At 37.2% G+C, this 144,179-nt stretch overlaps 1 protein-coding gene across 1 annotated transcript; it reads left to right on the top strand.

The window, feature by feature from the left end:
- The first annotated feature begins 41,477 nt into the window (after nucleotides 1-41,477).
- Nucleotides 41,478-110,705, top strand: LOC131034120 (uncharacterized). Its single transcript, XM_057965510.1, has 6 exons — nucleotides 41,478-41,628; nucleotides 41,706-41,792; nucleotides 51,814-51,876; nucleotides 51,996-52,097; nucleotides 109,882-110,149; nucleotides 110,251-110,705. The coding sequence occupies exons 1-6, from the start codon at nucleotides 41,551-41,553 to the stop codon at nucleotides 110,358-110,360; spliced, it is 708 nt and encodes a 235-aa protein (XP_057821493.1). The 5' UTR covers nucleotides 41,478-41,550; the 3' UTR covers nucleotides 110,361-110,705.
- Nucleotides 110,706-144,179: the final 33,474 nt, after the last annotated feature.

Genomic DNA, 144,179 nt, shown 5'->3' with positions numbered 1-144,179 from the left:
CACACACGCAATCTGCCTCCAATCGGTTATTTGTCCACCTCAAGAAATGCCTCAATGTTTGCAAATGACTCTTCCACCAACTGATCCATAACCATCTCTGATACCAATTGATGCATCCATAACGGGTAAGAACCCTGAAAAGAGTCAACCCGCTTATGCAGCAAGAGAGACACAGTGAAATCAGTAAGAAAACATAACAAATTCATATAAACAGATCATATTCAAGCCATGGAACTTCCAACAATCATTCACTAATCATCAGATTATCATCAAAGAACATCCGGTAATTAACAGGTTACATGCAGACTTCAAGCCAGAAACAACCCCAACTGAGACTCTAAAGATCAACCAAATCACAACATGCGAATCTCAATCCTTATTCTAAGTTCTAATTCCTCTGCCCTTACAAATGATTACATAACATCATATTTATACCCACCGGAATATATCTGGGTCGGCCTCAAAAGATTACATTCACCAATGCAGGAAAATGAAACGTGTAATTAGGTCATCCCTAAGATTTAAGAATTTTTTCTGGAAAATAACAACCATGTGATGTGATTCATAAGGAAGGTCGGCTACACACCAAAGAACATTGAACAAGACCCAAGCTGGATCCATGCACTCGCATCGGTAATGAAGGAAAACCAATTGGTAAGCACAAGAATTGTCCCGAGAACCCAGAAACAACCAACCGAAAGCAATAACTAACTGGAGAAGAACCCAAATTAACTAGAAATCTAGAATCAACCACATGAAACTACCAAGAAACTACAAACAAGATCTGCCATGAAGAACAAGCAACTATAGGTACATACTGGTAAGAATACTGAAACTGCACAAAGAACTAAACAAGAAAGGAAATGTTTTTGGTTGATGCAAGATTGCTCATCAATCAGGGATGCTCCTGTATCACATATTTATTTGTCTAATGCATTTGTTTTATAGGTCTTCAGCTTGGGGGTATGCTTCTTTGGCTCAAATATTTGTCTTCTTCCTCTATAGTATCCTTTTGGCATGATGGTGTTATTTTATGTTCGGTAGATTTCCTTTAGGGTGCATATTCATGTTGCTTCATAAGCCCACTAAAGTGGGGGGAAAATATGAGTAGAAAATTGCATATCCCTTTGAATTTCCACCTACACTTTTGTAGCCACTTTAGTGTCCATTCCCCTAGCATTTGAGTAGGCTCATTTTAGCCCTTGCATCAACCTTTTCCCTCTTAGGATGCTCAAGATACCCTTTCTGATAGTCATCCTTCATTTTTTGTTTTGCATTAGTTGTATGTTTCACTTGCCACCTATTGCTTTTGAGTGTGATTCATCTAGACACTAGCATGCCGCATGGACGTTCACACGTCATGCATTTTCCCTATGAGATATTAATGTTTAAATGTTGGTTTTGCACGTTTCAATACTTGTCACCCATCTTGGTCGATGGAAATGGCTTGAAATATTCTAAACGGCTCGCTAGCCTCTTCTTTCCCTCATTTTCTCTCATTTAAACCTATCTTTTCTCTCCATTCAAGCTCACTAGCTCTATAGATTCTACACCCAATTTCTCTTGGTTCTTCACACAATCTCTCTTACTCTCTTGGCTATCACAACTTTCTTTTTCTCTCTCTCTCGATTGCTACAACACTCTCAAGCGTTCATGATAATCTTTTGCAACTCTATTGGCTTTCTCAAGCCTATCTAGTAATATCTATTAAGCTATACTATCTTTTAACATCTTGGGATTTATCACATCCCTTATCTTTTTATTCATTCTATTTTCTATTTACATATTTATCTATCTATCTATCTAGCTCCCGTGGAGGTAGAAACACCAAAATAGGGACTTGATTGAGGCAAGTCTCCAAAGAGTCCCAAACATTTTTTCTCTTCTATATGTGTGAAGGTTCTTGATCCAGGAAAGAAACTCATTTAGCAAGAGGCTTCAATCATAGACCAGTTGTTTTTGGTCTAGGAAAGAAACTCATTTAGTGGGAGGCTTCAATCATGGATCATTTGTAAGTGTCCTTCACCTTGTCTCATCTTATTTTAGCTTTTCGCATTCTGTATCATTTATTTTATTTATTACATTATTATTTGTTTAGTCATACGATCACATTTGTATGTTTTGTACAAATTTTATACTCTATTTGTACAGGAAAGTAGTGTGTCATGCAGGTGTCCTAGTTCCACACGCTCGTCTTGAAGACAAAAGCTTAACAGAGTCATCTAAAAGTCTTGTCTATAGCTTATTTATTTAATTTTGTATTTTGCATCCTTTGGCTCGCCTTTAGTGCCAATTTAAGTGAGGTAGAGCGAAGGTCGATTTGTTCCTTGGATTTCATCTCTTCGATGGTAGTAGATCTTGTTCTCTACAATTTCATTCATATGCAAGTAATCATTTCCCATTCTTGTTGATTCAAATAGGATCTGTGCATGAGGATCATTAGACTTTATTACAGTAAATTTAGTTTTCCTTTTACGAAGAAGTTTATGCATTACACCCTTCACTAAAATTTAGGCCTCTGACATATCCATATTGAGTTCATCACCCACATCTTTGAAAAATTTACATCCTAATAACATTCCATAGGACCTAGGAACATCTGCCACTAAGACTGTCATCTTGATCATTTTATCAGGAAAAGATGCAAAGTTAAATTATGCATCTTTAATCTGCCCTATTAAAGGCACTTGTTTGTTCTTCATGGAATAGCAGTGACCAAAAGTTTTGGTTAATGTCAAACCCAATGCATTAGCCACCTTAGATGACATTACGTTGTTAGAGGCACCGAAATCAATGACACAATTGTTGAGTTTAAAATCATCAATCAATAGGGAAATATAAAAAGGGATCCATTTTTCTAGGGATAGTTGAAGGAATGGTAACAAGATTATTTGGTAAATCTTTGGGTTCGGGAACAACATGTGGATTTTGAGAAAAACTTTGAATAGGACAAGTATCTTTGTCCTTAACATACTTAGCTAACCTATTGAACTAATCAAGATTATCTTGTAAGTACTCAACTTTAGACATCTAAATCTTGGTCTTCCTAGCATGGTCAATAATATCAAAGGCTTGGTAAGAACTTGATAAGGAAGATGGGGAATTCTCAATCTATAGTTTTGGATTTGGTACACTTGTTCTAGGAGCATTAGAATAAACAAAAGGATGGTCATATGCACTTACTTGTTTGTCTCTCTTCAAATCTTTTGGTAATACAGGCAAAGGAGTTCCCCTCTTTGCAATAGTTAATGGGAGTTGAGGAGCATCCTTTGTCTTTACTCCATCATCTTTCTACTGATTGAGCTGACTTTGTGAATGGATGAAAACCGCATAATCTTGAACATCAACTTCCTCTTCATCTCTTGTAGACTCTTCATAATGCATATACCCAATAGTAGAGTCTCGATTGCATCTTCTCCTTGGTCTTGAAATAGAGTTGCAACATCTTCTTTTGAAGATAGAACATCACCTTGTTCTGCTTTGAATATCCAATTATTGCATTCGAAGGTGCAGCTTCAAGAGCATGCCTATCTAGTGGAGGCAAAAGCTTATTCTTATTTATGGCTACATAGTTGCATGCATTATTAGGATAAGTTCTCCTTGGAACATCCTTGTATGGAGTGGAGAACGAACTTTGAGAAATCTTCTTTTTAAGAGCGAGAATCTCATTTGCCAGCTTTTGTACCATAGGAATCTAAGTTTGCTTAATTAGTTTGAGGATGGCTCCGACAACGAGGTAGAACTCTTGGACTTATTTGGATCTTTTATGATTTTTTCAACAAGAATAAGATCATCCTCAACTTCAACTGCTAGAGTTTGTGCATGTGCCAAATATGGTACAAGTTCCCTTCTTAATAAGAAACTTACCTCCGATAATTGAGAGTTGACAAAGAAGCACATGAGATATTCCAGAGTTGGTTGAGCAGCGATTGAAATCCAATTCTTTAATTTATTAAACTTAGCAATAAAATCCCACATAGGCTTGTATGGATCCTTTCTCATTTGAGTTGAGCCAAACTAGCATGCATATATTCTGCTAGCTTGAACCTTGCTTCAAACTTGATCTTGGTTGTATCCCAACTGGTAATAGTTTGAGGTGCCAAGTGGTAGAACTAATCTACAACAATACCTTGTAACGTTTCAACAAAGAGAATTATTGGAACATTTTAATGCTCCACTCTAGGAATACTACATGCAATGTAGAAAGCAACAATATGTTTATCAAAGTGCTACTTTCTGTCTTTATAGAATTTGGGGATATTCTTTCATGAATCTTATGTGAGAAAATGAAGAGGTGGAGTTAAATTGAAAGGACCAAAATTCTACCCCCAAGGACCTTGAGCAGTCATTATCATTGGTCGAAATGGCAGGATCGCAAACCTTTGCTTTTGTGGTAAAACCAAAGGTTTGATAGCACTAGAGGCTTCACTTGGCTTAGGAGACCTCAAATTAGTAGGTGAAAAACTTCTTATATGCTAGAGAGGAGATCATTCTCCAAGAAGAAAATTAAAGTTGTGTTTTTGTAACAACTCAAATGTAGGATCAATAATACTTTGATTTCCTTCCACGTGTGTAGTGTATTTCTACCAGAGTAACATCTCCATAAAGTGTAAATAAAAAATAAAGAAAAACAAATGGTAAGGAACATCAACTAAAGTGTCACATACTTGGTTACGTGTTCGTATCCCCAATAGAGTCACCAAAAACTATTAGGTGAAAATTTTGTAAACTGGAAAGGTTTACAAAATCTTAGTTTCAATCATAGTGTGTGAGATTAAATCTCTCCTCATAGAGGGGAGGTTGCCTTATTTTTGCTTGTTACCAATTAACTCTTGACTAGGAACTAAAATTAAACTAATCACTTAGATGTTACCTTCACCAATTCCTCTTGTTTCGGGATTGATGTTCCTCTTACTCTCTTGTTTTAGAATTAGTTCTTTCCTCAAGACTTACAAATAAGAACGGTAATAAATAATAATAATCGTTACCACGAGATTAAACGAAAGAACCACAAGTGCACTAGTGCAATATATGATTTCAAGAGCTAACACAAGCTTAGATACTTCTGCAACCCTTTTGACAAATTAAATAACAAAGATGCAATATATAGCAACACAAATATTTTCAAGTATATTATAGCTCCAACCTTATAAAGGAAAGAAAATTTGTAGCTCAAAGACTTCAAAACTTCTCTAATTAAGATATTGATTACTATCTCTAAATCTAGTATTACAACTTAAAGGCTATAAAATAATATTTAAAACCACTTTAAACTTTATAGCCACAACACAATACCTCAAGAATTTTCTAAGGTTACTAATCGCAATGACATAAGAACACTGTAATCTCATAAGAAAATGCTCCAGAAGATTGAATGCATAATTGCTCCTTTATATTCACTTGAAATTGATTTGCAAAATAAAATCAAAGTCTTAAACTATCACACAAACTGGCATAGTTTTGTTTCTATGCACAAAGATGATCATTTGTAAATGAGAACCCTCTCATATATAGGGGAGGGGCTATGATAAAAATTAGGAAATGTACAACTAAGTATAACTTATTCAATAATACAGTCCTACTTGACTTTGACTTGTGCTATGGATACATGTTTTCAAATGACATGTAGGATGTCAAAACAAAAATGCAAATGCATATACTAGGAAGAAAAATAATCTAACTCTCATGGGGAGGTTCTTCATCTTCTCCATTATTGGCCATGAATTCTTCAAACTTGTGTAGTCCATCTTGAATCACTACATCATCGGTTCTGGATGCGTGTTATGTAATTGCCCTGACTCATGTGATGGTATCCGCCAAATTGATGAAAGATTTCTTATAGCGACCCAAAATGCACTTCAAGTTATCTAGAGCCACTTAAAGGTCTACAAACTTGTCAATAGAGGCTATTGAGAAAACATCTAAATCAATCTCCTTTTGAATGAGAGATGCAATTTCTTGTAGCAATGTATCCTCAGGAAGAAGTTTTTGACTCTCATCAAGGATCTTGCAAGGGATCTGTTCAATTTTGGCAACAATGTCTTTCCCTTTATCTTCACTTGCCTCTAGAGCCAAATACAAACCTTTTGTTAGTTTCCCAATAACTTCTTTCCTATTTCTCATAAGTTCTTTGAACTCAATATATTTTTCCTTGGATTGGATAACACCATTGTCGATCAAAGTCTCCAAATTCATATCTTCAAGAATTCGGTCCAAGTTGTTAAATATAAGATTCGTGACTCTCAATCCTATGATATAATTTCCAACATCTTCTCCAATTGTGATTCAAAATCTTTCCAATTTTCCATCATCCTAAAAGCAATGTTTCAAGAGATGAGTGCCTTGTTCCATCATTCCCTCTGACCATACATCAACTATTCCTACATTGTTTCCATCCCTTTAAGCCTCCTTGATTGACTCCTTGACAATGGAGGCATTCATAGGTTCGATCTCTTCAAAAGATAGTGATTTTAAGAAGAACCGAAGTGAACTCTTCATTCCTAAGTTTCAATTTTCTTTAATGATATTATCTTGATTATACCTCTGAATCAATGCATCTATTGTAGCATGGGAATCCTACTTGGTTCTATCATGTGTTTGTTTGTCGAGCTCAACTCTTCTTATCACGTAATTTGAAAGTTGTACTTCTTCAATAGTCTTGTTAGGAGGAGTTATAAACATCTTTGCATATCTTGTCCTATCTTCATTTATTTTAATCCTCGAGATAGTCTTAGCCCTCTCATTAACTTTAGACTTAGCACAAGTCAATTGACTGAAATCAAAATCATCTAGAGGGATGACTTTTTTCTTCCTTTTAGGTGCAATGGTCCCCAAACATGGAGGAAGATCTGATGTATCTTTCTTTGTACTTGCAACTAAAGTTTGAACATTAATTGCTTCATTTTTTACCTTAATGAATACAATAGAGGGTTTCTCAGTTTGGATTGCAACAGTAGTCTCAACATTGATACTTGGGGCATGGAAAAAGACATTAGCTTATCAAAATCTAGAACATTACTATCAAGCATAGAACTAGAAAACATCTAGAAAATCTTGGGAAGGAAGTATCAAAAACATTCTCAAGATTGTCATGGGGAGTGTCTAGGATAGACTTAGTGGCAAATGAGGAAGGAATTGACTGAATAGAAATAGGAGTAACAAGATCTATAGTAATAGTAGAAAAGGCATCGACATTGGTATCAAGAGAAACATCTGGAATGACAATAGGAGGTGGTACTGTTATAACAATAAGAGAAGATACTTGCAGTGTTGCTTCGAGGGTAGGTCTAATGTCTGCAATAGATTAGAATTCTTCCAAATCTTCTTCCTATACATCTAGACTTGTTTTACTTTATCAGAAGTTTCTCCTTAATCATTGTTCTTATCCTTCCTTACCGTGAACTTGAATTTGGTCGCCTTCTTGGAAGGAGAAGGATCCTCTTTGTTCCTTGTTTAGAGTTTAGATCGTTTTCCTATAGGCTCCATAGTGTCATCCATAGATCCAACTTGAAAATCCTTCAACCTTATTCCTTTGATTTGCAGCCAAGTGTTGGTAATAGCAATAATTGGTTGAAATATTTACCTAATTGAAATGCACTCCTTTTGTGACCACTGAATGGGAGAAAGAGGCATATATATACAATATTTTGACTTGTATATATGGGATCAAGAACATCCTCATCATCGTCCATATCATCAGGAATATCTGCTAGATCAATATCTATGATTTGTTGAAGAGTAAGATGACTATAATCTAGTCTCCAGATGTTCTCATTGGTACATAGATCAATCCAAATATCTTCCACCTAATGCACATGAGTATAGGATTTCTTGAATCTATCGATCATTACCCTATAATCAAAGTCTTTTCTCCCTTTGAACCTTTTGACACTAATTTCTTGCATCTTTGTTTCCATTGTCTTGGCTTTGATGGATGTTGACACTGAATACCTCCCAATAACAAGTGGAAAATTGAAGACAACCTTATGAGCTTTTGATTATTTTTTATGCACTTCTATGACATGTCTTCCAAGTTCCATTAGAATTATTTTGTTAGTGGGATACCTTGGGAGCATATATAGGACTCCTCCATAACATCCTACCTGAAGATAGGTGAAATTTGGGAAATATAAAAAGAAACAACCATACTCATTAACTTTCTTCCAAGATTCTTTTGATACCCTTGCCTCTTGAAGCTTCTTATCAAACTGACACATAAAAGAGCCAAATAAAGCATCTTGGACTCTCCTATAGTGGCTTTGACTAGGCATCAAAGTCAACTGTTTATAGAAATTTCATACTGGTACATTTCTCATGTCACCTTCTGAAGACAACCATGGAATTAATCTCATTAAGACAATTGCATATAATAAATATGAATTCATATAAAAATTGAGGGTTATGTTTACCTCAGGAAGTTGTTCACAAATGGGCTCACTAATTTGTTCACCCTAGAAGATTTGTTGTTTTTCTTTCCTCATGATTAGAATGTACTTGTAGATCCATTCCCCAAAGACATTTGAGGTCTTTAGTCCTCTTATCCTACTAAGAAAAGTGATCATGTCATTAATTTGTTCTTTGAAATCACAACAAAATAATTTAGGCCACCTAGTGGTTGTGGCTCTTGGCTTTATAAGCCAATTAGCGTTGATATTCTTCTTCATTGTTCCTCATTTTTGTTGTAATATTCCAGAGCAGATTTTATGGAAATTTCAACATACTCCTCTGTAGTAGGACATTTGAAGATTTTATGAAAAAACTCTTCATCCAATTTGATTACAACTTTACCATCAACATATTTTACTGACTTAGTCTCCTTGTCAAAGCAGCTAGCGCAAGCTAAGACAAATTTAGGTTCCAAAGTTGCTACTAGGAAAGCGAAAAAAGGTGAATGTTGTTGTTTAGGAGCAATTGCATACCAACAATAGTTGGTTGCCTCTCAGTTCTCTGAATAAATTCTGACATTACCACATGACCTATCTCAGTATCCTTAATTTCACTAATGTTTGTAGCCATTGAAGAAGGAGAGATGGTATTTTGATATTTCTGATATTTGTACTTCATCTTCTTCTCTGATGTAGAAGCTGGATTTTCAAACATCTAAATACCTTGTGATGATCAAGAATGCTATCTGGATCAATTGGGCATAATTCAGTATTACAAAATTGAATGTGTGTGCAAAAGATGAGAATGAAATGACTAGCTTGGTAAAAAACAATGCACTTGCAATTTGGGTTTGAAACCTCGAATTGCAAGTGGAAGGATAAAAAAATATGAAGTTAGGTTTTAAAAACCTGATTATGTGCAATATGCAACTTATAAAATGTATTGTGGGTTTGAAACCATGATTTCATGTGTGAAAAACATGTCTTGCAATTGGAATCTAAAACCCGATTGCAAATGGATCAAGAATGCCTTGTAATCAGGTTTTAAAATCCCGATTGCAAGAAAATCATTTGATGTTTTATTGATCGAGGTTTAAACCATGATCAACAAATATTATACCTTGTTGATTGGGCAGTAAGCCCTTATTAATAAGAAGTGACTTGTTGATTGGTTTGGGACAAATGACTTGTTGATCGAAATTTACATCTTGATCAAGAATTTCCTCATTGTTTGGGATGTTAACCTCAATCAACAAGTACGAAAAAACAATTGAGGTTAAAGAAAACCCATTGCTTGGGGTTTGCAAACTCGAGCAACAAATTTTCAAGATTGAATTGTGAGGAAACAAAAGTTAATTTTTGACCTTGATGGTTGGAGCCATGACCAACAAGGTTCACCCTGCTAGTCAAAGCTACGACTCTAGCCAACAAGGCTCTTGCAATGGAAATACAAAAATAGAGGAGTCGAGGTTTAAAACCTCGACTACTTCTTATTGGAAACAAAACCAAGATACCAACATACCTGGCTTGATTGTGGGTTCGCTGGGGAAACATGACTATGTGACCACAATGAAGAGATAATAAAAGCCCAAAACAATAAGAAAATGAATCGACAAAACAACTTATTGACCTTAAAATAAGGTGCATTAAATTCACAAAGTAACCTATTTAGGACTCTAATTTCATTTCCGGCCTGAAATTCAATTTGGCACATTACCTTATGTAAAGTTGGGTTTAAAACTTGACAAGGGAAGCAAAAAGTTGTAAAATTGGGTTATAAACCCGACTTTATGAGAATACTTAAAATTTCACAAGACACTTAAAACATAAAAATATGAGGAAAAGATGCAAAGACATCAAAAGACCAAGATCTATACTACCTCAAAATTCATGCTCAAGACCTTCTTGGCATGTAGAAAGAAAAAATTGAGGGGGATTACCTTAGTTTTGTCTGATTGATAAAATCGAGGATAACACTAAGGATACATGAACATTATTTTACAAAATCATTAAAATAATGATTCCAAAGGAAATACAAACATTGTTTTGGAGCATAGTTAAAATAATACTTCTAGAGGAACCATGAACATTCTTCTAAAGCATTGATGAAATAATTATTTTAAAATAAATATGAGTATTCTTATAGAGCATCATTGAAAGGATGCTTCTAAATGAAACATAAGCATTCTTCTAGATCATTTTTTAAAGGATTTTTTTGAATGAAACATTAATATTTTCTAAAGAATTGTTGAAAGGATGCTTCATAAAGAAAACATTTTTTTGGCACATCATTGAAAGGATGATTCTGAAAGAAACATGAATGTCCTTTTGGATCATATTTGAAAAGAGTTTTCTAGGGGAAACATGAATGTCCTTATGAAGTATTGTTAAAAGGATTCTTATGGAGGATTTACACAAATGCCCATTAAGAGTATCATTAGAAGGATGTTTCTAAAGGAAGCATGAACATCCTTTTAACATACTATTGAAAGGATGATTTTGGAGAAAATATGGACATCTTTTTACCATTATTTTGGAGAATCATTGAAAGGATGCTTCTAAAAGAAACATGAAATCACAAAAGGAAACATGATCTTTATAATTATTATTTGAAATTAACACAAGATACTTACCTCAATCTTGTTGGTGAAGGGGATATTCTCTTCATATAATGAATGTTGACCTATTCTTTTGTCCTTTAGATTAATTCCTCATCATTTGCTAGTTTTTAGGACAAAAATAATGTGTAATTGTTTGCTAGAAGTGTTCTTTTACCACCATCAATTGGATTTAGACATATGACTCCATTATTAAATATTTATTCCACTTCATAAGGTCCTAGCCAACATGTTAAGTTTATTTCTTTAAGATACATATATTTGGAATCAAATAATAATATCTAATCTCCTTTATGAAACTTATTTTATTTGATATGATGATTATGCCATGTCTTTCTTTGTTGCTACATTATTTTGATATGTTGTATAGCTTCTAATCAAATTTCATCAAAATAAATTCAATTTTAGTACTAATTATACCTAAGCTCTAACTAGATCTAAACCCAAATCCATTGTTGTCCCCAATGTTTGGAGTTTTAACTCAATATGTAGGATGAGTTTATTTCAAAAAAAATGGTTCATATAGGGTCAAATGGCTCCCCATTCAAACCTTGTAAGTTGGGTGCCCAAATTTTTTTATCTTTGGGTACAACAAATGCTCTTACATCTCTAACAATTACAATAGAATAAATCATAACTGACTAACAGAAGCATATCCTATTACAACCTGCCATTTCCCAACTTGGGTGCCCACCTTCTCTATGCAAAGATGTCTCCTAATACTTTTCCATTCTATCATAAAATCTATCATAAACAAGCATAGGTTGGTGTGTCATAGAAGCTATCATAAGTTGTCATGGGTAGGTGTGTTATAATTTGTCATTACATGACACTTGTCACCTACCTCCACAAAATTCCAAGCTCCTCTAAGTGGGATTCCTAACTCAATGCGATGAAAAAATAATCCATGTCACCTTCCTAGTAGGATGACAAGCCAATAGGCCAACCCACAAGCTGATGAAATAAGATGTGCAAACAAAATTGTCAAGTTGGTTGATAAAATTCAACCAAATATTAAATAAATAAATCAAAATCCCAATGTTAGGATTTGCAAAGGTTGAGGGCACCCAACTTAAGAGGTTTGAATGGGGATATATTTGGTGATGTACATGTGTCATTTGCATTCTTACATGTTGCAGAAAAAGTGCCAAATATTTTGCACGACCCCCTCTTTTGTCTTCATCTAGAAGCTTCCTTCTTTCGTTGTATTTATCTATATAAGGTGGCCTTGGAGAGAATTATGTATGTTATGTTTTGTCGGTGAAGTGTTATGCTACCATAATTAATCTAGATTATGGGTTGCAAGTTGTAGACTCCTATTGAAGAAGTAGTGTATTGTTGTTGTATTGTAAGTGTTGTTTCAGTAATACAAAGTACTGTGCTTTTGGAGTGTAGGTTTTTTCTCCTAGAAGGTTTTTCCCCGTGTATATCTTATGTTTATTACATTTATATGTATGCATGTTTATTATCTCCTTCTAAATGTTCTTCTATTTTGTAATAGTTAAAGATTGTGAAGAAAATTTGCACTATCTCCTTGACTAGATTAGTCCTAGGAAGCATTGTTCACATCCTAGCTTCCTTTTAGAATCTTGAAATAAATCTTAAAATTTACATAATCCAAATTCTTCTCAATTATATCAAGCACCACTTGCTACAAAGCTACTAGAGAATCTTGAAAAGTAAAAGGGATGCCCAAAAATCTAAAAAAAGTCACCATGCTCAATTTACTTCCATCCACAAGAATTGAGCCAAAGAGGCTTGGGTAAGAAGGATTGTTTGTAACATTGAGTTTGTTTACATTGAATAATTGAATACCCAAGGGTTTAATACAAATATTCAATCATTAGAGAGCATGTAAATAATGTTGATTTATTCTTCCAAAAGAGTGAGAATAGAATCATCAATACAATGACCATCAACAAGTTTAGCTAAGGAATTTGGTAAATAAATATCTTTAACCATCCCTGGAGAAATTGAATGAGCTAAGAGGATGTTGAAGCTAAAGGGTGTTCTTGGGGGATAGAATTGAAGAGAACAAGATTCCTAGAGTGATGGCCATTAATAGTGGGACAAGTTGAAGCATATGCAAATAACATGTAAACTAATTGAATAAACTAAGGACCAAATACTAATTATTTAAGAATTTTAAGGATAAAAAGAAAATCAATTCAATCAAAATCTTTATAAAAATCAATTTTGATGAAAATTGCATGTTTATGAGACCATTGGGCTCCTTCTTTACCTTCCCAAACCATAATGATATTATCCATTTATAAAATATGGACTTAATAAAATTAATTTTCCCAAGTTGCACAATATGAGGAAGTAGATGACATAATTGTAGCACAAGGGCTTTGATAATGATTTTATAAGATATGTTGAGTAAGGTGATTAGCCTCTAATTATAGATATCCTCTATATCACTAGACTTAAGCATGGAGTTTATATTTTCTTTATTAATAAGATTTTCAAAGAAATTAAAATGAAAGGCTTCAAGATAGACTTTATGAAATTCTTCCTCAACACAATAAGGTCTTATAGAATTCACAAGAAAAATCACTGGGGGGATTTATAATTAGCCATGATAAATACCACTACACAAAGATTAGCAATGGAGAGAAATTGATCACAATTTTTTTGTTGAGAAGAAAATTAATAAGGAACAACCTCAAGGCACTCTTGCAAAGCATGATCATGTTGAAGAGAATGTTCTTAAGCCTTTAAAAATTTAATCTTAGTGCTTCAAAAAATCTTAAAGGATATTTGGAAGTTCCTTAAGCAAATTATAGCCATATTTAATCTATTTGATGCATTTAGTAGTATGAAAAGATTGCAAAGCTTAAAAAACTCCTTGGAAGATCGAGTTCCCACTTTCAAATGTAACCTAGCTTTGATATAGTGCCTCTAATAAAGTGAATATTAGTAATTTGCTTTTGATTGTGGAGATTAACCACACATAAATTTAAATAAAGAGAAAAGGGGTCTACTTCAAGCATAGAAGTGTCATGGAGGAGATACAAGGTGGTAGCCTCACATGCATTGTGACAAAATTTAGCTAACTGGTGACCATATACATGAAGAAATTGAAAAGTACGCTCAATGGACCTATTCCACCAATCAATCCACCTAGTTATTTTAGAAGGCCTAGCCTCCAAACTCCATACCTAATGAATGCAAACCAATGTGGGTTGATGAGTTAACAAAAAAGTTTTAAAATAAAATTATAAATCAGTAGCCTTAGGAATAATAAATTTTCACTCAATATTGAGCCTAATGGGATAATGGTTGGAAAGAGTAGAATTTGGAAATAGCTCAACTAAAAGAGGAAAAAAATGAAAAAATAAAAATAGGGCTAAGAAAAAAACATATTGTGATCAAGGCATTAAAGCACATTGAGAAAACTAGCCTAAAAAATATCCATGTAAACCAATGTATATGATTATGTTGGTGTCCCATATTGGGATGAAAATGACCAATTTATTGCCATGTAATGCCACACATCCCTTTCATCAATCATCCAACACAAAGGAAAAGTCCCATCTTTATCATACACCATCTCAACCATAGTCAAGTACCCACACATTACTTGAGTTGTAACATGCATTAAATTAGTGATCCATAGCCATAAAAGAGATATCTCAACATCATTGGGAGTATAAACATTGATAAAGCCAAAGGAATGATTTACAATATTTAAGACAATCTAAATCACTTGATTGATGGGGTCACAAACTTGAGCAACCACATTTTTGAGCCACTTGGGAGAAAGAAAGGTGATGACCCCTCCATGACTCATGCCATGATTACTACAAAAAAAATGAACTAGTTGGTCAAATAACATGGCAAGTCATATAAAACAAGAACCATTATTTTTAATCTCCTGTAAGCAACGTACATCCAGAACTAAACATTTCTAAATGAGCATCCCTTATTGTATACTTCCTGTAGAGGTCAAAAATACCTTTAACATTCCAAGAGACAAAATTCATTAATGAGAGTTAGGAGGCAATTCATCACTATCCAAATGATTGAAAAATAATAGCAATTCTACAAAAACTCATGTAAGAAAAACTACCCAATTGACTGTTGGAAATTGTCATCATCCCCTTTTCTACAAGAAAATATCCTTTCTCTAGACACCCTAGTGAATTGTGATAATGTTGTATGAACATTAAAGGATAATGAATATTACTCTCTAACTATGAAAATACATTAGTGTATGCCTTGAAGTGTGGAATCCTGTGAATGAGAAACAATTCAAGCACACCAATGAAACATTATGTTAGAGGTAAGCAATCATAAAAAGTAAATGAAAACAAACTCTAAGCGCGTTCCATTGTCCTCTATCTCCAAGGATCCCTTATATTCAAGGTGGCTCTCAACTTGGAAGAGCACTTGATCTTTGGATGACTACTCAAAGAATGAGAGATAGTATATGATCTAAGATCTGAATGAATGCAACTAAGATCTTAGTGATGAGCTAATGATATGCAACACTAGATATATTACCAAAATGAGAGATTTAGTGTGAGATTAAGCTAGCATGAGATTAATATGAAGATGATATGGAACTAGCATGATATACTAAGACATGATTGCAAAAAAACATGATATGAAATCTATGCTATGATGCTTACTACAATGATCTCAAAGAGAGGCTAAAATGCTAAATGCTATGTGAATATAGTGTAGATGCATAAGAACTTGGATCCTTAAAATGGAGGAAATGGGCTCTATTTATAGAAGAAATGATAAAATGGATGGTCAAGATTGAGTAATCTTAACAAGGGTTGGGATTGAAAGTTATTAAATCCTTGTGAGGTTTTCATTCCAATCCTAGGTTGACAAATGTCACCCTAAGGAGGCTTGAGAGGAGATGTAAGAGGCATTGATTGTCTAAGGAGACATAATGGTTACCTTAGGAGGTAAGGCTATGGTTGAGTTAGTGGATAACCAGTGGATAAAGCTTTTACCCAAAGGGTAAACTCTTGTGCAAGGGTTAATAGGATAACTAGGGTCAAGGCAATGAGTGCTTGATGAGACCCTTGGGTAGATGAGGGTTGAGCTAGAGATAAAGACTCTAATCATGTAGTTGGGTTGAGTTAACCATTAATGGTTTGGGAGACTTTGGAGACAAATTTGTAATAGCCTTACAAATTTGGGGAACTCAACAAGTTAACTTGTTGAAGAGATAAAGTCTTTAATGCATTTATAAGACTTTCTTCTAAATTTGGAGAAGTGACTTCCCCAAATTTAGGGATGTGACATGATAGAAGGATTAAGGCTAGTTAAGTGGGATTAGAGGGGTTCTAGAAGAATGCTTAGGATGCAAGTGAATTTTGTAGGAGGATGCAAGCGGGAGATATTAGGATTTTAATTAAAATAAAATATTTTATTTCAACTAAAAATGTATGCAACTTGCATTTGTAGGAAAGTGAAAGTGGGGGGGGTGGGGGTTATAAATAAATTTGATCTATTTATATACAAGGATGATTTTAATTAAATGTAAATTTAATTAAAATGGTGAAAAGGGAATTTAATCAAATAAATAGAATTTATTTAATTAATGGATAGAAAGGGGAATTAATCAAATATTTGAATTTGATTAATGGTTGGTCTAGAAGAAAGGGATATATTAAATAAACCTTAGTTTAATTAATGGATGGATAAATGATAATTAAATAAATTAAATTTATTTAATTAAGTGTGCAAGTTTTAGGCATATACAATTCGATGTCAATTATGGCATAAAAAAAAGGGTCAATATGAAGAAGTTATTCTTAAGTTGATTGAATTTCTTCAATGGTGTATCTAAAGCATATGTGGGATAGTAATGGTATAAGGGTTATAAAAAAAAATGCATGAGATGTAGGGTGGATGATAAGAGGAAAACACATAGTGGTAGAAGGAGAAGGTAGATTGTATGGTAAAATGGTCATTGGATGATGAGGCATGATAAATATAGGTGTAGGGAGCAATACTAATAGGAAAGACAATATGAGTAGTAGAAGTAATGAAAATGGTAATCATAGGACAAGAGGAAGAAGGATCAAAATGGTGGACGAGTGGATGAAATGGTAAACAATTGGAGAAGCAATAAGAGTGCTAATACAATGAAGAATATCCACGTCATAATGAGTGACCACTAATAACCTATGCAAAATAGTATCTAATTATTAAGATTTAGCATGAGCAAGTACATCAAGTAGTAATTTCCCTATAAGAGATATATCTTGGTTAGCAACATATGTATAATGATCATTTTAATATTCTCTGTGTTCCTTAATAATATGGGTAGCAATAATAGTGTGTAGGAACATCATTAGAGATACCATTCTCAATGGATTCTCATTTGAGGATTCAAATGATGACTTCTCAAAAGAATGGACGGATGTGGATGAGACATTGAAATGCAAAGAAACTCACAAAATACATACAAAAAAATGATACAAAAACATGCAAGATGCACTGATATAAAACATTAAAAAATTAGCAAGCAATCACATCTTGAAAAATAAACCAAGACATAGCACTCCAAAAGTGAAATGAGGGTGGGTGGGGTAAATGAAAATAAGGAAAAAACAATACAACACAAAACCCTAAAGGAAGATATATCCCAAAACACAAGCAAGAAGGGAATATAAACCTTAATGATATCAAAAACTAAAATATGCAATAAAAATAAAAAATCCTTAACAAAAGAAGGTTAATCCCTAAGACTAGAATCCAAGGTCATGTAAGAAAGTTGGGTTCACTAATAAATTAATGAAAATAAATGATTTTAATAATCTTTTATCTAGGACAAATAATTACACGATAATAAAAGCCTAGGGAGTATAGTTGTGCTTAAAAACTATATATATATATATATATATATGTATATGTATATATACATATATATATATATATATGTATATATATATATGTATATATACATATATATATATACATATATATATATGTATATATATATATGTATATATACATATATATATATATATATGTATATATACATATACATATATATATATACATATATACATATATATACATATACATATATGTATATGTATATATGTATATGTATATATATATGTATATATGTATATATGTATATGTATATATACATATATATATACATATATATATATATGTATATATACATATACATATATACATATATACATATATATATATACATATACATATATACATATATATATATACATATACATATATACATATACATATATGTATATGTATATATATGTATATATGTATATATATATATGTATATGTATATATACATATATATACATATATATATATACATATACATATATATATATATATATATATATATGTATATATATACTAAAATTAAATAAATTAATTTGTAATACTTAGTTGGATTTTAGAAGTGAAAAGGTGATGTTGAAGATGTTAGGAGTCGATTAACCACAACTCTACATTTTAGGGCTCACTTAGATAACTTTATCATGATCCACAAATTGCCTAAGTATTAATTTAGTTCAAATTTGTACTTATGAACCCAATCTTTGCACTTGTGGAATTGAATTGATGGATCTAAACTTGTACCTTCAAAACTAATCCACTAAAATTTGAATAATTAGAATTCAGTCACCTTGATTTGTTGATATCTAAACTTGTGTAAGGATCGATAATATTTAGGAACCCATTCAAAATGGGGATTGCTAGATTCACATTCTCCTCAATTATACCCCTATTTAAAACAATGCTTGAAATCCAAGTGAAAGATTAAAAAACAACTATGTGTGCAATCGATCTAGGATGATGCATGTTTATGTATTTCTTTGATAAATGCTCTTTGATATCCTTCTTTTGCCCATTTATAATAACGCCTAGATTATCACTTAATGATAAAAGCTTGAATGAATGCAACCACTAAGCACCCAAATCAACAATAACATGTGCTAGATTGACTGACAATGATTAGTTTGAGGGAATCAATCGAGATTTATTTATATAGGGAATCTATGGATCTAGATCAATCTTCAGGGATAGGTGACAATGGGAGGATAATATGGTGATGTTATGAGTTTAATTTATGTAAGAATATGTCATTTTAAAACTTATTATTGAATTTGAAATACTCTAATCAACGTGGGTCCAAATAACAAGGGGAAGGGTATGTATATGCTAATTTCACCAACACACTCTTAAACTCTATGTATCACATAAGCTCAAAATCTTTAATTCTCACATTCTTGAAAAAAAAAAAAAGGAAATTACTATTCTCCATATTATCTTGACATTTTAATTATTTTTTTAGCCATTTTTCTAAGCATCAAGAAATATATAGTTTTTATCTATGAAAACAATAAAATACATTGAAAGAAAAATATTTAAGACCATTTACTAAATTGTTGGAAGTCCCTCATGTGCTAGTTTGTCTAGCGAAAAAGTTACTTAGCTCACAAAAGTTTAGACATATATATATTTTTAACTACAAAGGTCCAACATAAGGGATGCAGGCTCATTTACAAAAATAGATACCACCAAGTCCTTACCCAAAGAAGACCCCCTTAGTTGTTACCTATAAGTCAAAAAAGGTCAATAAAAGCTCGATGTGGACCTTTAGTCCTTAACTTTAAGCTAAAGCATATTGATAAAATATGATGAAGACCCCTTACTCCTTAGCTCCAAATCGAAGAAGATACCAAATGCCGGATTATGAGGTGTAACACCATTCTGTGTGATCTCCCAAATCTCCTTACCAAGATATCTCAGATGAGTCTCCATCTGAATCTTCCATACTGTATAATTTGTTCCATCAAGCCTAGGAATATCTCTCCGGAAGATAGCTCCAGATGAACTAGATGAACTTGAACTATTAGTCGCCATAGGATCTTCCTCAAGCGGTTAAGCTTTCTGCAGAGAGGACCAGAGCTCTAATACTAATTGTTAGACATTTCAAATAATCGGAAGACAACTGAGAGGGGGGGTGAATCAGTTGTCACAGATTACCAAAACATTTAGCAATTAAAACTTTAATACCGGAATGCTTAAACCAAATATCAGAATAGCAGTTAAACCAATTAAGCATAAACAATAATCAAAGAATAAATACCATCCACATGACACCAAGATTTATACGTGAAAAACCTGATAAAGGGAAAAACCACAGTGGGAAGCCTACCCATAGCCAAATAATACTTCTGTAGTAAGTATGTGAATTACAATTGAGGGGCCTACACTTGCAGGAAGGCCAACAACCTAGAGTGCACTGCTCATCACAAAAGGAGTCTCACTGACTACATATAAATCTAGACTACAATCCGGAAGAATGAATGAACTGCAAAGATAGAATCTCCTATGCCTGAGTACAGTTCCAGTTAAGCTCAATACCAGAGGACTAAATCCTCTTACATAAACCCAACTCGATCTCCAATGATCAACCAAATCCTCTACCTGAATGATATAAAATTATTCACACATTACATATCCATATATTTTTCCTATTACCATGATCTGCAATGAGATCTTACATCATATATATACAAACCCTCGACCATAAACAATCAGGTCAGCCACCAGACAATAAACCAATTACATAATTACAAAATGTGTCAACCTTAGACCAAACAAATAATATCCAACCCATAAGACATCCCAAAAACACATCGAGAGGTCCAATCCACATGTTACATCAAGTTGATCCATAACCTAGGTCAACCGAGACCCAATATAGGTCCACACGCTAAAACAATGATCCCAATCCGCCAAATCTCGAACATGATCACCATCAGCATCCTGAATCCATACCAAAAGGTGCACCAACACCACTTATGTATATCATCAAAGATCTTCATCAAAGCTCTACCGGTGAAACCCTCGCCGGAACCACAAACCAAGCTTCCAAGCAAACAAGATAGCATCTGATCACCAGACCAAAACCAACTGACTGAATATGAACATGAGTAAGCTAGTTCCATAACCAAATCATAATGGAGCATACCGGATCCAATCCAACTAGAAACTACACAACCTATTGGGACCAAAAGTGTGTTGGTAAAGCATCCAAAACAGCTAGTGTTGACATCAATGACAAAACATCAATGCAACACATAATCAATTCCTCCAAATGGCCAACAATCTCCCCCTTTGGCATTGATGACAACACTAGATGTGAAAAACATCTAAGTACCAAGAAATGCCAAATAAGTCTCCCCCAATGGAAGACAACCAGCAATCTCCCACATAGAGATATAGCAATGAAGTTATGAAATAAAGACAAAACTCCCCCTAATGTATACAACTCCCTTTTTTCTTTTTTCACATCAATATCTCTCCCCCTTTGACATCAATGCTAGAAATATGAAAAAATATCAAAGCAAAAACAAAAACCACTGAATCACAAAGCTAACTACTCCCTCTGAGCAGTAGCATCCCCACATCAGTGCCAGAATGAATAATATCTCTAATAGTACATACCAGATTGATTCCAAAAAATCAATCAGTTCTTTGTCAGAGGAGCAAAAACACTTAACCTGTCTCTCAGGTACTCAAATGATTCTTTACGCAAAGGTTTAGTGGAAATATCTGCAATCTTCTCTTTAGTGTTCACATAAACCAATCTAACTTCATTTTCTTCCACCTTCTCCTTCAAAAAGTTATACTTGATAGATACGTGCTTTGTCTTAGAGTGAAATACTGAACTCTTTGATATGTCTATTGGGACTCATTAAATTTGAGTCAAGTTTAGAGGCCCATTTCAAAATTTTGCTCTGCATTTCCAAATGAGTCAGTTTGAATGGCCTAGTTAGAGAGAGGGTAAAATGGAGCCAGTTGATTTTCAAAGGGTAAGGCTTGGGAATTGTGTCCTACACCTTTCATTTGGCCTATGCAGTGATGTGCAACTTTCAAAATTTAGTTTGGATTAGTTTATCAAGTACCCATTTCAAGGGGTGAGCTGAAAGTGCATTTTAGGCACATATGCAAATTTTACCAAGTAGCCTACTTTGAGTGTTTTATATCTTTTGCCCTGCTCATCGTCATGGTAAAATTCAAAATGGATTCAATTCTATGCATAAATGTGAGTCAACATGAAAATTTTCAAGTCTTTATGAATCCATTTTCTCAGCTTTCAAAGCTCAATCCGTTTGCAGTTTGTATGGTTTGACAAGTCTTTGTTTCAGCTGCTAGTCAGAGCCCTGTTTTGCATAAGTGTAAAAGTTGCCTCAGTGAGTGTCATGTCAGAATGTTTATTCCAGGCTATTTTTGGTATAAATGAAAAGCTATGTTTCCAGTTTCAAGCTCCTGCCAATTCGTTTGATCGATTTTCAAAAGGGTTTCTTGAGCCATCTGTTTCAGTGATCCGTACTTTCATTGCTACATCAGTTAAAGTAGCCATTTTCATGAGCGCACCATTTGCACCCAATCAGCCTTTTGGTCGAACTGAGCATTCTAAGATTTGATATGTACTTCAAGGTACCCATGCGTCAGATTCGAGGGTCTACAGAGATCGTTTGATATTTTTAAGAAAGGTATCATGGGTTGCCTGCGCATTGACTTCATTAGGTCCTCAGTGCCGACAAAGCCAGTTGGTCATCTTTAACCATTAATATCTCTTCACTCAAAATTCTTCTTGAAAAACCGTTTGGTAGAGTTTGTGCTTATATATCAGAGTACATGCCTGTCATATGGCGAGGTCCAAAAAGGTGTTTTGACCAGTTTGAAAATTACGTCTCCACGATTAAATGCGAAAATATGGCGCAGGCACCTGAAAGTTGCAAAACTTGGTTTGATGATCCGAAAATGATGTCGGTTGATTCCAGAGGTATGTTTAAGGTTCCTGAGGCATTTTAAAGGTCAGTTGAATGAAAATGAAAAAAAATTTAGTCGGACCCACTTTGGGGCCCAACCTAGCTCATGCCCATGCATTAAATTTATGGCAACATAGTCTGAAAGAAAAGCATGCATCTTCCGGAACCAAGTTGGGTATAGAGGCAGTGAATCTTTGTCGCTTCTATTTTGAGAAAATGTGACAGGTTTTATCATATCAATGCAACAAATCTCATACTTTATGCAATCTGCAGTAGCACTGGCAAATGTGAGTATAAAGTGCAGAAGTGTAAAACCCCCTCATTCAACGTGGATGAGAAAAACATAAGTGAAAAATCATTGTAAATGATAGAATGAGGTAAAGAAGAGTTTTCATTATTTTGACAAAAGCACACAAAGATAGTCCATCATGACAACTTCTGTCATGAAGCATTATGCAAGATCAAATGACCAAAATAATGAGCAATCAAGATTTAAAGAGTATTCATCAAGAACGCGGGGGTAAAAGTGTTAATGCTTCAAGAGCAGCCAAGAGAGGGGAAACATCTTTGGCATCCAAACATGTCCTTGATGGACAGAGTTGCATAATTACTGAACAAAATGGTTCAGGAGAGACTCTAGCATATCTTGCACCACTGGTGCAGCGTCTAAAAGAGGCAATGAACTCCCAGCGAATGTGCATTGGCAGGCATAAAGCTCTGCGTGGTGGGTGAGCTTAAGTGTAGTGTGGAGCTCCATTGCCAAGCATACCCCTCTCTCCATGTGGAAAACAATGGTAAATGCCTCCTTAAACTCCTCCTGCGTGACATCTGAAGTGGCAGAGCCTTTAAACCAAATGCAATTGGCAGGTCACGTGGGCCATGAAACTCCCATGCATGTTTTAAAATTGGCAGTCGGCAATTTCAAAACCAGACTTGTTCCTCCATTGCCAGCATCCTCCCTTCACATGGGGTGGAGGAGACATTGCAAAATTACTCTCAACCATGGTGAATTTCTCCTCCTACGTGGTATGGTGGTAAGAGTAGCATGCAGAAAATCCCAAGTTAATGCAATTAATAGATGTTTCCCCTCCTTCATCGTGGTAGCTCCAAGCAATTACTCTTTGTCGTGGTTGGTGAAAAGTCTGTAGGAGCTCTCAAGCAAGTGCGATTGGTGCAGAACGTTAAGCCTCCTCCTGCATGGTTTATGAGAACCATTGAAGCTTAAGCAAATGCAATTGATAGGTGTATTTCCCAATGTCCACAGCCCTTGTTAGCATCCTCCTTTGCCAGAAAATAGAGTAGGCTCATCGATATAAATGGAGATAAGGGTTATAAAGTATTGGTTCTTAATGAGGTTGACAAGCTTTCTAAAGAAGCTCAACACTCTCTTCGACGAACAATGGAGCTGTATAGTGGAGTCTATCGTGTTGTAATAACGCGTCAAAAGCTTTTGAAGCGGTTAGGTTTCGTTGTTTAAATGTTCACATCAATGCACCAGCAAGAGGTAGCAGATAATTTCGTTAGAATGTTTGACTTGGCACATAGCTGGTAAAAGAGGGGTTAAAAATAAGTTTCAAGAAAACGCCATTAAAACTCTCGGAAATTCTCAGAAATTGCAGTTCTAGGCTAAAAGCCATTATCCCACATTCGCTAGGCAAAGGGATATTTTAGTGTTTAAAAGTAGAACTCCACTCATTCATAGTGTGAAAGCCTCAAAGGCTTTTGACGGATGGTGTTGGTTGGGCCAAGGCGGACCCCACGCGAATGGGCGTGCTTCCCAAGGTGACTAAGGAGGCTGAGTGGCGACCAGGTGAACCTCACGCAGGAACGGATCCTGAGGCAGGCGAGTTTTGCAAAGAAAGGACTACTTAACCAGCGAGCAAATTCAAGGAGATCTACGGTGTGCGTTGATTCACAAAGGGAAGATGCTCGAAGAATACCCTTCGTGAAATGGCAAAAATCTCAGGTGAAATAATAGTGTTAAAGACCCTGCAGGTTCAAGAAGATCCGACGACTCGCATGATTTCAGAACCTGAAGATGCACATTGGTTAAACCCTGCGAAATGGCTAAAAGATCAGGCGGAAAATCAAAGGTTAAAGATCGAGCATGTTTAGTGAGATTGACGGTGCACGTGGATTCGTGAAGGAAACATGCACGCACATTACCCATTGTGAAGCAGCAAAAGATGACATGGCGCACAGGTGGCAGGTCCAGGTGGAGGTCCAGCTCGCGTGTCCCGTCCAGTGGTGCTGAGGTGGCGATGAGCAAGCAGTCCAGTGGTAGTGACGAGGTGGACACGTGGCAGATTGATGAGGTGTCATCTGAGGTGGTGCCCTATGGAGCTTAATAGCAAATCAGAGGCTGCCACGTGGCAAGACGTCAGGGCAAAATCAGGGTGAAAAATCAAAGTTAAATGCATAGTTGAAACTATAGGTAAAAATTTTAAAAAATTAAATGATGGAGGCATATTGAGATTTAATTCGCTCAGTGGCTCATTTTTGTCCGAAATAGCAAGTATCATATATCACCGAAAAGATCTCGGAATGAGGAATGCAGTTATGGAGTTAGTTTCAACAAATGTGGGATATTTTGAGAGAATTTCCATGGGAAAGAGGAAGAAAATGAATTTCAGTTAGAAGAAAAGACATTTGGCAAATTCTGATGAATTCTGATATTTTTCCCTCCTCTTCTTATTCCCATTTTCTTCTCATTGTAATGGTTCCAGAATTTTGGAGGAAGTGCTCTAGATTTCATGGCTTCCAATTCCGAGTTCTCTTCAAGATTGTACAAGGTAGTGCTTTTCTTTCAGTAATAGAGTATCTTCTTGCTGTAAATGTTTTCTGTTGCAGGTCATGTATATGTAAGGCATATATATAGCTAATTGGATTGTCTCTAAGCATTCTCTATTTTCAATAAATCCAGTCTTCAAGGGAGTTTGGGTTTGTCCTCTCAAAGTGGGAGTGTAAGGGTTGTTTTCAGGTACTCTTCAAAGAAGAGTTTAAATTCTATAAGAAATCATTTTGGATTCAGGATAATGTTTGGCTATGTATAATCCTCTGTCTGGGTTTAGAATGTATTAATGTCAGACATTAATACAGGGATATCTTTCTTAATCAATTGGATTTGCAATAGAGGTTTTCATTTTTAGTTTGATGTATGACTCTGTTGCCCTTGGATAAGGCATTGATCTTGCAGATTTTGGGGTTTTCTCATAAATTAAAAATTAAAATCAGAATATCTACCTTTATTTTATGTTCTGTGGGAATGTTTCATCCATCTCATGCTTCAACTTAGTTGAGATGTCAATGTGGATCTAGCCCATCTACAGTAACCTCCTAGTTGTTAAGCCTTGTGAGATCTATCTGTTTCTGTTGATGCTGTCATAGGTGTGTAATAGGTTTAATTTTAAGCATCAAAAGTATACCTACCTAGGTTTTGCAGAGCCTGAAGAGTAGAAGGATTCATATCCTTGTCATGTTGTCCAAGCCCTGAGGTTCTTCATAGATTGAATTGGCTACTTCATAGATCAATTGCAGGTGTACTTGGGTTAATCATTTTTTATGAACAACAAAAGTGGCAACTCCGTTGGGGAACAAATGGATTTGAATGTATGATTGATAAGGTTAGAAGTTGAATGTATTCCTCATCCTGTCAATTTCATATCCAGCCAGTCTGTCCATTGTATATGTATAGAGTTGAAAGTGATTTTATGGTGAAGAGAATGTTCTTTATTCTGGATCTATAGAGGGATATGTTATTTCATGTCATATTTTATGAAGGGGTAATAATGAATTTATGCTACTGAGTTGTGAGCAAGTCCTTGCAACTATATGCAATTTTTTTCCCAATTCCTTATTTGGGTGGCGACTCTTTGGTTCATACCAGTGCTGAATGTCTATGCAATTAGTATTGCATAAGGTTTTGTGATTTATATATAGTGCAGAGATACGAGTTATCACTGCTAATGCAGATTTATACAAATTCTTCATCATAGAAGTTTGATATAAAGTGCAGTAGAAAGATACACATAGATTTGGTGTTAATTTCCCAAATTCATATGTGTTAAATAGCCCGGAAGAGTGTTTGTTGCAGCGAGATTGAAGGAGACAATAAAGAATTTAAATATGTGTTGAATGGCATTTTGTTGTTCAAAATGTCCTCTATGCAAGAGGTGGTGACTCTGAGGTAAAAGATTGTGCTGAAAGTGGAAGTTAATCTTCAGATCTACAAGTCCTACAGCTGCAAACACCCAGGTATTTTCAGAAGTTTCAATGCAAGTCATCTCTTCCGAAAATTTGAAAGAGAAAAATAGTTTCCCTATCTAGTGTTTTGCACTTTGTTGAAAGGGAAGAAGATCAAAAATATTTGCATATTCAAAGTGTTGTTAAGTTTCAAGATCTTATATGTTTTCCTATGATATGCAAGTATCCATGAGTTTTATGTCAAAAAGTGAAGAAGATAAATCTGTAGCTTGACATATTTAGAAGATGTTGAATTTTTAGTGGGGTTGTGTATGAAGTTTGAGAAGTCATAATGTGCAGTCAATTAGCTCAGCCCCAATCTTATTCACATATGACCATGTCCAGTAAACTAGAACAACCATGTAATAGGAAAAGTTTCAGTATGAGGTACTATGTTGCTCTAAATTTCAAAGATATTCCGGGTTACCCAAATCCCATACCCACAGAAATTAGAAAGTATTTGCCCATATTCAGTGGGAAGAAATCAGAATCAACATGTTAACATGTTAAAAGATTTTTCAGATTTGATGGGAGAGTTTGAAATTTGTCAAGAAGATGTGTGCATGAAGTTATTTGTCCAGTCATTGAAAGAGGATGCAAGGGATTGGTTCTCTTTTTTGCCGGCAGATTGTATTTCCTCATGGAAAGAATTAATTTCAGTTTTCATAGACCAATTTGCTAAAAAGGTGAGTGATTATGATTTGCTGAAAGAATTCACGTATATATAAATCAGGGAAGATGAATTGGTATCGACATTTAATATCAGGTTTTCACAAACATTGTCTAAAATTTTTAGAAAGTATAAGTTTGATGATAAAGTATGTCTAGATATTTATATGAGTTCTTTTGACAAGAAGATAGGTTTCTTATTGAGAAACAAAGAACCCAAAACCTTGTATGAAGCTTTTAACATAGCTAGGGACATTGAAAATAATTTGAATTTGGGATATCTAAGAGATTTGTGTCTGTTGTTGTTTCTTGCCAAAATACCTTCAATGGTGAAATACCATGTGAAGCTAAACAAATCATTCTTTGTCTAGGTGCATCAAGCTCTGCTTATCCTAGTAGTTTTGTTGATATATGTGATTCAAATTTAAATGAGAGTCAAGAATCTCTGCTGTTAATGTCGGTTGTCTCTCACAGTAATGATGGAATGATCAATGGGAAATGTTGTGATAATGTTGATACAGAGGTAGATTTGTATAGAGGATATGTACCATTTGGTTTGTATGCCGGTTATGCTGATTATGTGACTGCAAATTATCAAGTAAATCATGCATCTCTCAAGGTTAATAATAATGAAATTAATGAGGACGATGACCATCGATCTTTACATGTTGTTGATGTATTTGATGTTCAAATACTAAATACTGAGGGATCACCAAGTGTTGTTGATTATGCAAGTGAAAATGTGCAATATGATATAAATCAGATTTTGATTAAGTCTGTTAAAGCTGAAAATGAAATTGCGGATGATGTTGATAGTGTTTTCAATGCAAGTATACCCAGTGATGAATGTGTTTCAGAATGGAGTGGTAATGTTGATTATAAGGATACTGAGTTTGATTTTCAGCACCTTGAAGGTATACAAATGAACAATGAAGATCATTTTCAGGATGATAGTGATCTTGGCATGAGTTATTCACTTTCTTATGATCAGCAAATGAATGTCAGTCATGCAGCTGATGATGGTTATGAGAATTCTTATTATTCATCTTGTGAAGATGATATAAGAGGAGACCAAGTTATATACTTCAGTCATGAATCTGAAAATGAAAGTATTTTTAAAGATAAAAATATATGTGACAATACGGATAATGTTTTATTTTCAGATTTAAATGAACCCATATTTGAATGCTTTCAGAATTTGAAGTACCATGAAGAGAATGTGAATGTTGATAGTATGCTTGAACCGGATATGGAGTTCTTTGCCTTTGATGTTAATGTTCATGGTGTTGATTTCATTATAGAAAATGTTGAAGTTTCCCCTTTGTGTTGAACAAGTTTGTAATGTTGATGTGGTTCCGAACAGCAGTAGCATGGGTTGTAAAATTTTACTTCATGATGAAGATAAGAGGCATGGGTTGTGTGATGATTATTTCAGACCATCGATGAAAGTTTTTCAGATGGATGTAACTTTGAATGAGAAAGACTTAGCTGAGGATTTGCTTCAGCCTGAGGTATGCATTCTTTTCCATGATTGGGATATTAGGAATGCAGATGTATTGAGTTTGATAAACGAGGATAATGTAGAATGTGATCAGCATAGTGAAGTATCACATCTGGATCGTGATATTTATGTTCCTTGTTTGTATCATTCAGATAGTAATGCCCCTTGCAAAGGATAGAATTGATTGGGATAGTGAAGTGTATTGCAGCTTGTGGGAAGGCCTCTATAGTGAGTTGTCTCATGGTTTTACTTTTGTTGGAGTAGTGTGTGATTACAAATTTCAAAATCAGGCCAAAGGTATGCACACCAGCTGTTATGTTAATGAGATGAAAGAGATTGATTATAAGGATTATGCTCAGTTGTTATTGGAAGGTGCCTTTGTTTGGATCATAACATCAGGTGATGAGAATCAAAATTTTGATAGAGGTAAATGCTAAGATTGTTTGGAGCAGTTTATAATCAAGTTATAAGTATGTTTATATATTTTGTATAGTTTCATTGCTTCAGTTGTGTGGTTTTCAATAAAGTGCCCTATTGTTTGGGTAGAATAAGGAGCCCTTTGCTTTCGAGAAGAGAGTGAACCATTTTTGGGTGGTCTGCTTAACCATTAATTCTAGATTCTTGTGTTGATCTTGCAATCAACCATACCCAGTCAGAGCCATTGTTGAGACTCATTAAATTTGAGTCAAGTTTAAAGGCCCATTTCAAAATTTTGCTCTGCATTTCCAAATGAGTCAGTTTGAATGGCCTAGTTAAAGAGAGGGAAAAATGGAGCCGGTTGATTTTAAAAGGGTAGGGCTTGGAAATTGTGTCCTACACCTTTTATTTGGCGTATGTAGTGATGTGCAACTTTCAAAATTCAGTTTGGATCAGTTTATCAGGTACCCATTTCAAGGGGTGAGCTGAAAGTGCATTTTAGGAACATATGCAGATTTTACCAAGTAGCCTACTTTGAGTGTTTATATCTTTTTCCTTGTTGATCGTCATGGTAAAATTAAAAATGTATTAAATTCTATGCATAAATGTGAGTCAAAATGCAAATTTTCAAGTCTTTATGAATCCATTTACTCAGTTTTTAAAGCTCAATCCGTTTGCAGTTTGTATGGTTTGACAAGTCTCTGTTTCAGCTACTAGTTGGAGCCCTGTTTTGCATAAGTGTAAAAGTTACCTCAGTGAGTGTCATGTCAAAATGTTTATTCCGGGCTATTTTTGGTATAAATGACAAGCTATGTTTCCAGTTTCAAGCTCCTGCCAATCCGTTTGATCGATTTTCAAAAGGGTTTCTTGAGCCATCTATTTCAGTGATCCGTACTTTCATTACTACATTAGTTAAAGTAGCCATTTTCATGAGTGCACCATTTGCACCCAGTCAACCTTTTGGTCGAACCAAGCATTCTAAGATTTGATATGTACTTTAAGGTACCCATGTCTTAGATTTGAGGGTCTACGGAGATCGTTTGATATTTTTAAGAAAGGTATCATGGGTTGCCTGCGCATTGACTTCATTAGGTCCTCAGTGCCGACAAAGCCAGTTGGTCATCTTTGACCATTAATATCTCTTCACTCGGGATTTGTCTTGAAAAATTGTTTGGTAGAGTTCATTCTTGTATATCAAAGTACACGCCTGTCAGATGGCGAGGTCCAGAAAGGAGTTTTGACTGGTTTGAAAATTACGTCTTCGCGATTAAATGCGAAAATGTGGCACAGGCACCTGAAAGTTGCAAAACTTAGTTTGATGATCCGAAAATGATGTCAATCGATTCCAAAGGTATGTTTAAGGTTCCTGAGGCATTTTAAAGGTCAGTTGAATGAAAATAAAATTTTTTTTAGTCGGACCCACTTTGGGGCCCGACCTAGCTCATGCCCATGCATTAAATTTATGGTGACATGGTCTGAAAGAAAAGCATGTATCTTCCGGAACCAAGTTGGGTATGGAGATAGTGCATCTTTGTCTCTTCTATTTTGAGAAAATGTGATAGGTTTTATCATATCAATGCAACAAATCTCATACTTTATGCAATCTGCAGTAGCATTGGCAAATGTGAGTATAAAGTGCAGAAATGTAAAACTCCCTCCTTCAGCGTGGATGAGAAAAACATAAGGGAAAACATCATTGTAAATTATAGAATGAAGTAAAGAAGAGTTTTCGTTATTTTGAAAAAAGCACACAAAGATAGTCCATCATGACAACTTCTATCATCAAGCATTGTGCAAGATCAAATAATCAAAATAATGAGCAATCAAGATTTAAAGAGTATTCATCAAGAACGCGGGGTTAAAAGTGTCAATACTTCAAGAGCAGCCAAGAGAGGGGCAACATCTTTGGCATCCAAACATGTTCTTGATGGACAGAGTTGCATAATTGCTGAACAAAATGGTTTAGGAGAGACTCTAGCATATCTTGCACCACTGGTGCATCGTCTAAAAGAGGCAATGAACTCCCAGCGAATGTGCATTGGCAGGCATAAAGCTCTGCGTGGTGGGTGAGCTGAAGTGTAGTGTGGAGCTCCATTGCCAAGCATACCCCTCTCTCCACATGGAAAACAATGGTAAATGCCTCCCTAAACTCCTCCTATGTGACATCTGAAGTGGCAGGGCCTTTAAACCAAATGCAATTGGCAGGTCACGTGGACCATGAAACTCCCACGCATGTTTTAAAATTGGTAGTCGGCAGTTTCAAAACCAGACTTGTTCCTCCATTGCTAGCATCCTCCCTTCACGTGGGGTGGAGGAGACATTGCAAAATTACTCTTAGCCATGGTGAATTTCTCCTCCTGCATGGCATGGTCGTAAGAGCAACATGCAAAAAATCCCAAGTTAATGCAATTAATAGATGTTTCCCCTCCTTCACTATGGTAACTCCAAGCAATTACTCTCTGTCGTGGCTGGTGAAAAGTCTGCAAGAGCTCTCAAGCAAGTGTGATTGGTGTAGAACGTTAAGCCTCCTCCTGCGTGGTTTATGAGAACCATTGAAGCTTAAGCAAATGCATTTGATAGGTGTATTTCCCAATGTCCACAGCCCTTGTTAGCATCCTCCTTTGCCAGAAAATAGAGTAGGCCCATCGATATAAATGGAGATAAGGGTTATAAAGTATTGGTTCTCAATGAGGTCAACAAGCTTTCTAAAGAAGCTCAACACTCTCTTCGACGAACAATGGAGTTGTATAGTGGAGTCTATCGTGTTGTAATAATGCGTCAAAAGCTTTTGAAGCAGTTAGGTTTCGTTGTTTAAATGTTCACATCAATGCACCAACAAGAGGCAGCAGATAATTTCGTTAGAATGTTTGACCTGGCACATAGCTGGTAAAAGAGGAGTTAAAAATAAGTTTCAAGCAAACGCCATTAAAACTCTTAGAAATTCTCAGAAATTGGAGTTCTAGGCTAAAAGCCATTATCCCACATTCGCTCGGCGAAGGGATATTTTAGTGTTTAAAAGTAAAATTCCACTCATTCATAGTGTGAAAGCCTCAAAGGCTTTTGACGGATGGTGCTGGTTGGGCCAAGGCGGACCCCACACGTGCGGGCACACTTCTAGAGGTGACCAAGAAGGCTGAGTGGTGACCAAATGGACCCCACGCATGCATGGATCCTGAGGCAGGCGAGTTTTGTAGAGAAAGGGCTACTTAACCAGCGAGCAAGTTGCAGGAGATCTACGGTGTGCGTTGATTCACGAAGGGAAGATGCTCGAAGAATACCCTTCACGAAATGGTGAAAAAGCTCAGGCAAAAAAACAGTGTTAAAGACTCTGCAGGTTCAAGATCCGATGGCCCGCGTGATTTCGGAACCTGAAGATGCACGTTGGTTAAACCCTGCGAAATGGCAAAAATATCAGGTGGAAAATCAAAGGTTAAAGATCGAGCATGTTTAGCGAGATCGACGGTGTGCATGGATTCGCGAATGAAACATGCACGCACATTACCCATTGCGAGGCAGCAAAAGATGACATGGCACACAGGTGGCAAGTCCAGGTGGATGTCCAGCTCGCGGGTCTCGTCCAGTGGCGCTGAGATGGTGATGACGTGGCGAGGAGCAAGCAGTCCAGTGGTAGTGACAAGGAAAACACGTGGCGGATTGATGAGGTGTCATCCGAGGTGGCGCCCAATGGATGAGGCAAAATCAGGGTGAAAAATCAAAGTTAAATGCATAGTTGAAACTATAGGTAAAAATTAAAAAAATTTAAATGATGGAGGCATATTGAGATTTAATTCGCTCAGAGGCTCATTTTTGTCCGAAATAGCAAGTATCATATATCACCGGAAAGCTCTCGGAATGAGGAATGCAGTTATGAAGTTAGTTTCAACAAATGTGGGATATTTCGAGAGCATTTTCCATGAGAAAGAGGAAGAAAATGAATTTCAGTTAGAAAAAAAGACACTTGGCAAATTTTGATGAATTCTGATATTTTCCCCTCCTCTTCTTATTCCCATTTTTTTCTCATTGTAATGGTTCCAGAATTTTGGAGGAAGTGCTCTAGATTTCATGGCTTCCAATTCTAAGTTCTCTTCAAGATTGTACAGGGCAGTGCTTTTCTTTTAGTAATAGAGTATCTTCTTGTTGTAAATGTTTTCTGTTGCAGGTCATGTATATGTAAGGCATATATATAGCTAATTGGATTGTCTCTAAGCATTCTCTATTTTTAATAAATCCAGTCTTTGAGGGAGTTTGGGTTTGTCCTCTCAAAGTGGGAGTGTAAGGGTTGTTTTCAGGTACTCTTCAAGGAAGGGTTTAAATTCTATGAGCAATCATTTTGGATTTAGGATAATGTCTGGATATGTATAATCCTCTGTCTGAGTTTAGAATGTATCAATGTCAGGCATTAATACAGGGACATCTTTCTTAATCAATTGGATTTGCAATAGAGGTTTTCATTTTCAGTTTGATGTATGACTCTGTTGCCCTCGGATAAGGCACTAATCTTGCAGATTTTGGGGTTTTCTCATAAATTAAAAATCAAAATCAGAATATCTACCTTTATTTTATGTTTTGTGGGAATGTTTCATCCATCTCATGCTTCAACTTAGTTGAGATGTCAATGTGGATCTATCCCATCTACAATAACCTCCTAGTTGTTAAGCCTTGTGAGATCTATCTGTTTCTGTTGATGCTGTCATAGGTGTGTAATAGGTTTAATTTTAAGCATCAAAGGTATACCCGCCTAGGTTTTGCAGAGCCTGAAGAGTAGAAGGATTCATATCCTTGTCATGTTGTCCAAGCCCTAAGGTTCTTCATAGATTGAATTGGCTACTTCATAGATCAATTGCAAGTGTACTTGGGTTAATCATTTTTTATGAACAACAATGTCAATAGCAGGAGAGTTATCACAGTGAATAACTACCGGTTCAATGCAATGCACTTTGATATCCATCAACATTTGCTTCATCCATAGAACCTGTGTACAATTAGTAGCAGCAACAACATACTCAACTTCAACAATAGATAAAGAAGTACATGATTGTTTCTTGTTGATCCATGAAACCAACTTCTTTCCAAGAAAGAAAGCTCCACCGGAAGTACTTTTCTGATCATCAACATCACCAGTCCAATCAACATTTGTATATGCACATAAGGTAAAGTCATCATCCTTAGGGTACCACAAACCATATTAAGATGTACCTTGCAAGTATCTAAAAATTCTTTTCACCACACTCTAATGATTTTCTCTAGGATCACTTTGAAATCTAGATGCGATACAAAGAGCATTCATTGTGTTAGGCCTAGTCTGAGTCAAATAAAGCAGACATCCAATTATAGATTTGTATCTTGTAGGGTTTACCGGTGCAGAAACATCTTTCCTTGTCAATTTCTCACTTGTAACCATAGGAGTACTTACCGGTTTAGAATCTCCCATACCAAATTTCTTCAACAATTCCCTAACATACTTAGTTTGACATATGAAAATACCTTTATCAGTCTGAGTAATCTGCAAACATAAGAAAAAATTCATTTCCCAATCATAGACATTTCAAATTCCTTCTCCACATTCTTAGAAAATTCCATGCATAACTTATCTTCACCTCCAAAACTGATGTCATAACAAAAACTTCAATAATCAGTATATCATCATTAGTGATCTTATAATATAAATTAGTGTCAACATTACCCTTAGTAAAACCAAGCTTCAAAAGATATTTATCCAATCTTGTATACCAAGCTCTAGGTGCCTATTTCAATCCATACAAAGCTTTCCTTAACCTGCAAACCATGTTTTTATCATCTGATAGTGAAAAACCATCAGGTTTCTCAATATAAACTTCCTCATCAAGATCCCCATTCAAAAATGCACACTTAACATCCATTTGATAAACCTTGTAGTTTTTATGGGTAACATAGGCAAGAAATAATCTTACAGCTTCAATCCTAGCTACAGGTGCAAAAGTCTCTCCATAATCAATTCCTTCCTTCTGAGAATATCCTTTACAAACCAATCTAGCCTTATTCCTTTCAACTTGACCATCCTCATTCAATTTATTCCTAAAAACCCATTTAGTTCCAATAACATTATTATTTTTAGGTCGGGGAACTAAAGTCCATGTGTTATTTTTCTCAATTTGATCTAATTCTTCTTCTATAGCTTTCAACCAATATTTTATCTTTACATGCTTCAATTAATGCTACCGGTTCAACTTGAGAAATTAAACATACCTCATTAGTCGCCAGTCTTCTTCTTGTCATCACCCCATTGTTCTTATCCCCAATGATCTGATCTTCTGAATGATTCAATCTTACATACCTAAGAGTCTTTTAATTCTCTGTTCCTCTTCACGGTTCTTCAATTACTGTTGAATTTTTTGATACTTCCAGAGTAACTGGTTCAACACTTTGTTCTAGTAAAGGTGCTACCGGTTCATATATAATCATTTCCACCCCCAATTCTTGCTCATAAACTCTTATTTGACTTCTATTAAGCTCATCCACCTTGACATTAGCACTCTCCACAATTCTCTACAATCTCTTGTTATAACATCTATATGCCTTGCTTTCATTAGAATAACCAAGAAATATGCCTTCATCACATCTAGAATCAAATTTTCCAATGATACCATCTCTCTTGATATAACATTTACTACCAAAGATTTTGAAATACTTAACTATAGGTGTATTGCCAAACCATAATTCATAAGGTGTCTTACCAGTTTCTCCTTTGATATGTACTTTGTTGAATGTATAAACCGATGTGCTCACTGCTTCTCTCTAGTACATATGAGGTAGACTAGCTTCCATCATCATTGTTCTAGCAACATCCAAGATAGTTTTGTTCTTCCTTTCCACAACTCCATTTTGCTGAGGTGTTTGGGGAGCAGAAAATTGTCTCCTTATAACTTGCTTCTCACAAAAGTTATTAAACTCACCGGATGTAAATTCTCCACCATGATCTGACCTCAAACATTTAATCTTCAATCTTGTCCCAGTTTCCACTTTAGCCTTGAAGATTTCAAACTTTTCAAAAGCCTCAAATAGAAAAGTAACCCACATCATTCTAGAATAATCAACAAAGATTAGCATGAAATATCTATCACCTTGAAAACTTAGCAGGGCCACACAAATAAGTATGAATAAGATCAAGAACATCATTAGATTTATCTTGTATACTCCTAAAAGAGGTTCTGACCTATTTTCCCATTTGACATTCTTTACATACCGAATTATAGGGCTTCACAATTTTAGGTATATCTCTAACTGCCTTAGTTGAACTGATATTCACAATGCAATCAAAATTCACATGAGATAGCCTCTTATGCCATAGCTCTTATCAATTTGTGCAATCAAACATGTCTTCTCACCAGAATTCAAATGAAATATATTACCTTTTACCTGTGTACCGGTTGCAATCTCCAAACCAGATCTGTTAATGATTTTGCATTTTCCATCCTTGAACTGTAATTGAAATCCCTTATCCAACAATTGTCCTACACTCAAAAGATTATGCTTCAAACCTTCAACAAAATAAACATTATCAGTATTGTGCTTACCATCCAATGATATAGTTCCTTTTCCTTTGATCATACATGCTTTATCATCTCCAAATCTAACTAGACTGCCATCAAATTTTTGCAAAGATAGAAACTTCCTTTTATCTCCAGTCATATGATGTGAACATCCACTATCAATTACCCATTCATCCTTGTCTTCAATTTTAGTAGCAAGTGCCTTCTCTTCAGGTACATTCTCTTCCAGTGTCGTAACATCTTCCTTGATAGCCAAGAACACCCATTCCTTTCCATTGTCAGAACCACTAGCAGAGTCTTTTGTCGGTTCATCATCAGAGTTAGTCACACCTTCCTCATCCGCTATGAAGCATGATTTGTCTCTGTTTTTCTTGTACTTATACTTGTTCTGATATCTAGGGTTAGGCTTAAATGATGTTCTAACTCTCTCTTCAAATCTTGAATTCCTTTCAGAACATCTAGATGCAAAATGACCAATCTTATTACATGCAAAACATTTAAAAGATGCTTTTCCTTCATACTTACTTCCTACCGGTCCTTTAGGTACTCTTCTAGCAAATAGTGCTTCAAGTTTCTCAAACTCATCATCTTATCTTTTCATATCATCCAATTCCTTTGCATATAAAGCTTTCCAATCTTGCTTACAATAATTTCCCAACCAAGGTATCTCTATTGACAAAAGTATTAGCCATTATTCTCAATTCATTAATATCAGTAGCCTTCATCTTGTAAGCCGATGGTAGGGCTCTCAGAACTTTAAAAATAATTTCATCTTCACTTAGAGTTCCACCACAACATTGAATTCCCATAACAATCTCATTTACCCTTTCCATGAATGCAGTAATCCTTTCATCTTCTTCCATCTTCAGGTTTTCATATCTCACCCGGTAACCATCAAGTTTAGCAATCTTTACAATAGGGTCACCTTCATTAAGAGTCTCCAACTTATCCCATATAGCCTTTCCAGATGATTTGTCGGTTAATCCCATTATTTGCTAATCAGAAAGTGCACACAAGAGGGCTTCTCTTGCTCTACAATCACTCTCGAGCTCCTTATCCAAGTTTGCCAGAGGAGGATTATCAGATGCCGGATTATGAGGTGTAACACCATTCTGTGTGATCTCCCAAATCTCCTTACCAAGATATCTTAGATGAGTCTCCATCTGAATCTTCCATATTGTGTAATTTATTCCATCAAGCCTAGGAATATCTCTCCGGAAGATAGCTCCAGATGAACTAGATGAACTTGAACTATTAGTCACCATAGGATCTTCCTCAAGCGGTTAAGCTTTTTGCAGAGAGGACCAGAGCTCTGATACCAATTGTTAGACAGTTCAAATAACCAGAAGACAGCTGAGAGAGGGAGGTGAATCAGTTGTCACAGATTACCAAAACATTTAGCAATTAAAACTTTAATATTGGAACCCAAAACATTAATACCGAAATGCTTAAACCAAATACCAGAATAACAATTAAACCAATTAAGCATAAACAATAATCGAAGAATAAATACCATCCACATGACACCAAAATTTATACGTGGAAAACCCAGTAAAGGGAAAAACCACGATGGGAAGCCTACCCACAGTCAAATAATACTTCTGCAGTAAGTATGTGAATTACAATTGAGGGGCTTTCACTTGTAGGAAGAGCAACAGCCTAGAGTGCATTGCTCATCACAAAAGGAGTCTCACTGACTTCATATAAATCTAGACTACAATCCGAAAGAATGAATGAGCTGCAAAGATAACATCTCCTATGCCTGAGTATAGTTCCGGTTAAGCTCAATATTGGAGGACTAAATCTTCTTACATAAACCCAACTCGATCTCCAATGATCGACCAAATCCTCTGCCTGAATGATATAACATTATTCACACATTACATATCCATATCCCTTTCTTATTACCATGATCTGCAATGAGATCTTACATCATATATATACAAACCCTCGACCATAAACAATCAAGTCGGCCACCAGAAAATAAACCAATTACATAATTACAAAACATGTCGGCCTTAGAACAAACAAATAATATCCAACCCATAAGACATCCCATAAACACATCGAGAGGTCCAATCCACACGTTACATTAAGCCGGTCCATAACCTAGATCAACCGAGACCCAATATAGGTCCACATGTTAAAGCAATGATCCCAATCCACCAAGTCTCAAACATGATCACCATTAGCATCCTGAATCCATACCAGAAGCTGTACCAACACCACTTATGCATATCATCAAAGATCTTCATCAAAGCTCTGTTGGTGAAACCCTCGCCGGAACCACAAATCAAGCTTCCAAGCAAACATGATAGCATCCGATCACCAGACCAAAACCAACTGACTGAATATGAACATGAGTAAGCCAGTTCCATAACCAAATCATAACGAAGCATACCAGATCATGCCGGATCCAATCCAACCAGAAACCACATAACCTACCGGGACCAGAAGGGTGCCAGTAAAGCATCCAAAATATCTAGTGTTGACATCAATGCCAAAATATCAATGCAACACATAATCAATTCCTCCAAATGGCCAACATTTTTTAGCTCTAAGTTGAAGTAGACTAATACAATCTGGAGAAGTGTTAGGACTAGAGGAGAAGATGTTGTTGTACACCTTGCAAAGTCTTTGGTCTTGAATCAATTATTTAATATTTATAATATTAAATAATGTGTTTACATAAAAAATAATGTCCACTTAGATAGAATCTTGAGATTTTATTGTTGGCACTCTTCACACGTGTAACTAGTCTTACAATAATTTTAATGGGATTATCAGGTGGTGTATGATTGAAACCTTTTCTCATATAAATATAATTGTGTACAAGAGAGATGCATGTGTAATTATTGCCATTTGTTGGAGTACTTGGGAGTTACACTTAGACCCCTTGGTCATAGGGGTCAAACCGCTCAACTTAGGACTTACTTTCTATGTTGGGAGGAATTACACTTGGAGAGGGGTGTACAAGTTGAACGTGGACTACCTTAAACATGGTTATGGATCATGATTTTAAGCCCATATTTTTGGAAAATTATGCTTAGTTCCCAAGGTCTCTTTGGCCTATATATCGAGGACTCCAAATGGAGATTGTATGCTTAGTTTTATGTATTGTTATACTATTGAAATTCTTGTAGGTTCAAAATGTAGATCTCATTAAAACATAAAAAGTTTTGTATTGAATTATAACACATTTTTGTTAATTAATATACTGGATGCGTGCTTTGGAAGCTAGATTTTTCCATCACAAATGTTTTGAAGGGTGTATTTGGTGTTTGTCTTCAATTCTTCTTCTCTTCTATTCTTGTTCTTCTTTTCTAAATGGCATTGCTATACTAAAATTCAACTAAAATTTACCTAGATTGGATTTAGCTTGTAATAATTTTCTCATTGGAATTTAGTAAGATTGAATTCATATATCCTTTCAAGAACATCCATCAATTCTTAGCCATACATTGAAGGAGATCAACCAAAGATGTGAGAGGCACCTCAAGCTTTAACTTTATAACAAAGAAGATTAATAAAATTTGGAGAAAATCCCTCTTTCCATAGCTCTAAATTAAAAGAGATTGATAAAAGCTACAAGGGATCCCCAAGTTCTTACTCTAAATTAAAGCCAGAGAGGACCCCTAAATCCTTAACCCTAAATTAGTAGAATTCATCTCATTCCTTGTTCTAAGTGAAAGGGGATCTATAATTTATGTATCCTAGTGAAATTAACAACATGATATTATCACATAATAGAGTTTTTAATTTTTTATTTGTATTGTAGAAGATTTAAATTTAGCACCATTTAAATGAAAAAAAATAGTAGTAGACCCCTCATTCCTTGTTCTAAGTGAAAGGGGATCTATAATTTATGTATCCTAGTGAAATTAACAACATGATATTATCACATAATAGAGTTTTTTAATTTTTTATTTGTAGTGTAGAAGATTTAAATTTAGCACCATTTAGGTGAAAAAAAATAGTAGAAGACCCCTCATTCCTTGTTCTAAGTGAAAGGGGATCTATAATTTATTTATCTTAGTGAAATTAACAACACGATATTATCACATAGTAGAATTTTTTTAATTTTTTTAAATTTTTTACATTATAAAAGATTTAAATTTACCATCATTTAGATGCTTCCAACATGAACTTTACCATTAAATCTAATATAAAATTTGATAGACAACCATATTACAAAATCTACATCAACATTTTAAATCAAATTCCATAATCTAGAAGGAAAACAAAATCCTTTAATTATACACATTTAACACTTAGCTAATTAATGTTCTGGAAACCATACCTATTAAATGGTTTCCAGGTAAAGAACATAGAGACATTTAACAGCATTAACAACTTTTGAAACGTTGCACATCTGCTCATAAGATGAGCGGGGGTGGAGCCCCTGATTTTTTCTACAGAGAGGCCCACCGACTTGGCTATGTGGCTCGCTCTGCATTCAAGGTATCCTCCTGCATTCTCTCATATTGCTTTTTTCAACCAAATTTCAAAATTGTCTGATTCTCTACATAATTATGCAGCTGATGGAGATACAGAAACAGTATAAAGTTATAAAACCTGGTGCATCGGTCTTGGACTTAGGATGTGCTCCCGGTGCTTGGCTACAGGTACATCAGAATGGTTTTTTGAAAAGAACAAAAGGGAAAAAAACTTTGAAGTTTTAAAATCTATCTTTCTGATCACAGCACCTATTTAATCGTTAGCGGTGGATGATTCATATGGATTAGAGCTCCTTTATACAGATAAATCTAGTACAATTTTCAAAAATCTCATCTTATGGACTGGGGGATATTAAAAAGTCTATTAACCAATCAACTAGTGGCTCACGTCTCATCGTCTGTCTAGATGGATTCATTGAGGGAGGGTGAGTGCAGGGCTTGCTTTGGGACTGAAACATGGAAAGGTCCTTTTAAGGTTCACGATAGTTTGTTATCCTGTGTATTTGACTGTGTTTACACTATAGCCTATGAAATCTCCCTGCTCCCCTCATCAAATATTCAAACCCTCCCCTACTTAAACAAACTATCTTGATCGTGTCGACATAGCTTGAAAATTCTCACTAGCCTGTTAAAACCAACTACCCTCGACCCCTGATACTGATATTTGGAATTTTATATTTAATCCTTTTGCTATTCTTTCATTTGGATTCAAGCTAGACTTTTAATTTCTCATTTTACTTCATTCACTGAAGGTCTTGTTTATGACATATTGTTATATATTTTACCCAGTTGGTTCTAAATTTAGGGCCACTATCTTGGGAGAAAACAAACTTTATACTAGAACCAATTTCTAAGCATACATTGAGGTTGGCAATAACATCTTTAAGAGTGGGCTTGGTAGGTCACCATTCACACTTGACACGTGAGTAAAACAGCCTGTACAACCTGCCAGGCAGAAGCAGGCAACCCAACCAGGTTTGATCCTTGATCAGGTCATAGTATTAGTAACTACTGCAGACTTACCGCTCCATCTAGCCCGAGTGTATATACGCACGTAATTTAAGTTAACTTGGTACTTAATTATTTTTGCACTCCCATAGCATTCTTTTTCAGTTATCTGTATAATGATTAAGACAAATAGCCGAGTGTATATACGCACATAATTTAAGTTAACTTGGTACGTAATTATTTTTGTACTCCCATAGCATTCTTTTTCAGTTATCTGTATAATGATAAAGCCAAATAAAGGTAAAGATAGTTTTTTTCTGTCAATGAGACACTGATTTAGATCCCCTTCTGAAATTCCACAAAGGGATTGTTTTCCAGCTACCTTATATGTTGTTCAACATGGCATACAAACCCTACCTCCCTCTGGATTCATAGTTGAACACTCCTCTGAGGCGTGCTGATGCCTTTGCCATTAGGTCCATTCAGGTTGTACAAAATTAATAACTTAAAAAATGGTTCATCAGCTCCTCTTTGGTTGTACAAAATTTGTAACTTGAGAAATAATAATAAGCTCTTTATCTGAAGATTTGTTCTTTTAAAATATAACATTTTTATTGCAGAACTGTTCAAAATTAGATACGTAACAGCATTAATAAAACAAGATTTTAGAAGATCTCATTTGAGCATCTCCATTTCCATTTACGTAGAACTTACACCTAGCTTCTTTTTAAGTCTTTTGCATTACTGCATTCACATCAACACATGAAGAGGCTTGAACCCCATACATATTCATGGTGATTGATCCCTCTGCTGTGCAATTCCCTATGGGATTTTAAAGCACATGTTAATCCACTTGAAGATTGTTCATTTGTCTTTATTTCAAAACATTATGCAAAGTTCTTAACTTTATTTGAACTTACCAGACACTGCAAAAACAGCCTTTAGATTGGACATGGTTTATGGACATTTTGATGTCAAGGGTTCTATTGTCTTGGTACATACTCTAGTATAACTCAAAATAAAGGTAAAGATAGTGTTTTAGGTCACTGCTAAGTGAGATACTGATTTATTATATTATATCTTTTTGTGGAATCACATAAGATAATCGTTTGCCATTCACCTTATGTGTTTTTGATTTGTAAACAAGGACTAATACTCCACTCCGCTTTCATCAATAACAGATTTAATTTAATCAATGTGTGTTCCAACCTCTTCGGCCGATTAAACAACACACATACGCACTATACAACTGTAATATCCCCAAATAGGGATGATAGAAAAATAACAATATTTTCAAAACTAAGGCATGGAAAAATCCTAAATTTTATTTGCATATAAGAAATTTTGCAACAAACTCAAATTTATAATCAGATTAGTGATCTGATTTTTCTGCTATTAGAAATAAATTTCCATTACTGAACTTAGAAAAAGTACAGAAAATCCCTTTAATTCTGCCAAGAATTTTTTCAGAAATTGATTACATTTATTCTCTTATTTTTCTGAGATAAGGATGATTAAAACATGCAGATTTAGATACAAATACTTTAGAATTTATCTTCAAACTCTAGCTGTCCTAAAAAAGACCTCAAACCCTAGCTGACCTTGATAAACTCCCCATAAACTAGCGCTAAGTCTGATAAAATTGTCCTTTCTTTTGCTGTCAATGATGCTTGGAAGTATGAAGATACCTTGCTGTAGTTAGTCCAAATCTGAACCTGTAACTCTGAATTTGGCCTCTAAATGGCCTCCAAACCAATATTTAATTGACCCAGCACTAAACTTTTTTTATTTTTTTTCTTAAATTTAATGCCTGTTAAACTTTTTACTGTGTCCGGCGACGCTGGCATGACACACCCTCTGGCTCCACATGAAACGCTTTTGACCCGGAGCTATGAACCGGTGAGGCCACAAAGGGGGGACCTCATCCCTACACTTCATTTGTTCAAACCCGCAAGCACAACGGCCCAGCGAAGACACAAGGCCTATGAGCACAATGACCCAGCAGGGGTTTGAACCTTGGTGGCCGCTTAACCAACGAGGTGTTTTAACCACGACACTACATGTTCGAAGACAACCCAGCACTAAACTTTATTCTTCAGCAATAATATAATTAATTTTCAAATCAAAATAAGTTTATTCTGAAAATTGCAGAAGTTCCTTTATTTCTGAATCAAACCCTTAACACCTGCAAATTTGTCTCCAATGGAGACTTCACAAATTTGGCCCAATTGTGAACTCCGTCGCAAATCCACCCACCTTTAGAAAGAGTCAGGTTTTCGTCTAACCCTTGTTGATCTATTGAAGATTTCCATCCTCATCTTCTCATAAAGTATCATACAAATTTATCACATCAAATCCATAAAACATGCTTACTACAGCCCAGCAGGCCTCCTTATAAAGAACTCCAACCTCTATTTAGAAGTTTAGGTCACATTTAATTTTTGCAAGGCCTCATTAAATATTGTCACAATTGGAGAACTTTATTTAATAAAGTGACTATTTTATTATTGTCACTTTATTTTTTAATCAAATCAATCAATTAAATTCATCCCTTTTGAAATAATATTAATTTTTGGACAACTTAATCAACTAATTTAATTAAGTCACTTTATAAAAATTTGGGGACATTACAACAACCCTCCACATGAACAACATGTGCTACATCCATTGCATCTACTGCGTACCTTGCTTATTGCAAATCATTTAAATGTCTCTCTCCTACTTGTATTGTTGTAGTAAATTTCTTAATTAACTTGCATGAATTAAAAGAGAAAGTGAAGAACGTTCACACACAATCACGATTTATAGATAATACCATGTTTGGCTTGGACAAAAACAAATAGGGAGAAAAATCTTGCAAAAATCCACAATTACTATGCAATTTTTTAAGCTAACAAAGAAAAATAGGTCCTTTGGGATGTCAAACACAAATAACAGCAACCACATACTTACAAATGGACCTCAGCAACAAAGTGGAGAAGTGTCAATCTTAACAGTACAACACCAACTAGTTCTATGCACACCCAACCAGCTGGTACAATCTTAAAGAAATGCTCATTTTGAGTCCATAACTCTGAAAATATGGTTAATGAAGGCTCAAGACATCTCCTAATCTCCTCTACTACTCAATGAGAAGAAACATGAATACTTAAACATGTTTTGGGCTTGAATTGGAAGCCCAAACAACAAGAATATGAATCCAAAATGCTTCCTTGTTGCATATTCAAGAGAGGAAACTGCTTGTTTTTATTAGCACAAGGTTGGGTAACTGCCACTAACAGAAACAAAACCACACATGAGGAAATAAAACTTGCACTGCCACAAACAAAACCATCAATTTAGTGCTCAATTCAACCTCCATCTTTTGGAAGCCATAGCTTTTGTATAGGTACTCAAAACGAGGTACTGCTTCTATGAAAGTGAATCATTATTCTAAAGGAATCTGAATATGTAATAATATTCAGGTTTTGATGCCATAAAGGTTGTATTTTAGCCTCTGCAACACCACTGAATTTATGAGATCAATTATGGTCAAAACTAATCATTGAATTATATTTTTCTTTCCTGAAACCTGTTCGGAGATGTTCCATTCCATTCTAAACCCTATCCATCATCGAAATCCTTGATTTTTTATCTGGCGAACTTTTTTTTTGTATCACACCACCTTAATATAGAGGCATTTGGTCCCCAAAGCTTAGTAGCCCAGAAGTGGAAAATGATTACCAAATACTGCCTTTCATGGTTCTTAATAAATTGCACCACATGGGTCTCACAAACATTTTTCTTCACGAGACTTGCCTACATGGGACTCACAAACATTGTGCTCTCAACAAGGAATTTTACAAACATTGCATCACAACACATGCAACAACATATTGCCCTTCATGGGACTTACAATCATGGCCCTCCTATGGGACTTTTACAAACATTGTCTTTTCAATGTGGGATCTTACAAACATTGCATTATGACATATGCAAATACATACTACTCTCAGATGGCTGCATCATCTTGGATCTTACAACAAAATTTCAAACACAATGAAAAAGAGGTTTGCAACAATACAAGTGCTTAAACCAACAGCATCCTTGTGGAGTTTCGCTCACCACAATGTCGCATCACCTATGCAAATTGTTCTATCACCATGGAAGAACCTTTGGTACCGTGAAAAAACTAGCCTTGGAAAACTTGTTGCAACTTCCGTTATTCAAAAGCTATTGGTTGAAAATTTTGTACACCTGGGGGATGTGCAAAATTGTGGTTTCAGCCACAGTGTGTGAGTATGATACTCTCCTAATTTAGGGAAGGCTTTCCCTATCTACAAACTAAACTAATTTAATATGGGTGAGACAACAATATTTCTTCTTCTTCAAAAAAAACTTCACTCTCTTCTCTTCACAGAAAAGTAATAGCAATTCGAAATAAGTAACAACAAATACAAAAATGAGACTTTTTTGTAGGATTTTTGGAACATAAAGGGAAGCAAAGTTTCCATGAAAGCACAAAGACCTCCGTCACTTTCCCGGGACGGGAAAACAGAAATGAAAGCACAAAGTCTTCAACACTGCTACTATCCTATCAACCTTCTCAAAATGATAACAATGTACGACACACAACAGCTCAAAGTCTGTCTATATGATGCACTTTACCTTACATGCACAAGTCTTAAAAATAAAAGCAACACAAAGTCTACAAGTTATCTCCTTACTTGAGCTTTCTACACTATTTTCAAACGTGACAAGCAACTCAAAGTCTGCAGTGTCAAATCCGAAAACCAATCTAAAACTCCAAATGCAATAAGCAGCTCAAAGTCTGCAAGATTGAGGTTGAATCCCTCTTGAACAATAGAACAAAAATCACATTCAACTCTAGAAAATGTCGTCACATAACAACTTGAATTGGCACAAAGTCTCAACACAACTTGCCTCTTTTATTGAAAGCAATCTGATTTACATCTAAGCTCAAAGTCTTAGAGTGCACATACAAATTGGCAGAATTTTGTTGCATTGCCAAAAGAAGATATCTATTACAATAGACCCCCTCAAGTATTTATAGGAGAGGAGCCTTGAGAAAAAGGTGGAAGGATCCTAACTAACTTGAGAAATTCTCTCAACCACCATGACTTTTTCCAACTACTAACTAAGACTTATTCAAAAATTACAAGTCCTATTCTAAATTGACTTGTAATCAGCTTACTTTGTAATTACAAAAGTGCAAGTGATAAACTTGTAATTACAAAACTGTTTTTAACAAGTAAACTTGTGAAAACAAAATTACAGATACACAATTGAAACTATTTTATGTGTCCGAAGACATGACTCTAACTACGTCATTCTTTGTCTGTGATGAACTTCATGCTGTTTCAGGATACTAGAACTTGAAGTATTCAGGATTGGTGAAGACATCTCTAACCGGAATGGGAACTTGCATCTTTAATGATCTTTGTGTCCTTGGCCAATGAACTTCAATCTTATCTTCTTGCTTGGGGTAGTACATGCTTTTCAGGAGAGAAGTTCTTTGCAAGGCTGAACTAAGAAGCCGATCTCTGTCTTGAAAGCATTCATATCACTTATCCATTTCCTTGTGTGGCTCCGTCATGTTGTTGTTCTTTCTCCAATCTTGGAATCTACTTGCAAAATAAGGTCCATGCCTAAATTTATTGATTTGGTAGGTCGTGTGTGCAAACATGACTGACATAGGTAGGGATAAATTGATTAAAAAATGGGCTCACAAGTGAATTTCGGGTTTTGGAAACTGCATTACACGTGTGGAAAAAACAAGAGCATTAACTTGCAATTGTGGAGAACAAACATGCAACTTCATATGTGTAATGGGTAACTACAAGTTTGCACTTGTAATTGGATCTTTAAGACTCATTTTCAAGTGTTTTTGAGTGCATTTTGGACCAATTTCGAGTTTTGGAAGGCTGACTGCAAGTGAAGACACAATTGCAATCGGGTTTCAAAATTCCGACCGCAAGTAGACTTGAAATGGGAAAAATGAATGATGAGAAAAGGATTTTGACATGAAGGAGAAGATGGAAGGAATGACCATGTACATGTATGGGAAGCAATATTTTCAGCTTAACAACTTGGAAAAAGGGAAAAGTTTCAACTTGTAATCAGATTTGTAAAACCCGAAATCAAATGAATGAGTCTCATGACATTCTTCAACATTTGTAAATTTTGTGAAAAGAAGATTAACTCTTTTTACCAAAGGGGGAAGGTCAACATTACCACAGTTACTTGTAATCAGGTTTTGAAAAATGCACATTTACAACTTGCATTCAATGAACCTTGCTTGAAGAATGCCCTAGACCCAAACAAATGAGCTTGGGAAGAACCGACATGCTCTATAAATAGATGAAGAAGCCACCATGTTGTGATTGCAATCAGCAAACAAATCAGTTTTGCCTTTAAACCTCTCCACACAAAACGACTTGGAAAGAGATGTATTTTTGACTTCAAACACTCATCAATGGAGAAAAAATGCAAGACGTGTTTGCAATGTGGCAACAAGGGCGAACTTCATGCTCCAAAACGTGGCAAGACCCAGCAAAAAAAATGGAGCCAAAAACGTCTTCTACAACGCCTTCAAAAATGCAAAACGTGTTTGCCAAAACTGTTGAATCTCAAAAACGTGGCACCAACCATCGATCTCCAGCAGCATAGCAAGAATGTGGGATGAATTCAAGGGAATAATGCCACAAAAATCAGATTTGTGTGAGCAAGAATGCAGATTGGGTTCTTCCTCTCCAACTTCAAGCAAAACATGCCCTCCAAAGATGCAATCGGGTTTCTAAAACCCCTTTGCAAGTTTTAAATTGCATCACTTTTTCCTTTACTTGAGCAAATTCGGGTTTCTAGGGAACAAAAGCACAAAAATAAAGAGCAAAACGACTTGTAATGGGGAAATAAAACCCCCATTACAATGAAAAAGAATAAAAACATAGAAACTTGTAATAGGGAAATAAAATTCCTATTACAACTAAAAACATAAAAGACTTAAAAACTTAAAAAGACTTGTAATAGGGAAATAAAATCCCTATTAAAACTAAAAGCACAAAGTAGGAACTTTTATGAGAACTTACAAGTTCTCATTAAACTTGTAATTTTAAATTCACTTTCAATTTGTCTAAAAAGTTCCTACAAACAAGTTAAAAGACAAAAAGGATAAAGGAAAAATAAAAAGCAAGTTACAAGTTACAAGTTTAAATAAAGTGCACTTGTAATTGCTAGAAAAAACCCCTACAACACTAAAACAAAAGAAAACTCCAAACTTTCAAAGGAAAGAAAATTTTCTACTTGTAGTCCAAAGAATAAAACCCGATTTTGAAGGAAAAACATAGCAAATGAACTCGAAATGCGGATCGAGGACAAACCAAAAACCAGTCTAGTTCAAGAAGAAGCAATTTTTTTGCCTCGGGAAGTGTGCCTTAGAGTAAAATCTCCAACCTGCAGTGACTGCTATGAAACCCGAAATTGCACAGAAAGCTAGGAAAATGAAGGCCAAAACTCACCAAAAATTGGACAAATATGGCAAAGACAACCCCTGATGATTTGACACTAACAAATGTGAGTTTTGCACCTCGTAAAATGTGCCTTAGAGACAAAAATGACGCATTTAAACCAAAATTTGTAGGGGTTGTCACATTTTGGAAAATTCAAAAATGAGGACAACAAAAGCTAGCCTTGGAAAACCTGTTGCAACTTCCTCTTTAGTTATACAACGGCCAAAACATGTATGGCACAACTTGCTACAGCTGTCATAACTGGTTATGTGCATGCCAAACAATTCTCAGGCACTAATTTCTGAAATAATGCAATTAACTCCATGCTACAATATCTTTAAGCATGCTCTATCAACAAACATGCTACTATTGGTGTATTTTGTAATGAAAAATAGCATGGAAATGTGAACCAGTTTGTTATCAGCTCTTTGATTTGGTGGGTGCTCATATCTTGGCTCCACAATCAGCCTTTTGTATCCTCCATACTCACCCTTAATAAGTGAAAATGCTCCATACCTTCTTATACACATGGGTTTTTTTCCCTTTACAATCAACTAGTGGAACACAAACAACAACTTTAAGGAGTCTGCAATTGCATGCTAACTTTGCAAACTATGTCCAATAGGAGCGTTCAAAAATGGTTAAGTAGAGAAGTGTCAATGTCAACACTACAACAACAACTAGCTCTGTTTGCACCCAATCAGGGGATCCAATCTTTAAAAAAATTTGCTCATTTCCAGCCCATAACTCTTAAAAAATGGTTAATGACTATTTTTAGCTGATCAAATATGCTCTTCGTAGTCCACTATGTAACTCCTGTCTTCAATGTTCTCTTACTACCATCATATTACAATTGCCAAATGGCATAGTGTTTTAACCAGGAAGTCTTGAGATTCATCCCAAGGGTGGTGACCCATTCCACAAGGGCCCAAAATTTAAAGTCAATCCATTACAATTATTAAGTAATTGCATTGTTCCTAGGATTCGCAAGGAGTAAAATACCCAGGTTTAATAGGGAAACTTTTTTCTGGATCAATTGTTCAACATGGCATGCATACCCTATTCCCTCCGGGTTCATATTTGTTCACTCTTTGGAATGGTCATGCCTTTGCCATTTGGTCCACTCAGGTTTAGAAAATTCATAATTGAACAAATGATACATTAGGCCCACTTTGGTCGTACAAAATTCATAACTTAACAAATAATAACTAGATCTGTATCTGAAGATTTATTCTTGCATTTCATTAATACACCAAAATAGTATATCAGAACTATTATAAACTATATGCTTAACATTATTAGCAAAACGATATTTTGGAAGATCTCTTTATGAGTATTGCCATTAACATTTACCTAATACTTGCATATATCCTGATTCAAAGTTGTCCACATTACTGCATTCACATCTATACAAGGAGAGGCTTGAACCCAATATATCATCAGGGTGATTGATCTCCTGGCTGTGCGATTCTTCTTGAGATATTTAAGTAAATATAATTCCATTGGAAGAATTTTCATTTGCCTTTACTTCACAGGAGTATGCAAAGTCATAATGCTTAAGTTTATATTAACTTACCAGCTACTGCAAAGCAGACAGGTTGGACCTGGTTTATGGATGTTTTGCTGTTATAAACTTATAAATGACTCAATGATTTTGGTATGTCCTGGAGTAGGGATGCGTATGACAAGATGCCTTCAATGTGATAGATATCTCCTGTGTGTGCTCATTGCAGGTTGCTTGCCAGAACTTGGGCCCCTTGACCAAGGGTGGGGCAATCATTGGGGTTGATGTAAAGGTATGTCTTGTTTATTCTTCATATTCTTGGCCACAGTCTATAATTTTTTGTAAGTTATAACTATTGCAAAATTTATGAGGATAACTGATGACACTGCAATATATATATTTTCAGAACAGAAGGTGAAGGTGCCTACAGCTCACTGTGATGGCCGTGTACAAACATTTTGCGGGGATGTGATGAAACCTGTATCTGAACAGTTAAGAGGACTTTTACCACAGGTAACAGCATAATATGCTTCTATTGGATGAGGTACACTTTAAATTGAATGCTGTAGAATCCAATTGCCCCTGTTTACACCTTTATACCAACTTTTTCTAGCTGTATACAAGATAATCTAAAGTGGATCTGTAAGTGTAGTTGATGTGGATCTGTAAGTGTTTTTGATGGTATCATTCTATCTAACTTGGATGTTACTGTGTTGGTAATATTTGAGGATCTAGAATTATTTCAGCTTGGCAATTAGGTTGTTTGTGAGATCTTATTGCAATCAAGCTGGTTAGTACAAGGTCAAAATATAAAACAGATACTAACATAAAGTACAGTCCTAGTATTAAAATTTAAAGTTTCTTCAATGCTGAAATAAATAATAAAAATTAAAAGAGAATGGAAACTCAGAGGAAGTCCTGGGCTGAAAAGTTAAATATTTATTTAGTTCTTTTCTACTTCTGTGAATTTGTATTCAAAGAGAATTATGCTTTATTTGTACCGTCAGAAGGGAGAGGAAAATGGAAATTATTGCTTTGCCAAGGGAAAGTTTTTAAGCATCTGAACTATTTTTGTAGCCTATTTATCCTCTATTAAACCGTGGTAAGTGAATTGATAACTAATCAAAATTTATAACTTCATTAAGTAATCTGTAGTCTTCCAAATTGCATATGTTACTGAATTGGCCTGAAACCCTGATGATTCCAGGTACAGAATGTTTGAGGATTGGAATCGGAACTGATTTATCTGTTGATTTGGGCAGGGCAAGAAGTTTTTAAGTTGGAATCATCTGGAATTGTTTCTGGAAGCGCCCAGATGATTCCAAAATGATTTCAGAGTGTTCTCAGGTGATGGACATTGTTTTCAATGTGTTTAGACTGATTTTCCACTGAAATTACTCCATATCTAGCAGAAATTTTGCAGAATTAGTGGCCAGAGTGGAATCCCTTCATTCAAGTTTGCCCCTGCCTCTGCTGTGAATCACAAAGCTGCTGTCTGTCATGATCCTTCAATTGTCTCCCAGTGCTAACTTTAGTTGTGGTTTTAGGAAAAATGCCAGAAAATTCAACAGAAAATGGATCTGTGTCCATTGAGCAAACAAATTGAGGAAGAAAATCAAAATGAAGAGGAAGCAGCAGGCCATAGTCTACTCATTTGACATTTGCATTTTGTAGACTTATTCCACTTCTGCTTATCTGATATGTGTCAATTGACAGAAAATATATATATACACAAATTCTATGAGCTCCTTTTTCTCGGCTGAGCCTTAAAAATATAATGGAATGGAATATGTCTGCATTTTGTCTTTGTACATACCACGAAATGAAAGAAATGTAATATGAAGAAAAGCAAAGTTGGCGAGTTTGGCAGAATACCTGCCAGGATTCCAACTGGTTTGAGAGATTGAACAGATGGGAGGAGGACAAGGGTTTGACTCTCTTTGGGATTGTCATTGCACGATGCACTAAAATGTCAAAGCCCATGTACATATGGTTTGGCAGTTAGCAAATTCAAGGCTGGAAGTGACGTACAAATTTGGTTTTGTTTTTAAGTTAGAGATGAAGACAAGGACGTGCTTTTATGCAAAAAACAAAATTGAGTTTGACTAATTGATATCGAGTTAGTATACTGTTTTTGTAATATTTATGTTAGTGTTGTTTAATCACTTTAACATATGCATGAAATGTGGTATTCTAAACTTAGTTCCTGTATTTATGTTCCGAGTATGTATATATTTGTGTTTTTTTTGTGCACATACCTAGAATGTACCCAGACCAATTTTCTTTGCCATACTGGCATATTATACCCACATACCTGTTTTTTGTGTCCAATTTTGTTTCGACAATTTAGGCACACTATAACTTTGTTAAGTATGTTGGTGTGAATGGGTCTATTCCCTAGCTGGTTTACCTTTCAGTTCTTTTCACACCTAGTTAGATACATTTACTTAGGACGTTTACTTTTTGTCTCAAGTCATGTGTTCATGACACTAGTCATAATCGAATGTCTTATGTCTCACCCTTCCTATATATACAAGGGTGGTCTATGTACATTTGAATCCATTCCATTGTATACTATTGTACTGATATTGGGATTGTAGCATTTTGATTGCCTCTCTCTGGTCTTCAACATAATATTAGAGCTTTAGATCTGCTAGTCCCTTTCTTTTTGGGGAGACTTTCACCAAACTTTTCACCTAGTGGATCCTAGCACAAGGTTGACCTCATGGTTGGGTTTAAAAGGCCTAAATCTATATTGTTTGACAGTAAAACAATTTTGGAGAAGTAACAGATCCAATTTATTTGGAGGGCTTCACCATTTTTTGTTGTAAGGAATCCACATATTTCAGGTGCAAGCACTTTATCGATTATATAGTTGCCAATTTATTTTGCTCTAGAGCTATGTTAGCTTGTGTAATCAACGTATGGAACTACTAAGATTTTTTAATGGTTTTGTGCACTATGATTGGCTGTATGGTACACTTGCCTCTGTCAACTTCATACAATTTTTGCAATATGCCATGTGTTCTACCAAGTGAGGGTCCTATGATTTCATCAACAATGTGTTAGGTGATTTATTCTGCGAAGCTTTTAGTCATAATGGTGTTGGAAATATTGTCATTGATGTCAAAGGGGCATGGCAAGTTTATCATTGATGTCGAGAATAATTAGTTGTCCAAGATTGTTGTCATTAATATTGAAGGAAATTGTCAATGAAGGACAAAGGCCAAAGGCCAAAGGTCACTAATCGATATATATATATATTCTTTTTTAGATTGGCCAAGAATAACATGAGTGAAAGATTAAAAATGAGTTGATGATTAATGGTGAGTGAATGATATTAATATTCATGTGAGCAGTGATTATATTGTGATTATATAGCGCAGTGATAAATGAGTATAAAGGCAGTGTTTATTATTTAAGAAGAGCAGCAATGATCACCTTTGTTAATGAGATTAATATATGCAGCAATCATTATTATTTTAGGACATGTTGGCTGACTCATTTGAAGTTGAAATACTTATTACTTGGCCGACCACACACATGGAATATGAACTTAATTATATATGGCTGACCCCTTGCAAGGGTATTTTAAATTAAATAAATATCTTTCCTTGCTGACTTGGCTGACACCTTTTGGAGGGGTACACCATTTGGTGAAGGGGTACATTGCAATTTATAAAGAGAAGATGCTAAGAGGGTTTTAAAACAAGCAATTAATTGAATATTGTTTTGAATAAGAGCAGATCTAGAGAAGTCCTAGAGCAGATAAATATAAAGAGTATTTCAGATTTGTTTTGAAGCATAATGGAGCAAATTTATGAGACATACTTGAGCAGATTATGAGCAGATTCATGGAGGATTTGTGAGCAGATTGATGAAGAAGTTATGAGCAGATTCTCAAAGAAGTTATGAGCAGATTGTGAGCAGATTTATAAGAATATAAAAGGCAGATTTATGACATATCTGTAAAGAGGAGTTTATGCAGATTTCAAAGAGGAATATATAGCAGATTTATAAAGAAAAGAATATAAAGAAGAGATCTATGAGAGATTTGTAAAAACGAGTATATGCAAAATTTAAAAGAGGAGTCTATGGCAGAAATTTATGTGAAAACATTGCACTCAGATATGTGGAGGAATGTATTGCCTCATCATCATCAAGTAGATTTGTGAGAAAGAGCATTTGTATGATAACCGCTGGATCATCTTCAAGTAGATTTCTTAAGGAAAGTATATCTACTTTCAGATTTTGTGAAGATAGTATCATGCATTGAAGAATTCAGAAGTCGGTGCTTCCTAAAGGAGGGATTGGTATCTCTTGCTAAGTTGGTGCTTAGCTGTGGGGGTTGGTGCCTCTAGTAGGGTAATGCCTACGAATTGAGGGGATTGGTGTCTCCTATAGGTCGGTGCCTACGAAATTTGTAAGACAAAGTTATATAAGCAAATATTTTGCTATGGTTTTCTCCTGTAAGGGTTTCCACATAAATCTTGTGTTCTTCTTATGTTGCATAATTGTTGCATCTTATATGAATGATATTGTGCAATTGATATGCTTATGGTATTAAGTTTGAAAAAGTAAAAGATTGTTGTTATATCGATTCATTTCCCCCCTCCCTCAATATAATTGAATGCTCATCAAAGGGCATTTGGTTCTGCTTAACCCACAAGGGCTTAACTCTCCACAATGGCCACTACGTTAGTAGCTATTTGCCCATGAACCACCACCTCTCTACTTGCTTGTGGCTTCATCGCTCTCTACCTCCCTCTATCTATTGCATTGCTTGTTTTCACCACTGTTGCTTAGCCCAATGGGTGGCACCATCAAAAGAGTAGCCATTGTTCTTTTTTAGCTCTTAGTGGGTTTTTTTTTGGAGCCATAACTTTGCTCATGCTATCAATGTTTTAACTTCGTATAGGTGTTGGAAAGTTCTTTCTGAGCACTTTGCAATGATCCAAGTATTTTGTTAGATTGTGCTTTAAGTTTTAGAAATTTTTATTGAAGCCATTTATTTCACTTTTTTAATGACATGCATAATTTTTGTTTATAGAGTTGAATTTTGGCCTCTTTTTAAAAAAATTATCAAAAAATCACAAGGAATTTGTTTATAACCTCAAAATTTTTATTTGGCAAGCATTTTTTTTTAGATTGTAACTTGTAAGTCACCACGCATTATAAATTGTTGATTGAGGCTTGTCCATTTTAAAAATTGCACTTAAGTGCTCATTATTTTTTGCTGTGAGGTTGTGTTGACGTGTATTTTGTACACAATCACACATAGAATAAAATACCTAAAGGTACCTTATCCTCTCTTGAGTAAAGCCTCTGATTGCTGAAGATATCGCGGAAAAGGATCAATCAGGATGACTTCAAGGTTCTTGTATGTAGGGTCTCTACGTGTGGATAAGCTCTTTGTGGTATGATGTGATTTGCTGGAATCACAAGGGGACTTACATTTGATGCCTGAACTTCCGATTTGCTTTGAATATTGCTGGAACACAGGCTCTTACTAACTTAGATTTGAAAAAAAGGAAAAAAGATGAGGGCGAGGAAAGGATCTAATCCTAACACTAAGAATGTAAGAGCAATGAATGATCTTTGATGAAATTCTAACTAAGTCTTGTTTTGACATCATAGGAACATCTCCACAAGGTTAGTGCGATCTTCGAAGGAAAGCTTTATGATGTTCAAATCATCACTGCAGGCATAGACACCATCAGGTTGATGCATATCGATGAAGAAGCGACAATTGAAGTTAAGCTTAAGCTGAATGATTCCAGTTGACTACGCAAGGCAAGTCTGCAATCAACAAACTGCTAGTAGTATGGATATACGAATTTCACCATCAATCAAGCACATTTCTTCCACTCATCTAATCATAAAATCAAACATGAGAAGTATAAAGACCATGCAAATTGTCGAATCGACCCATAAATTTCACCATTTCTTCAATGAAGTTACAAGTCTTTTACAACAACATCTTGGCAACAATCTTTGCCTTCTCTCTCTACTCTACTCTAATTGCTATTCTATCAACTATATTCTAACTCTTCCAACTATTCTATTCTCTCTAATTCCTAATGCCTTTACAAAATGAAATGCCAGGGCTTATATAGTGCCCTCAATACAATTCGATGGCTTAGATCCATTCGAGATCAATGGCCAAGATTTTACAATGAAAACCCTAATTAGGGTTTGTTACAACCATTACATAACATTTAATGCTCGACCAATGAAATAATTGTATTGCTTGGACACATGTCCTCTCTGGAAAAATCGACCAATGGATAGCCGGGGTAGGTACATCGGAGTCTGTGCCACCTTCCATGAGTTAGGTACATTGAATCTGGACATGCTGAGGTGGACCACACTGACTGGAGAAGTGATGACTAGGATGCCACCTCGTCTGACACTTGTAACTTGGTAGATATTCAACTTGATGTTGTTGAGAAGCTAGCTTTAATTAATTCATCTGGAACTATCTGCTTCTTCAACGAACCCTTGTTCTAACTTCTTGTGTCCTTGATGTGCAGGATGACTGATGTACCTCGCCTTGGAATACTGAATTGGAGAAGTCGCCCTTGATGACGTTAGTCCAAAGAAGGCCGTCCTTGTCGATGCTAGGCTGGAGGAGGTCGCCCTTGTCAATGCTAGGCTGGATTTTCCTTGATGAGAGCCTTCCGACTTGTAGATCCTTCGAGTTTGGGAGTCGCCATCTTGATACCTACACAACATTTCAAAATTAGTAATATATCTTGAAATCTAAAAATTAAACTTTAAAAGGAAGATTCAAGATTTTAATTAGGAAATTTCATGATAAATCTTGAGTTATCATTTCCTAATTTAGGATTTTCAAAGCAAAATTTAAATCTTCAAAAAATGGTGCCAAGGTGATTACGCCATACCTTCACTTGGGAATTAATTCTAAAAAAAGATGCCAAAAATAGGAGAATTCGCTAGGCAAAATGTAGATCAAGACTCCCTTTAGCAAAATGCGCCCCCTTTAGCTTGGAAAAGAACTCCATCTTCCACTAGCCTTTAACTGGCACTCCTTCCTGGATGAGATTTCGCACTTCCATTGCTCCTTCAAAATTGCACTTGGACAAATGATTGAATGATGGATTAACATGCTCAACACACCCCTCCTATATAGGCGCTCATCTTGATAATTGCCCCTAGGCCGACTTGGAAAATAGGCCCAAAAAACAAATAAAATTTAATAAAAGAGGGGGCCGACCTTGCAAAATAATACCCCAAGCGCTCCCTTTTTTTAAAATTTAATTTAATAATAATTAATTAAATGCCTTTATAATTAAAAACTTCGATTTTTTAAAGGCTTTAAATTAATTATTGAAAGTCCACGCGCTATTTTTTAAATACCAATTTAATTAAATCTTTCACATTTTTATCGAATTTGGCATTTTAATGTAATTCAAAAATATTGGCGCCTAAGCATGGGAGGAATAAGGGACACTAACCACATCGCTCTGGTCCCTGGGAGAGGGACAGGAGCGCTCCTTCATTTTGGCCTTGTTTTTCTTGTTTTTCACGTTCAGAGTCTTGTCTTAGACGTCCAAAATAGCATTTTAATTGGGAATCTTGAGCTTAACTCGTCCCTTTTGTGGAAGGAGTGTGCTTTAAAGTACTTTCGCCCTGGTCCCTTGGTGAGGGACAGGAGCGAACTTGCCTTTTTCCTTGGGTCTTTGTCTCTTTAATCACCAATTTATATCGCAAGGCAAGTAACAATGTTATCCATTTATTCCATGCATACTTTACTCGTCCTTTACAATGCAAATTTGATATTTGAGTGAATATCGCCCTGGTCCCTTGGTGAGGGACAGGAGTGAACCTTTGTTCCTTGTGCTCATCCTTGTTTATATCAACTTGCAACTGTCTTCACGGTGTAAAATGATGTTCCCTACTCCCTTTTGAACACTTGAAATGTGAGTGGCAACTTAAACTTGGACACACTTGAACATTTCGCTCTGGTCCCTTGGTGAGGGACAGGAGCGAATTTGGGCATTTCCATCACCTTTGCGGTCTTTGACACTTTACTTTCTCTCCGAGGCGTTCCAAACATCATTGCCCCTTTGTGTCTTAGCTTGGAGTGATTTAAGCTTGGAGGGAATATTAAATAACCTTGAGTTCGCCCTGGTCCCTGGCTGGGGGACAGGAGCGAACTTTCACTTGTAGGCTCAATCATGCTTTGCTAACTTTTAAAACCATCTTCAATGGATCCGCTATGCTCCCCTTCACTCATCCTTGACATGTAATTTGCTTCATCTTGGCGAGAGATTTGTCTAAGGAAGAAATCGCTCTGGTCCCTGGGAGAGGGACAGGAGCACCTAGGACAATATGGGCTTCACTTGGCGTTTTTACAATCTTCAAATTATCTTCAACGGACTCGTTATGCCTCCTTTGCTTGCCTCAAACTTAACACTTACTTGATTTTCGCCCAAAACCTGTCTTATAAGGAAAATCGCTCTGGTCCCTAAGAGAGGGACGGGAGCTATCACTTAAATTCGCCCTGGTCCCTGGCAGAGGGACAAGAGCGATTTTGCTTCTAGGGTCAATTTTCCTCATGATTGCGCTTTCAAGTTATATTCAACTGATAAAATGTATCTCCTTTGATCTTCTCAATTCGCGAAATCGTTCAAATCTTTCAAGGACAAGGCAATTTTGGATTTCAAGCTCCGGTCCTTCAGTGAGGGACAGGAGCGATTTTTGTCCTCCAGGCCCAAATGCTTCACTTTTCACCATGAAATGTCTTTGCTAGGGAAGATATCATCCCGCTTCATGCTATGAATAAAAGTTAATGTCCAAAAAAAGGTCTAAAATTGTGCGTATAAAGAAAATCGCTCTGGTCCTTCAGTGAGGGACAGGAGCGAATTTGACCTTCTAGGCAAAAAACTTCATCATTTCATTGCTTTTGATCAAGTCTGGATGCTCTATCATGCTCATTTTACCCTTCACCATGCCTTTGATGTCTCAATTCGTCCAAACAAGGTCAGGAATGGCTCAAATAAGTATTATCGCCCTGGTCCCTTGGTGAGGGACAGGAGCGAAATTCGCTCTGGATCCTCAGTGAAGGACAGGAGCGAAATTTGACTTTTCGAACTCTCTATCAGGACAATTTTAATGGAATATAACATTAAGGTATAAGTGACATTTCCTTCTATCTTTCTTCTTTCTTATACTTTAAGTTATATTCCATATATACTTTCAGGATGTTTGAGAGTGGTTTCAGACCTCCAGGAGTTATATTCCAAAATCTAGCTTTTTGAGGTTTTTCAGTTTCCAGACTTAGTCAAATTTCAGGATCAGGACATTCCAGACTTAGCCACATTTCAGGATCAGGACTTTCAGACTTAGCCAAATTTCAGGATATTCCAGACTTAGCCACATTTCAGGATCAAGACATCACTCAAGCCGGACTTGCTATCCATGTGATCCCCTTGGCGACACTCAAAATGCAAAGGCTAACCGACAAAACCCTAAAAACCTAAAAAGACAAACCCTAAAAAGCAAAAAAAAGCAAGGGTCCCCATTTGCAATGGGGCGATGTGTGAAAACGTCACAACAGGTTGCAAATACAACTTTAATACATTTTGGCAGGTGGGTTGTGAGGCATGTTTTTTGTAATGTTTCCTTCTTAGGCATAACCAGTTGAGAACAATTATCTATGTTTGGAGTTTTCTTGTAGGCTAAGTAGTGCGCAAGGGAGAAATTCAACTTTCTTGTTCATGGCAGTGAGTTCAGGTGATCTTGGCGAGTCTCATGATGCTTTCAAAATGTAATTTTGTCCTTTTGGGAGCTCTCCAAGCTTCTTGGAGAAGCATACTATTTTTAGATATTTGCCAAGTTGCTCAAAATCATTGTCCTAAGTCCTTAGTTGTAACAAGCAAAAATTTAAATGAAACATTTATTCAAAAATGAAACTTAAACGAATATAGCCGTTAATATAATCATTGCAACTTAACATAAAAAGGAAGAGATTTTTTTTTTTTTTTTTTAAGATAACAATAACTAGAAGCAATTACATTGATCTAAATCAAACATAAATGTAAAATAAGGAAATAAATAACATTGCATTAATTGGAAGAGAGAGGGTTTAGAAGGTACATTTCATCTATTGCTAACATTTTGAACTTCATAACTTTATCAAGTTACCAGTGAGGAGGGAAAGTATCATTAGGGCGCTTTTCCGCCCAACTACAGACTATCTAGTTCCTCGTGCCATATCCAACTGGATTGGCCCGACCCTTCGCAGGGAGGTAACGAGAAGTGGAACTCAATGCCATCCGAGACTTGGTGTTAGGACCTACACGCATTAGTCAGTCATACACTAAGGGTGACTCCCGACTAGTATGACGCTCCTGACTAGAGGTGTATCTGGTACTAATGATCAGACTGATGCATGCATTACGCAACACCACCTTGGCCAAGATTTAACATTGCAAGCACGAATTAACACGCTGTCAATGATCACACCCTTCTCGGCATGGATTTAAGGTCAAATGAGTTCGACTGAACTCATATAGGAACTATGACCATATGTACGTTTAAATTCTCATTTGTCATCAGCTCTAGTACTCTTTAAGTTACTGTTTATTTCTTCTCATTAATGATTGCAATGATATGTGATGGTTCAACTAAATCCCTAGCATGGGAAAATAGGGGGCATAAGAGCCACCAGTTGTACATCCAACTCGTAAGTATGGAATATAAACTTTGCCTGACATGACTCTGCTGTCCTAGGCATCTTGAGAGTAATCTCTCAATGGTGATGCTATCTGCATCGAAGTACAGCAGTGCCCTTCTACCCATTACCCTCCTAGGCTAGCGTATTAGTTTGTTTCAAAGTCTAGAGATGATAATCTCATTTAGATATGATGTTTGATTCTGCTGTTATGATTTCCAGACTTAAGCAATTTCTGGAAAAGCTTAATTAAGAGGTCGGAAGTCTTTTTAACACAAGACTAGATTAGGCATCCGCTCTAATTCTGAGGAATACTGTTTGCATATCTTTTTCCAGCTTATTAAGCTGATTATGGGTTAAATAATCCATATATCTACTCATACAGGTATAAGTATTTACATACATGCTCACATACATACTCACACACGCACACACACACACACATATGTAGATGTATGTATGTCTGTACATGTATATGTATGTATTTTTAAATTTTATCTACCCATATTCATTAGGGTTCTTTTACATGTTTAAGCTAACAGCCATCTATTTATTATAACCAATTAGGATGTACTGCTCCTTCTAAGAGAGTAGATTTTATTTTATTGTTTTGCTTAAAACAACATCAAAATGACTGCTGTATAGAGATTAAACTGGTGAGAAGGGTCTATAACAGCCATTTACCCAAACAGTGAGTTTGCTTCTTTTCAACTTACAGAGTCCCCCAACCCTACTAGTTATCTAAGAGAAGCCGCAATATTCTGCAACTGTCTGGTATGTCTTTAAAAAAAAAAAGAAATGCAATTAAATACATACAACCTTTCACCCAAATATCCTACCATTATACTTACACATACACATACATATATATCTTTGTAGGTACATTAATATACATGTATGTATATATATAAATCTGTATAAATATAAGATATGCCTGAATGCAGAAAAATATAAATTGGTTCAGACTTTCAATATTCTTCCCTAACTAGTAATGCAGAAGTTTCAGAAATTTTCTCTTCCTTTTCATGATACAAGAAGCAGAGATTAAACACATTTTCCTCTCTTTTTCTAAATAAGAATCAATATACCCAAAGCACTACGTAATGCTCAGACTTAAACATTTCTCTAATTTCTAAATGCTGAAAGAAATGGATCATTTGCACTTAAGGCGTCAGGGGTTTAAGCAGTGTTCCACGGGGACGCGTCCCCCCCCTTTTTGGGCGCGTCCCCCCGTCAGAAATGTCTCGGGGACGGGGGGACGAGGACGCGACGTCCCCCGCCGCGGAGACGTCCCCGCGTCCCCGCGTCTCCCAAGGAGACGTGGAGACGTGGAGACGTCTCCTTGGGAGACATCTGGGCGTCTCCCAGAGAGACATGGAGACGCCTCCACGTCTCCTTGGGAGACGTTTGGGCGTCTCCCCGTCCTTCAAGAGACGTGCAGACGTCTCTCCAAAGACGGGGAGATGCCCAAACGTCTCCTGTCGCCCCCACTTATATGCAATGTTTAAAATTAAAATTTAAAAAAAAAGTGAGTTTTTAAGTTTTTTGAGGGTTAAGGGGTAACTCTAATTGGACATGGGCCAATAGAAAAATAACACCCGACGCCTTTAGAAAATAATAAAAGTATTTTTGGCCTCGTAGGGCGCTGCCCCTCGACCCCGCCCTGTATCGCGACAGGGAACGCGCAAGGGGCGCTGCCCCTTGACCCCACAAGGGGCGATGCCCCTTGACTCTAACTTGGGGGCGCTGCCCCCAAACCCCCGTTGAAAAATATAGGGAGAAACTGTGCCGATAGAAGTAGGAAAAATCTAACCTCCGAGTTTGATTAGGCTCCATATAACAACACAACTTAGAAATCTTGGTATTTAGATTTAGTATTTCAAATTTCCTATAGTCTCATTTGAAATGTAATTCTTACACTGTAATACTATCATACATCTTTTCAAAACTAGTTTTTCAAGTACTATATGTATATGTATAAGTATATGAGCACCACCACCCTGCCACCCCCCCGCCGCCGTCCCCAAATTTAGGCCCTTGGTCCCCCCGTCCCAGAAACGCGTCCCCCCCATCCCCAACGCCCGTGGAACACTGGGTTTAAGCTTAACATGACCCGTGAAATGAAATATCACGTCAGAAAATGTATTCCAACGCCCTCCCTTTTAGCAGAACCCTCTAAACTTCGAAATAACAAAGCTTAAATGACTAAAAATGCAGAGCAAACCCTTGTTTCCTGCCATTTTCAAAAGCTAGAAGTGCTCCCTTCTATTTCCATATTCCCTTATGTATTCACCAAACACGTTTTTCCTCCTTGATACGCCTTAATACCAGGCGGAATTCCAAATCCACCCAAGGAGTCACGGGAAAAAACATTGCATTCTCCTCACGCGTTTAGCATTTTGGCTTCCTGAAGAAGCCTCTCGGCTCACAACAAAAATGCCCGAGATAATATCTTTTCCTCCATATCGATATTGTATGAAGTATTGATAATATATTAAGTCCTTATTTCTTTCAAATGCTCGATAAATAACTATATATATTCTTTTCAAAATGCACGATAAACATTGTATAACAAAGTTATGCAATAATATTGTTTTATATGCCTATCGTTTTCTTAAGGCAAACCTCCTTTATTGCCCGATAAATATCATCACCAAATAATAATAAGGTTATAATGTATTGCGTTTTAAAAAGGTTTCAAAATTCTTTTAAAATATTCCAAGCCAACTCACTTAGTGGCTTAGGGATGATTAAATAACATGTTTCCCCCTTTTAACCCAATTATAATATCACCAAAATAAGAGTTGGCCTAAGTTTTTTTTTTTATTTTAAAAAAAAAATGAACTTACCTTAGCTTAAAATTGTGTAAATATATTCATATATTTATCTATATGAATATATACGCCTTAAGCCCGCATGCCTATGGGGGCACGTATATTGTCGGTATATGTACTCTCATATTCATGCTATGCCTAAGATGTATACACTGATATATATACATACATAAATATATTTACCTGATGAAACATGAGCCTCTACGAGATTTAATTGATAATTAATTAAAAATTCCTTAAAATAATAATAATGAGTTACCTCGATACACAACCAAAACTTAGGGTTATGAACCTTAAAACCTCTGCACGGACCATCTAGGGTTACCTGATGTGACAACCAACAAAGTTTGACAAGGTCACTCAAGAGTCTACTTGACTTAGGTTAGGGTTCCAGACAACATAGAGTTCTTTCTTTCCTTTACCTCCCGACTTGATGATACTTTCTCTCCCTTCGCGGAGGACGACGATCTCCTGCACACACTTGGCCAATGAAACCAGTTAGATCCAAAATCTTCGTCTTGCACTGACATTTCATAATCCATTGACATAGGTAAAACATCATGTCGCAATATTAACTATCAAATTCATCTATTTACCAATTAAAATCCATCTAATCATCTTTACAAGCATAGTGGATATCATTCAAATATGCATGAACATCTGAACATATACATTCAATTAAAGCATGAAAAACTAGGGCACAATCATTCCATTTAAACATGAAATCTAGGGCACATTAGTTCAAATTAAACATGAAAACTAGGGCACGTTAAACATCTTGCAAGTATAGCATAAATGCACTAGGGCAAACATGTACTAGGGCGTAAATACTGCATATTAACAACTAGGGCACAAGTGGGATGTAACATTAGTGATATTATGGTATGGTCAAAAGTTCACATTTATTTCATTTTTGCTGCTTTCCACAGCTTTGGAGATTTATTAAATTATTAACTAATTATTACTTAAGTTTTCCTTAGGAAAAAATATTAAGAAGGCAACCAAGTATGATTATAAATTAAAAATGTGTTTTAAGTTGTGCTTCCAAGGGGATGCTTAGGCCCAAGGGGGTATTTTTGCATATAATGAATTGTTATTCAATTTGAAAAAAAAATTTGTGGAGGAAAAAGGGAATTTGTTTTTACCTCCAAAATGTTATAAAAGGAGGTTGAGAGCTCATTTGGAGGGCTAGCCATGTTATGATATTGTTTCTACTTTAGAGAGAACTTGTGGTCTTCTCCAATTTTCTTGAGGATGAAATCATCAAGGATGAAAATTCCTTAGATGGCTTGGGTGGCTTCATTCAGAGGTCATAGTTGTGCTTGCAAGTGCAGTTTCAGTTGCTTGCTTCGAAGGTGGAGGCATTTGATGTGTTTTGATGAGTTGTTTTTGGTTTTGTTAATGCTGTTTGATGTGTTTTTGAAGGAGTATGGTGGGGAGGCTGTATCACCATATCAAACTTTTTTCTTGCTTTTGGTTTCTCATGTTATCATTCTAATTTGATAGTTTACACTTGGAGGCATAGAGAGGATTTTTGATACTTGTTTTGTATGTAGATGACTTGATTCTCATAGGTGTTCTGCTCCACAATTCAAGGTGTTTAGATAGCATTAATGGAGAAGTTTGATATGATTGCTTTTGATCTTTTGCATTTCTTTTGTAGTCTTGAAGTTTTTCAATCTTTCAAGAGGATTTCTATTTTCAGCAAAAGTATGCTCTTGATTTGCTTTTAAAGATTTGGGATGGCTTATTGCAAGTCTATCCCTTATTAGGTGTCACATTGTCTACCAATTGCACAACACCAAGAGTTGATACTACATTGTATTGCGAGTTGGGTGGCAATTTTTTCTGCTTCATACAGTTGTTCTAATATTCCCTTTGTGGTTAATCTTGTGTCTTGTTTCTATCAAGTTCCTCATGAGTCATTAGAAATTAGCCAAGTGTATTTTGAGGTATATGCAAGGCCCTTCACATTTTGACATTCACTACACATCAAGAGCTTCTTGAATTGTGAGCTTTGTCGACTCAAATTGGGTTATTGATGATGATCAAAAGTCTATTTTTGGTTTTGTCTATTGTCTTGGTTTTGGTCCAATTGCGTAGTCTTGCAAGAAGCAGATAACTATTGCCTTAATCTACAAGGATGATAACTAAGGTTTAGTTTTTGCTATCCAAGAGGTTCATTGACTTTGCCAATTGTTGTTTGAGTTTAGCTTTCCTCTTGATCACATCACTACTCTTTAGTGTGATAATTAGAGTGCCATAACATTTGACACTACCCTAATGAAGCAACAATGGACTAAGCATATCGAGATCCATATGCATTTCATTTAGGTGTTGGTGTGAACGGTTCTATTCCTAATTAGTTTGTCTTTTGGGTCCTTTTGATTGTTAGGACCCGAAGGCAACTGAGAGGGGGGGGGGGGTGAATTAGTTGTCTATTAATTTCAACCCAAATATAACTTAACCAAACTTAATGCATAATACCGGTAAACCAAACTTAATGCCGGTTGACAGTTTAACAATTAATAACAATACCGGTAAAGTTTAATGCATGAAACAGAAAGACAAATAACATCCACAACACATAACATAGATATTTGTACATGGAAACCCTGTAAGGGGAAAAACCACGGTGGGAAACCTTACCCACAATCGGATGATACTACTGCAGATACAGGTGTGTACAAATGGGGTCTGCACATGCAGAAAGGCCAACTGCCTAGAGCTCACTGCTCAATCACAAAATGGGAGTCACACTGACTACAATTGGATGGTTAAATCCAATGATAATGTACTGCTCAAAATAGCATCTTCATATGCCGGATTCAGTACCGGTTAAGCTCTGATTGTCTTCTTCATACCTTCCTTGAATCTTCAAATGATGTCTGCGTGTATAGCTTTGCTTATATTCACATATACCTTATTACAATCCTCTACACAACTTACACATAATCTCACAAATGAGATCTTACATATATACCAAAACCTAAGACCAAATGTGTAGGTCGGCTCACTAAGAATCAATTACAAATGGATCAATATGCGATGCATCATGTCAGCTTAATGCATTTACAATAATAACCAATCAATAAGACATCTCCATAACGTGCTGTGCTAATCTGGAATAGATAACGCTTGCCAATCCATAACCTAAACCTATTTGCCGGTAACAACAAATATGCAAACTCGATTAGACCAATAACCAAATCACCAAAACCAAGTGTCCAAACAATGTCTTCGACATAACCAAATAATCTCCAGATGATAACAGATCATCCTCAGTGCCGGTGAACAATATATCCTGTCGGTGAACCAGATACCGGTGAACATAACAAAAGATCTTCAGTGCTAATAAGTGTTGACAAGTGTTGAATGACAAAACGAATGCAACACATCCATAATACCAACATTGACACCTAGTTTAGTTTACTTAGGGCATTTTCTTTTTGCATCTCAAATCATTTGGTCATGTCACTTATCATAATCTCTTGTCCTATGTCTCACCCTTGCTTATATATACAAGAGTTTTCTATGTATATTTCATTCCAACGCATTGTATACTATTGTATTAGCAGTGATATCATAACATTATAATTGCTTGTCTATTGTGTGAAAGGTTATTTGGTGCTACAGAAAATTATTGCTCTTGTGAGTCCTTTGCTAGAATTGGCTATGGATATAACTATCCAAGTTCAAGAGAGCTAAAGAAAGCACAAAAACAAGATCAATATGCATGAATTCAAGGATACAATATGCAAAAGGGATCAATAATCTACATACAATACTTGCTAGGTGAGTATATATACGCTAGGTGAAAGGGAAGGAGGTGGCAAATTGAACCAAAAGGAAGTGTAACTTCTTGTGCCTTGCACACACTCCTCGTCGTTGACAGGGTCCCCCCTTTTTTTTGGTTTTCCGTCTTGTCCTCACTCAGGTTCTAAGTAGGGGGGCCTGATAATTCGCGGAGGGAAGATGTAGCAGCTAAGAAATTTTTGAATGATGAGAGGATGACTAGCCTAAGTTCTAGGTACTGGAGTGTTTACATGTTGGAAAAAAGAGGCAAAATTTTGCATCTAAGTCAGATGACCAAGCCACCAAGGGGGTTTTGAAAATTCAAAGTTTGCGAAATGATCCTGAGGCCGAGTTGAAAATGTCTTTAGGACCTCTCGAGAGCCAAAATCAGCCCCTAAGGCCAAAATGCGAATTCAAAATCTTTAAGGCCCAAAACGTTACAATGGAAAAGTTGAAATTTGGCCAACTAGCCTGAAATGCTAGGAAAAGTTCAAAATTCGGGCCATAAAGATGAAGTTGGAGGTCACTTAAAGAAAACTCACAAAATTGCCTCCTAGCTCGAAAAACACTAAAGTTTGCAAAATGGCCTTTTAGGCGGAAAATGAGCAAAACTCGCAAAAATCCTTAGAAGCCGAAAACCTCAAACATTCACAAAATTCGGCCTTTAAACCGAAAATTTGGCAAAGTTTCTAAATCGTGCATTAAGTCTTTGTTGGCCGAAAAGAGGTAAGAGCTAAAGTTTGCAAAATTGCCTCCTAGCTCGAAAAACACTAAAGTTTGCAAAATGGCCTTTTAGGCCGAAAATGAGCAAAACTCGCAAAAATCCTTAGAAGCCGAAAACCTCAAACATTCACGAAATTCGGCCTTTAAATTGAAAATGTGGCAAAGTTTCTAAATTGCGCATTAAGTCTTTGTTGGCCGAAAAGAGGTAAGAGTTAAAGTTTGCAAAAATGTAATCTAGGTCAAAAATCGCTAAAGCTTGCAAAATCGTGATCTCAGCTGAAAACTTCAAAACGTTCATATCACGTAATGATCATTTGACCCGAAAATCCCAAGGAGCTCACATTTTCGCGACCTAGGCCGAAATTGAGGATTAAAGAGAGTTTAAGGTGAGAAAACCAGAGAGTTTAAGTTTGCGCATTTCATTCATTTAAGTGATGATGGAGTTCATATTCGTGCAGAACCCTCATGTTCCTGAGTCGCAATAGAAGTCAAATCGCGCAAAGTGTAGTTTCAAGCCACGAAAGCATGAAGTAGTCGAACTCGCGCGAAACCATCAAAGAAGGGAAAACGTTCAGAAGTTCACAAAATCGGCTTGAAGGCCGAAAAATAGTAGAGTTTGAAATTTTGCAAAACCTTCAGTTAAATCGAGAATCATTCGAGCTAAAGTTAGGATCTCCAAGTCATGCTATCAAGCCGGAAATCTCCAAAGAAAATCGCGCAAAAGAAGTTTCAAATTCACCAAATCATCCTCTTGGCCGAAGATCGTTCCAAATTCGTAATCACGCAGGAGAAATATATTGGGCAAAGTCATTCAAAACCGAAATCGCCAGGTAAGTGTGAATTTCTCCTTCAAATGATTGAAATTTGAACAAAATGGTCATGATAGTTAGCCTAGGGTAAGAGTGTAAGTGAAAGAGTGAAAACTTTGAAGGTTATTATTTAAGAAAATATCAACATAACATGCAACAACAACCAACTGGCAAAATCGGCCTTTAGACTGAAATTTCGGACTTAGAGAAATTTTGGAAAATTCAAGTCTAAACTAAGAACACAAAACACTCTTTTCCAAGTGCATTCTCGAAACAATCAGCATAAAATTATCAAACATTCAAACACTGAGTCGCAAGCCAGAACGCTTGCAACTTTCCGCCATCTGCAATCAAGAGTAACATTTCGAAATCCGCTCCAAGAACAGCAATTAACCAAGCCAACTTGATTATCAGCTCAAATTGCATTTGGCTCCTGAAGGATCAGATTTAAATTGTTTAAATGTTGTGTTTTAGCAATGTTTTCAAATTTCGATTACCTCGTTGATCGTCAATTTTGGTGCTAATGCCGTCTTTTGGCACTGCTAACCCCTATTTTTCGCATCAAGGCCTGCCCTGTAATCCGTGTCCGGTTGTGCAGGATAAATGCCTAAATCAACGACAGAGTCCTCAAAAGCACCTGATGCAACTAGAACATCCCGGATTTCCAAAGCTGACATTCCCCGCAAGGTTGAAAAAATGAAGTACCAGTACCAAGGAGGAGGAGTCAAGGAGTCAAAAGTCCATAATGTATGGGAAAACATAGGAGACGCGGACCTAGGACATATTGATATTCAGGATTTCAGGAACAAAGTGTACTCTTCGAATGCCTATGGCAAGCCCAGACAGATGATGGAGAGTGGCATTGCTTAGGCAGCTAGTTTCCCTCCGGCCGTACATAATTATGAATTAGTGGTTGAAGCTGCTAAACATTATCAGTCGGAAACCAGATTAGTGGTATTGAAGGGGATGGTACTAGTTGACTTCACGTCTGAAGCCCTTGGGGAAGCATTTGATATCCCGTTTCCCGATGATCCCATTGCCACAACTATCGATGAGGCTCAGGTTGCTTATGACATGAATCCTACTAAGTGCAAAACATTGATAAACGAAGAATGGTTCAGTGAGAGAAGACCACCAAGCACTAGAATCAGTAAAAAGACCCCCAAAAGCGATTTTCATAATGAGTATGGTGATATGGTTACCTTACTCAGCCTGGTCATGGGACTTCCTCAATCCAATCTCTTCGAGGAATGGATGTTCTACTTCACTGAGCAAGTCTTCGTTGGGAAGTCTAAGTTCAATTGGGCTCAGATAATCAGCGACAATATTCATACACAACTGGTTGAGCTTGAAGAAAAAAAGTACTTTGCCATGACTTCTTACTTGGTCTACATGTTTGCTCGACACCAGCCGCTGACGAGATTAATTAAGAAAGGTGAGATTGGGAACGGGCTTAATCAGGTGAAGGTATACGACTGCTACCCTCAGTTGCATTACTATGACATTGCCTAAAGAGAAAAGAATAACATCGCATATGCAATTGGTCAGTACGAGCGTGTTAATGACGCTTTTACAATGTGCTTGGTTAGATTAATGCAAGGAGGATTGCATATAAGGCTGTCAAAACAGGTTACCACCCTGATCCGGAAATACGGTGCATGGTTCATCCAGTTTCCCAGAGTCACCTACATCAAAATAGCAAGCTTTGAGGGAACACCATATCGGCTTCCACGCTATCCATTAGACAGAGTAGTCCCCATGGAGGTGGCAAGACAGGCACACCCAACAGGTAGCTTACTCAGAGATAAAAAGCAATCAGGGTTCACCTTCCCCATGATTTTGGGTAATCTTGATGCGCACTTCAAAAATTCAGTGCAAGCTGAAGAGTCATTTGCTGAATTGGCGTCCTATTGCTTACAAGAGCATTTCCCCAGGAAATGCTTTGACCATGAGGGATTGGGAAAAAGGGCCTACGACAAGCATTACAGGGCCAATGGTATCAATTGAGGACTATTGGAGCAATTGTTTTGATGACTTTGAGGTCCGTCAGTAGGAATATTCTAGGTTGAGTGTTTAGCAAATGTGGCTTTATGAGTACCACCAGGTCCCAGATCAAGTGACAGACTATGGAAATTGCTTGCAACTCCGGGAATTTGAAGTAGTCATGGACCTCCCGCTAGCCATTGATTGGACTCAGGACCTGTTGTGACCTTTTTCCACACATCGCCCTATTGCTACTAGGGACCCTCTGATTTTCCTGCTTTCTAGGGTTTTGTTAGCGTCCTGTGACCTTTTGCTGCAGTTTCACCAAGCCTTGTCCAATTCAGAGCATTCCAGGCCCTGACGATTTAAAGTTAGTTTTTGCAAGTTATGTGATTCCGAAGTATGAACACCACCAGAGTGCTTAGAGAGACCAAAGGACGAAGATCGCAATTGATTTGGACGAATTTGGACAACTTTCTATTTTTAGAAAGTTTGCTTTTTTTGCTTTTTCCTATTTTTTAGGAAGTTTCGTTTTTGGCCTTTTTAGCCCGATCCCCGGTATGGCTATTTTTAGAAAGTTTTTCCTATTTTTTAGGGATGTCTGCTTTTTGCTTTTTCCGGGATGCAAACCTAGGGTTTACACTTGTACTACTGACCAGCTTCGACCGGAACTCGAAAATTCCAAGTTTTGACCTAAAAAGCTGAATCCCTAGATTTTGGGCTTTTTGCTTTTTCCGGGATGCAAACCTAGGGTTTACACTTGTACTACTGACCAGCTTCGACCGGAGCTCGAAAATTCCAAGTTTTGACCTAAAAAGCTGAATCCCTAGATTTTAGGCTTTTTGCTTTTTCCGGGATGCAAACCTAGGGTTTACACTTGTACCACTGACCAGCTTCGACCGAAACTCGAAAATTCCAAGTTTTGACCTAAAAAGCTGAATCCCTAGATTTTGGGCTTTTTGCTTTTTTCGGGATGCAAACCTAGGGTTTACACTTGTACTACTGACCAACTTCGACCGGAACTCGAAAATTCCAAGTTTTGACCTAAAAAAGTTGAATCCCTAGATTTTAGGCTTTTTGCTTTTTCGGGATGCAAACCTAGGGTTTACACTTGTACCACTGACCAGCTTCGACCGAAACTTGAAAATTCCAAGTTTCGATCTAAAAAGCTAAATCCCTAGATTTTAGGCTTTTTGCTGCTTCAGATGATCCACCTAAGCATGGATTTCAAATTTCAAGTTAATCCGGTTAAATTAGATTAAACTGTGAAATTTTGAAGTTTCTCTGAAAATTATGCTTATTCTGGCTAACAAAGGTTTTTGAAGTATTTTGGTAGGTTCAAACCCCACCACGATGCAAGAGGGGCCATGAAGGAGCAACCATCAAGGTCTGCCATGTATGCATTGGAGGTCATGTAGGAGGCACCACCAAAGTCCGCCCAATCATGTAGGAGGCACCACCAAAGTCCGCCCAACCATGTAGGAGTACTCTCCAAAGTCCGCCCAACCATGTAGGAGTACTCTCCAAAGTCCGCCACTGTCTTGTAGGTCATGTGGGAGACACCTTCAAAGTCCGCCCAAGCATGTGGAGAGATAGAAGAGCCAAGTCCGCCAAGGTTAAGAGGGTCAAGGTGAAGGAGCCTCCACCAAAGTCCGCCATAGGTTAGGGAGCCATGTAGGACACCACCAAAGTTTGCCCCATGCCTTAGCCAAAATTTTGCCTTGAAGAGAGCTATGAGGGGAGCCTTCCAAAGTTCGCCCAATGTGGAGAGCCTTCCAAAGTCCGCCCAAGCAAGAAGAGGGATGCCTAAAGTCCGCTCAAGTGAAGGAGGAGCACTCTCCCAAGTCCGCCAAAGTTTGGGGGGTCACATGGGTGCTAAGCCCAAAGTCCGTCATGAGTTTGGAGGCCATGGGTGTCATAGCCAAAGTCCGCCAGGATGATGGAGACCTTGAAGGTGCCTACTCCAAAGTCCGCCCCACCTAGAGAGGCCATGGAGGAGTCAACACCAAAGTCCGCCAAGGTAAAGGAGGCCATGTGGGAGCAAGGGTTAAAGTCCGCCCCAATGCCTTAGCCAAATTTTCACTTTAAAGGAGGCCATGTGGGAGCAAGGGTTAAAGTCCGCCCCAATGCCTTAGCCAAATTTTCACTTTAATGGAGGCCATGAAGGAGTTCTAGCCAAAGTCCGCCATATACAAAGAACGGTAAGGTCTTATTTTTCTGGAGAGGTTGGCAAAGTGCGCCAAAACTTGAAAATGGAAATTCAAAATTCGAAAAAATCCACCTGCACATTGAAAAATCAAACAAAGATGCCAATGATGTCACTAAATCCACTGGGATTTTAAAATTAAATCCAAAATGAAGAAATATCTCAATAAAAAAAAATCCTCAAAATAAATCCAAAATGGAAAGTTGTTTTTGAGAATATTGAGAGAATATTAAAAAATTATTGAGATATTAATTCAAAATGGAAAGTTTTTTTGAAAGGGAATATTGGAGGATTGATGAATATCTTCAAACTTAAATCAAAATGGAAAGTTTTTTTTAGAATTAGAAGTATGAGTTGGATGATTTTAGGGGTTTTGCTTAAACCTTGTCTACAAATACTTCATTATCAAATTCATTATTACACCAAGAAGTTCAAAATTACTAAGGAGAGCTTAGTAAAGTATGTCAGTTTGAAGATCATCTGGAGAAAATTCTAGATATTGCTGGAAGTGGGATAATATTTTTGGCAGAAGGCTTACAGATTTCTGGAGAAAGGCATCTTTTCTGAATTTTCTCAATATTTTGGAGAAAAGGTCTAGCCTTACTCCTATCCAAGTCCAGAGGTGAAATTAAAATTGTGAATTTTTTGAATATTTTCCAGAATTTAATAAATGATTTTTTTCGAAAAATTTGGAGAAAGAAAATCATTTTTTTTTGGCCGAGTATGAAAATTTTTTGGAAGTTTTGACACTTGGTGGTAACCACAACCAACTTTAAGACTGAAGGTTTTAAGGTGAAAATTCTATTTTTATGGCTAAGTATGAGAATAAAAAAAAATGGAAAATTTTCCAACACTTCGCCATTTCACAGTCCCGTTATTTTCAAAACTTTGCAAATCATTTTCTAACTTTAAAATTTCCATCGTTTGCCTGCAGGCCCCAAACATTATGAAATTCCAGGTAGACAAAGATGCTCCTCCAGAGTCGAGGATGACTTCCAAGTGGAAGAACATCAGCGACACCAACCTCGGACACATCAATCTGAGGGAGTTTAAGAAGCGAATGTTTGGTCTGGACAACCTTGTGCCTACCACCATTGCGCGAAAAATGATGAAGAGTGGTATCGTGCACGTTGCCGGCTTCCTCCCCACCATGCAGTGCAATGAACTAGTAGTTGAATGTGCCAAACACTACAACCCCATCAGTAAGGATATTGTTGCACCTGATGGAAGAGTGTTGGCGAATGTCAGCGATGAGGCCATCAGAGAGGCCTTCAGGATCCCTGAGTACCACAACGCAGTATATATGACCAAGGACGAAGCTGACAGTCTGTACCACGATCACTTAGAAGAATATGATGCCATAGTTAATCATTCCTGGCTAGACAAGTCGAGGAAGGGCGCCTCCAAACTCCAGAGAAAGAGCCTAGTGCGAGCATACTTCAAGGAGGACATTGGAGACATGATTGTCTTGCTCAGTAGAATAATAGGAAATCCTCAAGGAGCTCCATTCGAACCCTGGATGTATTATTTCATTAATGAAATAATCAATGGAGTAAAAATGATAGACTGGGCCCGTATGATCAGCGACAACCTAGACAGCCAGCTAAGGAATCTGGAGGCGAACAGGACTTTCTTCATGAGTTCTTACTTGTTCTATTCTTTAGCCAGGACCTACAGGTACAGAGGTTTCACTTGTAGAGGAGAAGTTGGGAACAAGGAGAACCAATTTCTGGTATATGATTGCTATCCCCAGCTCCATATGGAGGAGAAGTTCCATTTCAAAAGGGTGAATGATACCTTCCTGATGCACATTACCCGGACCCTTCAAGGTGGACTGCACCAGAGGCTCTCTCAAGAGTCTATGGACTTCATCGGTCGGTTCGGGTGTTGGTACATCCAATATCCGAAGTTCACTTACCTCCGAATTCAGGGATTCTCTGGGCCCCCATACAAGCTTCCAGCGTACCCTACCAACCGAGTGGTGTTGCTTGAGGTTGTGAGACAATTGGAGGAGTATATAGTGATTCAAAGGGATAAGCAGAAGAAGGCAGGGACATCCTCACTTACAATTGGTAATGGGTTGGAAACATGTCCATCATCACAGGCTGTAGCTACCATTGAGAAAGAACTGGCCTGGTATCCCTTCTACCAATACAAGGCAAGAAAAGATTTCGATCCATTCCATAGGATAAAGAAGATCGAAGGGACAACGTTTGAGCACAGACTGGATCTAGAAGACTACTGGGCTAATGCAGCCGATAGTTTCGAGATCCAGAAGAGGTTCTGGTCAAGAATTCCTTCAAGTATGGTGAGAGCAACGGAAGTATTCAAAGTTGCCGATCAGGTAGAAGAAAGCCTAGAACTTCAGCAACCGGGTTTTGAGAAGATGAAGAATGAACCTTTAGTCTTGATAGATTGGACAGAGGGAGAAAAATCAGATCTAGCAGACCTCATGAGGTCGGTGGTTGAGTACTCAAGGTGGGGGGCGTCTGAAAAGACAAAACAGTTGAAGGCCAAAGGTGTGGTTCTAACTTATGAATTAATGGGAGTAGATGATACTCTGTCCGTCCATCCTTGTACCTCCGCCGGTGATGCTCGAAATCCAGAAAGTGTTGGATTTCAAAAGAGAAAGGAGTTGGGTGGAAGCTCCACAAAGTGCATGGGGAAAAGGGTTGTAGGTGAGAGAAGAGAATCCAGCGAAAGTCACTCCATCCTAAGTGCTGCTTCCATTGTGCCTGATCAGAGTACAATTGGGGAGCAAGAGATGAACATCTATGTGATTGATGATGAAGTAAGAGTGCTTTCCCAACCAGTTGAGGAAGTGGTGGAGAAGGTCTTCCGAACTCCAGACAGGGGGCAGATTGAAGCCCCTACAATCTTCTTGGATGGCATACCAGCAAACCTAGGGGAAGCAGACGATGAGTTTGATCGGAACACTGTAGAACAATCAACCATTCCTGATTGGCTGAGAGCAAGGATAAAGGCCAAGGTTTCCAAGGATGCCCACTCAATCGAGGAGGTTACCGCAGCATTCCTGGAGAAGGTGAATGAACCTGCTATAGCTAAACCGCCCAAACCAGCCAGGAAGTTTTCCCTGATTCAGAGAGACAGTGCCGGATTCAAGACAGTCCAGATAGTAGTGTCCAAAGAAGGGAAGACTAGGGACAATGTCACCGCAGATGACTACAAGATTACCACCATAGAGATGGGTAAGCCTACCCAGGACCAGGAGATCCAATATTTTGATGACTCCTGCAACGTTCTAAAGACGAGGCTGGCTCATGAAAAAGAAAAGAGGAAGAAAGTGGAAGAAGAGAACCAGCAGTGGAAGAAGTATGTTCTCCATCTTACCAGCCCGCTCAACCATGAAGTCCCGGCTACTCCACCACAGCCTCTTCAGCAGGGATCAATGAAGGACTATGATGATATGAAGGGATCATACACTCAAGAAAAGGAGTGGATTTTAGACGCTGTGATACGTGCTGACACCCTGGTAGAAAACTTAGTATCAGCACATGAGGCAACTTCTTTGTTGATTGATCGTATCCAGGATCTAGCATCCAATTGGGAAGAAGTGGATGAAATTCAGAATGAAATACTCCCTCACCTGAAGGTTATCCGAGGCATGTCAAAGAAGAGCTTAGTGGATGCAGGCATCATACAGACAGGAGATAGGTACGACTTCGTCATGTGGTACTATGCTTTGGTCACTCGGATTGAGGTTCTGAAGAAATCCGAGACCAAGTGTTTTGAGACAGAGGCAAGGGTTAGAGAGATCCTGGGCAAGGTATTCCATGTGGTGTCAGAGATCTGGCAGAAGGAAAGCCCAAGGGAGAAGCATTTATAAGCAGAGAACCTGAGAGCCAGGATTCAGGCAAGCTTCTTCCGAGATTCAGGGATGATTAACAAAGGCGATCTTTCGAAGATTGCAAACTTCCTCTCCATCGATGACAACTTCCTCACCCAAGCAGTGGAGTGGGAAGGCATCCTTGCCACATGCGCTGACGATGTGGATCTCATCGACTTTCAGATTGGCGGTTTGCCAAGTGTCACCATGGAGGAAGTCAAGCTCGTGGTGTCTAGATACGTTGAGTCTTTGAAAGAGGAAAGTGGCCACTCACCTCAGTAAAATTAGCAGCTGCGCCACTTGTCACTCTTTCATTTGCTTGAACTGATAGTATTTCGGGAAACCCTAATTAGGGTTTAGGACTTTCAATCTTGGCCCTTGATCTCGGCCATTCATTTATTTTTGAGAAACTATATAAGGTTGCTTCCTCTCATTTGAAAAGGGTGAGGTTTTTGATGTATTGTTGCTTAATGTCATTTCCAGATAATATATGGCATGTGCGTTGCTTTGTAATCTCTATTATTTGAATCATTTGCATGGTTTCAATTGCCTCAACACTTAGTTAGAAATAATTTAGATTTGCTTTCATTGTTGTTAATTTGAATGAAGGATTTGATAAGTATCAATTGATGGTGTATTTCCGCTCATACTTTTGGTAAATGGATGATTTCCATTCTACCATGCAAAGTTAGTCTGAGTCCATCCCCTGTGCATCCCAACATCTCGATCATAAGCACAACCCATTGAAGATTGCACCGGCCTTGTGTAGTTGTCCCTAGTGTGGCGAAGCAGGGTTTGGTTTCTTGAAAGCACCCAGTTGATACTGTCTCCGAAATTCGTAGGATTAGATTAGCCTTCCTAAACCCTATCCCTTTTTCCCTTTCTTTTGAAAGTCTAAATCCCAGAAAATTCCCCAAAAAAAGAAGAGCCTAAAATTGCTAAATCCATCTAAGTCCAGCAGTTCAAGATACTTGTCGAACGTAAGTCCCCCTTGAAATTTCAGCATACACTACCCAAGAAGCTATTCCACGAAAGTCGCTTGTTCGCACATATAGACCTTGGAATCAGTATTGATTTTTCAGGAGAGGATAGAATACCTTTGGGTATCCTATCCTAATGTTTGGTAGATGATAAAACAGACACCAACAGGACCCAATCACATATTTTGAAGCAGTCATGGAAGGTCCGAGAAGGTACACAGATAACTAGTTATCCCAACAAATTGAGAGTCTGACCCATGAAGGAACCCAATTCACATACAATTTGATGGGTAGTCTCGATTGTCAGTCTGCAGAGGACGAAGGAACCTCAAGCGCGCCAAAGGAAGAGGTTGAGAAACTTGAAAAGAAGAGAAAGGAAGCAAGGGCCAATAGGGGGACTCGAACATCGAAAAGAATAAGAAGAGAAAAGATCCCAATCAGGAGGCCAGAGGTTACTTCCTCATCCAAGGACCCCAGTTCAGAAGATGATGTAGTTGAACTTGATTACATACCCACTCCACCTTCACAAAATGATCCTGTTGCATTCATGGCAAATGATCCTGAAAAACAAAATGAGCAAGAAGCAAAGGTGAGGATCATTGGTTTGGATGGACTTGGAAATCAGGTCAAGGAGGGAGAGATTGCACTTGATCAAGGGATCGGTAAAAAAGAGCTCACGCAAGAGAGCAAGCATGAGTTGCAGCATTAAGGTGACAATAAAGATGATACCACGGTTGAGGGAGAACGGAAAGAAGATGCAACTCAAGAACCCAACAGAATTGAAGAGCAGCCATTACTAGAGTATACCCAACAATTGCTCAGTGAGGTGGGGGAGAAGTCAGCCGTGAGTAAAGGATTGGATACTTCACCCATTCCTTCTATGCTTGATCAGTTATGGATAAGCAGTGGGTCAACTGAGGCCTCCAAGGAACAGAGTGAGAATCTGGCAATTACATTTGGACAAACCATCCCTCAGGACTGGTTGATAGCTCGTGCACAGTGGAAAGCGGCTGTCAAGCCACCAATTAACTTGGAGGATATCTTTTCTCGAATAGGAGAAATAAAATCCAAAGGCAGGAAAAAGCCGAAGACTTACTCCATTATTACCCAAGACGAGCAAAGGAACCACACGATTCATATTGCTACCCCACCTACAGACAAACCAGCAGATCAGATTGCAATGGCTGATTACAACATCACGGCCATCCCAATAGGTCAGGTAACCAAAGAGCAAGAGAGGGAAAAATTCAAAGATTCCGTGCAGAATATGCTCAGACAGCTCGATGAAATGACTGTTGAGAGAGATATGTACTAGTCTCATGTTGAGCAAGCTGAGGGGTACATAGATCACCCGTTGAAACCACTGCAGCATGCCGTTGAATCCCATGTTCCCCCATTGGCACTAGCACAAAAAACTACAGCTGAATTTGAAGGAGTGTGTGACACTGCCAAGGCCGTCAGGGAATGGATTCGGAGCATTAAAATAAAAGGAAAAAAGATTATTAATGATGTATTTGAAGTAACAATCAAAATACAAGCAGCACGGATAAAGATGCTGGAGGTACAAAGGGAGTATGCCAAAATTCAGGAAGTGGTTGCCTTAGCTCAACCACTCATGAGGGCTCTTTTCTAGACTCACACTCGAATTCCAACTACCAAAGTCATTGTAAATTTTTGAGCTCCGTGCAAGTGCATTTTTGGAGCAGCTTTATGTTTGGTAGTTGGTAGTTATTAGTTACTTTATGGTTGGTGTTGATATTTTGTTTTCCATTTATGGGTATGGGCAGCCTTGTTTTAAGGGATGAATCTAGGCCACTTGTTTAAGTTTAATCTTGGCCATTCATCTGTTTTGAAACCCTATATAAAGGAGTTGGTTTCTCTTTTATTTTCAGTAAGAAATTGTGGATTGTTGCGAAAGCTGTGCAGAAATATATTTAGACTTAATGGAAATTGAAGCTGTTACTGTTTCATGTGAGTGCATGGTCTATTTCTTCACTCTTTAAATTTATGTATGCATTTTTGCTTAACAAAATAATATGTGCCAGTTGATAACTGATAGAAATCTTCGTTCACACCATTAAGGATTGGCTGATTGCCAGTTCCTCAGCATGGTCAGTCTGAACTTATTAATATGCTTAGTTCGGTTTTTGAACATGGAATGTATGAATCTTTCAAATTCATTGTTTATGTTTAAAAACTTGAAAATCCGTTTCCCCTTTGGAGATTGCATCAATTTTATGTAGTTGTGCGAATTGTTGGCGAAATAAAATTTATTATTGCAAGATTTCTGTCTATCAGCTTGAAGGTGTTATTTTTAGGTAGATTAATTAGGCATTTTCTCCCTCTTTCCCCTTCCTTTTTCCCTTTTTTTACTAGAGTTGAAGTCCGAACAACATCATACCGAAGATAAATCTGATGAAATTAAACTGTAAGATCTGAGGGAACTTGTGCAAAACCAATTTTGTCTAACCGTAAGTCCCCTTTGTGTTTCCAGCAAAACACATCAACTGTTGAGCTATCCTGCAGTCAAGACCTGACAATCGAAACCTTGAGGTCGTCCCCATTGATCAACTAAAACAGCATTAGGGATTTCCTTATCTCAAGAGAGGATAGGATACTTAGCATTCTATTCTGCGTTGATTGGAGAGAGTTGTAGCAACACGACTTTAGCCACGTCAACATAACTCGTATATCCAAAATAGGAAAGAGTAACTCCTATGGAAGATGGTGACACTTCACTCCACTCACATTAATTATCCACTCTTAATAACCTAAACAAGCTTAATTAAAAGTGCATGAAAAGCTTATATAGGAAAATAAAAACCTACACTAATACCCCCTTGCCTCCTCTTCCCTCCCCTCGCTTCATCTTAAGCATACCTTAGTTGGGCAAAAAGATGGGTCCTAGCAATGCGTAGATGTACAAATAAATCCCCCCCAAAGAAGAGGAGAGAAGAGAGGCAATGCAGTCGATCTCTCCCAACTCCCTCCTTTATGTATAATCTCCACTAATAGTAGATATTTGACAATGAACGTTGAAGATGATCTCCCCAGTCAAAAAAGGAATATGAGGAAATAAAGATAATATAAGACATCTCTAGAAGGCGTTCAAAAGTTGCCATAATGATGCTATGAGGTGCAACAGCCAAAACAAGAGTCCTGTTGTGACCATTTCACACATCGCCCCATCACATATGGGGACCCCTCTTTTGCTTTCAGCTTTAGGAGTTTGTTAGGTTAGATTGCTAGATCAATCCTTTTGACAATGAGTAAATTTTGAGTTGATCTCGCAGTTGGCATTTTGAAGGTCAGGAATTCACATCATTTGTTAGTTTTGATTGAAGTAAGGCACGAATTTGGCTAGGGAAGGATACTTTTTGGGGATAAGCATTCTAGGTTTGTACTTTGAAGCTGGGTCATTGACCCTCCAAATGTGCGACTTAAGCTTCCAAGCTCGGTCATTGACCCCCCAAAAGTGCGACATAAGCACTGAAGCTGTGACTTAGGCATTTTAGATACTTTCTCGCCTTAGCTTGGCATAGCGGTACTTTGATCATCATTGTTTGACAAGAACATTGCTAGGATAAAGCGATATCAGGTAAAGAAAGAGATCAGCCACCTCAAGGATATGATCAAATCTATGAACTTAACGTTTTGATCACTTCTTTTGCCTTCTTCAATCAGCGACTTAAGAGATAAGACGATTTCCTTGGCTGGGCTAGATGTGCAATTTAGGCTTTGAGAGACTTCCTTTGATCATTCCAATCAGCGACTAAGCATTTCCTTTGAGGGTCTAAATGTGCGACATAAGCATCAAAGCATTTCCTCTCACCCCTTGGAAGTGCGACATAAGGATTGAAGCTCAGTCATTGACCCCTTGGATGTGCTACATGAGGATCACATTACTTCCTTTGCTATGTCAAAAGTGTGACATAAGGTTTAGTCACTTCCTTTGCTAGGTGAAATGTGCAACTTAAGAAATAAGGTGATTTCCTTTGATGGGTGAAATGTGCGACTTAAGGTTTTATCACTTCCTTTGCCCCCTTCAAAGTGTGACTTAAGGAATCAAGGCATTTCCTTTGCTACCCCAGATGTGCGACTTAAGGTTTTAGTTATTTCCTTTGGCCCCCAAGAAGTGCGACATAAGGATTAGCGCTTGTCATTGCTCCCCAAGATCAGCGACTTAAGGAAATGTTTGCATGAGCCCCACGATTTGAAAGTGAAACGTTTTATTTAAATTTGAATTTAGCAATTCAAGTTGGCCTTACAGTTTATATTGCAAACATTTAAATGATGTTGGCCTTGTATTGAATTACCATGTCCCTTCAAGTGGCTATAAAGATGCGTTTGATCATATCATTTGATCAAAAACTTGAACGATTTCTATTGAAGCCTGAGATTTCTTACATGTTACAGCGAATTAACCCCTTGAGCAGAGATGATTTTGATCAAGAAGCAAAGCGAAGTCATTAGGAGAATCCAAATTGATCATCTCCTACAGCGAATTTGTCTCCAGGTATAGCGATTTTAATTGTGATCAGATATTGTCAAGATCATCATTGCAAATCACAGCAAATTCACTTCTGATTGAGGGTGATTCTGACTAAAGCTGAGGCAAAGGACATTGAAGACATCAAACTTGATCAATCAACCATAGCGAACTGACTCTTTCCAATCAGCGATTTTGTCATTTGGGCAGTGACATTGTTTCTTCAAACATCAGCAAGCTGATCTACAGTGAATTTTGGAAGCAAATCTATCACCTTTACATCAGCAACTTGACAAAATCCAGCAATTGGTATCAAGAGCACACTCGTCTAGAAAGGTAATTTTGTCAAGAGGCAACAAAATCGGAGTTCCCAATCTGTTTTGAAGCAATTCGCAAATAAGGCTCATATGATGATTTTTACACAAAATCAGACCTTGTTTAAGGACTGATCTAACTCCTTGCTTATTGCTTTTGTGAGGTTTTTAGCGTAGAAGGCTTTAATTCATCACATTCTAATCATCTAAATGTATTTCAAAGCATGGTTTATTAATTTAGATGATTATGGAGTTTTGCATAGGAGTCTAGGGTTTTAGGTAATAATGAGATTTTACTGGATCATTAAACCATAGGGCTGAGATTCTTATCCTAGGTTATTGATTTCACTTTGCAAGCATTCATACCATATCATAAAGCTAACTTGGACAATTCTCACAGGTAGAACATGGCTGGAGCACGACAAACTCTCATTAAGGAGGACCTTAAGGAAGATGCAATGGATTCCAAGATTGTATCATTTTGGAGCAACATGGGAGATATCAACTTCGGTCAAATCAACATGAAGAATTTGAAGGATCGCTATACACCACCAAACCTTCCGGATACTCCAAGAAGATGATCGAGAGCAGAATTGTGAAAACAACATGTTTCCTTCTAGCAATGTAGTGCAATGAGTTGATCATTGAGTGCGCTAAGCACTATGATGTGAGCAAGAGGATGATAGTGGCACCAGATGGTAGAGAACTTGCCTACCTCTTTGAAGAAGCTATCAACAAAGCATTCCATATACCTGAATTCAACAACATGATCTACAAGAGCAAGGACTTAGTGCGAGCATTCTATGACGATGATCTTGACAAATGCCTAGGCATAATCAACAAATACTAGCTATTGAAGAGCAGGCCTGGGTTATCCAAGATACCCTCCAAGCTTCACAAAATTGACTTTAAGGAAGAATTCAGTGATCTAATCACATTGCTCAACTGAATTGTAGGAGCTCCTCATGCATCTCCATTTGAGAATTGGATGTTCTACTTCATAGAAATCATATCAATGGGAAAGGAGAGAATCAATTGGGCGAGAATTATTAGCAACAACATTGATATACAACTCAAGAGGCTCAAGTGAACCAAGACATTCTACATGAGCTCATACGTCATATATTCACTTGCCAGAGCTTATGAATATGCCGGATTAACCTATAGAGGTCTAGTCGGTACAAGAGCCAGCGAATTGAGGGCATGTGAGTCATACATACAGTTACAGCATCCTGGCAAGACACGTTATTGAAGAGTGAATGATGCCTTCACTATGCATGTCACTAGGACTCTACAAGGTGGCATTCATCAAAGGCTATCTCCACATGCAAAAGAGCTAATAGAGAAGTTCGGTGCTGGCTTTATCCAATTTCCCAAATTCACCTACATAAGAATACAAGGATGCTCTTGCCCGCCCTATATGCTACCAAGATATCCTATCGATAGGTTGATCTTGCTTGAATTGGTGAGGCAACTACTTGCATACAACAAAGTGCAGAAGAACAAACACAAGACAAGGATTCCATTTCTGATCTTAGTCGGACAATCATTGGAGGTGTGCCCATCCTTGCAAGTGGCAGAAAAAGTGGATGAAGAATTGAAGTCCCTCCATCTTATTCCATACTTTTCTAGAGACAGTTTTGATCCCTACGACAACATCAAGAGATAAAGTGGAAGGAGGCATAAGCATAAGTTGCAATTGGAGGATCATTTCATGAATGCTAAAGATGATCTAGATATAAGGAAAAGAATGTGTTCGAGGCTACCAATTGATACTGATAGAGCAAGCAAGGTCTTTGTTGTTATTGATCAAGCACAAGACAATGGAAGGTGCCTCTTATCAGAATATGAGCAAGAGAAAGATAAAGAAGTAAAGATCAATTGGATTGAGGTAGAGATCACCAACTTAAAAGAACTAATGAGGCTAGTCCTTTCATACACAAATTGATGGGTAGATGCTCAAACCCATATATTGAAGAATCAGGGCACTCAGCTAACGTTTGAATTGATGGGAGAAGTAGAGTCTTTCGATGATGAGACAGAAAGTGAAAGTTAGAGGGAAAGCACTAACTAGTTGGCTCATTCCAAAGGATCCAAGAGGAAATAGATCAACAAAGAAGAGCCTCCAAAGAAGAAGCATAAGCCAAGTTCAGGACATTGCCCTACCACCAGTGCGTCTTCCATGCATGAAATGGAAATGAATCAAGCAGTTGTTCAGGAAGATTATCCATCTAGAGAAAGCATTGATCATGTGGTGAATGAGTCTATGGAATCTACAATCTAAAACAATAGGCAAGAAAAGACAGACAAGGGAAAACAACTACCAGATCAAGACAAGACAGTCCCACCTAGGCTAGTCAATGATAGAACATGCAGTGATGCACATGTGAGCATTGAAGATGAAGATGAAGAAGTTACATCGCCACCCCGAGAGGATCAGCAATTGAATGAAGTGCAAGTGGGAGAAGAGAGATTGACTATTCTAGCATGGCTTAGGGAAAGACTAGCAAAGGAAGCGATAGTGGAGGAAGAGGAAGAGGCTTAGGGAAATACTAGCAAAGGAAGCGATAGTGGAGGAAGAGGAAGATCCTTCTGATTTGAGCGGCTACTTAGATAGAAAGCAACCAAAATGTTAAAGATGACAAGAGATGGTGAAGGATCCCGGATAATTCAGATTGCCACTCCAAGAGTTGACAAGTCCGAGGTTGAAATCACAGCGGAAGAGTATGACTTGGAGACTATCGATCTAGGTCCTCCCACCACTTATCAAGCATTGGAAGATATGAACGACAAGGTGAAGATAGTTCATGACATGCTTAAGCTGGAAGTGGAGAGGAATAAGAAGTTGGAGAAAGAAAACAGTATATTAAGGAGTCATATCTAGTAACTCAAGCAACCGTTGCGATAGCATGATCCTTAGGCTACACCATTGCCATTGCCTCCTCTGGACGCAGTTGATGGATTTGAAAAGATGAAAGACTTGACACAATTGATGGATACTTGGATCAACAAGACTTTCAAAAGGGTGAATGCATTCATAAGGGATTTAGTAGAGATATTCGATAGGGCTATGCGTATTCTTGAAAGAACTCAAGTGCTCATGACAACATATGATACTTTTGTGTATGCTAGAGACTTTACCATACCCATATTGCAAGTAATGAAGAGTACACCAAGACAAACATTGGTGAAAGAAGAAATATTGAAAGATGAGCAATCACCTGATTTCCAGCAGTGGTGTAATTTTCTCCGCATGAGAAAGGTAATTTTTGAAGATATCGATGGTGGATGCACTCCAGTGGATCAAGCCATAAATTTGATACGTGACAAGATCTTGGAAGTGGTTGAGATAATTCTTAAGAAGAAGAAAAATGAAGGGATTGATATTGTAGCCGAAGAGCTAACTAAGAGAGTGAAGACTATCTTCTTTGGGACAGATGGATCACCTTCTAAAAGGCAGCTGGATGATATCCATTCATTTCTTAAGAAGAAGAAAAATGAAGGGATTGATATTGTAGCCGAAGAGCTAACTGAGAGAGTGAAGACTATCTTCTTTGGGAGAGATGGATCACCTTCTAAAAGGCAGTTGGATGATATCCATTCAGTCATCGTACTTGTCAGCAAGACGAGAGATTTTAGGCCAAGTTGGGAGACAACTTTCGTCTCAAGCTTAGATGAAGCCAGTTACTTGGAAGAACAATTGAAGAACCTACTTGCAACTCCAATAATTGAGATTGAGTCAATGACATCCAAATTTGTTGAATTTGCCAAAAGAGAAAAGGATAAGGGCAACAAGATTCTAGGAAGATAGTTTGTTATGATCCCATGTGGTGTCAAATTTTCCTATTGGAGGATTTTTCCTCGTATTTTGTGCCAAATGGATGTCACATTCACATTGGCTGATATTTAATATTTTGCAATGATTAGGTATTTTGGTTGTTACAAACCCTAATTAGGCTTTAGGTGGCAAAATCTAGGCCCTCGATTCTAGTTTAATCTGAGCCATTCATTGTAATTGAGAGCTCTATATAAGCTCAACTCATTTCATTTTTAAGGATCAATTAGAAGAGTTTTGAAGAATTGTTGTTCGATGCTGAATAATTAATAAAATCATTGAAGTGTTGGTGACTTACTGAGTTTTGGAGCATTTGCTTGCTTCTTCATCCTTTTATGAGAGAAGTTAAAATTGAAAAGAAAAGAAAAATAGAGTAAAATGTTCTTTAAGTATCTTAGATGAGTGAAAGATGTATGTGTATGATTGAAAGTGAAGCTCGTCGTTCATACTACTAGTACTCCATCGATGGTGAAGTATCTTGCGTAATCAACTTAACCTATTTTAGCCAAAGCTTAACTTCAATTGCTATTCCATCGTGGATATGCTTCATCTTGAAGGTGTCTATGATTTGTGATAGTGATTTGAAAATCACCAAGCTATTCCTAGAAGATTGCACTAGCGTTGTGGAGATGTTCATAGCATGTCAAAGCAAAGCTTAGTTGAGCTCACTTGAAATTGTCCATTTGTCTTGCATTCCTAGCTTTAGAGTAGCATCCCTAAACCTTACTCTTTTTTCATTTTTTTTATCAAAGACTAGTAGAAGTAGAAGAGAGCGATATTGCAACATCATTCGAAGAATGTCATTCCATTGAACTTGAATAGAACAACTACATAAGTCCCCTCGCATGTACAACAAATCACATCATACCATTGAAGCTATCCAACACATCGAGAACCTCGGAGTTATCTCAAGTGATCTTTTTGCTAATCTTCAGCATTTGAGGAGTCTTTGTCCACAAGAGGATAGAATATTCAATACTTTATTCTGTGTTCGATTGTGCATAAAAACACCATCAACGAGTCTCAAGCTTAATTGAAGAACGTGACAATGCATAACCTAGTGGAAATGAGTGTAGAATAAGATCCAAATACAAAGATAAAGAGACAACAATTGTGATGGAACTGTCATCAAAGAGGATATGAATGTCTTCCAAATTTGCAAGAAGGGACACAAAAAATAAACTTGCAGTATCGGTCAAGTACTTATCTCAAGGAGGTAGCTTTGAAAGATGATGTATATGATCTTGCTGCACTAAATCACTAGAAGCCCCATTTGAGGCAACACTAAACTCCAAAAAAGCAAGAGGAGATGGAATATCAACCCATTTTTGGAACCTTAGTCAATGAAAGGACACCAAGATTCAAATTGTTGAAATTAGCCTTTCAGATTAATATAAGAACCCAGAAATCAGAATTAGCTCCTAATTAGATTGTTTGCTGATAAATAGAGATAAACAAAATGAACACAGAGACACAAATACCCTGGGAAAACCTCCCTCTTGGAGGAAAAACCCTGCAACAACGGATCCTCAGATCTGATTATGTTATAGTGAATTGTAAATACAATAACAACCCAGCTAGGGCACAATTATCAACTGAAAACAAACTTATCTCATAACAGCAGATTTGTGTGTGATTCAAGGGCTTCAACTTGTTTGCTATCTTTGCAGCAGACTGTAGTATTTTGCACCACCAACAGAAGTATTTCCCACTACAGCAGAAGTATTTCGCAGCACCAAAAGTGATGATTCTTTTCCTTCAATTGAATGCGCATATATATGAGGCATCACCTTATTTTGGTCTGACCTTAGGTCGGCCATTTATTGTTTTGGCGCCAACATAAAATGCCAATAAGTCCACACGTTACATTAAGGTGTGTGTTTCACACATTTCATGTGGAGGACACGTTAGGAAATGGTCCTTTTATCATGATACAATGTATGGTTATTGGGCCCAGCCCATTAATTCACACGCCACATAGTAAGAATGGGTCCACACGTTAGGGGGTGCGCCTTCTTGCCTTTATCATGATTGGGTCCAGCCCTATTACTTAAGTTGAATTCTAATGTTGCCTTCGGTAATCAGAATTTAACTTTTATTTTCTCTACCTAGTTACAAAAAACCAACACAAATGACCATACTATATCTCCTAAAAAGGTCCACATTAGATGCCTAAGTGTGAACACCAACGGATGGAACATTAGGAGCAAAGTATGAGAAAGTGTATAACTATGACATACATCTTTGTCCCCAAACACAACATCTTTGCTATGCAAATCTTAAATGAGCATATACTTAGGTGTGAACTCAACACTCTTCCCCATCTGATTATGTGTGATTTGATAGATAGAAAGGATAGTAGTTGACAATGAAGGTACACGGAGGACATCATTCAAAAAACCCTCACCCATGTGGTTAGACCCTTTTGCACAAACACAAACATAATTTCTTACCCATCAAGATAGGTTGTGTAGAATAATTATCAAATGAAGAAAACATACTATGTGATGATGCCATAAAATGTGAAGCTCCAAAATCAAGGAGTCATCTCCTTGACTTATTGCAACTTCAACAATTATGTGTCCCTTCTATTTCTTTGAAGAAGAAGAAGAAAATGAACCCTTTGAAATAGTTAAAGACAATTTGATATTGTTCTTCTATAGAAGATGCTTCAACTCATCAATGTGTTTAAAATAACATAGATGCTCATTATGTCCCAATTTCTTACAATATGCACATTTTAAGTTTCTCGTAGACGACTCTTGTTTTGAGGGAGAGGATTGAGAATCTAATTGTGCATTATCTCTCTATGGCTTTTTCTCGTTCTTTTTTTTTTAAGGATTTCCTGATTCTTTCTATAACTTAGGCTCTCTAGCCACCAATGCGTGTGACTTGGAAGACTTGGTAAGGCCCATTTGAATTGACTTTGCTTAGATTTGAAAAGCCATGAAAACAAGGCTGAACATATTTAGCTCTCATAGAAAGCCAATGTGTGCGAAAGCAAGAAACAAATATAAAATACTTATGACAAGCTTAGATAGCACATTCAAAATTAATTGTAAATCTTTCTTATCAATCTTATAATCCTTTAGTTGCGTTCTTAGTTGTTTAACTTCGGAGATATAGTCCTAGACGTGGTAAAAAATGATAGGGTCAAGATTCATCAAATCATTGTCAATCTGGTATCCCCTATTTTTTTCAGTTTTACCATATATTTTTTCAAGAGCTTCCTTGGGTGTTTTACATGATTCAAGATGAAATTGTAAGTCAAAAGAGACAAATGAGAAAATGCAACTAAGAGCTTTCTTGTGGTTTATCTCCCACCTCCTTTGCACTAGCATCAGTAGATTCAACAATAGTTTCATTTACATATGCAGTACAAGTCATTTGCTCTAGATAATTCTGAACTGATTGTTTTCATGAGGTATTTATATGGATTTAGGGGTTCAACTTGGGTTTTCCTCATTCACACAACACGACTAAAAACAGATAATCACAACAAGATTACTCCACTCCAAAATCATTCAATAAAGAGACCCCCGCAACAAATTATTTTGATGGCACTTCACTTAGTGTGATTATACTTGGCACTTGCAAATCAATGAAGTGGTCTTGATCTCAATATATTACAAATGCTAAAATATGTCATTGAGCTGAAACTAAATTTTTTGATACAAAATGAGGTGGCATAGACTACACCAATGAGAAGTACATGGAAAATAATTCACCTTCAAAAATTTTGCGTAAAAAAAATATTATTGTATGAGCTTGAACGGAAACCTAGAAATTTACAAAATGAGAATTGTTTAGCATCACCTGTGGGAATCTGCATGTTTTGGAAAAACCAGACACCAAAATTAAAAGAAACTATTTTGTTGTGCAACTCTTGAAAAATTAGCCCATTTAAAAAAAATTGCTCCATAAAAGGAGTAAAAATGAGTATGTACGGGTCTCTTAAGTTTGAGTACAAAAATCAAAATTGCATTGGTCTCTTAAGTTTGAGTACAAAAATCAAAACTGCATTGGAGAGGGGGCAGATTGGGAGGGAGAAAATTGATGACATCATGCTGACGCTAGCAGTCAGAAAAATTAAACCTGCCAAAATATGCTCTGACTAGGTGGAATATTCCCAAACCATTTACAAGTTGCTTGTAAACGACTTTTTTTCTATGATTGAAAACACGAGTGGTAGTGATAATTCAATGTCAGATGTCAACTTAATACAAAATTACAATCAATGATCTTCATCTTGCTTTTCATTAATATACATTTATAATATACAAAATTGAAAACACAAGTGATAGTCATAATTCAATGTCGAATGCCAAATCAATATAAAATTACAATCAATAATTTTCGTCTTGCTCTTCGTTGAGGGATAGCAAACATAAAGCATGATACTTGCAACATATCATAGAAAATTAAGTGCTGATAACACATAGGCTTTATTCAACTTCATAGAACTTGTTCAAGCATTACAAATCAGATATCAATGAACAATATTCTTAAAATCAGACTTAACAATTTATTTTCTGACTTGAAATAGTCTCCCAAACATGAAGAATAACACTCAGAAATTAGTCCAGCACCAACTAGGCGTACAAGGATGTCAAGTGCAAATTCTGGAAATGATTTTTATATCTCCAAACAGCTCCAAATCTGCTCCAACAATTTCTGATTTGCAATCAGTAATTAAAACATCCAACACCAACCTTATTTTTAACACCTAGAGATGCAGATTTAGACTTCAATACTCATGTGCAAGCAAGGAAGAATGGTGCCTAGTAAAGGGGCGATTTGAATAGATAATTCAGTTCTTCAACAAATCTGCCAAATGAATACTCAGATTGTGGGGCTCAGCTGTGAGGAACACTCAGAAATGATACCCAAAATGATTGCTATCAATCTCATAGAGATTTTCATTTGAGTCAAAAGGTGATATCCAGTATTACTGAAAAAGCAATACAGCACTCAAAAATTTCACACCAGCACACTGAAAAGAACATTAAACTTATCAAAACTGGGATCACACACCAAATAAGCACACACCACCAATCATAAAACACATATCAGAAAACTGAATAAATCTTCATCTTCTTCATATCCAAAATCACCAACCAGCTAGGATAGGTCTCTCACCACTGAAACCAGCAAACAAGAAGAGGGTTTTTGTCCTCAACCAGAAAAAGAACTCCTTGAGCTCATTCCAAGAGCATTTCATTAAGTTGTCAAAGTAAGCATAACCAAATGAGTGCTCAAATGAGAATATAAAGAGTGAGAAGAATTAGGGCAACCTTCTTTCAATTTCAGTTCATTTCTCTTCAAAACTGCTTTTCCTAGAGTTTTCAAAATATAATATTAAACTTTACTTTTTTTCCTTCAATCTTGGCGTCTACTTAGGAGGCAGTAAAACAATCTTTTGAAATATTAAAATATCTCCATACCTTGGCGTCCCTTTAATGGAGTAAAACAACTAAAAGTCACCACTTTACTAGGCAATGGTCGAGGGGGTCTCTCATGAACCCATTACCCTCACTTAAGTCATAAAGTAACTTTATAATAGACTTAAGTGATAAAAATCAAATCTCTCTTTGAAAACATTAGAATTCACCAAGACCAAAACTGAAAAGTATTGCACTAAGACAGGAAGGAAGCCAAGACCAAGTGCTAAAAATAGCACTTACTAAAAATAGCCTTTTGCTAAAAATAGTAAGAATTGCCCAAGTGCTGAAATTGAAGATGTTGCATACGAAAGCTGAGAGGAGACTGAAGCTAAGTTCAGCTGCCAAAAATAGAAGTTAGTATAAATAGTAATTGCTAAAAATAGTAAGTCAAAACGCCCAATTGACCAATTGGTGTCCAAACTAACACTTACTAAAAATCATAGTTTTGGGACTCGCCTAAACTCGGCAAGTCTCGAGCTGGGTGACCTTGGGTGAGTCCTAAGGGCCTAGACTCGGGCTCGTCTGAGTTCAAAGCGAGACTCGTTAAGACTTGGGACTCATAGACTCAGTTTGGACCCAGTGAGAATTGATACCTAGACTCGGCCAAAATCAATTTTTCTTTAAATCTCAAAAAATAACAAAAGCAGACAGTTTTGCAAAATTTCTTTTGCTTCGAAAAACCCTAAAATGTCACTAAAAGCATCATTTTGCCCAATACAAAGATCATTTTGCTCTCCACTCCCTTTTCTCTTTTTCTCTAATTTTTTTTTTTATTCCCACTTCCAGCCCACAGGGAAATGCAAGTGTGTTTCTCCACACCCCTTCTATCGTTGAGTTTTATCATATCTAACACCTTGTGCAACTTATCATTGCTATCCCTCAAACCTATCAGCGTCTCCACTCCCAAACACCCACTAGGTAGTGGGACCTACATTAGATGCCTTTGTAGGAGGGATGCTGGCTTCTTTGAGCCATAAACTTCTAGTTATTGTTTTGATATTTGTTTGGAACATTTGATGTCATGGATTTCATATTCCATGAGTTTTGTATACATATGACAATAATTAAATATCTAAGCGTGCTATTTCCTTCAACTATAATTTGCATTTATAATTATGTGATCGATGTATACTTGTGTATGTGATCAAATTAGCTTCTAATTGATGATTTTATTGTGTTTTTAAGGTTTATTTAATAAAGGGTGTATGAAATAAATTTTAGGCCCGAGTCAAGTCACCCTTGCTGAGTCTGTGCTGAGTCCAAGTCTCATTTCTATGCTCAAAATAGTAAGTCTCGGACAAGATGTCTGAAATTACTCCAGAAAGTGTCGTTCATCTCCATTAATCCATTTGAACACATTGACGACATCAAATACTCCTCTAATCCTGTTGATACCAACCCAAAAAACTAACATCAGTTGCACTACAAGAGAACCAAAAAATGGGGACATGGCATATCCATATAATAGATAGATAAGAACTTAAATGCTTAGTTGGTCAAGCACAAAAGCTTTGGATTATCTAATAACATTTGCTGAGAGCATGTTTAAAAATAGAGCATTAGTTAGAGGAATAAAAAGGTGCCAGTTCCTTATGATCTGCTTGGTAATGTATTTTGGATTCAAACCACCTTAAGAGGTAGTCCTGCTCTTTTTGTCGTTTCACCATTTGTTTTGTTCTTGCACTATGTGGGATGTTGTGGTTTATTATTGTGTTTCGTCTTCTGATATTCCTTTCTGATCTTGGTAGTAGTTGGTTGTTATTTTTGCTTTTTTTTGAAGGGTTTGCCCCCTCCAATTCATAGGTCCAGTCAAATGCATTTACTATAGTAAAAAATACAAATCTTAATTTTTAAAACAATTCAACTTGTTAATAAGCAACTATAAAAAACTCTAAATGGACTTTTTTCCATCTTAAATAAAATGTGTATAGCAACAAGTGGCTAACCATCCGGCAATACAAGTTGGTATGTAGTAGTGGGTTATGAAATGAAGGTGATTAATGAGTATGATTAAATACCAACTAAAATACAATGTTCTATGGGGATGTGTCTGTTGATGTATAGCTTCGGTCGGACTTCTCAGGGCAGACTCTGCCTTCAAATGTGTGAAGGGCCGAAACAGCCTTACACATTTAAAATATCCGATTTCTCATTTACGTCATTTATAATAAACGTCTTGTTAATAAATACTCCAATCACATTGGAAGTCGTGACCATTGGCATAAGACGTGATTATGAAGAGTCAAGTGAATTATAATATAACCGATGTCTAATAAATGAGACGTGTTGGTTGAAGCCAACTTTTGATATAAGTCGTGTTGCTTGATCATGTTGAGATTGGGTATATAGATCAGTGCATTCCATCTCCTTTGGCAATTCAGATTAATCATCAAGCAGATCGTATTCTTCATCTACAACAGTTCGTGATATAAATACAGTTCGTGATATACCTATAGCAGGTTGATATACATCTATAGCAGTCGTACGTTCACAGCAGTTGGATCATAGACAGCGAGTGGACTGCACTTCTAATACACAGCAGATTGTATACATTCCTCTCACTTTGTGAATGTTGAATAGAAGTGTTCAATATTGTAAAGACATATTGTAAATTGATAAAATACAATAAGAAATACCATTGCTGGGTTTTTCACCTTCAAGAGGAAGGTTTTCCTAGGATAAACTTTGTGTAGTTGTATTTGAATTCTCTCTATATAATCTGATCATTAAAATATAACATGGTATCAGAGCCACGGTGAAAGAAGATCGTGATCAGATTCTATACAACTTCTAAGTATTCTCTCCTCTCTCTCTGTCGAGCAGTATCTCTAAGTCTCGAAAATGGTGAACGGTCTTAAAGTCGAAGATAGGCTTGAAGGCGCATCTAACTTCACCTCATGGAAGTTTAGAGTGCTCATTGCACTTGAAGAAAATGATCTTCAATTCATAGAGGAAAAGGATTTATCCGAACCTGAAGATCATGAGGAGAAACTGCAATTCAAGAAAAATGCCATCAAAGCAAAGAAGATATTAATCGACTCTGTGAGGGATCACTTGGTGCCTCTCATCTCCAAGATGACAACTGCAAGAGATATGTTCAAGACCTTGGAGGGTTTATACGAGATTAACAACGTAAGTAGGGCTCTTGCCTTGAGACATCAACTCCACCAAGTGAAGATGGTGAAAGGAGATTCAGTCATCACCTACTTCATGAAAATTTCAGAATTGAGAGATCAACTAAGCGCAATTGGAGGTCAAGTGATAGATAAAGACCTTGTTATGCTAGCCTTGAATGGTTTGCCTCATTCATGGGAGCCATTTATCCAAAGCATAAGTGGAAGCTCCAAATTACCTAAGTTTGATTGACTCTGTGCAGATTGTATTCAAGAAGAATCAAGATTGACTGCTAGAGGAATTGTCAAGAGTTCTCAAAATGAAGATACACATGTTCTTGCCACTCAATCTACCAAGAAATGAAAGTATTGGAAGAAGGGCAACTTAAAAAAGAATAGAGATTTCAAATCAGATTTTGCACCTGATTCTAGGAAGAGAAAGAAAGATCTCTCTCGCATCCAGTGTTTTAGGTGTGACAAGTTTGGTCACTTTGCAAAGGATTGTTTGACAAGACCTAATCATCAAGGATCAAACATCAATGAATTCTCATCTCAGAAGGAGGTTGAAGATAACTCCAATGGTTTTCTTTTCATATCAGCATTATCAAGCAATGTTCCTATAGACAGTGATACATGGTTAATTGATAGTGGAGCCTCTTGACATATCACCGGTCATCGAGAGCACCTTTTTGATCTAGTGGAGAAAGAGTCACATCTCCAAGTCATTATTGCGGATGATGCACGCTATGCTGTAAGAGGAGTTGGTGCTACATCTCTAAAACTTGAATCTGGTTTTTCTCTACACCTAAGTGACGTATTGTTTGTACCAGGGATCAAGAGGAACCTTGTGTCTATTTCAGCCCTGGAGGATAAGGGCTATCAAATTGCATTTTCTGGAGGAAGAGTTCTTGCTTGGCCTAAGAACTCCAACATCAAGATTGCTCGTGTGATTGGAAATCGACATGAGAGTTTATACAAACTCTCCACTCTCCTAGTTCAAGCTCTTATTCATGATTCTTCTAGTTCCAGCGAACTCTGGCACAAAAGACTTGGACATCTTCACTTCAGGGCTCTTCCATCTTTGGAGAAGATGGTAAAAGGTATTCCTAAACTTATTCATGTAAATGATGGTACTTGTAAAGGTTGTGCTATGGGTAAAAATATTAAAAGTCCTTTTCATAGTAGTGAAAGTAGGTCTAAAGAAATACTAGATCTTGTACATTCAGATTTATGTGGTCCATTATCAATTCCATCCCTAAGTGGATGTTTGTATTATGGAACTTTTATAGATGACTACTCTAGGAAGACTTGGGTTTATTTCTTAAGGTCTAAAGAGTCTGATGAAGTCCTAGGTAGGTTTAAAGAGTTTAAAGCTCTTGTACAAAATATCTCTGGAAAGAAAATTTAACATAAATTTTTAAGGTTTGATAATGGAGGTGAATACACCTCGGGTAGCTTTCGTGATTTCTGTATGAGTCAGGGATCAAGAGGGAGTTCTGTGTTCCTTACAACCCTCAACAAAATGGGGTTGCTGAAAGGAAGCTATGATTCATGGTCAAGACCTTCAGATTTTTCTATGGGCAGAAGCCTCTAGAACAACAGTGTATGTTCATAATAGATGTCCTCATTAGATATTACAAAATATGACTCCTGAGGAAGCCTTCTCAGGTATCAAGCTTGATATCAGCCACATGAGAATATTTGGTTGTCCTATGTATGTTCCCAATTCCCAAGGACAAGAGAACCAAGTTGGAGCCTTCTGGCAAGAGAGGAATATTTGTGGGCTACAGTGAAACCTCCAAAGCCTACCGTATTTACATTCTTGGTCAGAAGCAAATAGAAGTTAGTAGGGATGTCACATTTGAGAAAGATGTTGCATTCAGGAAATCAAAGGGCTCATGCATGGAGATAGATGATGAGACTCCTCAAGACATGGATGTTGATCTTGCTCTTGAGATTCAGAGGGAGGCTATAGAACCTGATATGAGTAATGACCCAATTGAACCTTTGGATCCCACTGATGGGCCTAGAGATATTGTTGTGTCTCGAAAGAGACCTCTTTGGGTGCAAAACACTATGCAGAAAGCAAAACAGTTTGCTGCTCCTAGAGGCACATTCAGGGAAAGCAAAAGACCACAAAGATTTTCTGGTTATGTTACATTAATGTGTAATCTTATTGAGTCTGAACCTTCTAGTGTAGAGGAAGCCGCAAAACAACAAGTTGCTCACTATACTTCCATTAGAACCATCATTGCCATTGCAACAACTAAGGGATGGAAGTTGCACCAGATAGATGTGAAGACTGCCTTTCTCAATGATGTGATTGAAAAAGAAGTCTACATCGAACAAGAGGGGATTCATGGGAAAGAGTGTCATGTGTGTAAATTGAAGAAAGCCCTATATGGCCTTAAACAAGCTCCTCGGGCTTGGTATGAAAGAATTGACAGTTACTTAGTGTTGGTGTCTGTTTTATCATCTACAAAACATTAGAATAGGATACCCGAAGGTATTATATCCTCTCCTGAAAAATCACTACTGATTCCAAGGTCTATATGTGTGAACAAGCGACTTTAGTGGAGTAGCTTCTTGGGTAGTGTATGCTGAAAATCTCAAGGGGGACTTACGTTTAACAACTATATTGAACAGCTGGACTTAGACAGATTTGGCAATTTTAGGCTCTTCTTTTTTTTTGATTTTCTGGGGATTTAGACTTTCAAAAGAAAGGGGAAAAGAGATAGGGTTTAAGAAGGCTAATATGATCCTATGAACTCTGGAGACGGTATCAACTGGATGCTCTCGAGAAACCAAACCTTGCTTCGCCACACTAGGGACAACTACACAAAGTCGGTGCAATCTTCAATGGACTGTGCTTATGATTAAGATGTTGGGATGCACAGAGGATGGGCTCAGACTAACTTTGCACGGTAAAATGGAAATCATCTATTTACCAAAAGTATGAGCGGAGATACACCATCAATTGACACTTATCAAATCCTTCATTCAAATTAACAACAACGAAAGCAAATCTAGATTAATTTTCACTAGGTGTTGAGGAAATTGAAACCATGCAAATCATTCAAAGAATAGGGATTACAAAGCAACGCACATGCAATATATTATTTGGAAATGACCTTACGCAACAATACATCAAAAACCTCATACTCTCTAAATGAGAGGAGGCAACCTTATATAGCTTTTCAAAATAAATGAATGGCCGAGATTAAACAATGATCAAGGGCCAAGATTGAAAGTCATAAACCCTGATTAGGGTTTCCTAAAACACCATCAGTTCGAGTGAATAAGAAAGTGACACATGGCACAACTGCTAATCTCACTGGGGTGAGCGCCTACTTTCCTCCTTCGTAGATTCGATGTACTTGGACACAATGAGCTTGACCTCTTCAATGGTGACATTTGGCAAACCGCCAATCTGTAAGTCGATGATGTCCACATCATCGGTACAGGTAGTGAGGATGCTCTCCCACTTAGCTGCTTGGGCAAGAAAATTTTCATCGATGAAGAGAAAATTTGCAATTTTCGAGAGATCACCTTTGTGAATCATCCCTGAATCCTTGAAGAAGCTAGACTAGATCCTGGCTCTCAGGTTTTCTGCCTGCAAATGTTTCTCCCTTATGCTTTCCTTCTTCCAGATCTCTGACGCCACATGGAATACCTTGCCCAGGATCTCTCTAACACTTTCCTCTGTCTCAAAGCACTTGGTCTCGGATTTCTTTAGAACTTCAATCCGAGTGACCAAGGCATAGTACCATGTGCTGAAGTCGTACCTGTCTCCGGCCTATATGATACCTGCATCCCACTAGGCTTCTCTTCGACAAGCCTTGGATAACCTTCAGATGTGGGAGTATTTTATTCTGAATTTCATCCACATCCTCCCAATTGGTGGCTAGATCCTAGATATGATTGATCAGTGAAGAGGTTGACTCATGTGCCGATACTAAATTCTCTACCAGTATGTCAGCACGCGCTGAAGCATCTGAAATCCACTCCTTTGCTTGAGTGTACGAGCCCTTCATATCATCATAATCCTTCATCGATCCTTGTTGAAGAGGCTGTGGCGGAGTAATGGGGATCTCACGGTTGAGTGGTCTGGTAAGATGGAGAACTTACTTTCTCCATTGCTGGTTCTCTTCTTCAACTTTCTTCCTCTTTTCTTTTTCATGGGCTAGACTTGCCTTCAGAGTGTTGCAAGAGTCGTCAAAATACTGGACCTCTTGGTCCTGGGTGGGCTTACCCAACTCTATGGTGGTAATCTTGTAATCATCCGTGACGACATTGTCCCTAGTCTTTCCTTCTTTGGGCACCGCTATCTGGACTGCCCTGAACCCTACACTGTCTCTCTGAATTAGAGAAAACTTTCTGGCGGGCTTGGGTGGTTTAGTTATAGTGGGCTCATTCACCTTCTCTAGAAATGCTGCAGTGACCTCTTCGGAACAGGCCTCCTTGGGGACCTTGGCCTTTATTCTTTCCCTCAGCCAATCCGGAATGGTTGATTGCTCTATAGTATTCCGGTCAAACTCATCATCTGCCTCTCCTGGGTTTGCTGGTATGCCATCCAAGAAGACTGTAGGCGCTTCAACTTGCTCTCTGTTTGGACTTTGGACAACCTCTTCCACTGCTTCCTTAACCGGATGAGAAGGCATTCTCACTTCATTGTCAATTATGCAGATGTTCATCTCTTGTTCTCCAATTGCATTCTGATCGGGCACAATGGAAGCGGCACTCAGGATGGAGTGGCCTTCGCTGGACTCCCTTCTTTCACCTACAACCCTTTTCCCTGTGACCTTTGTGGAGCTTCCAACCAACTCCTTCCTCTTTCGAGACCCAACACTTTTTGGATTTCGGGCATCACCGACAGAGGTACAAGGATTGATGGACAGAGTATCATCTACTCCCATCAATTCATAGGTCAAGGTCACACCTTTGACCTTTAACTGCCTTGTCTTTTCAGACGTCCACCACCTCGAATATTCAACCACCGATCTCATGAGGTCTGCTAGATCTGACTTCTCCCCCTCTGTCCAATCTATTAAAACTAGGGGTTCATTTTTCATCTTTTCAAAGCCTGGCTGCTGAAGCTTTAGGCTTTCCTCCACTTGATCGGCAACTCTGAATACCTTTGTTGCTCTCACCATGCTCAAAGGAATTCTCGACCAGAATCTCTTCCTGATCTCGAAGCTATCGGCTGCATTAGCCCAGTAATCTTCTAGGTCCGGTCTGTGCTCAAATGTCATTCCTTCAACCTTCTTTATCCTGTGGAATGGATCAAAATTCCTTCTTGCCTTGTATTGATAGAGGGGATACCAGGCTAGCTCCTTCTCAGCGGTCGCAACAGCTTGTGATGATGGACATGTTTCCAGCCCACTACCAATTGTAAGTGAGGACATTCTTGCCTTCTTTTGTTTATCCCTTTGAATCACTATATACTCCTCCAATTGTCTTACAACCTCGAGCAACACCACTTGGTTGGTAGGGTAAGCTGGAAGCTTGTATGGAGGTCCGGAGAATCCCTGAATTCAGAGGTAAGTGAACTTTGGATATTGGATGTACCAATACCCAAACCGATTGATGAAGTCCATAGACTCTTGAGAGAGTCTCTTGTGCAGCCCCCCTTGCAATGTCCGAGTGATGTGCATAAGGAAAGTATCATTCACTATTTTGAAATGGAATTTCTCTTCCATGTGGAACTGGGGATAGCAATCATACATTGGAAACTGGTTCTCCTTGTTCCCTACTTCTCCTCTACAAGTGAGACCTCTGTATCTGTAGGTCCTGGCCAAGGAATAAAACAGGTAGGAACTCATGAAGAAAGTATGCTGATCATCCTGGCCCAGTCTATCATTTTTACTCCATTGATTATTTCATTAATGAAATAATACATCCAGGGTTCGAATGGAGCTCCCTGAGGGTTTCCCATTATTCTATTGAGCAGGACGATCATGTCTCCAATGTTTTCCTTGAAGTATGCTCGCACTAGGCTCTTCCTCTGAAGTTTGGAGGTGCCCTTCCTTGGCTTATCTAGCCAGGAATGGTTAACTATGGCATCATATTCCTCCAGGTGGTCCTGATACAGACTGTTGGCTTCGTTCTTTGTCATATATACTGTGTTGTGATACTCTGGGATCCTGAAGGCCTCTCTGATGGCCTCATCATTGATGTTCGCCAGTACCCTTCCATCAGGTGCAACAATGTCTTTACTGATGGGGTTGTAATGTTTGGCACATTCGACTACTAGCTCATTGCATTGCATGGTGGGGAGGAAGTCAGCAGCATGCACGATGCCACTCTTCATCATCTTTCACGCAATGATGGAAGGCACAAGGTTGTCCAGACCAAACATTCACTTCTTAAATTCCCTCAGATTGATGTGTCTGAGGTTGGTGTTGCTGACGTTCTTCTATTTTGAAGTCATCTTTGACTCCGGAGGAGCATCTTTATCCACTTGAAATTTCATAATGTCGAGGACCTGCAGACAAACAATGAAATTTTAAGTTAGAAAATAATTTGCAAAATTTCGAAAAAGTAACGGGGCTGCGAAATGGCTAATTGTCGGAAAATTTCATCTTATACTTGGCCATAAAAACTTGAAATTTCTTTTGAAAAACCTTTCAATCTCAAGGACTGAGTGTCATAACTTTGAAAAATTTCTTTCTTAGCCAAAAAAAAAAATGATTTTCTTTCTCCAAATTTTTTGAAAAAATCATTTATTAAATTCTGGAAAATATTCAGAAAAAATCCATAAATCTGCATCATGAATTTGGTTTCACCTTCGAATGGGTAGAAGTAGGGCTAGAATTCTCTCAAAAACACTAAGAAAGTTCAGAAAAGGTTAAATAATTCTTCCTCGTACTAGTTGTCTTTCTCCAAAAATCTGTGAAACTTTTACCAAAAAAAAAAGGTTATCTAACTTCCAGCAATATCAAAAACTTTCTCCAGATGATCTTCAAACTGAAATACTTTACTAAACTCTCCTTAGTAACTTCGAACTTCTTGGTGTAGAAATGAGGTTTACAATGAAGTATTTGTAAACAAGGTTAAATCCTCAATTAGAAACACTTAAAATCTTCCAACTCATACTTCCTAATTTTAACTTCATGTTTCCAAGTTTTAAGAAAATATCTTTAAAAAAACTTTCCATTTCGATTTAAGTTTGAAAATATCCAATAATCCTCCAATATTCTCTTTCAAAAAAACTTTCCATTTTAGTTTTAAGTTCAAAAATCTTTAATAATCCTCAAATATTCTCTTTCAAAAAAACTTTCCATTTTGGATTTAAGTTCGAAAATCTTGAATAATCCTCAAATACTCCAATTTGAAAACTTTCAATTTTGGATTTAAGTTCAAAATCCTCATCAATCTTCCAATATTCTCTTTAAAAAAAACTTTCCATTTTGGGATTCAAGTTCAAAATCTTGAAGGATTTTCATGACATCACTTGCACTTTCGTTGATTTTGGTTGACTTTCATGTTTAGGCGGACTTTTTGGAGACTTACCTTCATCTTCTTCAAACTTTGGCGGACTTTTGGAGGTTCTTCTTTGGGCTCCCCAACTTGCATGGCGGACTTCCTTGAAGGCTCCCCTTGGGCGGAGTTTCGGAGACTCTCCCTTGGGCAGACTTTGGTGAGTCTTCTACCTTGGGTGGACTTCTAAGGCCTCTTCCTACCTTGTTGCTTGCCAAGGCGGACTTCTAGATAACCTTTCATCAAGACTTGGAGGCCTAGGGCGGACTTTTCATATGGCTCTTCCTTCATGACTCAACATCTTGGGCGAAGTTTGTTGACTATTCCAACATGGGCGGACTTTAGAGGTGGCACCAAGGAACTAGGATAGGGCGGAGTTTTAGGTGTTGGCCACCAAGGCTTCTCCAAAGCATGGCGGAGTTTTGATACCCCCTTTCCTTGGTCTTCTTGACCTATGGCGGACTTTAGAGACTCCTCTACATGGCGGGCTTTAGGTTATACCCCCTCATGGCGGACTTCTAGACCTCTCCTCATGGGCTCTTCCTTGGCTATCCTCCTTCCTTGGGCGGACTTTTAGAGGGTCTCATGGATAGGGCGGAGTTTAGACAAGGCTCCCACATGGCAGACTTTGGAGGACATTGCTTCATGGCGGACTTTGGAGTGTTGGCCCCAAGGCATAGGGCGGAGTTTGTTGATGACTCTTTCACTTTCACACACCTTCCTTCTAAGGCGAACTTTTGCTGAGGCTTCCATATGGCGGACTTTCCACACCTGTCATGACATTCAACCTTATCCATTAGCCATACTAAGACAAAATTTTGGAAAATTTCAAAATTTCACATTTTAACCAAAATTAACCAGATTAACTTGAAATTTGAAATCCATATTTAGGCAAACTATTTGAAGCGATACAACCCCTAAAATGTAGGGAACTAGCTTTTTAGGTCAAAACTTGGAATTTTTGAGTCTCGGTCGAAGCTGGTCAATGGTGCTAATGCAAACCCTAGATTCCCATCCCGAAAAAGCAAAAAGCAGGCATCCCTAAAAAATAGGGAAAACTTTCTTAAAATAGCCATACCGGGGATCGGGCTGAAAATGCCAAAAACGAAACTTCCTAAAAAATAGGAAAAAAGCAAAAAAGCAGACTTTCTAAAAATAGAAAGTTGTCTGAATTTGTCCAAATCAATTGCGACCTTCGTCCTTTGGCCTGTCTAAGCACTCTGGTGGTGTTTGTGTTCTGGAATCACATGATTTGCAAAAACTAACTTTCAATCGTTAGGGCCTGAACTGCTCAAAACTAGGCAAGGCTTGGTAAAACTGAAGCAGAAGGTCATAGGACACTAACAAAACCCTAGAAAGCAAGAAAAGAGAGGGTCCCCATTTGCAATGGGGGGATGTGTGAAAAAGGTCACAACACTTAGTAGGTTTGGGTTTCTGCAAGAATGACGCTGATCCAAACCTTTCCTTCAAGGTAGTCAATGGTGATATGTTGATCTTGGTACTTTATGTTGATGACCTATTTGTTACCGGAGAAGATCATCTCATTGATCGATGTAAGGAGGAGTTGACTTCCGAATTTGAGATCAAGGACTTAGGACTCATGCACTTCTTTCTAGGGTTGGAAGTTTGGCAGAGGCCCAATGGGATTATCCTAAGTCAAGGAAAATACACCATCGATATCTTGAAGAGATTTGGAATGACAGATTGTAAATCTATGCCCACACCAATGGAAACTAACTTGAAGAAATTAAGGGAAGCTGTAGCTAGTTCAGATCTTGTGGACCCTACTATGTACAGGTAATTGATTGGGTCCCTGATGTATCTAGTTAACACTAAACCAAATATTTGTTATGCTGTGAGTGCACTTAGCCGGTTCATGAGTGAACCTAGGCAGATACATCTTGTTGCAGTCAAGCATATCTTGAGATACTTGGGTGGCACAGTTGGATATGGCTTGAAATACTCTTCCAGTATGGACCTGATTCTTGAAGGATATTCTGATTCTGATTGGGCAAGGAGTGTTATTGATCGAAAGAGCACTTCTGGTTGTTGCTTCAGCTTGGGATTTGCTATGATTTCCTGGTGTAATAGGAAGTAGTCTTCAATAGCTCTGAGCACTGTAGAGGCAGAATACATTGCTGCATGTGTAGCAACTCGCGAAGCAGTGTGGCTTCGTAAGCTCCTTGCAGGATTGTTTGGTCAATCATTGGAGCCTACCATCATACATTGTGATAACCAAAGCTGTGTAAAGCTTTCAATCAATCCAATATTTCATGACAGAACGAAGCATGTAGAGATTCAGTACCACTACATCAAAGATATGGTACAAAGGAATGCTGTTCAGTTGAGATACATTTGTACTGAGGAACAGACGGATGACATTTTCACCAAGCCTCTTGCGAAAGTAAAATTTGTGCATTTTCGAGACAAGCTTGGAATTGTGGAAAATGAAGCTCTTGCTGAGAGGGAGTCTCAACATCAGTGATTACTTGATATGTATTATAATGCATTCTTCTCTGTGAGAGAAGTTTGAGGTGCAAGCCCTTGTCGTGCATTCTTCTCTGTGAGAGGAGTTTGAGGTATTAGCCCTTGTTGTGCATTCTTCTCTGCGAGAGAAGTTTGAGGTTCCAGCCCTTGTTCCACCCTCTACGAGTAGGTATGGTGGATTCACCCTCTGCGAGTAGGTATGGTGAATGTCATGTGAGAGACTTCATGACTTAGCACTTGTTTATACTCACCCTCTGGGAATAGCCATGATGGATATGACTATGCAACTCAGATATCGAGAAAGATTCCTCCCTAGCTAAGAGGGAGTGTTGATGTATAGCTTTGGTTGGACTTCTCAGGGACGACTTTGCCTTCAAATGTGTGGAGGGCCGAAACGGCCTTACACATTTAAAATATCCGATTTCTCATTTACGTCATTTATAATAAAAGACTTGTTAATAAATACATCGATCACATTGGAAGTCGTGACCATTGGCATAAGACGTGATTATGAAGAGTCAAGTTAATTATAATATAATCGATGTCTAATAAATGAGACGTGTTAGTTGAAGCCAACTTTTGATATAAGTCGTGTTGCTTGATCATGTTGAGATTGGGTATATAGATCGGTGAATTCCATTTCCTTTGGCAATTCAGATTTATCATCAAGCAGATTGTATTCTTCATCTACAGCAGTTCGTGATATACCTACAGCAGTTTGTGATATACCTACAGCAGGTTGATCCACATCTATAGCAGTCGTATGTTCACAGCAGTTGGATCATAGACAGCGAGTGGACTGCACTTTAATACACAGCACATTGTATACATTCCTCTCACTTTGTGAATGTTGAATAGAAGTGTTCAATATTGTAAAGACATATTGTAAATTGATAAAATACAATAAGAAATACCATTGCTAGGTTTTTCACCTTCAAGAGGAAGGTTTTCCCAGGATAAACTTTGTGTAGTTGTATTTGAATTATCTCTATATAATCTGATCATTAAAATTTAACAGTGTCCCCCTGGAAAAACCATGTGTTTTGGAGATGGGGACGTCCTTGAGACTCGGAAATTCGAGGGCCACGCACCCCTGCTGTCCCTCCACCACCACCACGCACCCTTTGCTGTTTCCAGGACGTTTCCTCTAATAGGGGACATCTCTTAGACGTTTCATGCTGGGAAACACCATAAGCGTCTGCTTATGGTGTTTTGTTTTCTGATATTCCTTGCTGATCTTTGTAGAAGTTGGTTGTTATTTCTGCTTCCTTCTGAAGGGTTTGCCCTCCCCAATTCATAGGTCCAGTCAAAAGCATTTACTATAGTATAAAATACAGATCTTAATTTTTAAAACAATTCAACTTGTTAATAAGCAACCATAAAAAAACTCTTAATAGACTTTTTTTCCATCTTAAATAAAATGTATAGCAACAAGTGGCTAACCATCCAGCAATACAAGTTGGTATGTAGTAGTGGGTTATGAAATGAAGGTGATTTATGAGTATGATTAAATACCAACTAAAATACAGTGTTCTATGGGGATGTGTCTCCCTGGAAAAACCACATGTTTCTGAGATGGGGGCATCCCTGAGACTTGGAAATACCAGGGGAATGTACCCCGCTGTCCCTCCACCATCACCATGCACCCTTTGCTGTTTCCAGGATGTTTCCTCTAATAGGGGACGTCTCTTAGACGTTTCATGCTGGGAAACACCATAAGCAGACGCTGGGATGTCCTTGAGACTCCTAGACGTCCCTCAACCTTGGGGGGGACTTGCAAACTGACTTGCAAATTTTTTAAGGCTGTTTGGTATCGTTGAGTCTATCTCAGGCTGTTTGGTATTGTTTGGGGGCAAACATGGTTGTATAGAGTGAGTTTTAGGAAGCTTTAAGGGGTTGTTTGGAACTACAATAGTGATGTTCCAGACCTGCAACATATTTTTTAGTTGTATCAGACCTACATTGTCGTATACAATAATTTGAATGCGTGTTCCCTACATGCTGTGATCATTTCAGCTCTCTTTTCAAGGTATTTTCCTTTATTGTTTTCTATTGGGTGCTAGTTTCATGCAATTTGGGCAATCTAGAAAGTGTCTTTTCAATGTGTTGCCCTGTACCAGCATTTATATCAGCTTGTAATCATTATTAGTACTTAAATAGCAGAGACAGCATTGTTCAGTTTGCATGGTTTTTATGCTTGTTAAAAAATAAAAATCATCTAGGGTGGTCATTACACATATAAAGATGTTTTTCATGACGACAAAATTGAAATAGTTTTGTGCTACTATTTCCATACCTTGAGCTGAAATGAAAGCTGTAATTAGAGATTTTACTCTCTTTAGGGTTAGATCCTTTTAAGATACTCCAACACAATCTTTCTACTTATAACTTAATGTTCAAAGTTCAATGCAATCATTTCAATGTGTTTCCTTATATATCTTTTTATAATTATTTTTTCAAGTACTATATGTAGTTCAGACCACTCCCTCGCCGGCCCCCACTGCTCTCCCCCCGCCATCCCCCTGTTGTCCCCTCATCCCCCATCTCTGTGTCAGTAAACTTGGTGGAACATAGCTAAAATATAACCACTAGCTCATTTGACAGTTTTATATATGGAAAAGCAGTTTTTAGCCTAGTACAAATCGAGCTCGTAGAGTTTTTAACCTTGCAGTCAAGCGAGCTACCTTCATATACAGTTATCTTTTTAAGCTCATGTTCAAGCGAGCTACCTTTACATAAAGTTAAGTTTTTAAGCTCATTTTCAAGCGAGCTACCTTTACATAAAGTTGAGTTGTTAAGCTCATGTTCAAGTGAGCTACCTTTACACAAAAGGGACTCTTGCTAAAAAATACCTTTAAATATATTGAAATTAGTATGACATGCTAAGATAGACTTAAAAATACCCCAGATAACAACAATAATGCATAAATATGTAAAAATACTCTTTTACTCTTATTCTAACAGTGAGGTGAAATCCTTGGGTGAATGCTAAATGAAACTTCCAAATGACAGAAACTATTCAACCGGCAAAGTTTGTTTTCTTGAGAACCTTGTATGCAGCCAGTGATTTCTAAAAGATATTATCTGTCCATTGTAGTAGTTAATATCAAATCATCTCTTAGATTAACAAAATTTGTGAAGTTGATGCTGATTGCAAATCCTTGTCTCAATTTTCAAGACTTCATTTATGGTACATTATCCATCCGTCACACAAAATATTAACTTCTTGAATCTAAGTTTTCTATTTCATTTTTTGGCAGGGCAAGGGCTATTCAGTTATTTTGTCAGACATGTGTCCTCCAGTATCCGGAATAAGAGCAAAAGATACAACCCTTTCCTGTGAATTGGGTATGCGAGCACTTACTTTGGCTTTGGGTGAAATCCGTTTGGCAGCTGCAAAGAAAGCAGTTGATAGCTCTTTAGAAGCTGAAGAAGCTCCTGTTTATTTGGAACCTGATGCTCGGGAAGGCATGCTCCAATCTGGTGGAAATCTTGTCATTAAGCTTCTTGAATGTGAAGAAAGCCAGGGTATTACTATAATTATAAACTCTCAAATTCTAGCATAATCCATGTCTATGCAATTTTTAATATGATATGTTGGCCATGCTAAATTGTGTGTGTTTGTGCAGGATTCCCTAAATTTTGCAAAGAGCATTTTAAAAAGATATCGTGGTTGAGGCCAAAGGCAACTCGTTCTTCTTCAACAGAGATATACTTGATTTGTAAAGATTTGAAATGATCATTCAACTAGAGGGTTTTGAGTGTTTGACAAATGCATAGTTGGCAAAAATTGTCTTCATTTAGGTTAGGTTTGGCAATTCGGCAAGTGCAGGGAGGGCAGGTATAAATTTAGTTTTGAAAGTGCATTTCTTTCAAATGCTCCTTTCTACCTTGATGTTGCACCACATTGTAAGACTAACAAACTTAAATTATGGTGAGAGACCTGGAAGATGCTAATTGTCTCTGCTGTAGTACATAAGTTGGAAATGAAAGACCTATTTCTTTGGAAACTTGCACATAGCTCACCTTCATATCTCGTTATGACTTAAAAATAAATACTTGCTTCTTATGATATAGTCCCAAACCTTTCTATCTGTTATAATTGCTTTATTTTTTTAATGATAAATGGTTGATATATTATTTTTCACTCTAGCAACATGAATTCAATACTAATGTATCATTTGTGTTTCTCCTTAACCCCCCCATGTTGAGATTTTGAATATAGCTCTATGTAATTGTAATAGTGAAATTTGATGGAGGAAAGAATTAGAAGCTTGACGGGTTTTTAGGTCAGCAACTTTTGAAGCTGAGGGTGGCTAGTGTGTGTGAGCATTTGTTTCGCACGGGCAAAGGACGTCCGACCTCCTTGGGGTGCAGGTCACTTCAACCCTTCCTTTAATGCAGGCCATGAGTGTGGTTGGTATATGGGTTCGAAACCACCTGATAATGGTGTCGGAGATGTTGGGGAGAGCTGCAACAACGCTAAATCTTTCAAGCAGGTGGTGGAAGCATCAATTATCCCAGAAGGTGCTAATTTCACTACAGATGGTGGAGGGGGAAGAGGTAAGATTATCCCTAACTTTGCCCTAGTTGTGAGAAGTGTAGATTGAGGAATAATGCGATTTTTCTTGCGGCGCTGAACATAGATAAGTTACCTTCTAGGAATTATATGAACAATTGGCTCCAAAAAACATGGGGTAAGAAATCAGGGTTTAGCTTTTCATTTTGCAGAATGATACAAAAATGGCTTTTCATTATTTTTTTCAAAATCCCTAATAGCCAGAAAGAAGTCGTTAAGCGGCAATTTTTGTCTATTGGAGCCACCTATTTCAGGGCCATTAGTTGGGATCCAGAAGCAAGTGCGGAAGAAATTTTGGCTTTATCATGCCCTAGATGGATTTCGATTAAGAACATTCCACCATATCTACAAATTGTTATCCCCAAAATTGTGGAATCATTGGGGAATGTTATTCATGTAGATGAAACTACTTCACTTCTTCCTCACATGGATGCTAGAATGTTGGTATCATTAAACCCTGAAAAGGATTTACCAAAGGAAATCATAATCGAGTTGTTTGATGAAGTAATTTGTTGCCCTATTGAGTTTTTTTTGGGAATCAATGCTTGCTTCTTGTGTAGAAAAGAAGGGCATGCTAGGAGAAACTGCCCTCTGATTAAGAGAAATCGGAAAGGAGATAACCTAAACCCAACCCTGTAAATGCTGCTAAATTGTTTGTGCCACCTAATCTTGATGCTAACTCTAATTCTTTACCTATGGATACTGTAAATTTTGAGACTATTTTGAAACTTAATAACCCTTTACCCCATTTTGATAAGATTATTGGCTCCTTTGTTGTTGTGAATAACCCTAATCCACCTTCTTCTTACTTTGAGGTCTTGATTGAAAAGTCGAAAGGCGATCACCCTAATTCCCTTGACTTGTGTGATGGTCTTCAAGATTCGGCTCTGGTTCCTCGCTCTTCTCGTTCTGATGATTGTAGTGATGTTGGTGATCCCTTGATTAGCAAACTTGATGCTATGTGTGAAGAGATCAGAAAGGTCAACCGCTCCTTGGTTGCCTCTCCGCCCCCTCCCAATGCTGTTGAATTCAGTGAGCTTCCTTCTGGAAAGACCATGTGCACCCCTAAGCACAAAACCCTAAAGGCACAACATATTATCATTGAGAAATTAAAAAAAGTTGAATGATACTAGACTTAGGCCATTGATCTTGATAAGGAGATTAGAAGTAAAAGTGATACTGGTAAAAAAGAGGTTTTGGCCAATACTCTTTTGGGCTCCTATACTAGTGTTAGGGTCAATACCCTTGGAAGGATTTCTCCCGACCCTGGTTGAAAACTTACAGAGCCTAGTGGGATGGAAATTGGAGTCGACTCCAATGCATAAATTGATAGAGCTTCTTGCAAAGTTTCTGAGAAATTATGCAAGACTTGTGATGATTCTACTGTTAGTTGTCAGGAATGCTTGGTTAGCAATAAAACATCTTGCACCCTCCCATTTAGACTTGGTCAGAGGTTCAACAGAGTGGTGGAGTTACCCTTAGAGAGTAGTGATCCTTCTTCTAGTACTGAAGTGTGTGAGAGTATGGATATGGAAGGTAATACTATGATAGAGGATGTGGAGAATAAGGCCATCACTTGGGGCATTGTCCCTTTCAAAGGGGATCCTAATAAGGATACTATAGAGGAAGCTATGAAGGAATATGACAATAAGAAGGCTCAGAGGAGGAAAGCTTTTAGAACACCTAAACATAAGGCTAGGAAGGGCACTCCTTTGCTAGGATTAGAGCAAAGCTTTGTATTTAAGAGGAAAAGAGGGAGGCTTGGTGGATCCCTTGCCTCCACCCATGAGGGGTAAACAATTAAAGGTCGCTTGCCCAAATGCTATGATAGCTTTAGGGCACCTATGGAAATTGCACCATAATCCTCGATGGAAGTAAATCTCACATCTTGGAATGTACGGGGACTTGAGTCCCCACATAGGAAATATGTTGTGAGAAGATTTTTAAATATGAATAGAAAAATTGACATTTTGCTTCTTCAAGAATTAAAAGTTGTGGACTATCGGCTGGACGTTAGTCTGAAATGTATACGGAAGGATGCAAACTACTACACTACTAGACATGATAGAGGCAAAGGGGGGGTACCTATTCTTTTGAGTAATGTATCGAGTAAATATGTTTCTAGATGGGGTTAGTCACCATGCAATAGGCCGGTGTGGGTAATATTGAAATATAAAAATTTGGAATTTGGAATTCGCTCCATATATGCTTAAAATGATTATATGGAAAGGATTGAATGGTGGAAATGGATGTGTCAACTTGATGAGATTTGATGGATTTTGGGGGGAGACTTTAACATGGTAGAAAGTCCATCTGATAAAAATGAAGGTAATAAGTTTGAATGGAAAGGAGATGAAAGGTTTTTCTGGTATAGAATGATAAATAAATTCAAGCTTATGGATCCTTTGGCAAGCAAAAGGCATATTCACGAGCTATCTGGTTCACATGGTGTAATTTCTAGCAAGGACATAAAAATGATTTATAGTAGATTGGACAGGTTCTATTTCAATAAAAACTTTTTCAAGGCCAAATTGGATTCTGAAGGCAATAGTGTAAGGGTTATCCCTTATACGTTTTTGATATTAAAAGCAACAAAACAAGGGTGTTGACCCTAAATACAACAACCCAAAGGGCATAAAGAGAAATTACCAATAGCAGCACACTGACAACACGTTAATCACAAACTACGAAAATCAAAACTAGCCATAACAACGCTTCCACAACAAACTAACAAAGCTGATAGGTGAAAAAAAAACCTGTCAAGCCAACACCCCAAACCCAATTGAAGGAGGGGAAGAGGCACCCAAGCCTTGACAAGGAGGAGTTTGAGGGAGGGGAGAAGACTTCCCCTTCCGCTTGCGACAAACCACAGTAGGCGATATTGTCATTAGGACCATCAAGAGAGATCATTTGGAAGGGGCCCCAGAGGGTTACAATTAGTAGCAATATCAGCGTTTTGTTGTAGAACAACAACATGCTGCAACAAAACAACAATAGTTTGTTGCAGAGGACCAACCTCTGGAGCGGGAGCAGTCTGTTGTAGAGGAACAACCTCAGGAGTAGGTTGCGGAGCATGAGCAACAGAATCATCAGTAGTAAGAGACACCTCATCCCGGGAGGAGACATCATCCTCCCGAGAGGAGTCAACAAAATCGGTTTTAACAACATTGACCGTCAAGTGATCATCAGTAGCATCCTTCCACCAAGTGGTAGCACCTTTGCGACGAAAGAGAGAATAGTTCGAAGCTAAGTGACCCATTGAGAAGCATCTCCGACATCGAAAGGGGAGACCCTCATAATCCAACGGCTGACTCCATGGCCTATCCCCAACCATAAGAGCCACATCCATGGGGAGGGGCACCAATATGTCGATATCGATTAATAGTCGGGCAAAGGTAAAATGACCCATGGAAGTTGTGGCATCGTCTACCTTCAAGAAGTTGCTAATGGAGTTACCAATGGCCTTGTAACAAGAAAGCTCCTAGAAATGGATGGGAAGATTAGGAAGGCGGACTCAAACCCTATCAATACTGTGGTTTCACATGGTGAATCACAACGTATATCACAAAGTAGGAAGGATGCTTTTGCTCTTAACACAAGCCTGTTAAAGGAGAGTGAGATGAAACATGCCATTGCTATTATTAGACAATTTAATTTGCAAATCACAAAGCATGATAGTTCTATTGAGAGGTGGAACCAAAAATGCTATTAGTTGGAAAAACCTTCTTCAAACAGTAGGGAAGAAAAAAGCTAAGGATCTTAGGTAGGAGGAAACTGATGCACATCTCACACTCTTGAAAGTTGAGGAAGATACTCAGACTAACCCTTATGGATCTGTTGAAATAAACACATCACGTCAGGCTAAGGATAATCTTAGAAGGATGCAAAATGTAAGGATACAGGGTGCTAGGACTAGAGCCAAAATGAACTGGCTTGAGCAAGGGGACAAGGGATCCAAATACTTCTTCCAATTGTTGAAATACAAGGAGGCCAGAGATAACATTGACAATATTTGGGAGAATGGAGTTACTATATCAGACCAGGATGAAATCTTGAAGGTGTTTGCTCAGTTTTATCAAAAATTGTTCACATCAGAAGATGATGGGCTTAGCAAGGAAAGGGCAAGGGCTTACATTAGAGGTATTGTCCCAATAAAAATAGGTGAGGAGGATGCAAAAATGCTTAATAGGAAAATCTCCTTGGGAGAGATCAAGGAGGCCATTATGGCACTCAACAATGACAAAGCGCCTGGGCCTGATGGGCTACCGATTGAATTCTGTAAGGACTGCATTGCTTGGATAGGAGAGGACGTCACTCAACTATATATGGAGGTAGTGGACAAGGGATCCTTAGGAGGTGAAATTAATAAAGGACTCATCAAACTAATCCCTAAGGAAGGGGACAAATCTCTTATTAAGAATTGGCGCCCTATTACACTACTCAATGTGTCCAATAAATTTTTTGCCAAAGCTCTGGCAAGAAGGTTGGAAAATATACTACCTAAAGTGATCAATTCCACTCAAACATGCTTTGTCAAGGGCAGATACATCTTAGAAAATCTCCTTACATGTTGGGAAGCGATGAATTGGGCACAAAAATCAATCAGAATGCTATTATGTTGCTGTTAGATTTTGAGAAGGCCTATGATAGATTAGAGTGGAGTTTTGTCAACATGATATTAGAGAGCTTGGGCTTTCCTGAACATTTCAGTAGAATGGTTAATACCCTCATGAAAGATGCGAAGGTAGTGCTGAAATTAATGGGGTTCAATCAAAAAGCTTTGGCCTTTCTAGATCCATCAAACAAGGTTGTTTGTTGACACCAACTATCTTTGTAATTGCTACCGATGCCTTATACCACTTGTTAAGAGACTCCTCTATTACCCCTTCTTTTAAAGACATTTCTCTTCCCAATAGGGAGGACCTTTCCAATATACAATTTGCCGATGATATAACCATCCTTACAAAACTGAATGAGAAGAATATTGATGTTCTAATGTCTAAACTAGAGTTATTCTATGAGGCCTCAGGTAGTAAACTTTCTCTTCCAAAATGTATTATGTTGGGGTGGGAATCATAGCCCCCTGTATGGTGTCATAAACATTCTCTTATGTGGGGTGGGCCAAGTAATTTGGTTAGATATCTTGGAGTGCCTTTTGCTGTTAGTCCAAACTTAAAGGCAATGTGGGAGTGGATTAAAGAAAAGTTTGATAAGAAACTCAGAATGTGGAATAGGCATTACTTATCTCTTGTTGGGAGACTAGAAGTTTGTCAAAAGATACTTTCCTCATATAATATATATTTTACCTCAGCTTGGCTCTTTAACAACTATCAATTATGTCATATTCAGAAGCAGATCAAAGAGTTTCTTTGGTCAGATGAGAAAGATGCATGCAGTTAAGTGGCAATGGTGCACTATGAGAAAGCGTAATGGAGGTCTAGGTCTCAAAGATCTAAGATGGCATGGTATCTCTCTAGCAACTAAATGGATATTTAAGGCCCTACAAGGGGACGAGCCTTGGAAAGTTCTTGTAAGATATGATCTATCCCAATCTGTCCCTAAGAAAAACCCTTCTTGGAAAGGGTTGTCACTCAGTGATATAATTATTGGGTCATTTGATATCAGACTGACTGGTTCTATAGTATTCAAATCAATATGGATATCTTGGGAGGTTGTGAGGAAGTTCATCTTCCATAATGACATTATATAAGAAAATAATGAGACGCGGGGAGAGATCTATTTGGTGGAACTTAAAGCATAATGGTAAACCTTTGGCCTTGCTCCAATGGTGTTCAACCAAGTTATGGGCCCTAAAGGGGCAGGAGAAATTCTTAGATATAATCAAGGATAGATCTTGATTGATATAGAATCATATTGTTCTGAATTTTGATATCTCTATCACCCAGTGGAGGACCTATTATGTGCTTAGAAGGGCATGTGCCCACCTTGCTCTCCCCAAACCTTGTGTGGATAATAGCCTCAAATATGGTTCCTTTAGATGGACTGATGGATCTCTGTTACTCAATACTAAAGCCAAAGCTGTGTATAAACTGCTGGTTGATAATGATGATGTATTCTCCCATGTTAACACCTGTTGGATCCTGAGTCTTACACCGTCCCAATGGCGTAGAGTGTTTGATACCCTTTGGGGCTGTCCTACTGAACCAAAGAAGAAGCTTTTCCTATGGCGCCTTTTCCTTCATAAACTTCCCACCAAGAAACCTAATGGTGAGCCCAACATCTGTTCTTTCTGCTGCCTTCTTGAAACTGTTTCCCATATCTTTTTTGACTACCTTTTTGCCAGGGAAGTTTGGAGTTTATTTGGCATTTCTACAGGCAGAAATATTGATGTTATTAATGTTATTACTGGTCATGTTCAGAGCCTCAAGAAAAATTGTAATATTTTTTGGTCTGTCTTTTTTGTTGAAATACTTTGGCTTATTTGGAAATTTAGGAATGATAATGTATTCAGTGGTAGGGATAGATCTCTTATTGAGTCTTTGAGGAGACTCATCTTTCATAACATTGATTTGCAGGTCACAGTGACTATGAAGCTTGCTAGAAGGAAATTTGAAAGGTTGTTATAGGATGGTATTGCAAGAGTTTTCACATGGGAGACATCTCACGGTTTCTCATGGACTAGGTAAACTGAGGATAGGTCCATGTTTCAGGTTGGATTGGCCAATTTCATGAGGGAATTGAACAAGCAAAGGAGGAAGGCTACACAGGAGCAACCTTCACCTATTGCAAAACCTATCATACACCCATATCTTGACCCCATCATGTGGAGTAAAGTGCTACTATGGAGTGATGTACCATATGGTTGGACAACATGGATAGAGATAGCAGGAGACAATAGTTCTCTAGATGGAGAAATCTTATTTGATTGACTTGTTATTTTGCTCTTAATGTTTTGTATAGACTAATCTCACTTCTAAGTCTCCATTGATAAGATACTGTAATTATTTTTTGATATTGTCAGGGTAGTACTGTTCGGTTATGATGCTGTTCTTTTCTAGGTTATGATGCATACTATGATCTAGATGACAATCAAACAATATGCCCATTTTGTAATGTGTCCGCCTTATATTTAATAGAAAAAAAATAGTGAAATTCATATATCCATGTCAAATTTTATTGAACTTCGTGCCTATTTTGAGAGAATGGCTTAATGCAATCACATATCAACAAATGACACAAATTGTATTGCAATGCCCCCTTTAGGGATGTTCCTTAAATCTTGCCCTAAAATCACAAGTTCAATTAAAATTGAAATATAGTCCATTAAAATACAACTTACCAATTAATAATTTCCTTTCCAACATAAACCTTGATTTAAACCATGCAATGATGTTAGTCACTATTTGAAATATAATTCATAAGAGCAATTATTTCCTTAAGGGTTAGGAATCCAATAACATATAAATGCATATATAATCAATCACATTAACAATCAAATAGTTATTTAAGTTAAATAATATTACTCACTAGGATCTAATTTATAGTTGTATTTCTAAGAATCATCCATTGCAAGTAATTGAGGAAAGCACAATTGAGCACCTGGAACCATTCACCACAACTAAGCCTTAGGGCATGAAGCATTCAATTGAGACAACTCAACCCTTTGGTCCACAAGTGGTAGGACTTCTAGTACCTCCAACTTGGGGTGGTCTACTTAATGGTGGAACTCGTAATTTCTTATCCATACATGATTGCTTCTTTCACTTCCCACAGCCAACCATCATGGTGATTGGAGAGGATAACACAAAGGGTGCCCAAAACCATTTGCCACAACTAAGTCCAAGGCCATGGAGCATCTAACCAAGACAATTCGACCCCTTGGCCCACAAATGTTAGTAACATCCATCCAAGATAATTCCATCCAACTTGGGGTGGCCTACTTAGAGGGGGAACCCGTATCTACTTTTCCAATTGTATTATCTTGCCAACCCTTACATGATTGTTCGTGGGAGGAAATTAAATAAATAAAGCAATTCCCATTCTAGAGAAGGCGCAAGGTCACAACCTTTGTAGTGTGCGTCCTCCTTCATAAGACGTGTCTCTTATAAAGTTAATTGCCGCCCCTTCATACCACATGGCTACCTGATGCAATTAATCATTTGTTTGTTTATTGTGTAAGATTAACATTCTCATGCTCAACACATTGTCCATCATAAGGAAAAGAATACTATGAATGATTTTTGATAAGACGATTTTCTGAATATGTATATATCAAAATTCTTCATAAGAACGGTGTAAAAAAGTTATTAATGTGGAGCATGTCATGTATGAAGTTGAGCTCACTCCCTTAACTTTCATCTATTCTCATTTACACATTTTCATTCATTTTATCTTATCCTATTCATATTCGTATGCTTACACATGCATTTTGCCATTTTTAACATATTATCATTTTGTCATTTACAACACATATCATCATTTTGCCATTTATAACAAATCATTTTCACTTGTCTGAATATATGTCTTTCCTAGATCTTTCCTAGATACTTCCACCCTATTATCATGGGTCATTCTTTCAATTGTGGGATTAAAAAAGTGCGGCTCTGGGTCGAGAAAAAAAAGAGAGCTCTGCAACTAGGGTTTAGGGCTGGATACGGAGGAGGCCGCTCGCGCGTGTGCGGCCTGCCTCGCACAGGCCCAAGTCCGACCTCATTAACTCGTCCCTGTGGTGCTTTTTTTGATTTTATTCAATAGTTCGAAGAGTCAGTCTGAAGTCGTGAGGAAGCAATATTGAAATATTCGCTCTAGCTGTTTTAGAGCCCTCTCTTGGAACCCCAAGGCTAACTTTGAAGAGATTTTAGCTCTGTTGAGCCCTAGATGGATTACCATTAAGAACGTTCCTCCACATTTGTGGAATATGATCCCAAAAGCTCTGGAACCCTTTGGCAGGGTGATTAGGGTTGACGAAATCGCTTCCTTGCTCCCGCACATGGATGCCCGATTGATGATTGCTCTAAATCCAGGGTAGGAACTTCCTAAAGAGATTAGATTTGAACTTATATGTGAATCCATCACCTGCCCTATCAAATATCTAGGCGGGGTTAATGCTTGTTTTTTATGTGAAAGAGAAGGGCATATCAGAAAGAACTGCCCGCTTATTAGGAAGCAGAGTAAGCTCGGTCCCCCCGACAATCCTCTCCCTAATCCTTCCGGCTCTCCCCCTGTTGATGCTTCGGTCGACTCCCCGACTCCTTCAGCCTTGCATTCCCCCTCTCCATCTCCTGCTATTTCCATTCCTTCCTCTGCCGAGGCCCCTCCGATGACGGAATTTCACCTTCCCCTGCTTCCTTGGTTGCTTCAGAAGGGGATTCACATGTTCTTGAGAAGCTCCATGCTCTTAGTGCGGAGATTAACAGAGTCTCTCGCTCCGACAAAGATATATCGATGCCTTCTGCATCCTCAATAGATTCTTCAGTCTCGTAAAAAAATATGAAATTGAACGCCCAACAGATAATCTTGGAGAAATTCAAAAAACTCAATGCAACCCGTGAGAGGGTTCAAAATTTGTTCTATCACAGGCTGATTAAATAGCAGGGAAGCTCTCTCGACATTACTCCCCCCTGTTGCTCAAGAAATCTCCACTAGTGACTCCCTTGCCACATCTGATAAGGTGGGAGAGGAGGCTAAGATTTCCTCCCCTATTTGTGATGTCTCTCCCTTGAGTGGGAAGAATGATACTAGGGATGATTGAATCATCCTCCTTCTACTTCCAGTACTCCCCCTTTCAGATATGGCTCGAGAGCCACTAGGGGTGATGCCTTGACCCTGTTGAACCTGGGCCGCCTTGACCCTGTTAAACCTGGGCCCCTCATTGGCATAGGTGAATGGGGATATTATGGAGGTGGATTTGGGGAGTGCAGAGTTAAATGAGGATGAGAAATCTATAAAATGGGCCATTGTTCCTTTTGAAGCTAAGCAGGGGGACAATCTCTTGGAAGAGGCCATGTATAAATATGGTATCAAGAAGGCGACCAGTAAAAGGAAACATAAGAAACATAAGAAACACAAGGGAAGGAAAATAATTGAAAGGCCCCCCCATCTGGGCGCTGATCAAACCTTCGTGTTCAAAAGAGGTAGAGGGCGACCTAATAAAGCTAGCACTGTGCAATACCTCAAAGGCTCCTCCTCAGGGAACCCGCCTAAGTGCTTTAACAGATTTAAACCCCTAGTGGATTCCTCCCCCTTATTCTTGCTATGAGTTTGCACTTTGGTTTCTGGAATGTGACGGGATTGGAGACCCCAGACAAGAAATATGTAGTGAAGAGGTTTCTTAGGCTCTATAAAAACATTGATATTTTGCTTATTCAAGAGCTTAAGGCTGTGGAATTTTGCCTTGATATCAACCTAAAGTGTATTTGGAGAGATGCTAAGTTCTTTGTTACCAATCATTCCCGAGGGAAAGAGGTGGCTGTCATTCTTCTCTTCCCCAAGTGAGCTAGCTGTGTTACTAAATGGGGGTGCTCTCTGTGCAATAGAATGGTGTGGATAGTGTTGGGTTATAAGGAGAAGGAATTTGGTAACTATTTTATCTATGCTTCTAATGACTATAAGGAAGGGAGTGAGCTTTGGAACTGGATGACAAAATTGGAGGACATTCCTTGGATTGTTGGGGGCAACTTCAACATGGTTGAATCTCAAAGAGAAATTAGGCAGTAGTCGTTTGGAGTGGAAAAGAGAGGGGAGATTCTTCTGGTACAAAATGTTAGGTAAGATGCGACTTGTTGATCCCCTTGCAAACTCACCCAAAGAGGATCACAACCTATGGTTCACTTGGTGCAACTTCCAAAAAGGGAATAGGCGTATCTATTGCAGATTGGACATATTCTATCATCATAAAGAGCTCTTCACAGTTGATAGAAACCAAGAGGGTGCACTTATAAAAGTGACTCCCTACACCCTCTCAGACCATCATCCTATCCAAGCCCAGTTATCCTACATTAACCTCCCTAGTAGAAGTTCTTGTCCCAGAGACAACTTTGCCCTTAATTCCAGTCTGCTGGAGGGAGGAGAAATGATTCATGCTGCTCATATTATTAGCCAATTCAATAAGCATGTCAACAAGTGCAATTGCCCTCTCTCTGAGTGGTCTCAAAATGTTCAAAGATGGAGAAATCTATTCCAAAATGTGGGGAAGAAATTGGCAAAGGATAGCAGAAAGGAAGAGACTCTTGCTCATCATAATCTTTAGAGGGTTGAGGAGAGAGTGCAACTTAATCCCCAAGATGAAGAAGCCCGGAGGGCAACTGCCCTTGCCAAGGATTGTTTGAGGAGGATTCATAACATAAGGATATAGGGTGCAAGGACCAAAGAGAAGGTTAATTGGCTGGATCAGGGGGATAGAGGGTCTAAGTACTTCTTCCAACTTCTCAGGACCATGTAAGCTAGAACTGGCATTGACATTATCTGTGAAGATGGGACCATTGTAACATATCAAAACAATATTGTGCAGGCCTTTGCCCAGTTCTACCAGAGACTTTTTACTAGAGAGGATAACATGGGGGATAAGGCCAGGGCCAGGGAGTACATCAAAGGGCTTATTCCAAATAAAGTTCTTGAGGAAGACACTAGGACGTTGAATAGTGAGATCTCCTTGGGAGAGATCAATGAGGCTATACAAGCTCTTGGGAATGGTAAAGCCCCGGGTTCGGATGGGCTGACTACAAAATTTTACAAAGAATGTAAGGAGTGGATTGGAAAAGACCTATTGAGAGTATATCAAGAAGCCATTGCCAAAGGATCCTTGGGTAAGGAAATTAATAGAGGACTCATTAAGCTTATCCCTAAAAAAGGTGACAAAACTCAAATCAAGAATTGGAGGCCAATCACACTATTGAATGTGTCCTACAAGATTATGGGCAAGGTGTTGGCCAAGAGGTTGGAACCTATTCTTCCCAAGATTATTAGTCCCACCCAAACATGCTTTGTCAAAGGTAGGTACATCCTTGAGAATATTCTCTCTTGTTGGGAAGCTATGCAATGGGATAAAGAATCTAATCAGAAGTCTTCTCTTCTCTTGCTTGACTTTGAGAAAGAATATGATCGCATTGAGTGGAGCTTTGTTTGTATTGTGATGGAAGGCTTTGGTTTCCCCAGTCACTTTTGTAACATGGTTACAGTGCTGATGAAGGATGCTAATGCTTGTGGAGAAGTAAATGACATTAAATCTGATTTCTTTGATCTCTCTAGATCTATTAGACAAGTGTGTCCCTTAGCCCCGATCCTCTTTGTTATCACAACTGATGCTCTATACTATCTCATGAGAGACTGTAGATCCTCTAACAAGGTACAAGGGCTCATTCTTCTTAATGGAGAGGACCTCTCCAACATTCAATTTGCTGATGACACAACTATTCTCACTAAACTTGAACATGATAATATGGACACTCTGATGGCCAAGTTAGAGCTCTTTTGTAAAGCCTCTGACAACAAGATCTCACTGTCTAAATCTACCCTTCTTGGCTAGGACCCCTATCCTCCTCCCTGGTGCAACAAATTCTCTCTTTCTTGGGGGGGTCCCAACCACTTGGTCAGATATCTAGGTATCCCTTTTGCTATTGATCCTAACCTGAAAGCCATGTGGGAATGGATTAGATGAAAGATTGACAATAAGCCGGGCAAATGGAATAAGCATTTTCTTTCTCTTGCCAGGAGAGTACAGATTTGTCAGAATATTCTCTCCTCCTTTAATATTTATTCACTTCTACATGGCTCTTCTATAACTGCCAATTTTGTCATATATAGAAGCAAATCATGGGCTTCCTATAGTTGATGGTAAGGGTAGAAAGAAAAGTCATGCAGTTAAATGACAGTGGTGCACCTTGAATAAGGAATTGGGAGGACGGGGGCTTAAGGACTTAAGATTGTAGGGTATCTCATTGGCTACTAAATGGATTTTCAAATCGCTAAAAGGGGATGAACCCTGGAAGGTGCTTGTTAGACATAACTTGGCTAGATCTACGCCCAAGAAAGGCATGACATGGAAAGGGCTCCCTCTTTGTGACATTGTGGCAGGTTGCTTTGATGTTAGATTGACAGGTTCCTCAGTTTTCAAATCTATATGGAAGGCTTTGGAGATTGTGAGGATGCACATCTCTAATAATGATATCTATGGTTTGGATGGGGTAATTTGTGGAGAGCGCTCTATCTGGTGGAATTTGAGGTATAATGATAAGGCACTTGCTTTGGTTCAAGGTTGCTCAGCTAGACTATGGGCAACAAAAGGCATCAATACATTGACTGATATTCTTAATGATGGACAACTTCTGAGATGGAGCAATCTCTCTACTAGCTTCAATCTGCTTACATCCCACTGCAGGACCTACTCCTTTCTTTTTTCTGCTTGCTCCTCTCTCTCGCTCCCTAAACTCTGCCTCTCCAATGCTTTCAGATTCCTTTCTTACAAATGGACTGACTGTTCCTACCTGCCTAACATTAAAGCCAAGTCTATTTACCTGTCCCTTACCAATGATGGTTCCATCTTAGCCCATGCCAAGTCTTGCTAGGGTTTGGGTTTAGATAATGAGTCCTGGCATAAAGTTTTTATTAATTTGTGGAGCAAGCCTAATGAGCCTAAGAAGAAGGCATTCCTCTGGTTACTTATGTTGCACAAACTTCCTATGAGGAAGCCGGATGGGGACATTGTCATTTGCTTTTACTGCAGAACACTTGAATCCATCTTTCATATTTTCTTTGACTGCATGTTTACCAAGGAAGTTTGGAATCTATTTGGCATATTTGTTGGTACTAATGTTAAGATTTCCGAGATTGTTACTGGTAGTTTCCTGTACCTCTCTAGAATTACTAATTTGTTTTGGTCTATTTTTTCTATTGAAATGTTATGGCTTATTTGGACTTTTAGGAATGACAATCTTTTTAATGGCAGAGTTAGGTCCCTTACTGAGTCTCTGAGGAGACTCATTGTGTACAAAATTGATTTGCAGGTGACTGTGATTATGCGATTGGCTCGAAGGAAGTTCGATAAGCTCTTACAAGATGGTCATGCCAATGTTTTTGTGTGGGAAATTTCATATGGTTTCTCGTGGACCAGGACCACTAATGAAAGGTCTGCCTTTGAGGAAGGGCTAGCTAATTTTGTTAGAGAACTGCAGATCCACAACAGGCGACTCCCTACTCCAGAGATACTAGTGATTGTTCCAAGTGTTCACCCATATGTTGACCCCATCTTATGGGGAAGAGAACTGAAGTGGTCTGAGGGCCGCCTAGGCTGGACGACCTGGATTGAGATAGTGGGTGATGACAAGGATCCTGATGGGGTTTTTATTAGTTGATCCTTCAACTACTATCTTTTTGGTTGTACTTTGTTAGAGTTGGGCTCTTGTTTTGACTTACAGACTCTTTGGGATATATATGTAGACTCTCCGTGACTTATATGTAGACTCTCTGTGACTCATATGTAGACTCTCTAGTTGTATACTCTGCTTTATAATTAATAGAATTTTTTTTTTGTGGGATTGATCTTGCATTTGCAGATCTAATTTTGGAAATTTAAAAGTTAAATTCAAATTTGGCTAATTCACCATTTCACTAGTTATTGTGAGCCAACTAAATCTATATTTGCACAATTTATTGACATGTCCTTGTATTTTAAGACATTCAAATATACTCATTTTATCATTCTTTCATTATTAAAAAGCATTGAATATCTTTCACATTTAAGGAGGTATGCTAAGAACACTCAATTGGAGCACCTCCTAGAATTTGGAGTAGACTTTGAGATGGATTGCAAAGAAGAGGTGTGCATTTAGTAGGAGTAGGTCCATGAGTTACAAGATGGTTCAACAAATGTGGGAACAACTTATAGGCAATGTATTTGATTTCTTCAAAATACAATTTGTGATAGTTTCAAGATATTTTTTAGATAGTAAAAGAGAAATCAATTTTATTGTCATATTGAAGCCATCTTCTATCTTCACTTGTAGAGTTTAAGTGCCTTAACCTTCTTTGCATTTAATTTCTTGGTGCAAAATTAATTAATCTAGTTTGATTTATACTTGTAATTTGTGTGCTTTTCATTTGATTGGCCAAGATTAAATTTAGATTATTTTCCTTTGCATTTTGGTGAAATTGTTTAATTGTACACCACTCTAGGGTTTTGCTTTAGAGTCTACACCTTCATTCTATTTAGATTTATACTTTTTTAGGCTGCAACACCATTTACTAGATTTTGTTAGGGTTCATTATTGCTCATTGCTATGTACTTTTTCCTAGGCTTCGTGCTTTTTGTTATATCATTTTCATACATCCTACCCACCCTTGGCTACCCTTTAGGACATTATTTCATATGTGATTTTGAACTAATATTCTAATTCATAACATATTGTACATTATTTTCATATTCTATGTTTATTCTCATTAAAACTTTACATTTACATTGGACAGTTTTGTGAACCCTAACTTCTTTACATTATGATAGAGATTTATTATGACACCATGAACTCTCATAGGCCTCTATCTTAGGTTTTATCCATGCTTCCATAATGAATTTTGACACGTTTATACAATTTGTGACATGATTTAACATTCTTTCATACACAGTGTCACATTGTTCTAGGATTATATCATCACATTGCACCTTCTCCTTTCGAGTTCTAGTTAATGGTTTTCTTTCTCCTTTGTATACTCTTATTTTGCTTCTCCATGTTTATCATATGTTACATAGTTTATGTATCAAGAGCGAGTTGTGTGCTTGATCCTACTTGTATAGTACCTTTGAACACTTTACCTTCATACATTTCAATTCATGATACATCTATTGTTAAGGATACTCATTATATTACTATTCTTTTTTTTATCACCACACCCCATGACATTAATAAACCTTAAGATGATAATATTTATACATTTCATGTTGATTCTATCCTTTGTATGACTTACAATTCTCCATGCTTTACATTTTACACTAATCCTAACTTTGTTTTGACATTTCATGCCTTAGTTCTACCTCTAGGTCATTCTACAACAGAGCACACAAACATGGGGTTTGATATTCATGCTCAATGTTATAGTGCCCACACCAAAATATCTTTAGGATTCAATATGTTATACATAGGAATATCTTAAAAGACATATTACAATAGGCAATTCTCACCTAAAATCTATCTCAAAGAGTTAGCTTCATTATTGCGACCAATACTACAAGATAAAGAGTGCAAATCTCCTTCACACTTCATGAATTACCACATCCACATTTCATTAATGAGCATAGACCATTATATATTGTGGTAAGGTATGGAGGCACTTGAGTTAAGAGAGTTATAGTGGACAATAGATTCAAGTGAAACATTTGTACTAATAATTTTCTAAATGTGATCCTAAGTTAACTAATATAAACTTCTGCAATTTGAGGTAACTATCAAAATGTCAAATAATTTCATAGAGTGGTCCTTTGGTTACATTAGCTATCGTTTTAGGGCTTGTCACCCTTAACACCACATGTGATGTGATGTCTAACACTTTAAAATATAATATTCTTTATGTAATCCATGAATTTAGGCAATAAGTATAAAGTTTATCCATCATAAAATAAGTAATGTGTAGTGACAAATAATAATAACCCATACCAATTTTGTGGAATAGTTTAAAAAAATAAAATGTTAGTATCTCCAACATTGTGATGTTTTTATCAATATAAACAAACAAACATTGTGATGTTTTTTATTATAAAAGCAACAAAACAAGGGTGCTAATCTTGTACAAAGACATGCCAAAAAGGTCACTTACAACTAGTCAGGCACAAACCTCTGACAACGAAGGCCATAACAGACCACTTACTACACATTAGAGAACAACTATTAACCCACATCAAGGGTGGGACTTTTCTCCAAAGTATCAATATTAGAAAGCATTGATATATTAGAGTTAATTTAGTATGGTAGATTTGGTAATGTTTTTGATTAGGGGGAAAATAGGTTTTGAAGGGACTTGAAACCCTATACAAAAAGCTAGACAAAAGGTATACAATAGGATCCAACCAGAAAAACCAACAACCACACGACTAAGAACCACAAAAGAGATGGATGACCACAACCCCACACCGGGTTAACAACAGGAACAAAGGTAAAACAATAGAGTGAAAACCTACAATGAGCCACTAGAGAGGCTCCAACAACCATAGACAAAGGCCCTGGAAAAACGGAGTCATCAAAATGATAGATTTGGTAATGTTAATATCCAAGTTATAAAGATAATAAACTATATATAAAATTTAGAAGTAATGCATCAAAACATTTGTTTATCAAAATTAATAGATTTAAGACTTTAGCACATTAAATCCAATCGCATCAATACATATTTACATCTACAATTATGAATATTGACATAATAGTTTAAAGAACATCTAAAAGAAAATCTAATCACATTGTGCGCAATATGCATAATGAACATGAATCTTTCAATGAGTTCTTGTGTTCTCTCTTTCTGTTGTTGTGATAACAATGATGGGTCATTTCTTATGTGGTTTCTATAGTCTTCTAGTTTGCACCTTATCAATTTGATTAGTGTGGTTTAAGATGAGCCATTTAAACAAGTCAAAAATTGGAATGTGTTGTTGAGGTCAAACCATTATCTTCCATTTACATGCTTGTAAAAAATTGTGAGAACATTAACTTTTTTTCAAAATAATTTACAAATAAAGTTGGTTATTGCATTTCTCCCCTACATCTTTTGGTCTAGAATATCTACTATGTTTATTGGGAATGCCTCCAGAATTGCACAGGTCATGAATATGGCCATTGGTAAAAGAACTAGCTCCAATCTTTGTGCCATTTTCCATTCTGCTTTGTTTTCTTTGTTTTGACTAAATAAATTTTGGTTTAGATGATCGTACAATTGATTCTATCGTCTTTTTTTACAAGGACTAATGTCTATATTATTTGATTTCCAGTACACAAAATTTGGTTGGGGGATTCTGAAAATATTGTCCCAATCTTTGTGCAATATGAAATTATTATTTCCTCTATCTATTCTAGGACATAGTTTGTGGTGGAGTTGATAGCCAATAGCCACCCATTGCTATATCCAGTAGGTGGAAAAAAAAGTTTGTAATTAGATCAACTGTAACTCTATTGGTACCAATAGCATACCATTATTGGGGCATTTGTCCACAAGTATTGGATCAATTGTGCAAATTTTGGGGTGGTCAATAGGAAAATGACCACTTTTGATCCTTGTGTCTATATGGAATAGCTATAAGCGCTTAAATTACATACAAACACAACCAAACCACCATCAAAATCCGATATACCATTTAGAAATTTAAGATACCCAAAATTAATTATAATAATCAATGATATCCTTTCCGGAATAAAACAATATTAAATAAACATTATGAACAAATATTTATATATAAAAATAAATACAATTATTAAAAAAAAAACTTCATAATTTAAAAAAGCCATACAAAACAAGATACTTGGAAAAACATGCAAGACTGATAAATTACAAATGTTTCATACTAACCATGTCATTATTATTCTTCTACATTGCATTACACTGGCATGCCACAATGGGGGGACCTCATCCCCACACGCGAAGACACAAGGCCTGCAGGCACAATGGCCCAGCAGGGGTTTGAATCTTGGTGGTCGCTTCACCAACAAAGTGTTTTAACTGCTACACTTCATGTCCCAAGACCTACATTGCATTCTTATTATTCTTGCTTGTCTATTAGTTTTAATTAACTAGTCCATTAAAATCTTGATTATTTCTCCCTTATTCTAGGTCTTTATTTGTTAAATTTTTGTGCTTAATTTTTTTCTCATAAGATTAAATATTTATCATACCACCATTTATAGGTTTTGTCACACCAAAATGTCATTTAGTCTAAATTAATTGTTTGTGAAAAGTACATCTTTTCAAATAAAAATAAAATTAAAAAATATCTTCACAATAAATATGACTATTATATAAATTCTCTCTTTCTTATAAGTTTATTTTTGGAAAATGCATCTTTTCATTTAGAATAAAGAAAATGAAAATAAACATAAAATTAAAGAATATGTTCTCAATAGATGTGACTACAATATGGACCGTCTCTTTCTTGAGAGGCAACTCTATTAGAGTTGATTATCTCAAATTTTTAAATATGGGCCAAGTTAGATCTCTTCATAAAATGTGATGTTTTGTTTCCTTGTATTAAATGAAACCAAAATATGGCTTCCACTTATCATTTTGATTTACCTTTTTTTTTTTTTTTTTTTTTTTCAGAAAACAGAGTTTCACATTATCTTCCAAGATATTATAATGCAATGAAAACTTTATATGTGACGACTGCATTGAAATTGGAGTGTGTATGCTTCTCACTGTATTTTACTGATTAAGTGCGCCTATAATGCCCAAGCTGATTTTTAATATTTTAATTCATAATTTTATATTTTTTATATTAATCATTTTATATTTTTTAATAATAAAATTTTGATAACTTGTACTTTAATTAGTGGAAAAGAATAGTACTTGATTGGTCTTAAAATTATGAAATTAGATATCGCCATCAATTATAGCTTCTTTCAAGATTCATTTTGATGATGAACCATCATACTCGTTTTATCATATAGTGGTTAATGAATTGCAATTTTCTCCTTAATTAATACCATGGCAAATTTGGGAATGATGTAGACCAACTTAGTATGACATGAAAAATAATTGAATTTTTTTATAAATTTTTTTTTGGGAAGTTTTATAATAATTTTCGGCTGTTTTAATAATTTGTTGGTATTGAAAGAATGAGCTTAAGTTGATTTCTTCTAGTTCAGAGTTAAAGACTAATGAATAATTGTTTTTTTTTCAATTAGACTCAAGCATTGAAGAATATTTATTCCACAAAATTCACCCAAGGCACAATCTTGACCTCATCTCTTATTTATTTATCTATGTGAGGATTAAACATTGGTGGATGGCTTAATCAAGGAACATACCATCACCCTCATTGATTTTGGTCAACCAATGGAACTACAACTCTTTTGGTAGCATCAATTTTTTTTGGAAACTCCAACTGTTAATTGGGAGGAAATGATGTTTAAAAATAGGTCACTAATATAGATCTAGATGTAACTAATTTCGCTTTTTAACATTAAAGAAATACATTTTAGAAGGAAATACAAAATGAGATGAAACTCTCACTTTATCTAGACCATGAACATCATATGCTCATATTGAATATGCATTTATATTCTTCTATTTAGAAAATAAATAAATAACTATTCTTAATTGTTGTCATAAAATTGAAGCTATACTACTTATATAAGCAAACATTGAGGACATGGAGGTATGTTTTCATGAAAGATAATTTTGAAGCTCAGATAGTGCATGATGATTGAAATCCAAAAAAATTGACACGTATTCTTTTCTTATTTTTTAACAAATATATTTTTTCTTAATTTGATAAAACGTCAAATTCAATTTAACTTTGACAGAGTTTAAAAGTTTAACAAATGCTTTGCAAAGATGACTACAAAGGAAATGGAAAGTGAAAATGCGGAGAGTGCAAATAACACCATCATTCTGCATCTTCACAAATCATGAAATCTCATAAGGCTTACACAAAAGGAAAAGTTAAAAGGTTTAAGTTCCTTTTCAAAAGGGCGCAGGTGAATCACCCCCACACATTTGAGCAAAAATGCAAATGCCCAGGTTTTCTTTTGTAAAGTAGGAGGTTTTGAAGCACACTTCCGATGGATACCATGATTGTTTGTTAAAAAGGGTCTAGAAACATAAATTTCATGCCCACTGCTAGCATCCTCACTGGTAGAGATAGGGACACAAGCTACTTCATCAATTGCAATGGATGAAATGGGTTCATCACAAAGATGTATAAACATTTGAGCTTTACACAATTGGTGGTGTAAACCCCAATTTCCAATCATCCTCTGTACCAAAATCAAAATGGGCATTTTGGAACTGGGTTTTGGACACCTATTGAAGGAGGATTGTAGTCAGATATTACATTTGGAAATGTTTTTTTTTAATAGATGTGTGAATTGTGGAAGCAAAGACAAGTCACATGAGGTGTTTGACAAAATGATGAGACCTCATGGACTGTAATGATCAAAGGAATTTGTTGGAATCTTAATCAAATGCAGCTGATGGCTACACAGCCAAAAAGCTATGGCCTTTGCCTACATCCTCCATGCATATGATTTGGAACATGATATGGACTTTCATGTAAGCATGAAATGTCATGGATTTTTATCACATATTATAAGTTGCAACTGCCTTGGTTGACATGTATGCAAAATGCCATAACATAGACAAGCACATGAACTGTTTGATAGAATGCTTCCAGGAGAAGTCATGTCATAGAATACAATTATTGCAAGATATGAACAAAATGGATTTGTTTATAAGGTTTTAGAAACATCAAAGAGTCCACAATTTAGAAGTAGCTTCCTTCTTGCTTGTACCTAAAATTGGCTGCTTTGAAATAAAGTATGGATAATAACTGAATCATAGCATGAATGAGAATTTATGTCATATATCCCAGTTGCATCTATTAAAGTTTTTTGGTAGAAGTGTATCTAAAATATAGATCAAGGAGGGGTCTTGGTGTTTTGAAAGGAGATGTTGTGGCATTATATTAAAGATTATTTTATTAATAAAACTCATATATAACATGATTATTTTTGGTAGATGTGTATTTAAAATATAGATCTAAGAGTGATCTTGGTGTTTTGACATTCTAAAGGAGCTATTTTTAAGCATTCTAACCAAAAAAAACATATTAAGAAAACTCATATACAACATGGTTATGAGCTTCCTATTAGACTATATTGCCCAAAGTTGATATTTGCAGGATAAATGAGCATCTAGAGGTTTCAAAAGAGAACATGCTCAATCAAATAGATATAAAACAAGACTAACTCTATCATCTTAGATCTATGAAGTGCTTCTATTATATACTAGTCTACAAAAACAACATTCTACATACCACTATGCCCATGTAGAACATGACTACACTTCTAAAGCGACAGACCTTAGCTAACATTAGCAATCTCCCTATATACAACAAACATGCCTCACATACAAAATTGAAAAAATGAAGACATGTCTACAAATTTCTAATTGATCTATAACTTATATTGTAAAAAGCTCATTAAGTTCTTATACAAGTACTTGTAATAGGGTGTAGTTTTCATTGATGATCATTGTATGAGAGATGGTTGTTTGCAGCTAGCTCATCAAATTCTTGAACAAACTAGTTGTGTATCTATCAAATTCTTGAGGCCTTGTTTTAGAATAATAGACTAATGGGTACTAATATAAATATTTTTGGAGCATGTTCAATCTAACATAAAAAAGTAAAATCAATAACAAATATTTGTTAGTGTAAGAGAACATGATCATTTTCAATCTTACAAAAAAAAAGAAAAGTTTGTTATATATTTACTAGAAAAAGAGAGAGAGAGTTCACACTATGAGATAGAAGCACCCATTTTTTAGGACTCCCCAACTACACTAAGCTTTTGTCTCACATGAAGTAAACTTCAACTTGATATTCCCAAAAGCATCTAACTTGAAAAATAGATCATGTAAATTGAACTCAAGTAGAATTGCTTCCAAGGCATAATGCTTATTCAAATAAATATCTTAGAGGATTGGATAATACAAAAACTTGTACTCTCCCAAGACATTGATGATAGAATATTGTGAAAGAGTCGATGAGCAAATGAAATTGACTTAATTGAAAGCATAAAGTTCATTCCCTGATTAGAGTCAAGGAAATCTAGAGGCTGCAAGATTTTATATTGTCATACTTTGAATTGATGACAAAAATGATTCCAAATAATATTTTTATTCCTACTAAGAAGTCTTAAGTATATATAAGTTATCAATATTAAAAAAATAATTGTCTTAATATAAATCTTTGAAGCTGGACTGAATCTGACAAAGAATTGCAAACAACTTGAAAGATTTGAGTTGAATGACATTCATGTGGTTCTAAAAGTTCCTTAAATGGAAATCATTTCTAGAATGGATGCCAATGGTATTCTCATGTGAAAGTAAAGGATAGAGGCATTTGGATATAAATTTCATTCGTAGTCAATGTCACCAAGTAACTTTTATGTTGAGCTAAGAGGTGGAACATCAACAACACGTGCCAACCATTTAATAAATCACTTCAAAAATCAACATCTACTGATTTTGCACTTAATTGTTTAACAAAATACCAAGAAAACCACGTTTCCATTAATTTGTAGGTTGTAATGTAACATTTTAATATGAGACTCCTAGACTATAGTTTGTAATATGATACTTTTATGACTTTTACCTCTAACAAGGACTCATCTTAATGTTTGCAATTAATTAATGGATGAAAGGTGGTTGTGCATAAATATTTAACCCTCCCCATCTTTTTATTCCAGTCATTTCTCATTGTAGAGCGTTAACAATTTACCTCTCAACATAATTGTTGTATGAAGAAGAGAAACAAAGACTTTGTGCTCTAATTTTTGAGCGAATTTGATGAATATTTTTGAGCTTCATGTCATTTTATTCTTCATTGGTTGCAATTTATTCTTATGTTTGTGAATTATTAAACATTAGTTCTATTTTTTTTTTGTTGATAAAAGTGGATAAAACCACTGAACTATATCAAATTTTAAAAGTTTTTTACAATGACTGGTTCAAAAAGCACTGAAGGGAAAGAACCAGTAAGAAAACCCTTCAGTTTTGCTTAAGTAACACAAGCCTATTCTACCCAATACCAAATTCCCATTGGCATAGTACATCAAAAAACCCATCCCAATTACATAAGCTGCATTAGATATAAAGGAAGCCACCAACATAAGCATATAGAAGGAAGATTAAAGTATGATCACTGAAGGATGCATATCCATTGCTGCCAAAAACACTAGTTTGAACCGCCCCTGTCTATGAAACACAATTCTCCAAACCACTAGTTAGAATGATACCACATAGTAGAAATGAAACCATAATCAGAGACCCTGTCAAAATAAACATTGTGATCAAGGATAGCAGAACCCACACCAAATAAGGAGGTTGATGAAGACTACAACTATGCCCTTCTTTACTTCAAATATTTCAAAACCGAGGAAGGGATCTCATCCACACTTACCTCCCGCATATTAGCTTCACTGTTAATGGCTAAGTTAGCCAAGAAATCTGCAATCTTATTCACTTCCCTATAACAGTGGGAAATAAAAAAGGAATAAAAAAAATCTAATTTTTGCAAAATATGATCAAGTATATATTGTAATTGCCAACAATTCAACTTCTTTTTCATGACACTTTGAATAATAACCATAGAATCACCCTCAATTATCAAGTCTTTAATTCCCAAAGATATAGCCATATCCAAACCAAAGGACAAAGCAAATAATTTTGCACAATTGTTAGACTTGAAACCAATCGCATGACAACGAGCCTGAACAAATCTTACCTTATGATCATAAATTACCATACCTGCCCCTGCCAGGCCAGGGTTCCCACGAGAAGCACCATCAAAATTCAATTTAAAGTGCCCTTGCAGAGGAGGTTTCCAGCAAGCAAAATTTCTCTTACTTATAGCATTACTCTTATTTAAAATAGATCCATGAGAAGGTAACACTGATAACATTCTCCAAACTCGAGTTACCCTACCATCCCAATGAGAAAAAGAGGTAAGGGTTTCCAAATTCTTATAGATAAAAGACAAAGCAACTTCAGAGATGGAAGATTCAATCCTCAATAAAACCTCAGCAAAGGAAGAACTTGTTTGTTTAAAAATCCTATTATTACGCTCTAACCAAATATTCCAAATCACAATAGATGGATAAATAATCCAAAGACATGCATAGAAAGATGAGGCAAACAGGAGAGGCCAGGCTCTAAAGTGGGAAAGGAGATCCTTACCAATAACAAAGGATAGATTAAGCTTTTCAAACAACCACTGCCAGCAAGCATAGGCAAAATCACAGTGAAGAAACAAGTGTGCAGAGGATTCTAAATTTTTATTACAAAAGACACAAGAAAATACTGCAGTAATACCCAACCTGTCCAACCTCATTCTTGTAAGGACCCTGTCCTGCATTGCTAACCAAGCAAAAGCACCAGCCTTTGGGAGGCAAGCCATATGCCAAAACAACTTGTATGGCCAAGTAGATAAATCTTTAGCAACCAAGAGAGAATTATAGCCATCCTTAACTGTGTACATTAGTTCTATTTTTGATATTGTATGATCAAATTTTAAAAATTTAAATCTTCATTTATTAATAGGTATTCATTTATTTTTGTTCTCTTTCTTTTCTCTACCCATCTTTGCAATCTACAAATACTAGATTATTTGCATCTCTCATCTAGGATTTCTCTGTGTCTTTATCATTTTCTATTTTTGAGCCCTTTTGTACTTTCTAGTTAAAAGGACACAAAATCTCTAAATGTTCCCACCATATGAGGGATCTTCCCCTCTCAAATTCAAAGTAAAATTACTTAATTAGTGACAAATTTTCCAACTATTGCAAACACCTACAATTACCCATTGGGTGATTCACGTTGATTTCAATAAAACACTATAATGAGAAGTTTGGTTGCCCACAATACCTTGAGTCTTTGATTATTACAGTGGTACATCTTGTGTCTTGGTGAGTATAATCAAAGTTTTAAGTTACCGAAGAGTTCAAATCTTGACCTTTTTTCTAAGATCTAATTATAAGCCATGTATTAAAGCTTCATACCTTGCAATATTATTTGTAATTGTAACTTTAATGTAGTCAAGTACCTCTTTTCTCTCATATTAGCCAAGTTTAGTCTACTGCCCACCTCTTTTTTGGACTCAAATTGATCAAAACTAACTATCCAAAATTAACTTTCAACAAGTCATTATTCACCCATCGACTTCTTAGGCTTAGACATTTCATTCCACTTTTTCAAATAACACAAATTCAATAAGGTGGACATCATTGATTTAGTTATATTTGACTACCAAGAACTCTATTTTAGGCTCTATTTCTTGTAACATGCCAATTGTTCTACCCATTCAATTTACTAAGTTTTTTTTTTTTTTTTCTATTAATTATAAGAGAGTCTAATACATAAGAGCACTATGTCCAAGAGTAGCACAAAATAAAGCAACTAGCTATCCTTGATACCAGCTAAATCCCCTTCAATCCCACAACTAAAAAGATAGAACTACAACATATTCCACTGTCCAAGAAATACAAAGTCCCAATCTATACATCATTGACCATTGACCAAAAAACTGATTAAATATAGGATGACTATATACATCATGACCATGTTACTAGAGAATGATTTCCACACACGGGGAGCTAGAATCTCCCACTGTCTCCATCCATGCTGTCCATCCAAGTGGTCCATCACACCTTTTCAGTTCTCTGCCTCAAAGGATAGAGTCCACGTACGGGTAGACAACTAGGATTGCCACTAGTATATCTGGCATCCGCTCTTGCTTATTTCTATCCTTCTGTGCTTGCAACACTCTAATAAAATTCTCCAATCCCTCCTCAAATGGAGATCTCTCCTCTGTAGTCCTAGTCCAGGAGAAGCCATGCGAGACCTCCCAAGTGAAAAGTCTAGTGTGGCCATCTTGTAGGAATTTCTCAAATTTCCTTCGTGCTAATCTCATAGCCATTGTCACATGAACACTAATGTTATAAACAATGAGTCTCCTCAGAGACTCAGTAAGGAATCTATCTATGCCATTAAAGAGATTATCATTCTTGAATTTCCAAATAAGCCATAAAAATTCTAAAGAAAAAATAGACCAAAACAAATTTGTAGCTTTTTTAAGAATTTGGACACTACCTGTAATAACCTCAGAAACCAAGATATTAGAACCAATGCGGATGCCAAAAATATTCCAGACCTCTTGGGCAAAAAAATAGTAAAAATAATGTACAAAACAGTCTTAGGCACCTTACAACAGGAGCAAATGGAAATATCCCCATCAGATTTCCTGATGGGGATTTTATTGATCAACAACAACCAACTAAAGAATTTCTTTTTGGGCTCAATAGGTCTATTCCATAGGTTAACAAACACTTTCTATCAAAACTTATGATCTTGATTTAGGCTCCAACAAGTCTCAATATGAGAGAGAACAGAGTAATCATTAGCTAGGACAACATAGACAAATTTGTCTTTCATGACATTAGGCAATAAGGATCCATCAAGCCATTGAAAAGAAATAAATTTGGAATTGTCAACCTGGCAAGGCTTAGAAAGGTCAAGAGGGGAGCAGGCATCTCTTAAAATAGAATAGGTCTTACAGTGAGAAGAGGGGATGTGGAATTTATCCAAGATATCAAACCAACTCAGGAGTTGGCCATTATGAAGAATATCACCAAATCTATTAATGCCTCTAGAAGCCCAGTTCTTAGCTGAGTAGCCTTGCAATAGGGCAAGGGGTTTGCCATTGTACTTCAGATTCCACCAAATTGATTGTTCACCATAGATCTCCCCATCCACTCTTGTTATACAATTGTTGGAGATGTGCCCCCTCATGACCTCCCAGGCCTTCCAAATAGACTTGAACACAATGGAAATTGAAGGTTTAATATCAAAGCTTCCTGCCAGAATATCACAAAGTGAAAGACCTTTACATATTGAACTTTTCTTGGGAGTAGCATTGGAGAGATTACGCTTGATCAGGATCTTCTAGGGATCACTCCCTTGCAATGATCTAAAAATGCATTTTGTAGCTAAATATATGCCATACCATATCAAATCCCTAAGACCAAGACCCCCCAAGTTCTTTCTTATGGTACACCATTGCCACTTCACAACATGTTTTTTCTTACCTCCTTTACCATCGGATCATAGAAAATCTTTGATTTGTTTCTGAATATGACAAAATTGGTAATTGTTAAAAAGCCATGAAAATGCATAATAGATATTATAAAAGGAGAGAACTTTTTGGCATATTTGTACTCTCCCAGCCAATGAGAGGAAGTGTTTGTTCCATTTGCCCAGTTTCTTATCAATCTTTTCTCTAATCCACTCCCACATTCCTTTCAGATTTGGTTCAATGACAAAAAGAATCCCTAAATAGCTTACCAAGTGATTGGGACCTCCCCATGAGATAGAGAACTTGCTGCACCAAGGAGGCAGGTGTGTCTCCCGTCCTAACAAGACTGATTTAGACAATGAAATCCTGCTAGCTGAAGCTTCACAAAAAAACTCAAGTTTGGCCATCGGTGTATCTATATTATTTTTCTCCAGTTTGGTAAGAATAACCGTGTCATCAACAAACTGAATATTGGAAAGGTCCTCTTCTTTAGGTAGGGAAATGCCTTGGAATTTCTGAGATGTCTACAGTCCCTCATCAAATAATACAAAGCATCAACAATGATGACAAAAGTAGTTGGCCCTAATGGGCACCCTTGCCTGATGGACCTAGAGAGGTCAAGTATTTGGATTTGCATCTATTAATTTCAACACGTTATCTAGTATCCCTCATTAATATATTCATCATATTGCAAAAATACTCTGAAAAACCCAAAATTTCCATCATCATACGCACAAAGCTCCATTCTATCATGTCATAGGATTTTTCAAAATCTAAAAGTAAAAGAGCAGAGTCCTGATTAGATTCCTTAAACCAATGCATGACCTCCCGACACGTGAGTAAATTTTCAAGGATGTACCTACCCTTGACAAATCTTGTTTGAGTAGGGTTGATAACCTTAGGAAGAATGCCTTCTAATCTTCATGCAAAAATCTTGGCCAATATCTCATATGAGACATTCGACAAAGTAATGGGCCTCCAATTTTTAATTTGAGTCCCGTCTCCCTCTCTTGGGATCAGCTTAATATGTCCTTTATTGATCTCTTCTCCTAAAGAACCTCTAAGGATGACATCTTGATATATTTGTAGTAGTTCACTCCCAATCCACTCAACACATTCCTTATAAAACCCATCTAACAGTCCATATGACCCTGGGGCTTTTCCATTGCTTAGGGCCCTAATAGCATCCTTAATCTCTTCTAGAGAGATCTCTCTATCCAACAACTTAGCATCCTTTCTACTAAATTTACTTGGAATAATCCCTTTAATATAGTTTCTAGCATTGGATTTATTCAACTGATTGTCCTCAGATGAGAAGAGGTTTTGATAGTACTGAGCAAATGCTCTCAGGATAATTGCTTGATTAAAGACAATTGCTCCATCAACATTGATACTTTCAATACCAACTTTGGCTTCCTTGGCTTTAAGTAGTTGGAAGAAATATTTAGACCCTTTGTCTCCATTTCCAAGCCAGTTAATCCTTGCCTTGGTCCTAGCCCCCTAAATCTGATTATTCTGTATTCTTCGCAGAGAATATTTGGCAAGACATATTACCTCCTGAGCCTTCTCATCAAAAGGGTTACTCTGGACAATTTCTTCAGCCTTTTGCAGGTTCCGATGAGAAAGAGTATCCTCTCTCCTACCATCCTTAACCAATTTTTTTCCCACTGTTTGAAATAAAAATTTCCAACTAACAACCTTCTGATTCCATTCCTGAATGGGACTATTATGATTGATAATGTTCTTATTAAACTAACTAATAATATAGACTGCCTATTTCACTTCTATCTCTTCCAGCAGACAAGCATTGAGTGCAAAGTTCTCCTTATGAAAAAGTATTCTAGGAGTATTACTAGAGGAATGTTGACCTTGAATAGGATGATGGTCTAAGAGAGTGTAGGGGGTGACTCTCACATGAAGTCCCTCTAAATTCTTAGTGATTCTGAAAAGATCTTGTTGAAGTAAAATCTATCAGGCCTGCAATACATCCTCTTGCTACCTCTCTAAAAATTGTAACATGTAAACCAAAATTTTTGTTCTTCTCTGTTACAACTAAAAAGAGGGTTAATAAGCCCAAGCTTCCCCTTTAGTCTATTCCAATAGAAGCGCTCTTCATCTTTCCAGTCAACCTTAATGCTTCTCGATTTATCTCATGGGATTTCTACCATATTGAAGTCTCCACCTAGAATCCAAGGGTGGTCTTCCAAATCGGACATCCATTTCAAAATTTCTATCCTTTCTCTATAATCATTAGAAGCATAGACTAAGAAAATACCAAATTCCTTACCATTTACTTTCAAGACAACCCATACCAATCTATTACATGGAGAACAACTCCATCTAGAGACAAGCTTAGCCCATTTACAACCGAGGAGAATAGAAACACCCCCTTTTCCTTTATTGTGTTTGGTGGTAAAATATACAACCTCCCTGTAGATACACTTTAGATTAATATCAAGCCAAAAATCCACTACCATGAGCTCTTGCAATAGGAGGATATCAAAATTCTTATGGAGCTTGAGAAACCTTCTAACCACATATTTTGTATCTGAGGTCTCCAGTCCCCTCACATTCCAAGATGCAATATTCAAATCCATGGGAATAGATTAAGGGTTAGAATCTATTGGGGGCCTAAAACTGCTGTAGCACTTGGGCAACTATCCATGGGTAGCCTTTTTGTTCTTGGATAGAACAGTAGAGCCACTAGGTCTCCCCCTCTTCTTTTTGAATTCAAAGGGCCGGTTAGCGCCCACATGAGAGGTGTCAGCTGGCTTATTGAGTTTCTTGTGTTTCTTGGTTTTCTTTTTGTTAACAGCCTTCCTAATTCTGAATTCTTTCATGGCCTCCTCAATAAGGCTTTCTTTAGCATCTCTCTTTAAGGGCATAATAGACCATTGAATTTATTTTTCATCATCATTCAATTCAACACTACCCACATCTACCTCCATATTTTCATTAAATGCCTCCTCCACGGAAGGACCAATGCTCAGACAAGGTACTCCCTCACCCCCAATGGCTCTTAGTCCATAGTTGAAAGGGGGTGCGAGGTGCAATTTGAGGTGTATATTTATTAACCTCACTAGGCTCATTATAAACCTCTTGTCTACCTAGGAGTTTGACATCCTCAATGGTGGATTCTTCCTTGGCACTCCCCTTAGCCTCTGACTTAGACCCATCCTTTTCAACTTTAGAAAGGGAGTCACATGATATAGAAGAGGCTCTCCTAAGGTAGTCAACCTTAACACTAGATGAAGGCACTTAAGAATCAGGTGAATGTTCTTCCTTACTCCTCACACCCAAGTTCACCATCTGCTGATCTCTATTCCGAGTTTCATTTAGTTTCCTAATTTTTTCTAATATGATCCATCGGTTGTTCAATTTCAAGTTTTGAGGAGGCCTTGAGGTAGTATCCATGGGAGGACAACATGATGAAGTAGAGCCCCCATCTTTATTCACCCTTCTAATCTCAACACTTAGTGCATTAAGCTTCTCAATAACGGGGGTTTCACCACCAAGAATAGAGGGGGAAGCAGAAGAGACAGGTTCAGACGATGATAGGGGATTGGGAGATACAACAGTAGGTTCAGATAGAGAGGCATTAGGGGGAGATTGGGGATTCAACGGAGGAGATGGGTCGCTCTGCTTGGAACCAGGGGGGATTGAAAGGAAGTAGGCAATTTTTGCCTTGAATTTCCAAGTTTATCATTCTTTTTCAACAGAGGGAAATTTCTTCTCAGGTGGTCCTCCCTTCTACAGAGGAAGTAGGCATTAATACCACCTAGGAACTCAATAGGACAAGATATAGTGTCAAAGATAAGTTCAATTTTGAGATCATCCGGAAGGTTGTGCCTAGGGTTAAAGGACACCAATAGTCTAACATTCATGTGAGGAAGCAAAGAGGAGGTTTCATCCATTATAATCACCCTCTCCAGGGGCTCTATAGCTTTAGGTATGACATTCCATAAACAGGGGAGGATATTCTTGATTATGACCCATCTACGGCTCGAGAGAGCTAGAATTTCTTTTGTATTAGCATCAGGATCCCATGAAAGGGCTCGAAAAAACCTTGGTCTGATGGAGCAATACTACCTTTTGACCACTTCTAACTAACTGTTAGGGTTATTAAAAAAATTAAGAACATGCCCTTTTGGATCATTTTGCAGAAAGAAAAGGAAAACCCTAGTTTTTTCTCCCACACATTGTGCAACCAATTATTCAAATAGTTCCTAGAAGGCAATTTAGATACGTCCAAAGCCACTAAAAAATTACAGATTTTTAAGCCTATTCTTCTTAGAGAAAATCACACCGATCATTTGGGAATTAGGAAAGACAACCAGAGAATTCACAGAGATACCCTTACCTCTTCATCCACCAGCATCCTGGTCATTTCCTTGTTGGACTTCTCTGCTAAGGAATCTCGTGCCTTTTGGGACATAAAAACTCCATTCCACTGCCTACTTGAAGGACTTGGAACTAGTCTCTTTTGCCACGCTGCTGGGAGAAATGTCATCTTCGTGAGAGGTTGAGCCCATAAACACTTGACACAACCGACCATTCAATGCTCTCTGGTTGGTCAACCTTGGGCTTGTGCGAGGCAAGCCTCTCACAAGCGATCGAACCTCTTCGTACCACTCTCAACCTTTATATGCTCCAAGTTGAAGAGAAAAATCCCTTTCTCGAAAAAAAATCCAATATACTAAGTTTTAACCTGCATGTGAAAGAAATATATTACCAACATACAAGTAATAAAAATTTTCTTTTTCTATTTCATAAAAAATATGCATATTTGAAATATATCCCATTTCAACTTTTCCATTGCATCATAATTCATATACAATTTCATATTCATAATCACATGAAAACATTTACATTTTCATTTTCTTTAGGAATGTTTGAGTATACACATAGCTTCTATGAGCTTAATTAAACATAAGAGAAAAAAATGTTCTAGATGTCCTTGTTGGCATACATCGTCAAATTTTGTCTGCCAACTGCACGAGGAAGAGCATCACTCAAGAACTTTTCCACACAACCAAGACTTTATAGTCCCCCATGCCTCTTCTAACTGAAGCGACCCGACCCTTAAAAAAAGAGATTGGTTTGGTGACCTCATAATAATATCCTTGTGAGCATAGTGTTGTGTTCTACATATCTAGAGCTACCATACATTGGCTACAACCTACATGTATGATGTTCCCTAT

Source organism: Cryptomeria japonica, chromosome 10, assembly GCF_030272615.1.
Source record: "Cryptomeria japonica chromosome 10, Sugi_1.0, whole genome shotgun sequence".
NCBI lineage: Eukaryota > Viridiplantae > Streptophyta > Pinopsida > Cupressales > Cupressaceae > Cryptomeria > Cryptomeria japonica.
The sequence above is the reverse complement of the archived record's forward strand: the minus strand, read 5'-3'. Positions and strand labels throughout refer to the sequence as shown.

Excerpts from the sequence above, each read along its gene's own strand:
- LOC131034120 (XM_057965510.1), top strand. The coding sequence starts at position 41,551 with ATGAGCGGGGGTGGAGCCCCTGATTTTTTCTACAGAGAGGCCCACCGA. Across the intron at positions 41,629-41,705 it reads TGGCTCGCTCTGCATTCAAG|CTGATGGAGATACAGAAACA; the intron begins GTATCCTCCTGC and ends ATAATTATGCAG. Across the intron at positions 51,877-51,995 it reads TCATTGGGGTTGATGTAAAG|AAGGTGAAGGTGCCTACAGC; the intron begins GTATGTCTTGTT and ends TTTTCAGAACAG.